At 41.4% G+C, this 125,823-nt stretch overlaps 1 protein-coding gene across 2 annotated transcripts; it reads right to left on the bottom strand.

The window, feature by feature from the left end:
• Positions 1 to 4,638: 4,638 nt before the first annotated feature.
• Positions 4,639 to 88,533, bottom strand: LOC140727900 (gamma-taxilin-like). Of its 2 annotated transcripts, XM_073045838.1 has the most exons (10): positions 88,451 to 88,533; positions 53,130 to 53,439; positions 36,055 to 36,146; positions 31,327 to 31,497; positions 29,530 to 29,724; positions 23,632 to 23,751; positions 21,833 to 21,907; positions 19,410 to 19,502; positions 15,188 to 15,283; positions 4,639 to 11,579 (listed from the first exon to the last, which is right to left on the bottom strand). In XM_073045838.1, exons 1-10 carry the CDS (start codon positions 88,508 to 88,510, stop codon positions 11,244 to 11,246), a joined length of 1,548 nt encoding a protein of 515 aa, XP_072901939.1. In that variant the 5' UTR covers positions 88,511 to 88,533; the 3' UTR covers positions 4,639 to 11,243. The 2 variants fall into 2 exon arrangements, with proteins under 2 accessions (XP_072901939.1, XP_072901940.1); XM_073045839.1 differs by lacking the exon at positions 53,130 to 53,439 and having other exon boundaries at positions 88,451 to 88,471.
• Between the last annotated feature and the right edge of the window lie 37,290 nt (positions 88,534 to 125,823).

The following is a 125,823-nucleotide window of genomic DNA, read 5'->3' as shown; positions in this document are numbered from 1 at the left end:
GGATTCGAGGCAGTAGATTTAGGATAGAGGAGGAACTGCTTTTCCCAGAGAGTGGTCAATCTGTGGAGTTCTCTACCCAGTGAAGCAGTGGAGGTTACCTCAGTAAATATATTTAAGACAAGGTTGAATAGATGTATGCATAGCAGAATTAAGTGTTATGGGGGGAAAAGGCACATAAGCGGAGATGAGTCCATGGCCAGATCAGCCGTTATCTTATTGAATGGCAGTGCAGGCTGGACGGGAGCAAGGTGGCATACTCTTGCTCCCATTTCTTATGTTCTTATGAAGTGTCATTCAGCAAGTACAAGCCTGATGAATAAATGAGGTCGAGCAAGTTAAAAAATTCAGCCAGCAGAGATTTTGTCACAAACATGAGCCAAGGATTTTTGTGCTTGAGGGATCATCTCCCTATTGTAGGATATTCTTGTAGTACTGGATGATGGATCTGAAATGTTGGATTGATTAGAAAAAGGAAGAGCAAGAGAGCCAAATATGCTTAAAGATTGTGTAGTTCTCCGGCCTCAATTGTTGCACCAAGTTGATTAAAGTTGAGAAGGTAATGTAGAATGTGAATTGTGATCATTTTAGTCTGACAGACAAAAAACAAGGTTAGTGTGCATGGAATGGTTGAGCATAAACTTTGGTCAGTTATTCATTATAGCAAGGATTTGGCTGAGGGAGGGCACTAGTATTTCCAAGTTTGACTGTGCTAATAATCTAAGTGGGATTTTGATACTTTTACATACTCTAAAGCAACTTTGGGGTATATAGATGAGTCGGTGAAAACATGGCACATGGAAAATGTGGGAGAACAATGAAATTACCCACTCTTGTTAAAACAGGGGCAACATTTAAGTGGTAAGAAATTAAATCATGCTGATATTCTGAGGTTTACTTGTGCACATTTTTGTTTTAAAACAAGGCTGCGTTGCTAGTGTGACGCTCAACCCGGCAGAGATAGAAAGTATGCAAGGAGCCAGCTGGGATTCAAAGTCTGGTGCTAATGCCACTACACCACTAGCTGGTTATGCAAATACAGTAGCAATTAAAAAGGTAAACAATGTTTACCTTTAAGCTTATTTCCATATTTTCTTACATTGACCATTTGACCCATCAAGTCTCTGAATATGCTCACAGATGAGTGGTAGTGAATTTTGCCTGGTCAAAAATAAACCAGGTCATCTGGGACAATTTCCTTATGGTGCTTCAGCTATCTGAGGAGCCGGCTGGCATGAGCTTGAAAGGCACCTTTAACACTGCAACTCTAGAATTATTGTTTAACATTTCTACTCAGTCTAAGTGGTTACGAACCCACAGGTGGCTATACATTTGTTTTTTACATATACCATTACAGGCTGTCGGACAAAATTCACCAACCACTCAACTATGAGCAGACTGCTCATCTTAAAGAGTATTGATTTAAGTCATTCAGTGCTGCTGCAAATACATAGATAGCATGCTCTCCCCTAATAGTGCAATTCTGAAAAGAAGGCATCGGATTCCAAATCACTACAAGCATCATGTTTGAAATGGGTGATGCTTCATTGTCCTTCCTGGAGCTGAAATTCTAACCTAAATAGTTTTCAGTGATAATGTTAGGCCAGTTAAGTGAATGTTTAGAGTAATCTTCAATACTCATAGTTAAACCTATATTAAACCTTTGAGGTCATTACATCCAGTGACTTCGTAATTAATGCAGATTAAATCTTAAAATGCATGATCTGACAGCATTCTAAGGCTTACAGTTTTCTGGTAAACTACTAGATTCATTGAAGAAATAGATAGATAGGGAACCACATAAATGTTGCCAGTTTCTTTAAAAAAGAATGTGGTTCTTGACATTCTCACGTAGATTTTGTATTGGTCATGCTAGAAAAAAGATTCAGTGAGGCTGTTTTTTTTTTAAAACCTTTATTGGGGTTTCAAACTTTTTGCAGCAGCAAGAGAGCAGGCTTGCTTTCAAATGGGCATGTTGCATATTCCAGCAATCCCCAAGTACTCTGCATTTACACGTTACAAAAACAAAACTTATCTTGGAAGAAAAGAAAAAAATCTATGAAATGGAAATACTAATCATATAGTAGTGGTGCTATGGTCAAAATGAAGTAACATGAACTTGCATAATAACAATTTTCTAGATCAGAAGGGGAAGATAAAAACCCTTAAGTTTTAAGATTGTTTTTCTCATTGTTGATCATCTTGGTGTAGTCTCCCTCCTTCCCTGGAACATTCTCCACAGCCATCATTCCACTCTAAATGAAGGAAATGTACCTTAACTCACTTTGGTTGGACCAGCTTGGCGATAATTGTGCCAAATCCCAACACTGTACTAAATGTACCTATTGTGCCATTGAAATGGGTATCCCTAACTTTTCCCAGCAGCCACCTGAAGAATGGAACTGCATCGGGGTACAATTAGTGATAGCATTTAAGTTCTATCCTAATTCCTGGGTTCCTGCACATTAAATGTTTTATATTAAAACAACGATAGAATCATTGTTTTTAGAAAACAATTTTTGAAGGAACATTTTGTTCTCTTGCCACTAAAATAATCTTTTCTAACTGTATTCATCCAATGCATTTTCCCCCCAGGTTGTTTTGAAATACTTCTCAACCCTCACCCGTTCAGGCCTCAGATTCTGACCCACTTACAGCACTAGCAATGTCTTGCTGAAATTTGCAAAATAACTATCCTTTCATATTTCAGTCAAGGTATTCTGTTCAATGGCAGATTAAGATTTAAAGCTGATAGATTTGCCATCTTGAATCTGAATAACCTGGATTCCATGTCCTTACCAAACTCAGTCTTTCACAACCAATATGCAACTCCTTATACATCCTGTTTAAAAAAACCTCCCACCTTCCGTCCAAGTACAAGTTACTTTGGCTGAAGTCGCGTCCATGTTTCCATTTGCTTGCTTTCAGGTAACTTTTCTTTGGCCATACAATCCAGCAAATCTGATTAGACTGCTACACAAAAAAATTCTTCACCCTTCCCCCTCACCAAATAGTAGCATTAGAGAAACATTTCATAAGCATCCAATATTTACTAAAACACACATTCTCTATCAAACCCCACCTATAAATTCGTTGTTGGTTCCCTCACCTCAATCTTGTCACTTTATTCACATTCTCTGAAGTGCTGGTAAACTAGTGAATTCTTGTTTACACAGTTGAAAGTATAGAAATCTTATGCACGTATTGGCTTAATATATAGTTTAAAAGCTGATGCTATTTTTCTAGTCACAACTTGATTTACATTAAGCAATTAAAATAGTTAAAGCAGGAAAATAGGCAGTCTTAATGAGATGCTCAGCAATACATAGTTAAAGTAGTTGAGGTAATAAAAGATTATCACGCAAAAATCAGATTTACCGGATTAAAGTTTACAGCAGCATTCCTTCATTATTCAAAACTAGTTTACATAAAGCATATTTTCCCATATGTGTTATCTTCACTAAATGTCTAGTCAATGATGTGAGATAAATGGACTGAACTTTTTAAAAATAAAAGTTGATGACATTCAGAAATAGTCCCCAAATCCTACAAGTTAGATGAATGTTGAATATTTGTCAAAAGTTTTTGTTTAGTAACAAATATTTGCTTGTCCTAAAGTACTATATATTTGTTATTGAGTTCATGTTGAATAACCAAAAACTTTGACATAGTGAATTTACTAATTATCATCTAATATAGAAATGCTAGCATAACATCTAACAGAATTTTTTTAAAAAATGACATTTCCCTCATGCTTTGCAGTTTTGAAAAATATATACTTTGTTCCTTGTAAAGTTGGAAACAAATTTAAAGTTTCAAATGCTGATCTTACACATTTTGTTAACTTACAGAGAAATGTAAAGTCTTAAGCAAATTATCTGTTTTCTTGATTAAATGGTGAGATCTTATTTCAACACTTGGCTGCTTGTCTTACACCACATTCCATTTAGTTGTCAAACATCTGTTTGCTGACTTTTATGGGGTCTCAGGTAAGTGATGTTTGAATTCCCCCTATGCTCAACCTTTTCTAATCTTCAAATACTAGCTGGCTGTGCTTCAGATTTGGTCTTGATCATTTCAAAATTGAATTGCTCCATTATCGATGGCTCTATCATAAGTTGCCTGTGCTTTTAAGAAATTTCCACCTTCAACTTTTCCAGCTGTCCATCTTTTTCCTTAAGACTCTCCTATATCCTTGACCAAGATTTTGATTATCTGCCCAAATCTTCATGGCTCTGCTACCCACTTTAAATTATGTACTAAACAATTTTTATTAAAAGGGTGGTGACATTTAGAAATAGTCCCTGAAGTTGGATAAATGTTGAACAACGTTTGCCAACAATTTTCTGAATCCATTTTTATAGATTTATATATAAGCAGAGAGTTGTACATAATCCTCAGCTGTGATAAGTAACAATATTTGTGGTTACCTGTTAAGGCTTCTATAGTAAAAAGTTCATTTTACTGGAGGCTAGGAACAGCACAGCTTTCAAAGTGACATGAATGTGGGTGAATACAATTTAAAGTATAACAGCGAAATGACATTTGGCAGAAATCTAAGAAATGTAGATGTAAAAGAAAGTGCTTGAAAGCCACAAAAATAAAACTTAGTTGAAGTTAAAATGACCAAGCAACAGCAAATATTTTCCATATTTGTATTTGTTGATTTGCTTTTACATCTCCTTAAGTAAATAACATTATAGATTCACATTTAAGGAATTCTACAAAATGTGTGAAAATCTGAAAGCAAGAGCATGCTGTCCACCCATTCAAATACTTGCCCCAAATCCTGAATAAAACCGATTTAAGCATCAACTATTTCAGACTCATTGTTTCACAGTTATTCTCTGCTACAATCTTCAGAGGTAGTTTTTTTTTGTTCTCATCATCACCTGAGGTTTCAGTCACAGCACTGCCAACTTAATGTAAATGCATGAAAATAAAAACTGCAGATGCTGCAAGTCTGTAGTAAAACCAGAAAATGCTCAGCAAGTCAGGCTGCATCGGTGGGAAGAAAAACAGATCTGTCTTTGACTTAACTGATTTTAATCCCACTGACATTGATTGACCTAAGTATTCCAGCATTTTCTGGTTAAATGCATCATCATTACTTTCTTGCCTCAGTACAACATTGATCAACACAGTGAACCCATTTCCCATCAGGCAGTATTAGGAAGACGTGCTATGTACTAAGTGTCCCTTTTAAATTTGTACCAACAAACAAAATATAACAGCATTCCCAGTAGAAATTCAGCTAGACTGAATTTCTTCATTACAATATATGCAACAGATGTAGCCTGGGTTAGGAGCTGTATTTTATATATCTTCAGCATGATTAGGTAGGAAGACTAATATCAAAATAGGTGTTTCAAAAGGTATATCATTTTGACTAATAGCCACTTTAAGTACAAGGCTCAGAATAAATCTACTTTAAAATTTTCTGTATAGAAATTGGTGTCTTAATTCTCTTTCCTCATTATAAGATGCAACATTTTTATAATGACACAAGTTCATAACCATCTTATTTAAGCCAATCAGGTGCAAGGGAACAGTAAGTAAAAATAAGCAATTTCATTAGTTGAATGTGTACGAAAACCACAACAAAGCAGGTGTGTATGTGGATTGACACACCTCTGCCATTTTCCCCATCTGTGCTTAATTCATTTTAGGATGGTTGTATGTAGATAACCCTTAATACTTTGCCCCAAATGACTTGTTACACATGCAAGTTAAGATCTTCCAGAGGATAATCTTTTCTTCTAACTTAATATCCACTTTTTAATATTTTGCCGAATTGTATTTAGGTGAAAAAAAAATCCTGGTTCTTTTGCTGATCTGTTCCCAGTCCCTTCTGATCTTTTAGCCAGAGGCAATTCAGACCAATTGTGGCACCCTGTCCTATCTACCCCAAGACTTTGGCTAAGGCAGTAGCTGTTTAGCTTGAAGTAGCACAGCCTATGAATCCACTAGAGGGTGCAGGAGGACAGATATATGCCATTTTCAATATACTGATATTTACTAATCTGCTGAGTCATTCCTATTGTGATTAGATAAACTGAGCCACTTATTCTACCACCAGATGAAGGAAATGTAGATTAATTCAGGATAACTAATTTTCCCTATTAAAGCAATTTTAAAACACCAAAATTTTGCCTCCTTTCCCTACACCCTCAAGTAAAGTCACAGTCACATATAAACTACTGAGAACCTATTACGACAGACATGGCAAATTTAATTTGAAAAATTAAATCCATGGTTTAAGATCAACTGTGCATTGTAACTTTATACAATATCAAAATAGATTGGGTGGTTTTAAAGTTCAAATCCTAACTTTAAATGCACCTTTCTGAACAACATCACACCAACACTGATTGTGTAAATAAGCATAGAAATGGCAGCAAGCTAGTCTTAAGAAGGCAGCTAAGTGCTAACAAAATATTCAGCTACATAAACAAAAAGGAAGGGACACAGCTGGGATCATTTAGGAATATTAGCTTTTTTAAGCACAAAAGCACGCTTAGAAGTACTTAACGTAATACAAGGAAAATAGTGTGTATTTTGACTTATCACATTTTTTCAATTTATCTCCATCAATTACTACTGACTAGAGATGACATGAATTGCATTGTACAAGGTACACACCTTGAATTTGATTGCTAAAAAAGGGAAATCTTAATCACAGGAACAGAATTTTACTTGTTCCTAATGAAATGTAAACTAAATAGGTGACATTGCTCTCTTAAACCTTGAATTTGAGATGAATGGCAATTTTCTAAGATAAAATGTCACCAACAAGTATCTAGTCAATGCTCAGCAGCAGAGCAGCACAACGTGGTCTCAATATTTCTTTTGATCAGTCTGAATGGTTGGAGTGCTGCTTCACTGACCTATTGGATTGGCATCGATGACTCATACAACTTTCTTTATTTGAATGGAGTAGGCAGTAATTTTGCTGGACAAGTGCAAATATATTGCAAAGAGAAGAACATGAGGTGGAACTACCCATCTGATAGAATGCATTGCATGCATTTGTACGTTCTTATATATTAAGACTGATTAGTCTCAATCAAAATTATCCCAGATGTAAAAGGCTCATTGTATGAATTGTAAAATGTGGTGGTTAAATTTGGGTGCTAGTTTTATTCATACAAGGGATCTTGAACTAGATAAAACTGTAGCTTAATTGGGGCTTGCAAATAGTTACCCAATTGAGATAACATAACTACAAATGAAAATCCAAGTACCACTGCTTCACACTTTGAAATTGACATATTTTACTGGCCATACATTGGCATTCTTCCTATTTAGAATCAGTGTTGCAGGAATATAGGAAACAACAGCATGGCATGAAGTGCAGTAAAGAATTCATGGGATTAGTTAGCAATGGTATCAGCATTTTTCACTCCTAATCCCAAACATAACCTTAGCCATCTCTTGTTTCCTCAAAAGTCCCTCAAATGCAAAAATGTTACAGAACTTCAGTTTAATGCTTGATACTTGATTGTGAATGCAGGCTGCAGGATCTGCTCAGTTTGCTATACAGTACATTTTCCTGTACACAAGATTGATTGCAGGCAGCACCCACAACCAACTATGAAACACATATGATTCAGCAACTGAGTGTACCTCAATCTAAAATGCTATTCATAAAGATTACTATTAATTGTGAGCTCTTTCTGGAACTACTGAAACTTATGAATGCAGCTAAATTCAAGTAGGAAGGAGATAAGAGTAAAGCTCCATTTGAAAAAGTTTTTGTAACTAAAAATCACGGGAAAACTTCATTCAGGATGTAATGTGGAAGTGAAGGAAAAAAATGAACAAGCGTCTAAAGAACTGAAGAGGATCACATGGAACAGCAGATGGAATATCTCGTAGAATACATAAGACAAGGATGACATACTTCAAGGAGATGGAGGAAACAAATATCCAAAATTACATATTTTGATTCTAGATTTTTAAGCACATGAGAAAGAACATTTTCTTCCCGAACACAACATGTCTTTCAAGTATTGGACATCATTTAATAGGATTTCACTGATCAAAGCTAAGGGAGATATACTAAACTTCCAGAAAGCACCAAATGACAGGAACATCAATTATCCACCCCCTTGAAATGCAGAATACAACATAACTTTGGTCAATCAGGACTTCTCAAATTTCTTGTGGGTGACTTCTACTAAAACTTGTGTTGGTTCTTTACCAAGTCTTCTTAACCTTTTTCCCTAAAGTAATCAGTGATTCATCAGAAATTTGTACTGGGAACAAACAAAAGAAATGAGACAAATGATTTTGTCCAGATTAAAAGGAGACAGGTTCTCTCACCTAACCTATTCAACCTTTATAACAAGGTGATTCTAAGAGAAATTAGCAGTATTCCTGGCATGATAATTGGTGGATACAACTTGAATGACCTATGAAACACAGACACAGTGCTGATAGCCATTCTAAGGAGAAGCTCCAAGAAATACTAGATAAAGTCATCAAAGGAAGTGCAAAGAGAGGATTGACCATCAACTGCAAGAAGATTGAATTGTCACAAGAAATACATAAATGTGAACTGAAAGTGGGCAACAAAACAATTAAATAAACATGGAAGTTCAATTACTTAGGATGCATAATGACATCAGATGGTAGAGCTTGATGTTGAAATTAGTAGGATTGGAACTGCTAAATGAATGTCCGAGCATTTGAGCAAGGTAGTAAAGATAACAATTTCTATGGGAATTAAATTCTGTTGCAGTGTTATGTTCATTCCACACTAACATAAGGAAGTGAATGTTGGTCAATATCAAAGCAAAATTAGGGAAGATTTGAAGTTGCAGAAATGTGGTTTTTGAGAAGAATGATGAAAATATGGAAGGACAAAGTAACAAATGAGGAGGTGTTGCAAAAAAATCAGAATAAGAAGAGAGTTGAGATCATCAATCAGGAAATGGCAGCTGGGATTTCTGGGACATGTGCTGAGGAAAGAGAAACTCAAACATCTTGCAATGTTGAGTTGATGGAAGAACAAGTTGCACATTCATGAGTTACAATTAAGGCATGGACAGCCAAAAGTTTTAAAAGTTCGGCACATAATGATGACGAATCCAAGATTCTTCACAACCATCATTTCCAAAGCAATCCCATGATTTCCACGATGGGCTGAACAAACAGATCCATATGAATTTCATGGGCAGGAAGGACCTACCGCTGTTGGAGTGTCTTGACATGTAAGAAGGTAAAGAGACAAGTGTTTTTAAGATTTCACAGTGCTGCACTAGAATACGAGCAAAGAGGAAGTGTGGACAAAACAGCCTTACAGAAGCCAAACTACTCAGATGTGTAAACAAAGAACAGCATAGGCCAATAAAAAATGTTTTTAAGCATATCCAAAATTGTTTCCAACTCTGAAAAATATACCCATTTTTGCCTCATCCAGATACCTTTAGATACTTAGAGCAGAAATACTGGATACATTTCAGAAACCTTGATTAATCTTTAACAAATCCACACAGAGTGGTGGGAGTGTGGAATGAGCTGCCAGATGAAGTGGTAAATGCAGGCTCACTTTTAACATTTAAGAAAAACTTGACAGGTACATGGATGAGAGGTGTATGGAGGGATATGGTCCAGGTGCAGGTCAGTGGGACTAGGCAGAAAAATGGTTCGGCACAGCCAAGAAGGGCCAAAAGGCCTGTTTCTGTGCTGTAATGTTCTATGGTTCTAAATCCATAAAATGAATCTGATCATTCACAGTACAAGAACTGGAATCCACGTCCCATGCTATGTGCTACTGAACCATCTGAGATTCATCACTCAATAGCAAACAAGTGAAAAGTGAAAAGAATGAAAATTCTTTTCATTCACTTCTTGAATGAAAATTGCATTGTCAGGTAGTTTACAAATACTTATGTTAGATTACAGAAGTCATTTGTAAATAATTATGTATACTAAAATCAAAAAGATCTAACAGATTATGTCTTTCACACTGAGGCTCAGTTTATCCACCTGATCAATTTGCCCACCATCCTGAGTTTGTATCTAAAAAGTTTCCATTCAATTCTAACTGTACAGCTCTGTTGTAGATGTCTACATTTCATACCAAATTCAGCATTAGGAATGGGATAACCATTTACTTTTGGTATCCTTGGGAGACTAAAATCATCATTCTGTTCCAACTGACTCCTGTATATTGGACCATCAATGCATTCAGACAATAATGCCAAAAATAACGCTCACAGCCTGAGACAAGATTTCATCCACTTTGCTTTGGTCTAAGTTCAAATCCTGAGGTGAAAGGATAGTGCAGCTGCCATGCTACATTAAAAAAAATCTAGAGGAAATGCTGATCCCTTATTCTTAAAAATAAAACAACTAAAATAGGTGGTTTGTCAAAAAGGCTACTAAAAAAGACCAAATAAAGCATTATTAAAATGCAAATCAGGGTCAGTATCTTCTCTCAAAACAACAAAAACTGTCCTCAGATGTCTAAACTAATAGAGTGTCAAAATTCTTGAGGAAGCTTCATTTTACTCTAAACTACAGAGAACAGAGTAGAACAAGCGTTACTCCAGTTTCTTACAGCTTCAAGGTGGAGGTAAGGGGCAGCAATCCTAATTCAACATATAGTACAAATCTATAGAAGGTTTACTGAACTAAAGATTGAAGAACCTGCAACACTGCAGAATATTTAAAACCCTTAAACTGTTCCCTGTCAAATTTTGCCCATCTGAAGTGATCTATTATATTTAGACACCTTTCTTTCAAGCATTAAATGCCCCTACGTCTTCTAGAAGTTTCAATCAAGCAACAGCGTTGCTACTGAGGGAGGTCTTAAGTTGAAAGATACAGCATCAGAAAAATCAGGAAACGATCCAAACTGTGGAAGCTCATCTCAGGTAAACCTGGTTGTATTTAACACTGCAGGAAAATACATTTAAAAAACTTGTTATTTAAATTATATGGAAATATTCACATCTCAGTAGAAGTATTAAGAATATTGGGGTGGATTTCAATGCAAAAAATATCAATATTAAAAATGAAGCAAATGCAATTATGAAAATTTATGAAGGAGACTAACTTGACCCACCATACAACTACCAGAACCACATAAATTCCTTTTATCCCCTAAGAAAATACAGATATGGTAGAAAAATGTGTAAGAAATTCTCACCACAAAGCCAATAAGTACCAAGAACATGTCAAACAATAATTACACAAAAATATATAACTCCACATAATTTCTTTTTAAACAGATAACTTTAGTCAACAGAATCAATGCCTGAAGCGATTGCAGTGTTTTCTAGAGCTCCAGTTGAACACTCTTGATCTAAAATAGCTGGAACATGAGACGGGTTTTCTTCTGCTTCCTGACTCGTTGTGTTCACTTCAGCCATTTCTGAGGAATCAGGTGTTTTGCAATCCTGGTATACGTCTTCTGTCAGGTTCAAGGTCCCATCATTTCCTGAAAGCTGACACTGAAGGACCTGCACTTTTTTATTCAGATCATTTCTCTCTGTTTGCAAAGCTCTGCATAGCTTTTCCAACCTCTCCAGCTTCACTTGTAGACCTTTATATTCCTTGTCTCGAAGGGTTTTCTGTAAAAAAAATTTTTTAAACCAATCAGGTATCCATCCCATTTTTTCCCCAATTTTAAATTCATGCTTAATTTAAAATAGACTGCATTTTAGGAGGAATCAACTACTAGAAGAGATGTTAAACTGAAGAATTGTCTAGCTTCTCTAATAAATCAAAGATTTGGAAGTGAGGTTCTCTCCATTACCTTGGCCTGTTGTCATTTATTGTCATTGTCTAGTCAATTTCACATTACCATTTGCAAGAATCCATTTGTGAACAGACTTCCACATTTTTGTTTCGAAAGATGCTTTCCCTTCCATAAAAAGCTGAAGTAGAGGTAAAAGCTCGAAGCAGGAGCATGCCAATTGTGGGCTGAGGTAATATAACAAGCGTGAACAATACAGGAATGATACCTCTTACAGAGAAAATTACGGAGGACTTCACGTAAGTTTTTGCTGCATCTCGTGCCACAGATGAACTTCCAATGGTCTGGAGAGTGGCTAATGTGGTAGCATTGTACAAAAAGGGTGGCAAAAACAAGCCAGTGAGTCTGACATAAATGATGGGTAAATTGCTGGAGGGCATTCTGAGGGACAGGATCTACCAACATTTGGAGGAACTCCCCAATTTGGAACAATCAGCATGGCGTTGTGGGTGGACAGACATGTCTGACAAGTCCATTGCAATTCTTTGAGGAGGTAACCAAGAAGTGGCAGTGGATATTATCTATAAGGACTTTAGAAAGATCTTTGACATAGTCCTCTTGGCAGCCTATTCTGGAAGGTTATATTGCATAGGATCAGGGTGATATCGCAGATTGGATTTTTAAATGGCTCAGGGTTAGGAAGGAGAGGATGATGGTTGAGGGGTTTTTCTCAGATTGGAGACCTTGTCTAGTGGTGGCCAAAGGGGCTGGTGCTGGGACCTAATTTAAGACCACAAGACATATGAGCAGAATTAGGCCATTCAGCCCATCGAGTCTGCTCCGTCATTTCATCATGGCTGATCCATTTCCCTCTCAACCCCATTCTCCTGCCTTCTCCCTGTAACCTTTCATGTCCTGACTACACAAGAACCATTAACTTCCACCTTAAGTACACCCAGTGACCTGGCCTCCTCAGCTACCTCTGGCAACGAATTCCAGAGATTCACCACTCTCTAGCGAAAGAAATTCCTCCTCATCTCCATTCTAAATAGATGTCCCTCTATTCTGAGGCTGTGGCCTCTGGTCCTAGACTCCCCCACCAATCTATCTAGGGCTTTCAATATTCAATAGGCTTCAATGAGGTCCCCCCTCATTCTTCCAAATCCCAGCGAGTACAGGCCCAGAGCCATCAATTGCTCATATGATGAGTCTTTCATTTTTTGAATAAATTCTCATGAACCCTCTGGAACGTCAGCGTATCCTTTCTTAGATAACGGACCCAAAACAGCTCTCAATACTCCAAGTGAGGCCTCACCAGTGCCTTATAGAGCCTCAGCATTACATCCTTGCTTTTATATTCTAGTCCTCTTGAAAGGATTACTAGCATTGCACTTTCCTTCCTCACCAAGGACTCAACCTGCAAATTAAGCTTCAGGGAACTGACTCTGAAGTCCCTTTGCACCTCAGATTTTTGAATTTTCTCAGTTTAGAAAATAGTCTAATCTTTTCTCCTTCTACCAAAGTGCATGACCATATACTTCTTGACACCATATAACATTTGCCACTTCTTTGCCCATTTCCCTAATATGTCCAAGTCCTTCCGCAGATTCCCTGCTTGCTCAACAATGCCTGCTCCTCCACCTATCTTCATATCATCCACAAACTTGGCTAAACAGCCATCAATTCCGTCATCCAAATCATTGACATACAATGTAAAAAGTGGTCCCAACACCGACCCCTGTGGAACACCACTGGTCACCAGCAGCCAAATATAAAAGGCTCCCTTTATTCCCACTCTTTGCCTCTTGCCAATCAGCCAAAGCTCCATCCATGCTAATATCCTTCCTGAAATATCATGGGTTCTAATCTTGTTAAGCAGCCTCACGTGCAGCACCCTCTCAAAGGTCTTCTCAAAATTCAAGTATACAACATCCACTGATTCTCCTTTGTCTATCCTGCTTGTTATTTCCTCAAAGAATTCCAACAGATTTGTCAGGCAAGATTTTCTCTTAAGGAAACCAAGATGACTTTAGGCTAATTTAGCATTCGTTTCTCCAAGTACTCCACAACCACAGCCTTAACAAACGACTCCAACATCTTCCCAACCACTGAGGACAGACTAACTAGCTTATTATTTCCTTCCTTCTACCTTGCTCCCTTCTTGAAGAGTGGAGTGAATTTGCAATTTTCCAGTCCTCCAGAATCAACTAGAATCAAGTGATTCTTGAAAGATCATGACTAATGTCTCCACAATCTCTTCAGCTACGCCTTTCAGAACCTTGGCGTGCAGTCCATCTGATCTAGCTGGCATATCTATCTTCAGACCTTTCAGCTTCCCAAGCAGCAATTCCCTCGTAATAGCAACTTCACACACTTCTTCACCCAACATTCTCGAACATCTGGCATACTGCTAATGTCTTCCATAAAGAAGATTGGTGCTAAATACTTATTCAGTTCACTTCTCCCTTTCAAATTTCAGATTTAGGTGTGAATGAATAAGGCACTGAATAAGATGGTGGTGTAGATAGTATAAAAGCTTATGAAAAATTACAGAGTAATCTTAATCAACAAGGCATGTGGGCTGAGGATTGCCAAATGGCTTTCAATCCAGATAAATGTGAAATATTATATTTTGGGAGATCAAACCATGGTAGGGCATGTACAGTGAATGGTAGGGCCCCAGGAAATGTGGAATAGAGGGATCTCAGAATGCAAATGCATAGTTTGGAGAAAGCCACAGCTCAGGTATTGAGCAGAGGATTTGTAAAGTTATGTTGAAGTTATACATTTGCTGCATTTTGGAGTATTGTGTACAGCTTTAGTCACCTTGTTATTAAACTAGAAAGAGTTCAGAAAAGATTTACCAGTGTCTGGACTTGAGGGCTTGAGTTATAGAGAGGTTCCTTATACTAGGACTTTAATTCACTAGAATATTAGAGATTTGATAGGTATCATGAGGACATAGACTAAGTGAAAGCACTTTAATTGAGGAGAGAGAGCATAGATTTAAGATCAGAGGCAAGAGATTTAAAAAGGACATCAAGGGCAATATTGGGGAGCCTACAGCCTCAGAATACAAGGGCATCCTTTTAGAAAAGGAATTTTTTATTCCTTAGATGAGAAGGAATTTCTTTCGGCAGAGGGTAGTGAATCTGTGGAGTGTATTGCCACAGAAAGCTGTGGAAGCTAGGGCAATGGGTATATTTAAGGTGGAGGTTGATAGTTGCTTGATTAATAAGGGCGTCGAAGGTTGCAGGAGAACGTAGAGGAATAATAAATATGCTTCATTTGCATTGAATTAGACAATGGGTATAACAATTGTAAAAATTATAAAAATCAGAAATTACACAAAAGGCTAATTTTCCAACCAAAGAAAGAAGTCAAGTGATACCTAGTAAAAAGCTGTGTTTGCACAATGCTGGTAAAAAAAACATACCGCCAATTAAAAACTCAACAACTGCTAAATGAAGAGATTATACACACCTCCTCGGCCATCTGTAAGAGTGCTTTGTTATTGTTCTCCCATTTGGTACGCCAGACTGTAGTTTCTTTTTCCAGCTTTTTTATTTTCTTGGTCATCTGTGAGGAATGAGAAAGTTTGACCTTGCACAGAAACATATTCCCAATAGAGTATCTTTATACAAATTGCAAATGTGAATTAAACCTTCCACCGAAGGAAGTTCCCCACTATGCTGTACGTTCCAAAAGCAAAAGCCGTGCGTGAACCAGGAGGTTCAACATTTGCTGAAGGCTAGACTTGCGGCATTTAAGTCTGATAACCCAGGTCTGTACAAGAGGGAAGAAACAATTCTGAGCAAAGTTGAAGGCAGTATTGGATGCACATCAACTCTAGCAGGGTTTGCAAGACATTATTTCCCCACAAAGTGAATCAGCAATGCTTCATCATCAGATGGACTCAACACCTTCTATTCCCGTTTTGAAAGGGAGAATATAACTACAACTGTAAAGATCCCTGCTGTATCTGGTGACCCTATCACTCTGTCACAGAGGCCGATGTTAGGCTGTCTTTCAGGAGGGTGATCCATCGCAAAGCAGAAGGCCCCGATGGAGTACCTGGTAAGGCTCTGAAAACATGCGCCAACCAACTGACGGAAGTATTCAAGAACGTTTTCAATCTCTCATTGTCACAGTCGGGAGTCCCCACATGCTTCAAAAAGGCAACATTATATCAGTGCCTAAGAAGAGTAGAGTGAACTGCCTTAATGACCATCACCCAGTAGCACTCACATCTACGGTGATGAAATGCTTTGAGAGGTTGGTCATGGCTAGAATGAACTCCTGCCTCAGCAAGCACCTGGACCCACTGCAATTTGCCTATTGCCACAATAGGCAATCTCAATTGCTCTTCACACAGCCTTAGATCACCTGGACAACATAAATACCCACGTCAGGATGCTGTTCATTGACTATAACTCAGTGTTTTACACCATCATTCCTACAGTCGTGATAAGTAAACTCCAGAATCTGGGCCTCTGTACCTCCCTCTGCAATTGGATCCTTGACTTCCTAACCAGAAAACCACAACCTGTGAGGATTGGTGATAATATCTCCTCTTTGCTGACGATCAACACTGGCGCACTGCAGGAGTGTGTGCTTAGCCCACTGCTCTACTCTCTATATACAAATGACTGTGTGGCTAGGCATAAATCAAATACCATCTACAAATTTGTTGATGATACAACCATTGTTGGTAGAATCTCAGATGGAGTTGATAGGGCATACAGGATATACCAGCTAGTTGAGTGGTGTCACAGCAATAACCTTGCACATAATGTCAGCAAGACGAAAGAGCTGACTGTGGACTTCAGGAAGGTTAAGACAAGGGAACACGAACCAATCATTAGAGGGATCACAAGTGGAGAGAGTGAGCAATTTCAAACTCCTGGATGTCAAGTTCTCTGAGGATCTAACCTTGTTCCAACATATTGATGCAGCCATAAAGACATCAAGACAGCAGTTATATTTCATTAGGAGTTTGAAGAGAATTGCTCTGTCACTTAAAACACTCAAAAACTTCTATAGGTGTACCATGGAGAGCATTCTGACAGGCTGCATCACTGTCTGGTATGGGGGGTGGGGGGGGGGGTACTGCACAGGACTGAAAGAAGCTACAGAAAGTTGTAATCTTAGTCAACTTTAGGAACTAGCCTCTGTAATATCCAAGACAGCTCAAGAAGCAGTGCCTCAAAAAGGCAACATCTATTATTAAGGACAGCCCATCACCCAGGGATGTCCTTAAATTGTTACCGTCAGGAATGAGGTACAGAAGCCTGAAGGCACATATTCAATGGTTCAGGAACAGTTCCTTCCCTCTGTCATCAGATTCCTAAATGGACATTGAACCCATGAACATAACCACACTTTTAAAAAAATATATATACTACTTCTGTTTTGTGTTCTATTTTTTAATCTATTTAAAAATATATATAGTTATTGATTTATTTTTTTCTTTCTATATCATCATGTATTGCATTGTATTGCTGCTAAGTTAACAAACTTCACAAAAGATGCTGGTGATAATAAATCTGAGTCTGACTCTGTAAAAAAAATATTGTTTCCGCATTCCAATCTAGATGGCAGAAGTTAAGGAGAATGATGTGCTCAAACTGGAGCCTCGTGCAGTTCTCTACAAATGACGTCTTGTACAAAGGCAAGAAATATTAGGCATCATCATCAAATAAAGAGGAACCAATTTAAACTCTAAGATTCATCAATTTGAGCCAATTGGTTGAGCCCCTTGTCAATACACATGACTACCTTTGAAAAGGTTCCAAACAGAGCTTCAGAGCTTTCTCAAATCTTGACCCTAAGATTGGTGGTGGGGGAGGAGGGGGTTACTGGGCAGTGAAGATGGGTATATGGGTATAATGGCTTACAGAGGGATCTCCATCAGCTGGAAAAATGGGCTGAAAAATGACAGATGGAATTTAATGCAGCCAAGTGCAAAATGTTGTACTTCAGTAGGACCAATCAGGGTAGGTCTTACACAATGAGCAGTAGGGCAGAGGAATGTGGTAGAACAAAGAGATCTGGAAATACAGATCCATAATTCGTTAGAAATGCTGCCACAGATATAGGGTTGTAAAGAAAGCTTTTGACATATTGGCCTTCATAAATCAATATACTGAGTACAGAAGATGGGATGCTATGTTAATGTTGTCCAAGATATTGGTGAAGTCAAATTTGGAATATTTTGTACAATTTTGGTCACCTACCTACAGGAAAGACGTAAATGAGATTGAAAGAGTACCAAGAAAATTTATAAGGATGCTGCTGTGTCTGGAGGGCTGGAGTTATAAGGAAAGATTGAATAGGTTAGGACTTCATTCCTTAGAACGTAGAAGTTTGAGAGGGGATTTGATAAAGGTATACAGAATTATAAGGGGTATAGATAGGGTAAATGCAAGCAGGCCTTTTCCACTGAGGTTGGGTGGAACTACAACCAGAGGTCATAGGATAGAGGTGAAAGGTGAAAAGTTTAAGTGTTTTGGCATGGACTGGATGGGCCAAAAGGCCTGCTTCTATGTTGTACTTCTCTATGACAAAGCTAGTTGGAAACCCATATTGATGTAGATTTGTGTTTGACATGCAAACACCATGAGTGCTTCATCCAGTTGACCATGATTCTGGTTTGCACAGGGATGCTGTACAAGTTTAACTAGCTAGGCTGAATCAGACTGTTACAAGACAGTAATCTTATCATTGGTTTACTATACAGGGCCATCCTCCCCAGATTATGAACACCCAATTTATGTACAGCCTGTACATACGTGCAAGTGTATGGTACACCAGTTGCTGCAGGGTTGCAGCCATCTTCTGCTGACTGGGAACTCTGATGGTAATTGCATTTCCAATTTGTGAACTGTCTAGGTTATGTACTGTTGACAAGAACAGAACCCTGCTGTAACCTGGGGAAAACCTGTACCTAGAATCCCAGACATCACCAGCTGTCATTCAACTTAATAATCTGCAATGAACTGGACCACTGTAAATCTGTCTGGTGTCATGATTCCAAAATGTCTAATAGCAAAGGAATTACATCTACCTCCTTCAATTATCAAATGGTAAATGAGAAATACGTTAGGTGAGGTAAAGTAGTTCAATAGTAGTATAAGTGAACAAACTAAAGAATTAAAGTTCAAACCACAACAAATTCAAGCTTTGCTCAGTTACCAAGAAAAAGAAAACACATTCTCTTAGTGATAGCACAGACACTCACCATTCAGTCACTACCGTTTGGAGGGGCTCAGGCCAGGAGTGTTGAGAAGAGCAAACAATACTTGCTTGTATCTGTATATTCTGATTTTGCTAAACACTGAATACTGAACAGCAGAGGATGCTTCTTTGTATCAGGTTTCCAGTGCTTCAGTCTAATGGCTGGATAAAATGAAAGGGCCAGCCACAATTTTATGATAAATTGGGCCTGCTACAGACTTGGACCAAGTTCAAGTACAAGTTGCTGTTCACTAGATACATTTTACATCTAGTCAACCCATCTTGTATAGGACTTTTGCAATGAGAGAATACATTCCAAACATAAAAAGCCATACATTTCAAAAAGACAAAGCAGCAATGGAAAGAAGAAACACCACTAATTCTAAATTACCTTAACTATAACCTATTGAAGATATTACTATGGAATTGAATATGGCACAGAGGTTTACACTGGAAATCATGAACTTACCTTTTCCATTTCCTGCCTGAATGTTGTAAAGACTTCATTGCTCTTTGCTAATGTGGTCTGAAATTCTTCAAACTTATCCATATAGAGTGAAAGCTTTAAAACAATTTTAAAAATGCATAATTAATAAATAGCTGTTGACATCTAAGATTGAGTCACAAAAACCACCTCAGTTATCACCCTCAAACATGTGTCATGGCATTTTGGGTGTGTCTACAATAAAAAACATTAATATGTTGAAATCCCCAGCAAGACCTTGTGCTTGTGGAGCAAGGAAGAGACTGACCTGAATCACAGTGTGCTTCCCTCTCCACAGATGCTGCCAGACACACTGAGTATTCCCAACATTCTCTATTTCATACTGAATTATTCAAATACAACAGTCTCACAAGTAAGTGACTCTGGGATCACCAACTTCAGAAACTATTTTAGAACCTGACAACTGGAAATCAAACAAGAAACCGCAGATACTGGAATCCAAAGTAAGAACACAGAGAAACTCAGCAGGTCAAGCAGCATCTGTGGAGGCAAAGGATAGTTTAATACTTTCCTTTGAGACACTGCATCAAGATTGAGAAGGTAATGGGAAGATAATCGGTATACAGAAGTAGGAGAGTAGACTGTGCCTCAATGACTATCGCCCAATTACACTTGCATATACTGTGATGAAGTGTTTTGAGAGGTCGGTCATGGCCAGAATTAACACCTGCCTAAGCAAGGACCTGGACCTGCTGCTGCAATTTGCCTACCGCTACAATAGGTCAACAGCAGATGCAATCTCACTGACTCTCCACTCAGCCTTGGACCACCTGGAAAATAGCAATACTTGAATCAGCTGCTGTTCAACACAATCATCATATTCTAATCAACAAGCTTCAAAAGCTGGGCCTCTGTACTTCCCTCTGTAAGTGGATCCTTGACTTCCTAATCGGGAGAACACGGTCAGAGCAGAGCAAATCAGAAATAACATCCCTTCCTTACTGACAATCAACACCAACACACCTCAAGGATGTGTGCTTAGCTCACTGCTCTACACTCTCTACATCCATGACTGTGTGGCTAGGCACAGCATAAACACCATCGAAATGTTTCTTGATGACAACTATTGTTGGCAGAATTTCAAATCATGATGAGGAGGCATACAGGAGTGAGATAGATCAGCTGGCTGCATGGTGTTGCAAGAACAACCCTGCACTTAACGTCAGTGAGACCAAGAAATTGATTGTGGACTTCAGGAAGGGGGAAGTCGACGAAACACACGCCAGTTCTCATTGAGGGGTCAGCAGTGGAAACGAAGAGCAGTTTCAAGTTCCTGGGTGTCAGATCTATCCTAGGCCCATCATATTGATGCAATTATGAAGAAGGCACATAAGCAGCTACACTTCCACTAGGAGTTTGAGGAGATTTGATCTGTCACCACCAGTGTGGTATGGAAGGGCCACTGCACAGGATCAGAAAAGACGAGAGTGTTTCAAACTCAGCCGGCTCCATCATCAGCACTTGTCTCTCCAGCTTCCAGGACATCTTCAAAAGGCAATGCCTCAAAAAGGTGGCATCCATCATTAAGCACCTCATCACCTAGGATGTGCCCTCATCAAGGTGCTTCTACAGGAACCTGAAGACACATATTCTGCTCCTCTGCCAGATTGCTGAACTAACCCATGAACACAACCTCACTATTTTTGTTCTCTATCTGCAATATTTAATTTTATAAATATATGTTTCTTATTGTAATTTAGTATTTTTAATGTATTATATTGTACTGTTACTGCAAAACAACAAATTTCATGACATACAGTAATATCACTGAATGTCAATGATACTAAACCCGAGGCTGGTATGTGGAACCAGACAGAAAGCTGGGATGATGAGCAGATAGTTACCACACACAGATTCTTTCTTGTTTTGTTCACCTTTATCATCTCCCACATTTCCTGACCCTATACCTTCCTCCCACCTCTCCCAAGACATCACTCTCCCTCAGCTGGTTCCAACTTCCACATACCCATTTACCTGGGATTATTCTCCTTTGGACCATTCTTTCTAAGCAATCCAGCTCCCCCCACCCCCCAGCACATCATCCTTTCCTTATCCGTTTTCCACCTATCACCTGCCAGCCTCTACATCTACCCTTCCTGTTCCCCACCCCCACCCCACTTGGCTCCAACTGCCCACCATTCCCCCGTCATCTGGTTCCAACAATTACCTGTCAGCTCTTGCCCCACCCTCCTCTCATCTTTTTCCTTATACTGGCCATCTTCCCTCTACACTCCAGTCCTGATGCAAGGACTCAAGTTAAAATGTCGACCATTCTTATACCTCCACAGATGCTGCCTAATCCACTGAGTTCTTCCAGTAGCTTACTTTAAGTAAAACTGTTGATCGAGTTGGAGAACGTCTGAAGACAGCTAACTACATGAACTTACCTGTTGCTTCAGATGTGCCTCTTGCTGCTTCATGAATTCACATTTGTGCCTCAATTCAGTGGCTTCTTTTAGCAACTATCAAAACAAAAGATGTCATTACTGAAACTGTGACACATCACCCTCCCACTTCAATGGCACTTCTCTTACCCATTCAAACAATGTCAATGACATTAGCAAAAAGTGGATGAAATGCTCAGAACTTTGTAATTCGTATATTCATTTGAAATAACTGGGAACATGTTGCTCTTGTGATATGATGCAGCATTCACAGTCTTATTGTTAGAAACATTATGTCCTGCATGCCTCCAGAAATATTTAAAAAATGTTAAAGAGCAGAAGCCAGCCTTTGTTTATCAGGCCTACCTGATCACATTTTTAGCATGTGGAGTCAAGGAAATTAAAACTAGGTCTTCAAATTTATTCAGAGCTTAAACAATAAAGAGAGATTGAAATGTTTTTTAAGTAATTGAAGCCTTCAAGTCTGTCACATTCCCAAGGTGAAAATGTCCTGAAGTAAGTATTTGGGTGGCACAAATCATGGTAGACTTGAACAATTCTTAGTTAAAATTTTCCCTTTGAGCCTCATTTTCCTCCTTCTAAGGGCACGTTCCAGAAATGAAATGGGCAGTGACTCCAAGATCACTGCCCAGATGGACTGCAAGCAGTGCAAAGATAGACTTGGATATACCGATTGCAAATGATTAATACCACACAATTGAAACTGGTTAGAGGCAAATGGTAAAGTAGCACACTGCAGCTGAAATGAACTGTCATTTTCAAAACACTCCATATACACTGGAGGTGTTTGTGAATGAGCATTAAAAAGTTAAAGGACACAAGCACCCTTTAGTAACACTGGACAACCAATTTTTTCGAAATTGTTGCTTCCTCTGAATTTTTTTTGTTTATGATAAACTACTTGAAGATGAACACAAATACAATTTCTATTTGCATCATGTAGGAATTTGGAGAAACAAGAAATTAACTTTTATTGAATATTATGTATTTAATTGCATAACAGTGCTGACGCTTTGCAATAGTTCAACTAAGCTAAAAATAGTGTTGATGATTTTCATTCGTATTCAGTGTCTGAGGCTTCTCACTTAAATATTCAACAATAATCAGCCAGTATTGATGTATTCCAGTCGCCCTGAATACTGTTGCTCCATGACTGCAATGTCCTAGTGAACCTTTCACCATCCTCGTCACTGACGAGATTTGCAGGGAAGTTGTCTAAATGGGAATGCAGAAAATGATATGCTGCACTTCATGGCTTTGTATGTTTAAAGCATGTTGTCAAATAGCTGTACATAGTCTGGTGTTCTGTAGTTGCCAAGAAAGTTTTTGACATCCTTGAATACCTTACACGTGATTCTCTCTGGTCCCACTAGAAGTTCTTGAATTGCCTGTCATTGATGACCTGTTTGATTTGTGGACTGACAATAATGCCTTTCTGAATCTTGGCATCTGTTATTCTGACTTGAATTATGAATTGAAATAACAAATATACAGATTTCATTAAAAAAAAATGGTGTGTGATAGGGTAAATTTCAGTGATTTTCATGATCAGTAGCCCAAAATCCTTAAGATATACCCGAACATATTTGGAAAGCAAAATCTTTGTTGTCTAATGTAATCAGTAGGGCTGGGAGCAAAGATGCAGAGGGTATGGATAAAAGGTGAAAAGACTTCACATCTTCACAAGTACAACCCACACATTGGAAAATGATGCATTTACAGAAATATACAGCATTAAGTAAGCATATAGAAAATAGCAGAGACAAACTGCCTTTACTCACAAACTCCCTCTCCCTGTGATGCTCCTCATCCACCTCTTTCATAATCTCTGTAGTTCGCTGAAGTTTAGCATCAACCAGCTGCTGTTGCAATTCCTTGTGTTTGAAAACCTTGTCAATGTGCTGTATTGGGACGGGGGTGGGGGGGGGGGAAGAGGAGAAGAGAAGAGGAAGAAAGGGAACATAAGCTAAAGTTTCACAAATCACCAAGCAGAAAGTACCAACTTCCACAACAAAAAAAAATTGCAGGCAATGATTCATTGCCTTTGCTCACTGGCAAAATTTGATTTCACCCCCACCAACAACAGCAAGGCCAATTAGACTCAAGTGCTGAGACAAAGTAAATACCCAATTAAAATAGACCTACTGCCTGTTACATAGAGTGTACCTGACATTAGAATCTCTTACAAATGTCTTTGCTGCTGCACTCAACATATTCAACATATGCATGCAGAACAAACAACCACATTCTAAATAAAGTAACATGCACAGATGCTGGAAATATGAATAAAAACAGCAAATACTGCGAAATAACAGTGGGCCAGGCAACATCAACATCAGTTCTGAAGAGTCTTTGACCTGAAATATTAAATTCACTTTTAATGCTGCCTGATCTGTTGAAGTTTTCCACCATTTTCTATCAGACTCATTCAAAAACCAGGCTATAGCATTAAGTCAGTCTGGAGCGACATCTAAAATTTTAATGCAAAGAGATGTCAGTATTGCTTTTACATTATACACCAGCATACAGATTTAATTCCCCATCATTATTATTTTATAGAGACAGCCATGCACAGACAGCTTACCAGTTAAGCCTTCATTAATAATTAAGCAACACCCAAAATTTAAACAGTTAAGTGCTCCCAAGTCTTATGCTCTAATGTTAGTCATATTGTTTTAAGCAACCAATTTGTCAACGGCCAGGTTCACAAACATAAGAAACAGTTGTGAAAACTCTCACACTGAAACCCAAGAGCCCGGGCTGGTTCACTTTGGATGTTGTAAAAAAGGTGATGAATAATAATACTGGATTAATATGGCGACAATGGCACCAGGAAACAATATGACCAAGGGTGACACCCTCCACCGGTTCACAAAACTTCTACTTTCTTACAAATGTGGTTCTGCAACCGTCAGAGCCTGTGATCTACATTTTAGTGGTGTAGATTTGGTGATGGGTGTCTTTTTTGCATGTGGGGGGCTGTTGATGTTTTTTTTTATTTGAACGGGTTCCATGGTTCCATGATTTTCTTTGTTTCATGGCTGTCTGTGAGGAAGGGTTGTATACTGCATACATACTTTGATAATAAATGTACTATGAATTTTACCAACTTCATTTACTACAGAACAATGATTTGTCAGAGAGCCATACAGAACAGAAACATGCTTCTCAGCCTAACCAATCCATGTTGTTTAAGTTAATCCCATTTCCCCGCATTTGGCCAAATCCTTCTAAACTTTTTCTATCCATGTAACTGCCTGAACGTCTTTTAAATGTATCCAACTCTGAAGCTCCCGCTAAAGCTCGTACCACATAGCCATTATTCTCTGTGTGGGAAAATAGTCCCTCAGGTCACTTTTAAACCTTTCCCCTCTAATCTCAAACCCAAGCTCTCTAATTTTAGACACTGAAAAAAGATCAACTATTCATCTAATCTATACTCCTTACGATGTTAAATACCTCAATTTTGAGCAGCTGAATTGTGGACAGTTGTCTGACACAAGCGTCTCTCATATTCCATGGCGAGCGAATACAGTTTTCAGGTGCTGTATAAAATTTGCTGCTAAGGAAGTAGAGGATACCTAGACACCTCAACATTCCATGAGTAGTAATCTACAGTGAGAAGGTATTCGTCTTTTTACAACTGGAAAATGTCTGTGCCTGCAACTTGCCTTGGAGAGTCTGGGAATTCTGTGGGACAGAGAGGTTCAGAATGATTTTTATAGTTTTCTGCATGTTTCACATCATCTCCTAGCTGTGTGCTCAGACCAGGCCACCACATGGACTGCCTTGCTCTTAAGTGGCATTTTTCAAGGGCTTGATGTCATTGGTGGATTTGACTGATGATTTTGGCATGTATAGTAGCAGGAACGACGGGTCTGGAACCTTTAGCAGCAAACTATCAAGAATGCTGTTATGTGTTTCTTTCAAGCCAGTAAGGTTTGAGTTCATAAATGGAACAGATGGCCATCCATATTCACAGTATTGCATGACCTTGCTACAGATTTGGTCCTTTTTCAACTCACTGTGAATTTCATACAGTTTACTTTGCAAATTCACATTTCTTCTTGTTCAGGTGATTCCAGCCTCTGAAGAGGAGTATATTGTCCATGTGGCAAAATACTCCTTCCAGTCCCTCCAAAATTTGGTTCATCCTCATCTGAAAGAATTCAGCGGCTGACGAGATGCCAAAAGGGAGTCTCCTGAAGGCACAGCGTCCATATGGTGTGATAAAGGTTGTGAGTTTCTGTGACTCAGGAGCTAAACGGATCTGCCAGAACCGTGACTTTGCATCTAGTTTGGTGAAGAACTTTGGTCCACTCAGCATACCCAATGTGTGCTCAACAGAGGGACGAATAAACTTCTCCCACCTCACTACATTATTCAATTTTGTTAGATCAACTCAGATCTGCACTGCGCCATCTGCCTTGGGAACAGGAGCAATGCCCGCACACCAGTCAGTTAGTCAATTCATTCTAGTCATGACGTCAAAGCGCCTCTATTCTCTCAAGTTCAGCTTTGACTTTGTTCATCAACACTTGTATATGCCTCGCTGTGGTTAGAGAGTAGGGTGTCATTCCTGGCCTCAGCTGGATAAGATGCACTTCCTTCAATACCCCAGGCCCGTGAACAACTCTGGGTACTTGTTTAGCGAATCCAACTTTGTAATGAGATTCATCTTCTTGATGTTATGTCATCCCAGTGGTGGTGAGAAGAGATTCTGAACAACACAGACATCCTCTTTTAATTGCTTCTCATTTTTACAGATAGAAGTAGTAAGCGTTCCTTTCACACTGAGCTTACGTTTTCCTTGCCCCATGAGTACTTTCTTTGTTGGGTTTACTAATGTCTGTTTTCTTCAAAGACATTCAGGGATGGCTATGACACCTGCCCCAGTGACCATTTTGAACATCACTGCCTCATTTTTCAGCTGAACCGTAGAACACCCAGCCTTGTCTATTTGAAACAAGAGAAAATCTGCAGATGCTGGAAATCTGAGCCACACACAGAAAATGCCGGAGGAACTCAGCAGGCCAGGCAGCATCTATTGAAAAAAGTACAGTTGAAGGATTTTGGCCTGAAACATCGACTGTACTTTTTTCCATAGATGCTGCCTGGCCTGCTGAGTTCCTCCAGCATTTTGTGTGTGTTGCTTGTCTATTTGAACCTAGAGCCCCAAGGAAAGCTCTCTCTTTGTCTGAACCATGGTCTTCATTGACCTCCTGAAGAACTGTTTATGAGTGACACGGTCTTTTATTACGGACAACTCTATTGCATTGGTGGGATTTCACTTCCTTTGCTGGACAGAACTCTTTGGTGTAGAATGGAGACTCGCTGCATCTCCTGCAGTTGAACATTTTATCTGCTCTTTGTTTTGTTTGCGCTGAGCTCTATTGTCACCTCTTTCTGATTTCACCTTGTTTGCAACCTTCCTTTTGTACAGCTTCTAGCTTTACCTCAGCATTGTTTTCGTCCTTGATCTCTGCCTGTTGCTGATGAACATTCTCATTCTGCCTGACCATAGTAATAGCTTTCTCTCGTGTGAGATTTGCCTGCAACTGAAGTCTCTCTGACAATTTGGTGTCTAGTAGCCAGCACCAATCTTGTCTCTAATGAGCTCATCTCTCAGATCTCCATACGCACAGTTGTCTGACAGGGCATACAATGCCATGATGAAGTCATTTACACTTTCATCTGGCTCCTGTTTTCTGGAGTTGAACTTTGCCCTCTCATTTATCACAGTTCGCTATCCTGTGAAATATTCTTTGAATTTGTCCTGCACTGTTTTGTACTTTTTCTGGGCATCTGTCAGTCCTAATCCACCCATGATGTCATCAGCTTTGTCACCGATGCAGTATATCAGTGTGTTTATTTGATGCTCTTCTGAAGTCTGAGTGAGATTGCTTGCAACCCTACATCTCTCAAAGTCCCCTGCTTTAGAGAAATCAAATGTCTCGGGGAGCTTTATTAGGCAAGTAGGTGTAGGTACTGCAGATATTTGCTCCATTTTCCTGTTTTGTTTTGCATTTTATTTATTTGGACTACAATTTTTTTCTCTCTCTCCCCGATAGTTAGACTGACTTCTCTGCTGTATCTGTGTCTCTGTGCACTTCCCAGGCAAGTGGCCTACAGATTATTACAATGCATCCATTTTTGGGTGCAGCTAGATGTTGCCTAGCAACCCTGGGCAGGTCTCAGTTCATGCTCCATGGTGCATACAATGTAGCATACTAGCATAGGCAGATATTTTTTCTTAAGGGTATATGACTAATAACAGTCTTGCTGTAAATTTTTTCTTGTTGGGGATCTCCTTTGGTCTGTAGCACAAATTCATCAACATCATTTCTGACACCATGTTGGGTTTGATATGAAGCAGAGTGCAGGGAGCACAGCAGCAGGCAGGCTATTCAACTGAACTTTACTGATAACACTGCTTGTACAGTATGTGAACTCCTCCCATGTGGGACTGGCTAACTGAGTAGCATAGGAATAACCCATTAACAACCACAGCAACTGGTGCCTCTACTTCCTCAGAAGGCTTTAGAAATTTGGCAGCTGGACTTTGACACTCAATTTTTTTCCCAATGCACCATAAAAAGCATCCTATCCAGATGCATCATGGGTTGGTATGGCAATTGCTCAGCACGTGACCACAAAACAAAAACTGCAGAGATTTGTGGACACAACTCAGCACATCATGAAAACCAGCCTCCCCTCCATCGACTCTGTCTATACTTCTTGTTGCTTTTGGTAAAGCAGCCAGCATAATCAAAGATCCCACTCAACCCAGACACTCTATCCTCTCTCATCAGACAGATGATAAAAAAGCCTGAAAGCATGTAACACCAAACTCAAGACAGCTTTTGTGCTGCTGTTATGAAATCATTGAATGGTTCCTTAGTATGTGAGAATGGACTCTTAACCTCATGATCTACCTTGTTGTGACACTGCACACCTTATTTACCTGTGCTGCACTTTGTACTGTAACAATTTATCGTGCACTGTTATTGTTTTAGTTTGTACACCTCAGTTAATCTACTGTATGGATGTTTATGCAAGTTTTTCACTCTACCTCAATACATGTGACAATGATAAACCAATTCAAATTAGATTCCATCCACCATTTCTTGGCCCACTTCCCCAGTTCACTTTGATCCTCGTTCACTGTTTATTACTCCACCAATTTTGGTGTCACCCATAAACTTGTGAGTGGTGTAGTGGCATATGCACCAGACTTTGAGGCAAGTGGTCCTGGGTTTGAATCTGGCCGGCTCCTTGCACGCTTTCCATCTGTGCTGAGTTGAGCGTCAAGCTAGTAACTTGGCCTCGTAAAAATAATAAATGCTAAAGAAATGGCGAAGTTGCTGCCTGATGCACCACAAGGTGCGGAAAGGAACACCAACCAACCTACTAACCATTTGAGCAACATCATCATTCAAATCATTAATATACATGACTAACAACAGTGGACTCTGCACCAAACCCTAAGGAACTCCACTGAACACAGGCGTCCAGTCTAAAACATTATCTGAGCTAATTGCTAACATCAGAAAATCTGGCCGTAATGTAATAACCTTGATCCGACAACAGTATATGCCATTCAAAAAGTTAAAATGAATATTATTGCCAAGGAATTACTTTAGCACATTCACTACAAACATATCACAATCTCAAATCACCTCTTCTCGCAGCTCGTACTGTTCGATGAGCTTCTTCAGTTGCTCAGCAAGTTCAATGTTCTCTTGTCGTAGCTTTGTATTGTGCAGATTATGCTGGTCCATCTGGGCCTGAATTTCATTCAGAGTCATCTGGAAATGTGCCGTCACTTCTTTGCGTCGTTCTTCCTCCTCCCGAGCTCGCTGCAGGTTCTCCTCCTGCACAGGTTACAAGCACATTTAAGGTAAGAATGAGGGAATTCATGCAGGAAAAGTGAAAAAATGGATGAGCTTATCAGATGGGGAGAATAGCCTTAAATTTTTAAGTGAATTGCCAAGTACCCATTATGCAGTTAGCCAAAGATACAAAGGTCTAGATTTTGTAGTAAGAATGAACCTAATGATTTCTGCAAGTTAGCAAAGACGCACAGAAGGAAATACGAATGAAAAGTGTAGACAACTAATCCATCCAACGGAAAAAACTGTAAATTATCCAGGTCTGGGTGAGTGGATTAGTCAGGAATTAACTTTCCAAAGGTTGTCAAAAGATACACCTGGAAGTGTCATTTCAGACATAGCAGAACCATCATTACATTAGCTATATTCATGGTTGGATTAGGTATGTAGGAAAAGTTATATGGATTATAATTAAATTGGTTAGATTCTGATTAGTGCTTAGTGATAGTGCTTTAATTTTATTTTTCAGCAGACATTTTGGACAAAGCTGATTCTCAACTTTAGGATGAATGCAAGCACAGATAGAGAACTAAAGCAATTAGAACTGAAAGTAGAAGTAAAAAAAAATCATTTTTAAAATCTGCATTTTTTAAAAACTTGGAGGAAAGATGCCATACAAACCAGTTTTCATCATTGCTAGTGATGAGTATTTTCCAAAGGGTAGATAAAAATTAAACAACAAGACTTCACTTATGTGAGATTCTGTAGATGCTGGAAATCTTGAGCAACACACAAAAAACAAATGCTGGAGGAAATTAGCAAGTCAGGCAGCATCTATGGAGGGAAATAAACAGTCAACGTTTATGGCCAAGACCCTTTTAACTGACTTCCTTCAGCATTTTGCATGCGCTGCTCAAGATTTTCAGATCTGCAGTATCTCTTGTGCTTATACCAAGTTAGGGTCTTGATGACTGTGAAGTGGGTTACAATGAATTGCACAGAGATTTTGATCAGTTAGGGAGATGATCTAAGGAATGGCAAATTGATTTCAACAGATATATGTGAGGTGTTACATTCCGGACAGTCAAACCAGGGTAGGACTTAAACAGTGGCAGGGCATTGTCACGTGCTGTGGAACAGAGGGACACGAGAGTACCAATGCACAACTAATGAAAGCAGACAGGTAAGTAGACAGGGTGGTGAAGAAGGAGTTTAGCATGCTGGCCTTCATCAGGGCATCTAATTTAGGAACAGGGACATTACGTTGCAGTTTCACAAGTTGTTGGTGAGGCCACACTTGTGCATAGTTCTTGTCATTCTGTTATTGGAAAGACATTGGAAAGCTGCATAGGGTGCCTCCTTTATTATATCAGTGAAGTTCAAAAAATGTGACATTACCCACATTGGGAGTTATGATGTAATTTCAGTTTTAAGTCTTACTGGATCGTTTACTGGATCTGAAAGTATGAGCAGTGTGAATTCTATCAAAAATCCATAATAGAAGCTAACCCTCTGAAACTTGAAAAATGTAAGGCATCAGAAAACCAGTCACAGAATAAATTTCTGGAGTTATGTTGAAGGACAAAGAATGGTCTTGTTCTACTGGATTTTATCCACACATTATCAAGTGCCAGACTCCCTTACCTTTAACGTTTTGTTATGGCGCTGAAGTTCACGACAAAGACTCTCCAGTTTACTTCGAGCCAAAATGGCCTTACTGTGTTCACTCTGCAGGTGAACCTTTTCCTTCACTACCTGTGCCTGCTTCTTTTGAAGAAGTTTTATTTGCTTCTGGACACTTCTGTTCTCTTCCAACTAGAATGAAGCAATTTGAAGGAATTACAAAACTAAGGAAAATGGAACAACAAATATTTGATGCCTTCTACTAATACACTTTGATGTTACTAAAAGCAATACATCAGACGCCTTTCATACTTGTACAAAATAACAGAAAGTTTGTCAATTCCAAATCCATGTACAGCGCTATCAACACTGAAGTGAAGTACTGGTTTTAACTGCTGGTCAGGTCGTCTGAAGAGCAACTTGAGTAAATTATCTTAAATGTATGGAATAAATTCTGAAGTGTATGAACTTAAGTAGTACTCCCCTTATGCATCTGCGATTATCATCTTACATGTGCCAGGTGACAAAACTGACTCTTACACCAAGAAATGTACCATGTTTTGATGCTGTACCAATTACAAGGCACAGCAACGTCCATAAGGATTTCTCAGTCTCATGACAAATATGAATCCTCTAATAATTTCCCCACTTGTAAGACTGAGTGATTGGACTGGAAGAACCTAGTAAAAGGAACACCTCAGCAACAGTTCCCCGTCGTATTCCCACATTCTTTGATTCCATTAATTTCCAGAAACCTACCAGTCCTTTTGAATGAACGCAAATGATTGATACTCCACAGCCCTCCAGGACAGAGAATTCCAAAGACTCACTACCACTTATGAAGAATTTTTCCCTCACCAAAACAACCTGCTAGTCCCTGAAATGGTGACTTTTGTTTCACACTTCTCAGCCAAGAGGAACAACCACCCTGTAGGCAGCCTGAGATTAAACTTCTCAGCCAAGGGGAACCTGGCAGTTCAGTTGTAGGTCAAATATGATGGCAGAATATAGTATTAATGGTAAGACTCTTGGCAGTGTGGAGGATCAGAGGGATCTTGGGGTCCGAGTCCACAGGACACTCAAAACAGCTGCGCAGAGGTTGACTCTGTGGTTAAGAAAGCATATGGCGTATTGGCCTTCATCAATCATAGAATTAAATTTAGAAGCCGAGAGGTAATATTGCAGCTATATAGGACCTTGGTCAGACCCCACTTGGAGTACTGTGCTCAGTTCTGGTCACTTCACTACAGGAAGTATGTGGAAACCATAGAAGGGGTGCAGAGGGGATTTACAAGGATGTTGCCTGGATTGGGGAGCATGCCTTACGAAAACAGGTTGAGTGAACCCAGTTTTCTCCATGAGGTGACGGAGGATGAAAGGTGACCTGATAGAGGTGTATAAGATGATGAGAGGCATTGATTGTGTGGATAGTCAGAGGCTTTTTCCCAGGGCTGAAGTGGCTAGCACGAGGGGGACACAGTTTTAAGGTGCTCGGAAGTAGGTACAGAGGAGATGTCAGGGGTAAGTTTTTTTATGCAGAGAATGGTGAGTGTGTGGAATGGGTCGCTAGCGACTGTGGTGGAGACGGATACGAAAGAGTCTTTCAAGAGATTTTTGGATAGGTACATGGAGCTTAGAAAAATAGAGGGCCATGGGTAAGTCTAGCAATTTCTAAGGTAGGGACATGTTCGGCACAACTTTGTGGGCTGAAGGGCCTGTATTGTGCTGTAGGTTTTCTATGTTTCTATGTGGTGTTATATGCTCCTAGTTGTTTTGTTTTGAGCCAGGCCAGATCACACACAGGACAACACACCACTTGGAGATAGTATCTAAATTAGCAACAAGAAAGGCTCAGAAGAGTGGAGGAGGGGAAAGTTAGGAACGACACGGAATAAGCAAAAGGAGTGAAGTAGGAAGTACGACCGATCTGAAACGCTTGTGATCCAAGAACCTATCCTAAACCTACTGTGCCTATTCTGAACTGAAAGCACACCTACATTTTATACTGCATTTGCCACTTACAACTCAAAAACAAAATGATCCATGTAATGCTAAAAATTGGATTAGTAAGAACTTAATGACTGGTAGGTGTAGGCCATTCAGCCCCTCATGCTCAATTTTCATTCAATAATTTCCTGGTTAACCTTCGACCTCAGCACCATATTTCTGCACTAACCCCATCACTTGGTACCTATGAATCATTGAATGGAGCCTCTACAGCACTCTTTGGTAAAGAACTCCAAAGATTCATTAACCTGGTGCATAATATGGTGCATAGTTCCCTGAAGGTGGAATCTTATGTGGATAGGGTGGTGAAGAAAGCTTTCGGTATGTTGGCCTTTATAAATCAGAGCACTGAGTATAGGAGTTGGGATGTAATGTTAAAATTGTACAAGGCATTGGTGAGGCCAAATTTGGAGTATTGTGTACAGTTCTGGTCACCAAATTATAGGAAAGATGTCAACAAAATAGGGAGAGTACAGAGGAGATTTACTAGAATGTTTCCTGGGTTTCAGCACCTAAGTTACAGGAAAAGGTTGAACAAATTAGGTCTTTATTCTTTGGAGCATAGAAGGTTGAGAGGGGACTTGATAAGAGGTATTTCAAATTATGAGGGGGATAGATAGAGTTGACGTGGATAGGCTTTTTCCATTGAGAGTAGTGGAGAGTAATGGAGTTAGGGGGCAAAAGTTTAAGGGTAACACGAGGGGGAATTTCTTTACTCAAGAGAGTGGTAGCTGTGTGGAATGAGCTTCCAGTAGAAGTGGTAGAGGCAGGTTCGATATTGTCATTGTAAAACAAAATTGGATAGGTATATGGACAGGAAAGGAATGGAGGGTTATGGGCTGAGTGCAGGTTGGTGGGACTAGGTGAGAGTAAGAGTTCGGCAAGGACTAGAAGGGCCGAAATGGCCTGTTTCCATGCTGTAATTGTTATATGGTTATATTCTGAAAGACCTAACCCTTATTTTGAGTCTGTGGTTCTAGACACCCCAGCCAGGGGAAATAAACGCTTCAAATATATCTCAATTAGCACTTGGAACGTCTGTACATTTCAATGAAATCACCTCCCCTGAACAAGAGATGTAGGCTCGGATTATGTCATCTCTTCTCGTCTTCCAGGAATCAATCTGGTGAACCTTCGTTACACCTCTAACACAACTACATCATTTCCATGGGAAGGGAAATCAGACTGGAAAACAATATTGCAGCTGTAGTCTCAGCAGGGCCCTGTATGATTCGACTGAGTCTAAGTGGTGCAGGATTATTCTTTGCATCAAGTTGGGCAGCAGCTACCAAGGTGTTTGCTGACTGAATATATATAATTGAGCCTTGGCTCTCAAAAAGATTCATATAGTCTCTCCTGACACAGTTTAGTAAACTGGAAAATAACTAACAGCTTTCTGGAAAAATGATCACTTTTAATAATATTTACCCAAGTGCTGGACAGACACCAGATCGTCGTTCAATCCATACTGATGATCAAATGAATAGTTAAACTATTAAACCACCCTAGATTAAACCGCCATGTTGTTCAGCACTCAGGTATGATGATAGCGTAGAAAGTCAGTTTTAAATCTTGAACCCACAGCACAGCATCCAATCAAGGGAGCAGGAGCAAGATTGGGTTTGGCTGCTATGTTGCGGGTCAAATGGCCTTATGAGACCTGTTGCCTTAATTCACAGATGGAAAATGGTCACTTGGATAAGGCACCAGATCACATTATATTGCATCATAAGCATCTGGAACATTCAGGTTGCCCAAGCTGTATCAAATCCAGGTGAAGGCAAGGATCGACAACTGGGCTCAAAAACAGTAGGAGCCTGAGACTCCAGCAAGTTGCTTTAAATTGGTAATATGCAAATTGCTGACTAGAACAGGACTTGGGTGCTGTGGTGCTCAGATTATTGTAATGACCCACGTTCATTGTGCTTCTTGGATAAGATACCACAGCACAAGTCTTTCTTGCTCCCTAGGAAGAAGAAACAGATGACAGAGGGGTTTCCAAACTGTGTTTGTCATTTTATCCACTTCTCTAACTAATTTCTTTTTGAGGAGAGCCACATGCTCAAAAAACTGAATTAAAAAAATATTTTTGCAAAACCCTTGGAACTTTTATGAGAAGTACTGTACAGATCCCTTGGAAAAAGGTTCAGAGGGCAGCTACTACAAAGATTACCATGGATCAGTTAGAGTCAGAGAGAACAAAAGATTAGACAAGCATGAAGACAGGAAAAGTGTTTTTTCCCAGAACTTCAAAGACTTCCTGAAGTAGTTGCCATCTCTTAGGTGTGCTTTCACTACAAAACAAAAGGCAGATGGTCCCAAGGCAGCCACTCTGCACAAAAGTTTAGACAAGAGCTGTGGAGAGATATCCCTTGTCTGTGGTATGGTCACTATTATGTTCTGTTATAAGTGATTGTTTCTAGGACTGGGGAGAAATTGCTTGACAGTAACATTGGGCTCTACATTGCTCCCTTCCCCATTAACATCAAGATATCACACTGATCACAGGTGGGTAGATTTGGAACACTGGAGCTGTATTTACTTCTAGTAGCAAAGACTTGACCTGTTCTTTTAATCTATGATTTGGTAAGATCCAGGCAAATGGTTTGAGAATGGTTTGAGATTAAATATCAAAGGCAAAAACAGGCAGTCAACCTAGTCTTTCTTCATCTTCCCCCCCTCCCCTCTCCACAGTGTAAAGTGCATCATTCGTATACAAGTTGGTTTATTTTGCCAACATACCAAGTCTGCATACTTCTTGCACAAAGCTGCTAGCTTCTCCTCCGGAGTGATGAGTGTGTTGAGTGCTTGCATCAGCAGCATTACCTCCTTCCCTGCAGTACAACAAGAGAATCAAAGGCAATATTTATTAGGTATAACATTTACACCTACATTTCCATTTAACGCAACAGTTAAATGAACCAGCTTCTGGAAGTTTCACAATCACCACTGCTTTAATGAGTGATGATAGTTATTCATTTAACTGCAACAAAATACACAGACCACCTCTACTGCCAGATCAGAGGTGCTAAAATTAAAACCCAAACTGAAGAGTAAATATTAAATACCAACTCACAAAATTAAGCTACGTTGTTTTAAAATAACTATAAAATGGGCAGCGTGTTTAATTAACAAACACTGCCTGCCTGCAGTCAGCAGAGTCAGTCAAGGAGCACGAAAGCAAATCCACTGAAATGACTAATTCTGGTGACAAAATCCAACTCATTGAAAGTTGAGCTTCTACTCAACTTAAACCACTGGTGCAGTTACAGGATAAAGTTCACAGATTAATATATATTTTTAAAAAGTTCTTCAAGCTTCTGAAGGATGTTTAACCCACATATTAAGTGTTTCTCATTCCACAGCTGCCTGACCTGATGAGTGGTAGCAGCATTTTTTGTTTTTATTTCAGATTTCCAGCATTTACAGTTTCTTTTTTCTGACTTCGCAGTTTATGAATCCAATGACATGCTCCTCTCCCCCTCAACGCTCTACAGTACCAGTAACCCAGGTTCAATTCTGCTGTTGTCCATAAGGAGTGTGCATGTTTTCCCTGTGACCGCATGGGTTTCCTCCGGGTGCTCCAGTTTCCTCCCACAGTCCAAAGACATTAGTAAGTTAATTGGTGATTGTAAACTGTCTCATGATTAAACTAAGGTTAAATCAGGGATTGGTGGGCAGTGCGGTTCAAAGGGCTGGAAAGGCCTATTCTGCGATGCATCTCAAAAAATAAAAAATAATTGTGCCACACCGACCAGCATTCCAAAGCTATGATGTTATTCATTACCAAGACCTTTCAAACCATTACCCACAAGCCCAACCAAATTAAAACGCGAGTCTAATTAATTAAGATCTCAACTAAGTGTCCTATTACTTTTTGAAAAGCTCTTCACAACATTATTCTTGTCTGAATATCTAAAGCTCTGAACATGGAGAAATATCTACATTTCACCATTTGTGATTGAGCCCCAAATCTAGATGGTGGTGCACATCAGCTCTGGAACAAATCACTACCATCAAGCAGCCAGGATTCCTGTAAAACATAGATACATATGCAATCCTGCCTTAAGACATTCCTACATCAGTAACTGTCAGTGTACTACTGCAATGAATATTCCATCCCAATTCTGGCACATTCATCCACATTTCAGAATAAGAATGAGGGACGGAGCTGTGGTGGTGCTTACAGCAACTCCTTTGAGCTCACCTGAAAAAAGAGCTTACTTTCTACATTTGTTGTCTTTGTTTTTCCTCTTCAAGGTAGATGGGGTTCTGTTGGAAACTGAGAGTTCCACTCAGATTTTGGTTCTTTGAGGTGGTGGGACCCTCTGCTTTCTGAACACTGGATCAGCTCTGTACTGTGTACTCCCTCTATTGGGGGGGTGGGGGAGAGGGGGAGAGATACACACAGATGTGGTATGTCGAATTGTTGGGTGAACGATTAGTTTTTGTGGTACCGCAGATCATGGCTACTCTTGGGTGGGTGGAGGTTGCTGATGTTTTTTTTGGTGGAAGTGGGGTTGGGGGAGGGTCGCTGCTTGGGCATGGGAGGGGGATTTGAGGTTCTAACATTTTACATTTATCTGATATTACATGGAACTATTGAAACTATGTTAAAATTGTAAACATTCTCTTTTGAATGCCTGCTACCAAAAGAAATCTAAGGACACAGATTGGCTATCGGCAGACAGAGCATGCTTTTGCTTTAAAAAGGGTGTTTTTTTGCAGCATCTGTGATGTGAGTAAAAATCCCTGTCCAATCAGCCTTTACATAGGGAGGTGTTGGCGCGTGGCCAAGTAGTTAAGGCGTTTGTCTAGATCTGAAGGTCACTAGTTCGAGCCTTGGCTGAGGCTGCATGTGTGTCTTTGAGCAAGGCACTTAACCGCACATTGCTCTGCGACGACACCGGTGCCAAGCTGTATGAGTCTGCCCTTCCCTTGGACAACAATGGTGGCGTGGAGAAGAGAGACTTGCAGCTTGGGCAACTGCCAGCCGTCCGTATGAAAAAAAACCTTGCTCAGGCTTGCGCCCTGGGAACTTTCTAAGGTGCAAATCTATGGTCTATCGAGACTAACGGAGGCCTACACACATGGGGAGACCCGTCAAGCAAACAGTAGGGCCAAGACCTCACAGCTCCAGTCACTGCCTGTGATGAGGAGCTTGCACCTTCTTCCCTTGGACTGTTTTTTACCCCTCTGGGTGCTCCTGCTTTCTCCCATATCCCAAAGATGTATGTTGATTAGCCACTGTAAATTGCCCCTAGTGCAATGGTGAACAGTAGAATCTGTAAGGAGTTGTGGGAGAATGAGGTACAGGGAAAAATCTATCGAAGAATGGGATCTCTCAGAGTTGGCCAATATTCCATGGGCCAAAGTTGCTTCCAGCATTGTGAGGAAATATCAAATTTGAAAACACATAAGATGGAACATATTTATTTAGTGGATTCCAGTTAATTGGGAAATCAGTTAATCGGGGCAGCCACTTAATTGGGACAACTCTTAAAGAACAAAATAAATTGAAAAAATAGCCTGAATTCCCTTCATTTATCTGCAACACCATGTCTCTAAATTGCGACAGAAGACCGTTTGCCAAACGTTTGCTAACTAGCATCAGTTGCATCGTGTGGCTGTTAGACACTACGCTGCACTTACAGTGAACAGTTTTTAAAATGGCATCACTTCTGCGTTTGTCTTTAAAAAGCAGTGATTTTTGTCACTGAGTAAAAAAAACAGTAAGCTATTTCAGAACTGTTTTGCTCACTATGGTTTCAAGCATTCAGGCTTGGAGATGGCCAGGAGTGAAAATGAAATGATTTCACTACTTCAACAAGTTAGGAAGTGTGAAGAATTAAAAGGTATCAATGACAATCTTGAATGTTACAATTAAAATGAAGATTTGGAGGATGCATTTGTTGAAAGCATTGTTTGAAGGCAGTCACTATTTGCACTAGGTTTTATTAACTACACTGATTTTATTAATTTATAGTAAATCCAAAGAACATAGCAGTGCACTATTAATAATATTAGGAACTAATAGGTTAATAGTACTGTAGTAGCATTGATAGTGTCTTAATTGTTCTGTAGTTCATATAGATACATCAATTTCACTCAGTTAAACGGCAGTTTTCTCCCACATCCCTTCTGGCAAACTCCAGCTGAGATTTCGTGTGAGTTTTTTTCAACAGTGGCTTTCTCTCTGCCACTCTCCCATAAAGCGGTGACTGGTGAAGCATCCAAGCAACAGCTGTATGGACATTCTCTCCCATCTCGGTCACTGAAGCTTGTAACTCCTCCAGGGTTTTTAAAATCGGTCTCTTGGTGGCCTCCCTCACTAGTCCTCTTCCTGCACTCAGTTTCTGAGGACAGCCAGCTCTAGAAGATTTAGAGCTGTGCCAATGTTTTTTCCATTTCTTGTATCCATCTCCTGACTTGTGCTTTTCAATAACCTTTTGTGAAGTTAGCTGGAGTGTTCTTTTGTCTTCATGGTGTAGTTCTTGCCAGGATACTGACTCATCAGCAGTTGGACCTTCCAGATACAGGTGTATTTTTACAGTATCCAGGTCTTCAAAAACACATCTCCATTTAACTAATTATGTGACTTCCAAAACCAATTGGCTGCACCAGTGATGATTTGGTGTGTCATCTTAAATCAATTATTTCGCGTTTTATATTTGTAATTAACTTAGATCACTTTGTAGAGATTTATTTTCACTTTGACACAAGAGTCTTTCTGTTGGTCAGTGTCAAAAATTCAATACTGTTAATGTTGTAAAACAATAAAACATGAAAATTTCCAAGAGGGCCGAATACTTTTTATAGTCAGCGTATGTTAAGAGCAAAACGATTGCAAGCGTCAAAACTGGGCCTCTGGAAGATCATAAAGATAATCCGTGCGTGGAGCCAAAAGAGATGGGGGAGATCTTACATTAATTTTTTGCATCTGTATTTACTGAGGAGATGGACACAGCATCTACAGAAGTGAGGCAAAGCGGCATTAACTTCATTTGACCGTACACAGATTACAGAGGAGGAGGTGTTTGCTGTCGAGGAAAATTAGGATGGGTAAATCTCCAGGTGTTCCCTTGGACCCTGTGGGAAGTGCAGAAATTGCTGGGGCCCTAGCAGAGATATTTAAATCATCCTTAGTGACAGGTGAGGTACCAGAGGATTGAAGGATAGCCAGTGTTGTTCCACTGTTTAAGAAAGGCTCTAAAAAAAATAAACCAGGAGATTATAGGCCAGTGAGCCTGAATCAGTATTCTGAGGGACTGGATGTGAGTATTTGGATAGGCATGGATTGATTATGGATAGTCAGCATGGCTCTGTGCATTGTAGGTCGTGTCTAATCAATCATATAGAGTTTTTCAAGGAAGTTATCAGGGAAGTTGATGACGGCAAGGCAGTGGATGTTGCCTAAAAGTCCCGCACAGGAGGTTGGTCAAGAAGCTTCAGCTCCTTGATATTCAAGATGAGGTAATAAATTGGATTAGATATTGAGAGTGGTAGTAGATGGTTGTCTTTCTGACTGGAGGCCTGTGACTAGTGGGGTGCAGCAGGGGTCTGTTGTTGTTTGTCATATATATCAATGATCTGGAAAATTATGTGGTTAATTGGATTAGCAAATTTGCAGTTGTCACCAAGATTAGTGGACAGCAAGGAAGGCTATCATAGCTTGCAGAAGGATCTGCATCAGCTGGTAAAATGGGCTGAAAAGTGGCAGACAGAATTTAATGCAGACAAGTGTGAGGTTTTGCACTTCAGTAGGACTAACCAGGGTAGGTCTTACACAGTGACCAGTAGGGCACTGAGGAACGTGGTAAAACAAAGAGATCAGGGAATACAGGTCCATAATTCATTGAAAGTGGCGGCACAGGTAGATAAGGTTGTAAAGAAAGCTTTTGGAACACTGGCCTTCGTAGAGTACAGGAGATGGGATGTTACGTTGAAGTTCTACAAGATATTGTTTGAGGCCCAATTTGGAGCACTGTATGCAGTTTTGGTCGCCTACCTACAGGAAAGATGTAAATAAGGTTGAAAGAGTACCAGGAAAATTTACAAGAACGTTGCTGGGACTGGGGGGCCTGAGTTAAAAGGAAAGATCAAATAGGTTAGGAATTTTTTCCTTGGAATGTAGAAGACTGAGGGGAGATTTGATAAAGGTATATAAAATTCTGAGGGGTAGAGATAGGGTGAATGCAAGCAGGCTTTTTTCACTGAGCAACATGCACAAAATGCTGGAGGAACTCAGCAGGCCAAGCAGCATCTATGGAAGAGTACAGTTGACATTTCAGGCCAAGACCCTTCATCAGTCTGAACTCAGACTGAACTCTTTTCCAAATATGCTGCCTGGCCTACTGAGTTGCTCCAGCACTTTGTGCGTGTTGCTTGGATTTCCAGCATCCGCAGATTTTATATTGTTTTCCCCCTGAGGTTGGGTGGGACTACAACTAGAGGTTATGGGTTAAGGATGAAAGGTGAAAACTTTAAGGGGAACATGAAGGGAGACTTCTTCACTCAGAGGGTTATATGAGTATGGTATGAACTGCCAGTACAAGTGGTGAATGTGAGCTCAATTTCAACGTTTTAGGTAAGTTTGGTTTGGTACCTAGATGGTAGAGGTATGGAGGGCTGTGGTCCCAGTGCAGGTTGATGGGAGTAGGCAGTTTAAATGGTTCAGTATGGACTAGGTGGGCCTGTTTCTGTGCTGTACTTTTCTTTGACTCTATGACATTGTCAGCATTGAACTCTGAAATCTGATGCTCCAAGCTATAATAGTATCACACTAACTGCCATGCTGCCCTATACCCTTCTTTAAAATAAATTCATTTCCAGTATCTAAGCTGCAGGGGCACAAATTCATGCAGTAACTGAGTTGCTTCCATGAATGAAGCCTTTGTTGCTGCACAGCCGGGTTTTTAAAAACATAACGTTAATGTAATTTTGAAATTTGCGTTAATAAAATTGTGAAATACCATTTTATTTTGATCCAGTATTGCAAAAAGCAAGTTAATGAATACAACGATCCAATCAGCAAATGTAGCCTGAAGATGTTGATCAATCCACAATATCGAGCAGCATTAACTGCTGTTAATGATGCTTTAGAAAATCTGACATCTCTTTGTAAATTTCTTCAGAAAAACTATTTGAATACAACTGAAGCACTGCAATATGCAAAAGTAAAAATTAATAAGTTATAGTCATAGTACCTTGGCGATACCATTTATTGGAGTGACAAAGTGAAAAATCTGCTTGCATCCACATATTCTGATGTTGGTACTGTGCCTATTACTCTAGTCATTCGACTTGGGTGTAATCACTTGGATAATAGATTTCCTGACAATAAGTTAAGAGAATGACCCTGCCGCTACTTCAAACACAACCAATTTTGAATTTGGAAAAAGAGAATACTGTTGAACTAACAAAAAAAATACTCAGCTACTAAGAATTACGTGAAAGCGTTGGCTCAAAAATATCATAGCAATACTGTGATCTCAAATGTCCCATTTCTGAGAGTCACGACTGGCTCAGACATTCACTGATATCTTGAACTACGTGCTTAGAAACAAAGAATTTGAAAAACTGTCAATTCTTGTTGACATCGCTAGAACATTTCAAGCTTCTGCTGCTGACTGCAAATGTTGAATCAGTCATGAATTCAATCAAATGTAAATCCAGAAACAGACTAGAAGTGGAACATTTGGAAGATCTAATGAGGATTAAGATACATCTTACATCGGAATGTGAAATTAATCTACCCGACAGTGCTTGTGGACAATGGATTCGTAATGAAGACAGATAAGAAAAGATTTTCTTTGATGTACTGTTTCATTACGCCCTTCAAGAGATAACATCAAAACTATGATTTTTGAATTTTCATTCTAAATATTTATAGTTTACATATTACAAAAAACACTTAATGGGCCGCACCTTTTACAGGCAGTGTAAAAATTTACTGCTCAAAGCAATGGTTGGTCCATGCAGCTTTAAAAATAAATCGGAGGGAACACTGCCTGGGACATGGACACATGCAAGTCCAGTACCTATTGCCCAATATCAATTGGCCCTGAACCAAGCAGTCTGTGTGTTACCCTTTCAGACAATTAACAAGGTTTCATTTGTTCTTTCAAGTGGATGGAGAAGTCTGAAGAAGAGCAGGAGAGTTTTCTCTTCTCACACAAAATGCTGGTAGAACACAGCAGGCCAGGCAGCATCTATAGGGAGAAGCGCTGTCGACGTTTCGGGCTGAGAGACGATCTCGGCCCGAAACGTCGACAGCGCTTCTCCCTATAGATGCTGCCTGGCCTGCTGTGTTCTACCAGCATTTTGTGTATGTTGTTGTTTGAATTTCCAGCACCTGCAGATTTCCTCGTGTTTTGAGTTTTCTCTTCTGCCTGGTCTGATATCAATTCATAGCACAATGACATTTTTTGCTGTTCATTACTTCCCAGCATGTCTGTCACATTTATTGTACTCAGGAACACCACAGTACTGTGAATGGTGGGATATAAAAGCAACAACAATGAAAATCTCAGTCTTCCAATTCTCTCTGTTCCTCATTTCTAGTCTTGGACCATAAGAGATAGGAGCAGAATTAGGCCATTCAGCTCACTGAGTCTGCTCTGCTATTTCCTCATGGCTAATCCTGGATCCCATTCAACCTCATACACCTGCCTTTTCACCAAATCCCTCGATGCCCCGACCAATCAGGAAATGATCAACTTATGTTTTAAATATACCCACAGACTTGATCTCCACTGCAGTCTGTAGTAGAGCATTCCACAGATTCACCCCTCACTGGCTAAAAATTTTTTTTGTCCTTTCTTCTGTTCTAAAGGATTGCCTCTCAAATTCTGAGGCTCTGCCCTCTAGTTCTGGATACCCCAACCAGAGGAAATATCTTCTCCACATCCACCTTATCTAGTCCTTTCAACATTTGGTAGGTTTCAATGAGATCCCCACGCATTCTTCTACATTCCAATCTGTACAAGCCCAAAGCTGCCAAACCTTCCTAATATGTTAACCCCTTCGTTCCTGGAATCATTCTCATGAACTTCCTCTGGACTCTCTCCAATGACAATACATCCTGAAGTAAGGGGCCCAAAATTGTTGATAATATTCCAAGTGCAGCCTAACTGGTGTCTCAAAGCTTCAGCATTATTTCCTTGTTTTTCTATTCTATTCCCCTTGAAATAAATGCCACCATTGTATTTGCCGCCTTTACCATAGACTCAACCTGTAAATTAACCGTCTGGGAGTCTTGCATGAGGACTCCTAAGTCCCTTTGCACCTCTGATGTTTGAACCTTCTCCCTGTATAGATAACAGTCTGCCCTACTGTTCCTATTACCAAAATGCATTATCATACATTTCCCAAAACTGTATTCCATCTGCCACTTTTTTGCTCATTCTTCCAATTTGTCTAAATCCTGCTGCAATCACATTGCTTCCTAAGCACTACCTCCACCTATCTTTGTGTGATCTACAAAGAAGTCTGAAAGCCACTATCTAAATCATTGACAAACAATGTGAAAAGCAGTGGTCTCAATACAGACTCCTGAGGAAAATCACTAGTCACTGGCAGCCAACCAGAAAAAGCCCCCTTTATTCCTACTCACTGCCTCCTGCATGTCAGCCATTTCTCTATCCATACCGGTATCTTTCTTGTAACATCATAGGACTTTATCTTGTTGTAACACTTACCAAAAAGGCTGGTATATGTCTAGGGGAAAAGGAGATCCAGCCACACACCAACCCACCTCCCGTACACGCAGGTGCTGTGAGAATCGAGTTTATGCCTCGCGCCGCCCACAGTATCAACTTCACACCAAATACCGTTATGAAATACACTTTAAAGAGTTTACTAACATTAACTAAAGAAGTATTAGGCAATACTATATATACAAGGAAAGAAAAAAAACAAAAGGCGCCAACTTATCAAAGTTCAGTCAGTGTAGTGCACATCGTAGGAGCTCAATCAACGAATCATCCGACAGCCACGTCGTCACCCCTGAGACCACCCCGGTGGTCCTACGAGCCGTCCAGCGCCCGTCCACCTTCCTCGTCCGTCTTCCTCCCGACTCTCTTCACCCCAAAAGCCCGCAAAAACCCCTCCCCAAGTTCCCAGCCTCACAAAACACAATAACATTCCCCATTGATTAACAAATGAATACAATTACCATATCAGCCATTCTAAAGCGAAACAACGGCGAGAGAAACACTTATCAGACAAAGAAGCATTCCTACTCGTAACAAACCAAAGAAGCCATTTTGAGTAACATACACAGGACATTGTACATTGTTAAGCAGCCTCATGTTCCATTTATTTCAATTTCTCATACTTCTATTAATAGTAAAACATTGAATACACATAAGGAACACAACTCATCCTTTTTCCTTGAAAATCCTTAATATTCTTACTGATTCATTCACCAATGATAATTGCTACTCAAAATGACAGCACGCGAGAGAATTTTTAGAAGATTTTTGCCAATTTAGGCACGTGCTCTCAAAAAGATTTACCGTCCCTGGCCTAGAAGCTGGTCATTCATCCCCTTGCAATGATATTGGCACTTTCAAATGAACTATCCAACTGATTCCATTCTGCCTGCTCTTTCCCAAGAATCATAGTCAAGACAAATTTTTATTCTACCTTTGCATTTGGATACATGGTAAAAAAAATAAATCTTTGTGGGAATCTAAACAGTCCACAATTTCCACCAATTGCACCTCTAGATTTGATAGCACTTCCCTCCCACGTACTCAGAGTCAAGAGTTAGTGCACTGTAACAGGTCCTTTGGTCTATCAAGTCTGGGTCGATCATCAAGCAACTGCTACTTCACTCTAATCCTACCCCAATTCATTTGATTCTTTCGCAGATTATACAGTCTACAGCAGCTAATCAACCTAGTAACCCGCATACTTTCAGGATGTGGGAGGAGTACACAGAGGAAACCCATAGTTATAAGGGGAACGTGCAAACTCCACACAGGATCAAATCATGGTCATTGGGACCGCTGAAGCAGTAGCTCTGCTAGCTGTGTCACTGTCTCTTCTGGCAAATATCTTTTTGTAAATAAAAACAAAATGACGGACAAAAATCATTTGGATAAAAATAAACTACATTCTCCCGAGAGACAAACAGTTCAATAGCCAGGTCATTTAGTTGACTGTAGATCTTAAGCTTAAGAAGTTAAGAGCCAAGAGTGCAAGGGCAGGCAGAATGGTAGTTAAGGCAGTGGAATGCTCCTCCTATGTGACACTGAAGGGCACCTTAACAGTTTCCTTGATGACTCGTTTCCAGGAAATGCACCCAACTTCTGCACCCAGTTTCTGACAGACGAAGTCTGACCATCTGAAAGCTTCTCACAGATGAAGCTTTTACTGAGGTGATCACACCCAGAGGGCAGGCTTCAGGTAATAGATGGGTCACCACCAGAAGTAAGGCGAGTAGGCAGTTAGTGCTGGGTTCCCCTGTGGCCATTCCCCTCAGCAAAAGCATACCTCCTTAGATACTGCTGAGGGAGCTACCTATCAGTGCACAGCAGCAACAGCCAGGTCAGAGGCACTGTGGCTCATCAGAGAAGGGTAAAGTCAGACAGTGCGATAGTTAGGGGCACCAACTTTGACGAACTTCTCTGGATATATGGAGAGGAGTTTATTGAATGGTTGTATCACAGCCTGGTATGGAAATGGAATATCCTACAACAAGTAGTGGACACGGCCCAATCCATTACAGGTAAAGCCCTCAGCATCATTGAGCACATCTACACAGAGTGATGTCGCATGCAATCAGCGTTCATCATCAGGGACCTCCACCACCCAGGCCATGCTCTTTTCTCACTGCTGCCATCAGGATGATGATACAGGAGCCTCAGGATTCACACCACCAGGTTCAGGAACTGTTTTTACCCATCAACCATCAGGTTCTTGAGCCATTGGGGATAACTTCACTCACCTCAACACTGACCTGTTCCTGCAACCCAGTACAAACTGCTTACTCACCTTACTTTTGGTGGCGATCCAGATGCTGTCTGAAGCCTGCACTCTGGGTGTGACCACCTGAGTAAAGTTTCATTTGTGAGGTTTTCAGCTTCTTGGATGGTCCTAAGCTTTCAGTGGGTGAAGAGTTAAGGACAGTGCCTGAAACTCCATAAGTTTTAAGACAGCTATAGATAAGTATGGACCACGCAGCAGAGAACTAAATTGGAGTAGGGCAAATTACAAGAGAATTGGCAGGAATGAGGGAGAATTGGAAACTGCTGTTTTTGACACATGGAGGGACAGGACAGGCACGTTTCAGTAAGAGGGAAGGACAAAGGTGGCAAGGTAAAGAAAACCTTGTACGTCGAAGGAAGTGATGAATTTAGCCAAGAAGAAAAACTATGTGCTGTAAATCTTAGGAAGCTAGAATCAAGCAGAGCCCTTGAGGATTATAAAGAAGCCAGAAAAGAATTCAAGAAGGGAATTAGGAAAGCCAGAAGGGGCCATGAAAAGTCCCTGGCAAGTAGGATTGAAGACAATCAAAGGCATTCTGTACATACATCAAGAGCAAGAGGATAATCGGGAGAGTGAAGGACCACTCAAAGATAAAGAAGGGAACATTTACTTCATCAAATGCCTTGCTGAAATCCATATACACCTCATCAACTGCTCTACCTTCATCAATGTGTTTAGTCACATCCTCAAAAAATTCAATCAGGCTCATAGGACCCGACCTGCCTTTGACAAAGCCATGCTGACTATTCCGAATCATATTATGCCTCTCCAAATGTTCATAAATCCTGCCTCTCAAGATCTTCTCCATCAACTTACCAACCACTGAAGTAAGACTTACTGGTCTATAATTTCCTGAGCTATCTCTACTCCCTTTCTTGAATAAGGGAACAATATCCACAACCCTCCAATCCTCTGGAACCACTCCCATCCCCATTGAAGATGCAAAGATCATCGCCAGAGGCTCAGCAATCTCCTCCCCCGCCTCCCACAGTAGCCTGGCGTACATCTCGTCTGGTCCTGGTGACTTATCCAACTTGATGCTTTCCAAAAGCTCCAGCACATTCTCTTTCTTAATGTCTATATGCTCAAGCTTTTCAGTCTGCTGCAGGTCATCCCTACAATCGTCAAGATCCTTTTCCGTAGTGAATACTGAAGCAAAGTATTCATTAAGTACCTCTGCTACCTCCTCCGTTTCCATACACACTTTTCCACCGTCACATTTGATTGGTCCTATTCTCTCATGTCGTATCCTCTTGCTCTTCACATACTTTTAGAATGCCTTGGGGTTTTCCTTAATCCTGTCCACCAAGGTCTTCTTGTGGCCCCTCCTAATTTCATTCTCAAGCTCCTTCTTGCTAGCCTTATAATCTTCTAGATCTCTATCATTACCTAGTTTTTTGAAACTTTTGTAAGTTTTTCTGTTCTTCTTGACTAGATTTACAACAGCCTTTGTACACCATAGTTCCTGTACCCTACCATCCTTTCCCTGTCTCATTGGAATGTACCTATTCAGAATGCCATGCAAATATCCCCTGAACATTTGCCACATTTCTGCCATACATTTCCCTGAGAGCATCTGTTCTCAATTTATGCTTCCAAGTTCCTGCCTAATAACCTATTTCCCCTTTCTTCAATTAACACTTTCCTAACTTGTTTGTTTCTATCCCTCTTCAATGCTATGGTAAAGTAGATAGAATTATGAGCACCATCTCCAAAAATGCTCTCCCAGTGAGAGACCTGACATCTGACCAGGTTCATTTCCCAATACCAGATCAAGTACAGCCTCTCCTCTTGCAGGTTTATCTACATACTGGGTCAGGAAACCTTCCTGAACACACCTAACAAACTCCACTCCATCTAAACCCCTCGGTCTAGGGAGATGCCAATTAATATTGAAGAAATTAAAATTTCCCATCATGACAACCCTATTATTACTGCACTGTTCCAGAATCTGTCTCCCCATCTGCTCCTCAATGTTCGTTACTATTGGGTGGTCTATAAAAAACACCCAGTAGAGTTATTGACCCCTTCCTGTTTCTAACTTCCACCCACAGAGTCTCAGTAGACAATCCCTCCATGACTTCCTCCTTTTCTGCAGCCGTGACACTATCTCTGATCAGCAGTGCCACGCCCCCACCTCTTCTGCCTCCCTCCCTGTCCTTTCTGAAACATCTAAAGCCTGGCACTCTAAGTAGCCATTCCTGCCCCTGAGCCATCCAAGTCTCTGCATGGCCAAAACATCATAGCTTCAAGTACTGATTCCCACTCTAAGCTCATCCGCTTTGTTCATGATGCTTCTTGCATTAAAATAGACACATCTCAAGCCATTGGTCTGAGCATATCCCTTCTCTATCACCTGCCTATCCTCCCTCTCACACTGCCTACAAGCTTTCTCTATTTGTGAACTAACTACCCTTTCCTCCATCTCTTCAGTGCAGTTCCCAGCCCCCAGCAATTCTAGTTTAAACTCTCCCCAATAGCCTTAGCAACCTGTCCTTTTTGTACAGGTCACGCCTGCCCCAAGAGGTCCCATTGATCCTGAAATCTGAATCCCTGCCCCCTGTTCCAATCCTTCAGCCACGCATTTATCCTCCACCTCACTCTATTCCTATATACACTGTCGCTTGGCACAGGCAGTAATCCCAAGATTACTACCTTTGAGGTCCTGCTTCTCATCTTCTTTCCTAACTTCCTTTCGTCTATTTTCAGGACCTCCTCCCTTTTCTACCTATGTCATTATGAGCATTTGGAAACCTATGGCCTAATTAGGGAGAGCCAGCATGACTTTCTGATGGGCAAGTCACGTCTTACTAACTGGATTGAGTTTTTTGATTTGATGTTGAGGGTGAATGATGAAGGTAGGGCTGTGAGTGTTATCTAGATGGATTTTTCTAAGGCATTTGACAAGGTCCCTCATGGGAGGCTCATCCAGAAGATTAAGATGCATGGGGTCTACGGCAAGTTGGCTGTTTGGATTCAGAACTGGTTGCCCATAGAAGACAGAGGATAGTAGGCCAAGGGACCTAGTCTGGCTGGAAGTCTGTCATTAGCGGTTTTTCTACAGGGATCTGCACAGGGACCTATGCTGTTTGTGACATATATGAATGATCTGGATAAAAATATAGATGGGTGGGTTAGGAAGTTTGCAGATGATATGAAGATGGTGGTGTTGTGGATAGTGTAGAAGACTGGCAAAGAATACAATGGGATATAGATTAGTTGCAGATATGGGTAGAGAAATGGCAGATGGGAGTTTAACTCAGTCAAATGTGCAGTGTTGCACCTTGGTAAGTTAAATGCAAAGAGACTGCACACTATTAAAAGGCAAGATCCTTACTAGCATTGATGAGCAGAAGAATCTTGGGGTCCAAGTTCATAGCTCCCTAGAAGTGGCTACACAGGTTGACAGGGTGGTTAAGAAGGCATATGGCATGCTTGCCTTTATTAGTCAAAGTACTGAGTTCAAAAGTCAGGAAGTTTTGATGTAGGTTTATGAAACTCTAGTTAGGTTACATTTGGAGTATTGCATACAGTTCTGGTCACCCCATTACAGGAAGGATGTAAATACGAAGAAATCTGCAGATGCTGGAAATTCAAGCAACACACTCAAAATGCTGGTGGAACGCAGCAGGCCAGGCAGCATCTATAGGAAGAAGCACAGTCAACGTTTCAGGCCGAGACCCTTCGTCAGGACTAACTGAAAGAAAAGACAGTAAGAGATTTGAAAGTAGAAGGGGGAGGGAGAAATCCAAAATGATAGGAGAAGACAAGAGGGGGAAGGATGAAGCCAAGAGCTCGAAAGTTGATTGGCAAATGGAGTAACGGGTCTGGGTCAAAATGTGGTTAAACAGTTGAAGGGCCGAAGAAATTATAGATGGGGAGCAGTGAGAGGGTTTCACTGAACTCCCGAAGAGAAGATTTAAAATTCTTCAGTGTAGGCATTGCTGGGAGAGGCTTCCCAGTAGTGAATTTAAAAAAAGCAAACACGAGGAAATCTGCAGATGCTGGAAATTCAAGCAACACACACAAAATGCTGGTGGAACGCAGCAGGCCAGGCAGCATCTATAGGAAGAAGCACAGTTGACATCAGCTTTTGAGCTCTTGGCTTCATCCTTCCCCCTCCTGTCTTCTCCTATCATTTCAGATTTCCCCTTCCCCCTCTCATATCTCTATCTTATCTTTCAGTTAGACCTGACGAACAGTCTCGGCCTGAAACGTCAACTGTGCTTCTTCTTATAGATGCTGTCTGGCCTGCTGTGTTCCACCAGCATTTTGTCTGTGTTGATAGGAAGGATGTCGAGGCTTTGGGGAGGGGGCAAAAGAAGTTTACCAGAATGTTGCCTGGATCAAAGGACATGGACTACAATGGAGGGCTGGACAAACTTGGGTTGCTTTCTCTGAAGCACCAGAGGCGAGGGGAGATCTGATAGAGGTTTATAAGATTATGAGAGGCAAAGATAGAGTAGATAGACAGTATCTTTTCCCAAAGGTTGAAATGTCTGATATTACAGGGCACACATTTAAGGTGAGAGGGAGTAACTTCAATGGAGATGTGAGGGACAAGTGTTTTTTTAAAAAACACAAGAAGAGTGGTGGTGTCTGGAATGTGCTGTTTGGGCTGGTGTGGAGGCAGAAACATAAGGACTTTTAAGAGATGTTTAGATAGGCACATGAATGTGAGGAAAATGGATCAGTATGGACATTTTGTGAGCAGAAGAGCTTAGTTTAGTTGGCCATTTGATTACTAAGTTAATTGGTTCAACACAACATTGTGTGCTAAAGGACCAGTTCCTGTGCTGTACTATTCTAAGGTCTTGATGCCATAGACAGCTCGCTTATCTGGGCTGCAAAGTTTTGTGTCTTTCACACATGCAGCAAGAATCTTAGAGGTGGCTACACCAGTGACAATTCCAAAGCTATGCCTGGGATTCCCATAACTGCCTGACTTGCAAGCACTCTCTACAGTCTCTGGCCACTAATCGGTTACATATTATTATTCCCTTATCAAAGTAATTTCTTTGTCAACAAGGTAATTTTATGCTCCAGACATCTGCTCTTTGACACACATTTGCTCTTGCCCTATGACCTGTAAATAACTCATCTACATCGATGCTTTTATATTTCACAACCACCCACTGGATCAGTATCTGTATTTCATCTACTGACCCATGGGTCCATGCTTGGTGCCCTAGCTTCTGGCTTTTGGAGCTCCTTCTCTTCTTACATTCATTTACTTATTCCCCAGCCTCCATCAATTTTCAATTTAAACTGCCATGTAATTAATATCACCCACTGAGCCTCTGAGTCACCCTGCTTTCCATTCAAAACTGCTTTTACAATTAACTCTTCATATGTAAACTCCCCAAAATGTCCTTTCCTTGCTACTCCGTACACCTCAATTCATCACACTTATGGTAGAGCTTCCTCTTGTCCCTGTACAACTCTGAAACTATTAAGCCATTAATCCATTTGCTATCTTTCCTATTTAAAACTTCGACCAATCTGCCTGACAAAGCTTTCAGCTTCTCCTCTCCACCCACCTCCCCTGACAATACTTTCAATTCCAACGTGGCATCAAGTTTACTTCCTTCTATTGATGGAATCATCTTGGGGATTCCATTCCTCTTCATGGAAGATAAGCTATTATTGACACTGCTGTTTGTTTCCCCTTTTCTTGTTGGGCTTCTTATACATGCCCTTCTGTGCTATAGTATTCATTAACCCTCATAACCAAATAGCTATCATAATTTAAATCCCTAGCCTTTTCTTTTGCATTTAGCAGCATGAACATTGTTGTAACAAGGTTGTAAAAAAAAACTTACCTAGAGCCTTTTCCTTATGTTTATCCAGAACCAGATGTTGCTCTCCCCCAGCAGGGTCCATCCGCATATCCTCACTGCCAGGAATCTCCCCTCTTGCTTCCAGCGTGACACAGGTGGACTCAGCTGACAGCAGCCTACTTTTTCCAGTGTAGTGGGCCTGATGCAGTGTGCACCCATTCCCAATTATGTCAGTGGTACTGTTCAGTGGCTGCAGGACAGGTTCAGATTTGCAGGACCCACTCACCAACAAACTTCTGGAAGCCACCTCCAGTCTGCAAATCTCGTGCGCTTCCATGGTTTCACTTCCAAACTGCAAGCAAAAAAAAATTCTGAAGCTGGTTGGGAAGTGGTGGCATTTCTGAAGAACTCTAGTTTGCTTAAGCCCTGCATCGTGAGCCGACCAATAAGAAAGTTGAAGTAGGTAACTTGCCCTCTTTCAATATGATCATGGCTGATTTGCCCTAGACCCCATCTCCTTTTCTAAGCTAATTCCCCAGTCCTCAATTCCCTGAACTTTTAAACGTTTTTCCACCTGCTCTTCAAGTACCCCTCAATATGATCAGCCAAGATGAAATAACAGAGCAGACTCGATAGGCCAAATGACCTAATTCTGCTCCTAATATTATGGTCTAATATTCCCTACCCCAGGTCGTTGTGGAGTCTGGAATTTCAGAGATTTTAAATGTCCTGGTCATTTAAGAGAGTAATATTGAACATTAAGAGAAAAATCTTGAATGAATTAGGTGTAAAAGGAAAATAAACTACAGAATAAAACTATCACTAACACCAAGCAAAGCAATGGTACATTGGATGGTTCCAATATCTATCCTCAACAACGCCAATGTTACACAAGTTGATGAAAAAGAAGAATGGTATTTGGTATGACACTGGTAATTGACACTATGCTATCGTAAAAGCTAAGAAGCCTGATTGACTTTATAACACCCATAAGTCTGTCGTGACCCTCTACATCCTCACAATCCACAATCAAAAATTAAGCCCAGTTTATTTCTGCAAAAACTAAGCAAAGATACTGATGTTATTAATGTTAGGCAGTAAATGAATAAAAAAAATTGACTAATCTGAACTGGTCTTTTTTTAAATCTTTACAGCAAATACTTAGTGGGAAGGGAGGATTTTGCTTTGGTTTCAGGAAGGTCTCTCACTGCTGAAGACAAGACAAGTTTTCCTGCCATTTTCCTTACTGTCCTTGGGATGAAATTACCCTCATGCTACTTAGTTCTCGCCTGCTACCTCTGTTAGAAACTGCAAAGTCTTGAACTAGAAAACTTCTCTCTGTTCCTTTTGCTGAAATACCACCTGCACACCCTTCGAATACGTAAAACTGATCCTATCCCCTTTTCTCCCTCCCACACACCGTATTACATCAGAAAGCAGCAGAATTTAATATTAAAAATGCAAAAACAGGGCTGTGGGTGCAGGGACTGGTTGGTGTACTTCATGAATAAAGAATCTGCACACATTCTGTGTCTCTGACATATCTATAAACTGCATTGATAAAATAAAAGCAAAGTACATCCGCTATTCAAAATGGCAATCAGTAAACAGAGTGCTATTTTAAATGGGAGAAATGAAACATTTGATTGTGCTTATTATGGAAACTGATATGCACCACACCTGTGTGAATGAGTGTGTGTCTTTGATAACAAACTAGACAAACCCAAATCAGATGCCATAAGACACAGGAGCAGAATTAGCCCACTAAACCCATTAAGTTTGCTCCACCATTTCACACTGGCTGATTTATTATCCCTCTTGACCCCATTTTCCTGTAACACCCTTACTAATGAAGAACCTATCACTCTCTGCTTTAAATATATCCAATGATTTGGCCTCCACAGCCATCTGTGGCAGTGAAATCCACAGTTTTAATACCCTTCTCATCTCTGTCCTAATGGGACATCCTCTATTCTGAAGCTATGCCCTCTGGTCCTAGACTTTCCCACTATAAGAAACACTTGCCACATCCACTCTATCTAGGCTTTCCAATATTCAAGAGTTTTCAAAGAAATACCCCCTCATTCTTTAGGGCTCCAGCAAGGATAGGCCCAGAACCATCAGACGCTCCCATGTTAACCCTTTCATTCCCAAAGTAATTGCAGTTAACATCCTCTGGACCCTCTCAAATGCCAGCATTTATTTTCTTAGATAAGGGGCTGAAAACTACTCACAATACTCCAAATGCAGTCAGACCAATGTCTTATAAAGCTACAGCATTATACCCATGCTTTTATATTCTAGTCCTCTCAAAATGAATGCTAACATTTCATTTCATTTCTGTACCATCAACTCAACTTGCAAGTTAACTTTTAGGGAATCCTGCACGAGACCCTGAGGGTCTCAGCAAACATGGCCACAAAGCCATCAATTCCATCATCCAAATCACTGACATACAGCATAACATGTAAAGAATCGGTCCCAGCACCAACCCCTGTGGAACACCACTAGTCAGTGGCAGCCAACCAGAAAAGGCCCCTTTTATTCCCACTTTTTGCCTCCCACCTGATGGTCAAACTTCCCTGATGGTCCATCTTCTAAGTATTTTTCCCTGTAATACTATGGACTCTCATCTTGTTTAGCAGCCTCATGTGCAGCACCTTGTCAAAGGCCTTATGAAAATCCAAGTAAACAACATCTACTGACTCCTTTGTCTATCCTGCCTGTTATTTCTTCAGAGAATTCCAACAGATTTTTCAGGCAAGATTTCCCCATGCTGACTTTGGCCTATTTCATCATCTATCTCCAAGTATCCCAAAACCTCACTGTTAATACAGTTGTAAGAAAAAGTTTGTGAACTCTTTGCAATTACCTGATTTTCTGCATTAATTACTCAGAACATGTGGACTGATCTTTGTCTAAGTCACAATAATAGACAACCCAATCTGCCTAAACCAATAACAAGCAATTGCACTTTTCATGCCCTTATTGAAAACATTGTTTAATCATTCACAGTCCAGGCTGGAAAAAGTATGTGAACCCTTGTATTTAATAACTGGTAGAAACCAAACGTTTCTTGTAGTTGCTAATCAGACTTGCACAAAGGCAAAAAGGAATTTTAGACCATTCCTCCATACAAAAAACTGTTTCAGTTCATCAATATTTCTGGGATACCTTGCATGAACAACCCTCGCAGGTCATACCACAACATCTTAATTGGGTAAAGATCTGGACTCTGAGAAGGCCATACCAAAAAACATTTTTTTCTTCTTTTTAAACCATTCTGTTGTTGTTTTAATCTTGTGTTTCAGACTATTGCCTTGCTGCATCATCCAACTTCTATTAAGCTTCAGATGACAGACTGCTACCCTGATATTCTCCTGTAAAATGTCCTGATACAATTTTGAATTCATTGTTCCTCAACAAATGCAAACTGTCCAAGACCGGGGCAGTAAAGCAGCTCCAAACCATGATATGCCTTCCACCATGCTTCACAGTTGGAATAAGGTTTTGGTGTTGGTGAGCAGTAGTCCTTTTCCTCCAAACATAGCAGTGTTATTTCTGCCTAAAAAGTCCAACTTTTGTCTCACCCGTCCACAGAACATTGTTTCAGAAGTGCTGTGGAACATCCAGGTGGTCTTTTGCAAACTTGAGACATGCAGCAATGTTTTTTTTTGGAAAGCAGTGGTTTCCTCTATATGCCCTTCCATAAACACCATTCTGGTTTTCTCTTATGCAGGACACAGGAACAGAGACTATAGCAAGCTCTAGAGATTTCTGTAGGTCTAACGCTGTTGGGTTCTTTTTCACCTTCAGCATTGCACATTGAGCTCTTGATATGATCTTTGCAGGACACCCACTCCTAGAGAGTTTGAATTTCCTCCATTTGTAGACAATTTCTTTTACTGTGGACTGATGAACACTCAGGTCTTTGGAAATGCTTTTGTAGCCTTTTTCAGCTTCATGCATCTCTACAATTCTTCTTCTAAGGCCCTCTGAAAGTTGTTTTGATCGAGGCATGGTGCACATAAACGGATCTTTCTTGAGAAGAGCAGGCTCTGTCAGTAACCTGACTTTGTGTGTCTTTTTTATAGGGCAGGACACCTCTACAACCCAAACCTCTAATCTCATCTCATTGATTGGAACACGTGACCCCAAATAGCTTTTGTAGAAGGCATTACCCCAGAGGTTCACATACTTTTTTTGAATCTAGCCTGATTGTTTAACTGGTGTACTCAGTATTGACCAGAAGTACAATTATTTACATGTTAGGTTAGGCAGATTCTGTTTGTCTATTATTGCAACTTGAATGTTTATTGAGTAATTAATGCAGAAAACTAGGTAATTGCAAAAGGATTCACAAACTTTTCCTTGCAACAGTAATAGATTCCAATATCTTCTCATCCAATGAAGTTAGGCTAATGGCCTATAATTTCCTTTCTTTTGCCTCTCTCACTTCTTTAAGAGTGGAGTGACTTTTGCAATTTTCCAGTCCTCCAGAACCATTCCAGAATCTACTAATTCTTGAAAGATCGCTACTAATACCTCCACAATCTCCTGTTACCTTTCAGCTTCCCATGCATCTTTAACTTGGTAATAGCAACTAGTCACTTCTGCCCCCTGACATTCTCGAATTGCTGGTATACTGCTGGTATCTTCCACCATAAAGATTGACACAAAATACTTAAGTTCATCTACCATTTCTTTGCCCCCTATTACTACCTCTCCAGCATCATTTTTCAGCAGACCAATATCTACTCTCACCTCCCTTTTACCTTTTACAGACCGAAAAACCTTCTTATCCTCTTTTATATTACTGGATTGCATACCTTCATATTCCATCTTTTCTCTCCTTATTGCTTTTTTAGTTGCCTTTTGTTGGTTTTAAAGAGCTTTTCAATTGTCTAACTGCTCTCAAATTTTTGGTATATTATGTGCCCTCTCTTTTGCTTCTACGGTATATTTGACTTCCCTAGTCAGACATGGTTGCCTCATCCTCCCATTAAAATACTACTTCTTTAGGATGTATCGTTCCTGCACCCCAAACTGCTCCCAGAAACTCCAGCCATGCCGCTCCACTGTCATCCCTGCGAATGTCCCCTTCCACTCAACTTTGTCCAGCTCCTCTCTCATGTCTCTGTAATTCCCTTTACTCCAATGTAATACTAATATATCTGACTTTAGCTTCTCCCTCTCTAACTGCAGGGTGAATTCCATCATAGTATGCTCACTGGCTTTAAGGTTCCTTTACCTTAAGCTCCCTAATCAAATCCAGATCTGGCTCATTGCACAACACACAATTCAGAATTGCCTTTCCCCTAGTGGGCCAACAACAAGCTTCTCTGAAAAAAAATCTCAAAGGCATTCTACTAATTCCCTCTCTCGGGATCCAGCACCAACCTGATTTTCTCAAATCTACTTGCCATATTGAAATTCCTTCATGACCATAACATTGCCTTATTACATGTCTTTTCTATCTCCTATTGTAATTTATACCCCACATCCTGGCTACTGTTCGGAGGCCTGTATATAACTCCCATCAGGATCTTTTTACTCTTGTAATTTCTTAACACCATGCACAAAGATTCTACATCTTCCGACCTTGTGTCACCTCTTCCTAAGGATTTTATTTATTTTAAAAGCCAACATAGCCATCCATTTCCTGTCTAACTGACTGTCAATTGGATGTTTAGTTCCCAGCCATGTTCTTTCAGCCACGACTCAGTGACTCCCACAGATTCATACCTGCCAATCTCTAACTACTCTAATGCACTGCATTGACTGGTTTATCGTCCACCCTATTTGTACAGTTCCCAACCTCCTCACCTCCACCGAATCAGTTTAAAACCTCCCCAACAGATTCAACAAACCTACCCACCATGGATATTTGTCTCTATTGAGTTCAGGTGTGACTCGTCCTTTTTGTACAGCTCATCCTTCCTCCAAAGAGATCCCAATAATCCAGAAACTGAAACTCTGCCCCCTGCATCAATTCTTCGGTAACAATTCATCTGTCATCTCCTATTCTTATCCTCAATGGCATGTGGCATAGGCAGCACTCTAGTGATTACTATTCTTGAGGTCCTGCTTTTCAGCTTTTTACCCAATTCCCAATATTCTCTTTTAGGGGACCTCATCCCTTTTCGTCTCCATGTCATTGGTGCCAATATGTACCACAACTTCTGGCTATTCACCCTCTCCCTTTAGAATACAGTAGATCTGATCTGAGATATCCTTGACCCTGGCACCTGGGAGGCAACATACCATCTGGGTATCTTTTTCACCTTTTTCACACCCACAGAATCTCTTGTCTGCTCCTCTAACTACAGAATCTCCTAACACTGCATTTGTAATGCTACTGTAACACTGCAAATTCTTTTGGGATCAATGAAGTATCTATCTCCTCTTTCTCCCCTTCCCACCCGAGTCACAGAGCCAGACTCAGTACCGCAGATCCGATCACTGCAGCTTCCCTCGGTAGGCCCACCACCAATAGTATTCAAAGTGGTATACTTATTATTTAGGGTAACAGCCATAGGGATACTCTGAACTGGCTGCCTATTCCTTTACCCACTCCTGAGAGCCATCCAACTACCCGTCTCCTGCATCTCAGAGGTGACTACCTCCCTGTAGCTTCTATCACTTCCTCATTCTCCCATATGACTCAACACTTCAATTCCTTAACACTGTCTCTGAGGAGCTGCAGCTTGATGTACCTCATGCAGATATAGTTATCAGGAAGACTGGAGGTCTCCCAGAGTTCCCACATCTCATACGAAGAACATACCACTACCTGAATATACCTGGACCCATTCTTACTGCATTAGCTCTGTACTAACAAAGATTTTAAAAAACTGTCAGAAACTTACCTTGGCTTTTGCCCCTTCCTACTGAAGCTTGTTGAGCCAAAGCGTGACCACTCTAACACCACCCACTCACACAATGTTCACTCTGCTTACAACTCACTTCTTTTTAAATCAGTCTTTGCCAAGTGCCAAAAAGATTGCTACAATTAAAAGGTCCCGAGCTCTTTTTAAACATTGCGCTGCCTCAGCCAAGCAAGTGAGTGCTTGAGATGATTGAAGCCCACTGAAAAGCCCTGGAGGAACCAAGAGATGTGCAGCATTCCCAGGGCTAGATCTGTGGCAGTTAAGACCAGCAATCCAGAAGCCTACAAGAAGTCGGGGTACAAGCGATTCAAGGCCTTTCTAAGAGTGCAAAAGGCAATTCTGTGCAAAGTGAAAACCACAACTGATGTGTGAAAGCTGTAGCAGGGCGTGCATGCCACCATGTCCTATAAAGCAAAAGCTAATCACATAAATGGCAGTGATACCTCACTCCGCATTGAGCTCAATGCTTTTTATGCACGCTTTAAAAGAGAGAATAAAACTACACCTGCGAGAATCCTCACAGCATCTGACAACCCTGTGATTTCCATCTTGGAAGCCATCAGAACATCCTTCAAGAGTCTGAACTTTCTCTGATGGCTGGAGTGTTCAAGGACATATTCAATCTCTCATTGCCTCCGCTGGAGGCTCCCACCTGCGACAAAAGGACATCACTCATACAGGCGGCCAAGAGCAAGGCAAGCTGCCTCCTTGACTATCGCCTGGTAGCACTCACATCTGCTGTGATGAGGTGCTTTGAAAGGTTGGTTATGGCTATATGTAACACCCGCCTGAACAAGTATCTGACCCCATTGCAATTTGCCTACCGCCAGACCAGGTCTACAACAGACACAATCCCAAGTCAGCTTTGGAGCACCTTCACAACATAGAGTATATACATCTGGCAGCTGTTTACTCAAGTATAGATTAGCATTCAACAGCATTATCCACTCAGTACCAATCAAAGAAGTTCAAAACTGGGTCTCTGTACCTATGTATGCAACGGAATCTTTGGTTTCCTCATTGGTCATTGCAGATCAGTAAAAACATCTCCTCCTGACAATCAAGCCAGCAGCATCTCAAGGATGTGTGCATGGCCCAACAATCTACTCTCTATATGCATGAAAGTGTGGGTGAGCACAGCTCAAATGCTATTTGTAAGTTTGCCAATGACACCACTGTTGCTAGCAGAGCCTCAGATGGCGACATGGAGATGTGGTGAAGTGAGATCGATCAGGTAGTTGAGTTGTATCTCAAAACAACCTTACACTCAATGTCAGCAAGTAACTGATTTCAGGAAGGGAAGAAAAAGAAGAGAAAAAAAATTAAAATTTTTTTAAAAATCGGGAAAACACACACCAGTCATCATTGCGAGATCCGCCATTGAAAGGATGAGCAGCTTCAATCTCTTTGTGTCAGAGGATCTGTCCTGGACCCAACATATTGATGCAGTCATGAACTCAGCACACCAATGGTTATACTTCATTAGGAGTTTGAGGGGATTTGGTATGACACAAAAGACTCTTGTAAATTTCTATAGAGGTGCATTGTGGAGCATTCTGACTGGTTGAATCACTGCCTGGTATGGAGGCTCCAGTGCACAGGGTCACAAGAGGCTGCAGAGGGTTGCAGACTCAGCCATCTCCATCACAGGCACAACCCTCCCCACCATTGAGGCCATCTTCAAGAGACAGTGCCTCAAGAATGTATCATCCATTATTCATCCTCACCATCTAGGACATGCCCCCTTCACATTACCACCATCAGGGAGGTGGTACACACTCAATGTTTTAGAAACAGCTTCTTCCCCTCGGCCATCAGATTTCTGAACAGTCTCTATTCCTCTTTTGCATGATTTATGTTCTGTAAGTGTGGGTTTTTTTATGTCTTGCACTGTACTGCTACCACAAAACAAAAAAAAAAATGACATTTATGTCAGTGATAATAGACCTGATTCTACAATTTATAAGGTAATACACCATAAAATGAAAGTGAAGGGATTTGTGGGGGGTGGAGGAATCAATGCTCACATTGGAAAGGTCACTGGCACCAATTTATGAACAGTCCAGTTAGGGCTGGGGTAGTTAGGACTCTAAACCATTCAACATATTTGGCAAGAAAACATGACAACATGACAATACATACAAAAATTTTTTGGTTTAGCTCAAGTTACATCAAAATACTTCCTCAGAACTATTGTGTTAAAACTGTACTTGAGCCCCTCAAATTCAATGAAATCCAGCTCAGCTGACTTTCAACAGCCAAACAGCTACATGCATAGAAAAACCTGGATTCATATTTGACTGTGTTGTTAACACATTTCAGGCTACTGATGCAAGTCCTTGGCAGATAGGTCAACGTTAGAATGAAAATGAGGCGGCAGATGCATTAATGGGAACCAAACGTGGCAAAAATATATAGGCTGTTTCTGCTAAATCAATAGCTACAGAACAGCTTTCAGATGAAGACTATCAGACAAAACTTGACAAAGGACAGAAGAGCTATTAGTCTAGATGAGCAGAGCTTCAACGAAGAGTTGGGTTTTAAACAGCATCTTAAAGGAGGACAGAAAACTATGGGGAAAGAAGTTCAGGGAGGGAATTCAATAGCTTAAGCCTTGACAACCCAAGTCATGTCTGGCAATAGTGGAGAGATTAAAACTTCTCAAATGGGAATAGCTCAGGGTCGTGAACCTGCAGGGCACTACAGAAATAGGTATGATAGGAGAGTTTGAAATTCTGGATGAGGATTAGATAAAGACACTGCCAATATAGATCAGCAACCACACAAGTGACAACCAAATTAGACAGCAGACTTTTGAGCAACTTGAGGCTGGTGGAGGGCAAAACATGGGAGGGCAGCCAGGAAGGCTTTGAAGTAAATAGGACTGGAACATCAGAGCTAGAACCTCAAGACAAAATGTGTATCCGTTTGACTGCACTTTCCAAGGTAATCACTTACACACCAGAATTCCTGGCAAATCTGAGCAAAAGATGTTTTAATATTACCCATGGGATACCAGCCAAAGGCTTCCAAAAATCATTCTATTCCAATAAATTGACCCAAAGTTTTGCTTACCTCAGCAGAGTTCACTGAATCCTCTGCTACTAGTCCTAGTGGAGATCTCACCCTCTGTCTTGTGGCAATTCCTTTCTTAGCAAGAACTCACAAAAGAATGATGCTTACTGCTTTTGGCATATTTGGTTCACCTCAATATACAGAAAGAAACCTGCACTTTTGCAACTTCTAAAATGCACAGCTTTAATTCAATGAAGAACAGCTTTCTGGCAGTGGTGGGAGCAGCCACTGTTGATTTGACACTAACAGCAGTTGGGAAGTTAACATGTACACACTGACGTGCTAATTCTGTCTTGTAGGAGAGTGTGAAGGCATCGGCACACACCCATAATACACCCACACAATGAATCAAACTCACAGCTCAAGTTAATTATTTTAATTTCAAAAACAAGTCACTTTTGTGAAAGCCAGTCCAGGCAACTGGTTCAATCTGTCAGCATGTGCATATCCAAGGTAAATGCCTGAGCAATGATGACTTATTAGCCTCTCAAATGGGATTACATTTTGGGGAGAGAAGGGAAAAATGCAACAGCTAACGTGCCAAATTAAGGAGCAAGGCATACACAAGCTGAAATTATAAAATGATTAGGAACCAGATGTTTGCAAAGTGGGGTCCAGAAGGAAGATTACTTCTCGTCTCTATTCTCCCAAAACCCTGGTGACGAACTGAGAATGAGAAACATGAATTAGGCAACTCAGCTCTACCATGGGTGATATGACAGCAACCTCAAATCCTTTCTGTTCCTCATAAATCTTATTAAAAATCTAACTCCTTTGCCTTCAGTATTTAATCAGACTTCATAACATTCAGACTATGATAAAGAAACAATATTCTGTGTGCGCGCAAGAGCATTGCAAGAACCATAATGTCAAAAAAAGGCTAGGTGAACACAAGAAAATAGGATCAGAAGGTCACAGGGGTCCTTGAGATGCAAGTATACCCACAATGTTTGGCTTCAGTATTTTGACCCAATAGTGGTGAAGGAACAGCAATATATCTCCAAGTCTGGATGATGTGTGACTTGGGACAGCAATCCACAGGCGCTTCCATACTTTTGCTGCCCTTGTCCTTTTATCTGGTAGAGATCTTGAGTTTGGAAGTGGATGTCTAAGCCAGGAGTCTTGTTGAGTTGTACATGGTACAAAATGTTGCTATTGTATCAGTGGTACAATGAACAAATAGTGGATGAGGAAATGCTCATTAAATGTGTTATGTCCTGTGTAGTTTCAAGCTTCTTGTATGTCGTTGAAGCTGCACTCATCCAAGCACGAGCAGAATTTTCCCATCACATTCCTGACTCAGGCCTTGTATATGGTAGACAGGCTCCAAGGAGTTAGGAGGCCAGTGTTCATAGAGAATTCCTAGATATGACAATGGCTGGTTTCCCCTAGGTCTCAACTCCTCTGCATCAGATGCCCATTGCCCTTAATTCTCCCCATCAGTGGCAGTGGACTTCATAAATCTTGTGGCACTGGGTTTCCTCCTGGTGCTCTGATTCCTTTCACATCCCAAAACAAGCACATACTGTACCAGAACATTATCAAATGCCCACTAAGTAGTCCCTGGAGTGTAGCTGAGTGGTAGAATCTGGGTTAAGTGAATGCTTGATAGGATATTCAGTGCAAACTTAAATAGGCCAAAGGGTCAATTTCTACAACTGCATGCTTTAAGGTGCAGTTTCTTCATCCATCTTAGTAAAACAAAATTCAGCTAAAGAAACCTCAGCATGCCACAATGAATTGATTCTTTCCAGTAATCCCTATGAGCAATCCCCACTTGCAGTCAATACAGAGAAACCACATTAAATAGATGACAAAACATATTAGGAACACCACATGGGAAATACTACTTCTAAACTAAATACATAAACTGAGATACAAAATATCAAGCTATTACACATTGCTAGATTATTTAGCAACTCCAGAGAAATGGGAATACTGCGGCAAAGTGGCCTATAGTAAACGACCTCATTGTATGTTTGAACTGAATGTCCTACATTTCTGCTTTAGTTCTTACATACTTGAATAAAATTATTGTACACCGATGATGTTGGTTATCGATTTCACTGTACTGTTTTTAATGAAGCTATTGAATGCTTTTTTTTCTTGCTTTTTCATAACAGCTCTGGCTTATGAAGTAGTTAGTTTTAGTGATTTTCCATTAGTTCAACTGAACAATTATGTCCAAGGTCTGTTGAACATCCAAATGTTCCCTAGCTGCTGCTACCACAATTAGAACATCAGCATCTAACCAGTAGAATAACTACGTACTACTCACAAATAAAAGGGATCCCTCACACCAAGCCTTACGTAGAGCACGCATTTCCAGCACACACTGCAGCTTCATAATGAGACAGCATAGAAACAGGCCCTTCAGCCCACCAAGTCTATACTGATCCCCAAGAACTCACACCCATGCTATAACTGAGTTACAATCACCAATGAAGCTACCAACACAGATGTCTTTAGGGAGATAAGAGTACACAAAATTGAGGCCAATGGTGTACAAACTCATAAGGGGAACAAAGATTGCATAATGAGAAAAAGTTTCTCATAACAGGTGTCAAAAAAATGGGCATAGGTTTCAAAGTGAAAACTAAGTGGGTCGAAGGGATCTGAGGAATTGTTTTTCACTCCCAAGGGAGATCAATCTAGAGCTTACAGCTTGAGGGAGGTACTCTCACAAAGTTTATGAATGACTACTAGAATGTACAGGACATGGAAGGCTATGGAGAATTGCTGGTAAACAGGGACACAATGGGTCCTTCCCTCAATTATGTGGAAATTTTTCCATAGGCACCAGATTATTTTTACAATTTTCACATGAAACTGACAATTTACACCTGGGATTCTTCCACAACTCCTCAATCCCAGGACCACTGTTATACAGGAATCATTGGATGTGCCACTTCCATAACTGAGGAACAAGTAAACCAAACTAACTGCATTTTCAATGTGGCTCCCAGTGACACTTCCTGCAGGTTGGTCAATTATCTAGCCTTGATCTGGTCAAGCATAACATTCTGAGCAGCAAGACAGTCAGCTGTGGATTGGGACAGGTTATTTTCTGGCATAGGCGGGCTTGGTAAGTGCGAAGCCTTCAAAAGTGAAATTTTGAGAGTACAGAGTTAGTATGTTCCTGTCAGAATAAAAAGCAAGGAGTTTTTTTTTGTATCTGTATTTATTCCAGAGATGGACACAAGAGTCCATAGAAGGGCTAAAGTGTGTGTACTTCCATGCAAGAAGCATCAGGAACAAAGGTGATGAACTGAGAGCTTGGATACATACATGGAATAATGATGTAGTGGCCATTATGGAGACTTGGCTGGCACCAGGACAGGAATGGATTCTCAATATTCCTGGATTTCAGTGCTTTAAAAGGGATAGAAAGGGGGGGAAAGGGGTGGCATTACTAGTCAGGGATACTATTACAGCTGCAGAAAGGGTGGATAATGTAGCAGGATCCTCTTTTGAGTCAGTATGGGTAGAAGTCAGGAACAGGAAGGGAGCAGTTACTCTACTGGGGGTATTCTACAGGCCCCCTGGTAGCAGCAGATACCGAGGAGCAGATTGGGAGGCAGATTTTGGAAAGGTGCAAAAATAACAGGGTTGTTATCATGGGTGACTTTAACTTCCCTAATATTGATTGGCACTTAATCAGTTCCAAGGGTTTAGATGGGGCAGAGTTTGTTAAGTGTGTCCAGGATGGATTCCTGTCACAGTATGTTGACAGGCCGACGAGGGGGAATGCCATACTAGATCTAGTATTAGGTAACGAACCGGGTCAAGTCACAGATCTCTCAGTGGGTGAGCATCTGGGGGACAATGATCACCTCTCCCTGGCCTTTAGCATTATCATGGAAAAGGATAGAATCAGAGAGGACAGGAAAATGTTTAATTGGGGAAGGGCAAATTATGAGGCTAAAAGGCTGGAACTTGTGGGTGTGAATTGGGATGATGTTTTTGCAGGGAAATGTACTATGGACATGTGGTCGATGTTTAAGGATGTTAAATCAGGATGTTAGGATGCAGGATGTTAGGGATAAATTTGTCCCGGTGAGGAAGATAAAGAATGGTAGGATAAAGGAACCATGGGTGACAAGTGAAGTGAAAAATCTAGTCAGGTGGAAGAAGGCAGTATACCTGAGGTTTAGGTAGCAAGGATCAGATGGGTCTATTGAGGAATATAAGGTAGCAAGAAAGGAGCTGAGAAGAGCAAGAAGGGGGCATGAGAAGGCCTTGGCGAGTAGGGTAAAGGAAAACCCCAAGGCATTCTTCAATTATGTGAAGAACAAAAGGATGACAGGAGTAAAGGTAGGACCGATTAGAGATAAAAGTGGGAAGATGTGCCTGGAGGCTGTGGAAGTGAGCGAGGTCCTCAATGAATACTTCTCTTCGGTATTCACCAATGACAGGGAACTTGATTTTTTTTTAAATTTTTTTAATTTTTAATTTTTTTTAATTAGTTTTTCAAAACATTTTACAAAATTAAAAACCCCAAATCCCAATGAGGAGCATTAATACAGTGCAAGATTAAGCATACAATAACAATATGCTACAAAGGAAGAGAATTTAACAAAAAAGCACCTAAATTAAAGACAAGTTGACAGGGAACTTGATGACGGTGAGGACAATATGAGTGAGGTTGATGTTCTAGAGCATGTTGATATTAAGGGAGAGGAGGTGTTGGAGTTGTTAAAAATACATTAGGATGGATAAGTCCCTGGGGCCTGACAGAATATTCCCCAGGCTGCTCCACGAGGCGAGGGAAGAGATTGCTGAGCCTCTGGCTAGGATCTTTATGTCCTCGTTGTCCACAGGAATGGTACCGGAGGATTGGAGGGAGGCGAATGTTGTCCCCTTGTTCAAAAAAAGGTAGTAGGGATAGTCTGGGTAATTATAGACCAGTGAGCCTTACATCTGTGGTGGGAAAGATGTTGGAAAAGATTCTTAGAGATAGGATCTATGGGCATTTAGAGAATCATGGTCTGATCAGGGACAGTCAGCATGGCTTTGTGAAGGGCAGATCGTGCCTAACAAGCCTGATAGAGTTCTTTGAGGTGGTGACCAGGCATGTAGATGAGGGTAGTGCAGTGGATGTGATCTACATGGATTTTAGTAATGTATTTGACAAGATTCCACATGGTAGGCTTATTGAGAAAGTCAAAGTGCATGGGATCCAGGGAGGTTTGGCCAGGTGGATTCAGAATTGGCTTGCCTGCAGAAGGCAGAGGGTTGTGGTGGAGGGAGTACATTCAGATTGGAGGGTTGTGACTAGTGGAGTCCCACAAGGATCTGTTCTGGGACCTCTACTTTTCGTGATTTTTATTAACGACCTGGATGTGGGGTTGGAAGGGTGGGTTGGCAAGTTTGCAGACAGCACAAAGGTTGGTGGTGTTGTAGATAGTGTAGAGGATTGTCGAAGATTGCAGAGAGACATTGATAGGATGCAGTAGTGGGTTGACAAGTGGCAGATGGAGTTCAACCCGGAGAAGTGTGAGGTGGTACACTTTGGAAGGACAAACTCCAAGGCAGAGTACAAAGTAAATGGCAGGATACTTGGTAGTGTGGAGGAGCAGACAGATCTGGGGGTACATGTCCACAGATTCCTGAAAGTTGCCTCACAGGTAGATAGGGTAGTTAAGAAAGCTTATGGGGTGTTAGCTTTCATAAGTTGAGGGATAGAGTTTAAGAGACGCGATGTAATGATGCAGCTCTATAAAACTCTAGTTAGGCCACACTTGGAGTACTGTGTCCAGTTCTGGTCGCCTCACTATAGGAAGGATGTGGAAGCATTTGAAAGGGTACAGAGGAGATTTACCAGGATGCTGCCTGGTTTAGAGAGTATGGATTATGATCAGAGATTAAAGGAGCTAGGGCTTTACTCTTTGGAGAGAAGGAGGATGAGAGGAGACATGGTAGAGGTGTACAAGATATTAAGAGGAATAGACAGAGTGGACAGCCAGCGTCTCTTCCCCAGGGCACCACTGCTCAGTACAAGAGGACATGGCTTTAAGGTAAGGTGAGGGAAGTTCAATGGGGATATTAGAGGAAGGTTTTTCACTCAGAGAGTGGTTGGTGCGTGGAATGCACTGCCTGAGTCAGTGGTGGAGGCAGACACATTAGTGAAGTTTAAGAGACTACTAGACAGGTATATGGAGGAATTTAAGGTGGGGGGTTATATGTGAGGCAGGGTTTGAGGATCAGCACAACATTGCGGGCCGAAGGGCCTGTAATGTGCTGTACTATTCTATGTTAAGTGCAGTACCACAGCAGTTAGTCACGGACTGTATACAGAATACAAAGGAGGAAGTGCTTGCTGCCTTGAAACAAATTAGGGTGGATAAACTCCCGGGGCCTGACAAGGTGTTCCCTCAGACTTTTTGGCAGGCCAGTGCAGAAATTGCAAGGGTCGTAGCAAAGATATTTAAAACATCCTAGCCATAGATGAGGTGCTAGAGGATTGGAGGATAGCTACTACTATTGTTCCATTATTTAAGAAAGGCTCCAAAAACAAGCTGGGAAATACAGCTAGTGAGCCTGATGCCAGTAGTGGGCAAGTTATTGGAAGTTACTCTAAGAGACTGGATATACAAGTATTTGGATAGACATGGATTGATTAAGAATAGTCAACATTGCTTTGTGTGTGGTAGGTTGTGTCTAACCCATCTTGGAGAGTTTTTCAAGGAAGTTACCAGGAAAATTGATGAAAGCAAGGCAGTGGATGTTGTCTATGAGGAATTTAGAAAGGCCTCTGACAAGGTCCCACATTGGAGACTGGACAACAAGGTTAAGTCACTTGGCATTCAGAATGGGTAGTAATTTGGATTAGACGTTGACCTTGCAGGGGAAGCCAGAGCAGTAGTAAATGGTTGCCTCCCTGACTGGAGGCTCACAACTACTGGTGTGCCGCAGGGATTAGTGCTGGGTCCTTTGTTGTTTGTCATCTGTAGCAATAATCTGGATCAACAAATTTGTGACTCACACCAACATTAGGGGCATAGAGGAGTGTGAGGAAGACTATCAAAGCTCAGCAGGATCTGAACCAGCTGGAAAAATGGGCTGAAAAATGGCAGATGGAATTCAATGCAGACAAGTGTGAGGAGTTGCACTAAACAAACCAGGGTAGGACTAAAAGGTGAGTAGTAGGGCATTGAGTAATACAGTAGAACAGAAAGATCTAGGAATACAGATCCATAATTCTTTGAAAGTGCATCACAGGTAGAGGTGATAAAGACAGGGTTTGGCACACTGCCTTCATAAATCAATGTATTGAGTACAGGAGTTGAGATGTTATGCTGAAGTTGCACAAGACATTGGTGAGGCCCAAGTTGAAGTACTGTGTGTAGTTCTGGTCATCTACCTACAGGAAAGATTTCAATAAGATGAGTGCAGATAATTTACAAGCACATTGCCAGGTCTTGAGGACCTGAGTTAATTGGCTGAATAGGTTAGGACTTTATTCCCTGGAGCGCAGGAGAATGAGGGGGAGACTTGATAGATGTATACAAAATTATTAGAAGTATAGACAGGGTAAATGCACGCAGGCTTTTTCCTGAGGTTGGTGAGACTAGAACTAGAGGTCATGGGTGAAGTGTGAAATGTTTAAGGGGAACATGGGGAACTTCTTCGCTCAGAGGGAGGTGAGAGTGTAGAACGAGCAGCCACCAGAAGTGGTGGATGCAGGCCCAATTTCAACATCTAAGAAAGATTTGGATAAGTACATGGATGTGAGGGGTATAGAGGGCTACGGTCTCGCTACAGTTCGAAGGGACAAGGCAGCATAATAATTCGGCATGGACTAGAGGGGCCAAAGGGCTTGTTTCTGTGCTGTAGTGTTCTGTAACTCTATGACCATTACCGTCTCCATCTCTGACCTCCTGGTGCAACCACCTCATTATTCTCTAGATTCATACACCCAAAGCAACAGAGACAAAATATTGGAGTAACTCAGTAGGTCGGGCGGCATGTGGAAATGGACAAACAGACAGCGTTTCAGGCCAAGACCCTTCTTCAGGACTGGAAAGGAAGGGGGAAAGACACCAGGAAAGGGGGGGGGGGGGGTGGAAAAGGATGACAGCTAGAAGGTGATAGGTGAAACCAGGCGAGAGGGAAAGGTGAAGGGCTAGAGAGTAAGGAATCTGATAGGAGAGAAGAGTAGTCCATAGGAGAAATGGCAGGAGGAGGGGCACCAAGGGAGGTAATAGGCAGGTGAGAAGAAGGGGCCAGAGTGGGGAATAGAATAGGGGAGGGGGAGAGAAATGTTCTCATTTATTTTTATAAATTGTAAGGAGAAATCAATATAAATTGTATGGAGAAATGTTTTTCTGTTATTCTCTGGGGTACGTTTGTTTCATGGATGTCTGCAAAGAGCAAGAATTCCAGTTTGTATGCTGTATACATTCTCTGGTATTAAATGGACTCGTTGAACCACTGCTTAATGCCTCATAAAAATACATGAATAAAATTAAATTGTGCTAACTTCAGAAGTGTGACTGGCTGGGTTGCTGGAACTTCTTTCACAAGCACCAGCTGATCATACACCTGTTAAAATGCCTTGCAGTCTTCCAGATAATTGCAGAAAGGATTCACAGAACCATTATATGCAAACTTCCCTTCATCTAGCCCAGAATCAAGATTGTTCAATGTCATTTCCATTACACAGATACTCCAGATCCTCTGAAGCACAACAAAAAACCCAATAAATATAAATACATAAGATAGTTATATACATAATTGTTATGTCCATAAAGTGACGCTAGCCACAGGAGTGTTTGTACACAAGGTGACTGACAGGAAATGATACAGTAGAGGTGGTGGGGTGGATGAGTGGGTGGAGGCGTTGATCATCATTACTGCTTGGGAAATGTAGCTGCTTTTGAGCCTGGTGATCTTCACATGGAAGCCATGAAGCCTCCTCCCTGAAGGGAGCAGGACAAACAGTCCATGAGCAGGGTGGGTGAGAGCCTTCATGTTGCTGGCTTTTTCCTGACACCTTTCTGTATAACGTCCTTAATGGCAGATAGGCTGGTGCCAGTGTTGCACTAGACATTTTTAACTACCCATTGTAGAGCCTTCCTGTCCACCAGAGTGTGGTTTCCATACCATATAGTAACACAACACGTTAGGGTGCTCTCCACTTCACATGAATAGGATCTGAGTATCCTGCAGATGTGCACAGTCCAGTTCTCTTCAACCTCCTCAGAAAAGAGGATGTGTTCTGGACCATGAGAGGTTGTGCGAGATATGCACTCTTGCCACCCTTTTGAACCAGGTGGGAACGTCCAACTGCAGCAAAGAGAGACTGAAGACGTCCTTGAACAGTCCTATTAGATGACTGGCACAGGTTTTCAGACCCCTACCAGGTCCACCATCAAGACCTGACGGCTTGCAAGATGTTCTGGCGTCGTCCTCCAAGACAGAGATCACGGGGCACTGGATATTGCAGGGATTTACAAAGATATAGTTTTGTTCTCCCTTTCAAAGTGTGCATTGAAGGTGGTGAGCTAGTGTGAGAGTGAAGTATCACTGCCATTCATGATGTTAATTTCATTTTGCAGGAAGTAATGGCTTGCAAACCTTGCCAGAGCTGACATGCATCCGATTCCCTCTCTAGCCACAATCAGCATTCTCTTTTGCTCTTAGGTACCTTCCGTAGGTCGCTCCTGGACTTCTTATATAGTTATGCATCACTAGTCTTGAATGCCACTGATCTAACCCTCAACAGACTATGAATCTCCTGGTTGATCTACAGCTTTTGATGTGGACATGTCCAGTATGTTTCTCTTACCCAGAGAGGTTCTGATGAAGTCAATGACAACTGTGGCATATTCATACAGATTCAAAGATGAATCCCTGAATATTGTCTAATCCACCAATTTAGAGCAGTCCTGTAGGAGCTCCTTCACGTCCTTTGACTATACTTGGCCCAGCCACCTTATGGGGGCTGGCTTTCTCTTTCTTACATCTGCTGCTGTTATGCAGTGGCTGTTCACCTCCTGGGGGGGTGGCTTTCCTGGCTGGTGTTGTGTTGCATGCCTCAAAGTGTGCATAGGGGTAGTTTAGAGTGTCAGGAAGGGAGGTGTCACTGGTACAGTCAATACTGTTTTTCCTTGCCTAGTCAGTAATGCCCTTGATCCCCAGCCACATATGCCAGGGATCATTATCAATCAGGTGTTCCTGAATTCTTTGTGCAAAGGCAGTCTTTGATGCCCAAGATGGGGCTTCTCCTGACTGTTCCAGGAGTTGTTCTGTCTTCAGATTTGAAGGCAGCATCCCTGGCTTATGGTCAGGAGCACACCTTTGCATTCAGCTGGGGCTTCTTCTTGGGCCATGTGATGAATCAGCAGCGATAATGTCAACTGCTCACAGTCTGCGGCATGAATTGCAACAAACTAATCAGAAACTTCAAGGTGAATGGAGAACTGCACTGCATTAATGCTGCCAGCTTGTGCAATATGACAACACTGGAGTATATTTTCCAGTCTTGCCAAGGCTTGGCACACTTCTGGATTTTTACCTCCCATGAACAATCATTTAGGTGAATGGATGAGTTGGTGTTGAAGTTACTGCCAGCTGTTCCCAGCACAGCATAAAGCCAGCTCTTTAGCCTGGGATAGAAGGGATAGAAAGTGTTAAAGCCAACATCTGGCGTAAAGAACAACACATATGAAGTTTATTCAAAGACCTCAGTATGAGAATATTCTAGGGACTTTACTCCAGTCTTATTTTATAATGAATGCTTAGTATGCTAACAATGAATATCAACACAAAAAAAGCAGAGAATCCTGCCCCCGAGTGCCTCTCCTCCAAGATTATCATTAGGCCACATCTGGAGCATTGCATACAGTTCTGGTCGCCCCGCTATAGGAAGGATATTGAGGGTGCAGAAGAGGTTTACCAGAATGCTGTCTGATTTAGAATACATGTGCTATCACGAGAGGCTGGATAAACTTGGGTTGTTCTCTCTGGAACGCTGGAGTTTGAGCAGAGATCAAATAGAGGTTTACAAGATTATGAGAAGCATAGAGTGGACAGTGATTAACTCTTTCCCAGGGATCTCTTTCTGGTCTAATACCAGAGGGCACACATCAAAGATGAGAGGGCATAGGTTCAAAGGGGATAGATAGATAGATAGATAGATACTTTATTCATCCCCAAGGGGAAATTCAATGTTCCTCCAGTATGATATCACATAAACACAAGACAGACCAAGACTAACTGACCAAAAAAACCACATAATTATAACATACAGTTACAACAGTGCAAAGCAATACCATAATTTGATAAGAGCAGACCATGGGCACGGTAAAAAAAAAGTCTCAAAGTCCCAGATAGCCCATCATCTCACGCAGATGGCAGAAGGAAGAAACCTCCAACGTGGCAAAACTTCCCGATGCAGCCTCTGGAAGCACCCGAGCACAGCCAACTGTGAGTCCGTCCGAAAACTTCCGACAACTTCGTGCCTCCGACCAGCCCTCCGACACCGAGCACCGAGCACCATCTCTGCCGAGTGCTTCAACCCCGGCTCCGGCCACCAAGCAACAGGCAAAGCCGAGGATTCGGGGCCTTCCTCTCTGGAGATCTCTCCGATCGCTCAGTAGCAGCGTCAGCAGCACAGGCATGTCAGAAGTTTCGCCAGATGTTCCTCCGTGCTTCACACATCCGTCTCAATCAAATCAGGATTGTGCACGGCCCCTACTTACAGATAACGGATATTCCTTACTGGAGTGGCCGCTGCGCCCTGCGTCGTCGCGCCGCCATCTTATGAGTGCTATGTTTTTTTCACTCAGTGGTGGATGCCTGGAATTTGCTGCCTGGTATGGTGGTAGAGGCAAATACATTAGAGGCTTTTAAGAGATGTTTGGATAGGCACGTGGAAGGATATGGACATTGTGTAGTAGGAGGGATTAGTGTTTGGGTGTTTTTGATTTCTTTTTTAGCTGGTTCGGCACAACATTGTGGGCCAAGCTGCCTGCTCCTGAGCTGCACTGTGTATGCTCTATGCCCCTGAATGTCCAATTTTTCCCCTTTTGGTTACACACCAGCAAACTCACCCTTTTTCATGACACCTATCCTAATTGCCTTCCCTGAGAAGGCAGTGCTCTGCTATGTTCAAGAACCATTGTAGCCCTTCTAGTGAAGGTACTCTAACTATGCTGTTGGGCATGGAATGCCAAAAATTAGCCCCAGCAACAATGAAGCACCAGTGTTATATTTTCCAAAGTGAGCAACTTGGAAGGGAACCCGAAGATGGTGGTGCTCCATGCATCTGTTGTCCTTGCCCTTCTTAATGGTTTGGGGGGAACTGTTGTCAGCATAGCTGGGAGTGGGTAACTCTGCTATGTTATTCAGGTGGTATGCAATACAGACATGATTTCTGTGCCAGATGGAATGAATGCTTAGGGTGATTGATGGGCTGTAGTTGCTCAGAATAGTGTCCAGTGTTCACCATTAAAGAGGTCAAACTGGCTGTCACCTACAAAGCACTGCTCACTCAAAGAAAACGTGAATCACAAGTTTTTATCAGCATATCTGACTATTAGATTAAATAAACAAGATAATGCCATTATACTGCTTGAAAAGACAGATAGTAATTTTTGCAACCAGTAAGATAGTTGAACAAGCAAAAGTAGTTTTGTTTAGTTGGGAGAATTATAAGAAATGAATATTGTAGAAATGGATGTAATTTTAGATCCAAGTATGACTAAAAAACAAATTCCAACAGAACTAATGACAGGATGAAGATCTACAAAACCTTTAAAGCATTTTATTTTAATTTTTTTTGTGATATGGGTGTCATTGGCAAGGTGAACATTTATTGCCTATCACCTCCTCATCATTATGGACATCTACGAGAGGTGATGTCTTACAAAGGAGACATCCATCATTAGAGTCCCACCATCTGAATCATGCCCTCTTCTCATTGCTGTCATCAGGCCTGAGGTATAGGAGCCTGTAAATCCACATCTCAAAGTTTAAGAACAGCTTTCTTTCACTGTCATTAGATTCCTGAACTAACACAAAAAAACCTAATTCCACCTCTGACTACATTCCCCTCAACTTGCACTAATGTCGATGCCCGTTTTTGTTTATTTTGTTGTATAAGTTATGCACAATTTGTTAAGTTTATCTTGTCATGTTCTGTCCCATTGCTGCATACCTCAGATATATGCAGCCAGGACAATATATATGAATTTAGAATATTCAATATATTTAAGTAAAGGGTAATCCCCAATTGTTCTTTAAAGGCTAGGAGTGAGTCACCTCTTTGATTGCTGCAGTCCTTCCCCCAACCGCTGTTAGGGAGTTCCAGGACTTAAGAGCCAGTGATGATGAAGGAATGGTGATTGACACTTAAACTTCACCTGCAAATAGAATAGTGCATTGCCAAAAAGAAAAAAACTGCAGATAACCCTTGTAACTGAGCCTCAATAACCAGAAGGATGCACACTCTCACATTCATCAGCACTGAGCATGAACTAATCAGAATTTCAAAGGCAAAAATGAGAAGTCTTTTTCAGCAAGTTACCTTCTGGACTAATCTTGAGATTACAGAATCAATCCAGTGCATTCTGCCCTGTCTACCTGGATTTTTCCACATACTTCAGGCATATGACCTCCACCTGAGAGCTAGCCTGCAATTTAAACCTAGAATGAAGACACTCGCAGTCCTAACCCAAGAAAGAATGCTTAGTATTAATTACGTGTGTTGACATCTGAAATGCAATTTCAACTGCAGAAATCCACTGTATCTGACAATTTACTTGACTGGGATTACCTGGCAAGAATTTGGAAGTGGTAAAAGATGGATTAAAGCCTTCTTTCTCTGAGAAACGCCCAAGAATGAGATGAATATTTGACACAAGAACCCGCCACTGCTTGTAAAAAGTTTGTACATTCTCCCCATGACCAAGTGGGTTTCCTCTGGGTGCTCCAGTTTCCTCCCACAATCTAAAGACACACTGGTTGATAGGTTAATTGGTCATTATAAATTGTTCCATTAGGCTAGGATGAAATTGGGGCATTGATGGGTGGTGCAGCTTAAAGAGTGATAAGGGCCTACTCCATGTTGTATGTCAATGAATCAATAAATAAATAATAAAAAATGTTATTGGAATCTGTGAGAACTTCACATTGTATGCCAGATGAAAGCAAGCAGCTGTGATGTTGGGCTAAGTATTTATTTTAAATCATGTAATGCCAACACACTAGTTTAAAAACATTATATTCTTGGGCCATACAGCAGCGTACAGATCTGGTTGCCACTTTACCAGCAAGTATGCAGAAGTGCTCGGAGGGAATCCAGTTGAGATAATTGGATGATTTTGCAGTTCTCCGAATTGTAAATGAAAAATTGGCCAAGCCATGGTTGTTTTCCTTGGAATAGAGAAGCGTGAGAAGTGATTTAATTAAATTGTATAAAATCATGGCGGGTATATCCAAGTGGAGGAGGACTTACTTCACTTAAAAGAGCTTAAAGAATTTACAGTAATTGGTAGAAGAATTTGGGAGGCATTCTGGAGAAAATTTTTCACCTGAATAAAATTGTGTTTGCAACTAAAAGGACAACAGAGGGAAAACCTACATCACGTTTTAGAAATGACTCAGATATTCACTTAAAGTGCTGTGAATCTATGGGGAGAGCTAGGCTTGATAACCATTACATCTGGTGTGGCCATGATGGCCTTCTTCAGCACTTTATGTTTCCAATTTGAGGATTTCTTAGACCTCAGGTAACTTGAATTAAAACCTGTGCAAGGGCTCTTCAGTTAGTATTCCTATTGAATGGGCTGGTACCAAGAAACCAGTTTTCTAAGAAGTCACATAATATAATGGTTACCAACTTCAACAAGAACACCCTTTGGGATAAACTCACCTCAATAAAACCATACAACTGTTTTGCTATAAAGAAAAACATGAAAGGAGTAGTATAGTGTCTAAAATCATGGCCCAAGAAGCAACTTCGAGAAGCAAAGGAAGTCCTTTGACTTCAGTTACAACCATCTCTAACAGGGCTTGGAGAAATGTATACAGGGGGTCCTTCAACCTGTTCTGCCACTAAATTAAATCATGGTTGATCTTCAGCTTCACTCTGCATCTTTTGCCATCTTTACCTACTAGAAAAAATCTACCCAATCAGTCCCGAACATCCCAAATAGCTCAGTCTCCTCCACCTCACCAGCCTTTTCTCCCCTCACCCATGACATTATATCCAAGATGAGAGGGGAACAAGTGACACCTTCTCACTCAGATTGGGAACATGCTAGCTCACATTTTAATGTTGACCTGAAGTGATTAAGTAGAGTGCTCAAGTACAAGAACTTAATGTAGATTTCTGAAATCAGAAGAATTTTACAGATCAAGAACCAAAGGATATGGAATTAATGTAGGAAACCGGTTCTGAAACAAGGGACCTGTGATGGCAAAGCAGGCACAAGGGACCAAATGACCCAATCCAGCACTAATTTTCAGAGTTTTGTGTCTTATACTGTACCTTTGGGATCTGGAACTTTAGTGTGTTCCTTAAGACAGTGCTGTATTAGTGGCCACACATTTTAATTCCACGTCCCATTCCCATTCTGATATGTCTATCCATGGCCTCCTCTACTGTCAAAATGAATCCAAACTCAGGCTGGAGGAACAACACCTTATATACTGGCTGGGTAGCCTCCAACCTGATGGCATGAACACTGACTTCTCTAACTTCCGTTAATGCCCCTCCCCCCTTACCCCATCCCTGACATATTTAGTTGTTTGTTTTTTTTTCTCTCTCTGCCCATCACTCTGCCTGTTCTCTATCTCCCTCTGGTGCTCCCCCACCTTTCTTTCTCCCGAGGCCTCCAGTTCCATGATCCTTTCCCTTCTCCAGCTCTGTATCACTTTCGCCAATCACCTTTCCAGCTCTTAAGTTTCATCCCGCCCCCTCCGGTCTTCTCCTATCATTTCGCATTTCCCCCTCCCCCCACTACTTTCAAATCTCTTACTATCTTTCCTTTCAGTTAGTCCTGACGAAGGGTCTCGGCCCGAAATGTCGACAGTGCTTCTCCTTATAGATGCTGCCTGGCCGGCTGTGTTCCACCAGCATTTTCTGTGTGTTGTCTGTATTAATGTTCTTTCAGTTTACATTTCTAAATTCAGCATTTAGAGGCAGTTCATTAAAAATGAATTTGAACAAAAAAAATATACATTCTGACCATAACAGCTGTTTGTTGACGGGTTTAGTTGAGGCAGATCATAACAGGGAGAGTTCTGTGACAGAGGAAGGCAAATTATTGCCTAACCCAATGAGCTGCTGATCAGGAAGCAGGAAGTAATACTGAACCAGATACAATGCCCAAATCTACATGTTAAAGGCAGAACACAGGCAAACAAAGTAAGGCAGTAATACCTACTGATGGATTTATTCATGCCTGCTCTTAATTACCCACTCCCAACTTGTTTCCAACTATCTTCGCCTGCTCAGTTTTTACCTGCACCCCTGGCATATTTTATATAAAAGATGCCCATAGTAGAATTTACAGAAGATGTCAATAAAAGCAGCAACATTAAATAACTTGCTGGGAAAATAAAATCAAATCTGCGAGGTTGCTGAAAAAGCTGTTGGCCAGATGCGCATCTTGAGAACTGTGTATGGCACTCACGGCACAATTTTGTTTATGATTAGGCAATAAGAGCACAAAGTTTACTCTAGACATCAGGAATTTACATTAATTTTCACTTATGTAGCACATTTGATAATTGATAGCATCCAAAGGCACTCAAATGCAAATCAGGGGAAAAAAAGGACAATTTCTTTTCTATGTTCTAGGACTAATGTCTGTAAGAGCCTGGACTGGACTCAAAAGATGTTAGCATAGAAAGGGACTGCAAATTCCAAATCTTTAGACACCGACATCTCAAGCACAGCAACCAAAGTGAGCTGAAGTTAAAGAAACACCATGTTCTCAAGAATTATAGGCTGGAGTTTGTTATTGGTTTGGGTGTGAGAAAGACCAGTGCCTTAGTGACATGAACACAAGTGGAACAGCTTAAAAAGGAAGCTGAGCATCAGTGAGCAAGGAAGCAAAGACAGGTCAGTAGAACTCAGGCATAGTCATGAATAAATGACAGCGTGGATAAAAGTTGCACTGTGGAAATAGTGGAGACTTTTTACAGCACTGGACTTTGCCAATTCTTGCAATGAGATGTTACGGGTTCAATCAAAATTAAGAACACAAGAAAAAGCAGGAGCAAGAAACAGTCACCGCAGAAGAAATTCATGCTCAGTTCCTGCATTTATAAATGGGTGACAGATTCTTCTGAAACAATGCCCCCTGTTCAGATCCCCCTCCCATTAGGGTAGGTAACGTCAAACCCTTCAAAATTATGTCTGTTTCAATGAGATCAGCTCTCATCATTCTAAGCTCCAATGAATATTACAACAACAATGTATTTATAGAGCATTTTCCATACAAACAAATACGGTCTAAACTCCTCAACTTTTCACTCTTCAAAATTTTTGTTTCTGGAGTCAACCTGGTGAACCTTCTTCACCCAACTGTGTCGATCAAATACATGCAAATTTCTGTCTAAGACCAAAACTGCCCTGCATGGGTGTGGAAAGTTTCCCTATGCTTATACTTCACCCACTGCAATAAAGCCAACGTGCTTTAACCAAAGTTCAATAAGACAAATTGACAGAGTAGCTCAGTCAGATATGGCACTCAAGGAAAGATAACACAACCAATAACAAAAAATAGCTTGTTGGTGAGCAGTTTGGACCATGGTCAAACTCAGTATTTAGTTGGAAGAAACTGTGGCTCCCACAAGATGGAAATACGGACCAAGTTAACAACAGAGAGAAATGGTAATGAGGTAAATCTGTGTGTTATCAGCATACATGTGGAATCTGGCATAAATTGTTTTGACATGACATCATGTGTTGTCAGGAATTGGCAAGGGGCCAGAGAGTTCCTTGGAAGATTGCAAAGGCAACACTGTGATAAAACCAAGCCTTCCCGCTTTAAAGGCACTTGCTGTGTACTTACTGACATCTTTAAATAACCAAATAAAAGTTACAAACACAATTCAAATAAACTATCCATAGTAGACCTTCAGTACAAAGCTGGTACATCAAATAGCTGAAGAACTCAAGATCTTGAGCTGGACCTAAACTAACAAAAATTCTGAAGAATATACTGTCAACTCAATCAAGTTGACAACATGGGTTCATCATAAGAGATTCTACAGATGCTGGAAATCTTGAGCAACATGCATAAAATGTTGGAGGAACCCAACAAGTGAGGCAGCATCTATGGAGAGAAATAAACAGTTGATATTTTGCCCCAAGAACCTGAGACCATCCATAGATCCTGCTTGACTTGCTGAGTTCCTTCAGCATTCTGTGTGCATTGAAAACATAGGTTATTTTAAATGATCAAATATTTACACAGTAACTCACAGAAATCCTGTAAATTTATCCATATTTTAGTCATGTAAGATTATTGCTTACAAATATTACTGAACTTGTAATTCAAGCAAAACATGCTCAAACAATAAATTGTCATTTGCATTGACTGAAAAATTGAAAGATTCTGCAACTTAAGTAGCAGCTCCAGGTACTATCATAGTTCTAGGAAGCAATGCACAAAATAACTGGCATTCTAGTTATTTGTTTTAATAATATGCATACATAACTACAAATATGACAAAAAACTTCAGAAACTCGCAGGTAAATGCAAAATTGCAGAAAAACGTTTCAGGCCATGTTTATTATTTTTCAAAAATGATGTTCAGTTACTAAGACTGAAGCTTCAAGTGACAGAGAACCAACACTATGACTTGCCCATTTATTTTTTCCGTTGTATGATTCACATTAGAATGATTCATTTGTATCAATGCTAGCACTGTATCACACAAAAATCAGTTTTGCACACAGCAACCTGCCTTAATATACAGCCTGTTTAATATAGCAAGACACTCCAATATATTTGACAGCTCCTATCAAGCAAAGTTTGCCACCAATATTAGGGCAGATGTCCAAAAACTTTCTCAGTTGGCTTAGTCCAGCTTAAAAGGAAAAAAGGTGGAAAGGTGGAATCCCTGATCTAAAGGCCTGAAGCCTCCAAGGGTTAAAGTAGTGAGGCAGCGTTGAATTTGAATGTAAAGATGAGGATTTTAAAAGAGCAGCTTAATTGCAAGCCAACATATCAACATGCAAAAGAGTGAAGGGTGAATGGCAATTGGTTCCAACAAAGTCACTCGGGTTTATGGAAGGCAGGAAGCTAGTCAGAGTAGCAAAGGCAAGGTTGCAAAAGGAATGGCTGAGAATTTCAGCAAGTCATACTGTGTTAAATGTGCAGGCAGATTGATGTTAGAGTGAAGAAATAATGACCTGACTGACAGCACAAACATATGGGCGAAAGCTCAACATCAAACATGATGCCACGGTTGCAAAGAATATGGTTCAGCTTTAGGTAAATGCCATGGAAATGAAATTGGCAGTAGGGGAATATTTTTGTTTGTTTAAAATGCTAATGACTCAGCTTCTGACTTTTGGTTGGAGGAAATTTCTGTTCATCCAGTTGTGACAAACAATTCAGAGACTACAGAGGAGTCAGAAGTTGTGGGAGTAGAGCCCACCCAGTGTTGTTTCTGCACATGGGAACCTCTGCTGTGCTCTCAGACCAAGAAACAGTATGGATCAGTGAAACAGAAGTTGACTAGGGATTGATCCTTTGTGCGTGCTACAATTAACTGCATGAGCCTGGCACTTGAAGCCATTAAAGGTGCTTGTAAGCCTTTTGGTGGAAGGTGGTAAAGCACTGGAAAAAGATGTTTTGATCAAATGTGTCAAAGGCAATAGACAGAGTCAGGGAGACAAAGAGAAGTAGATTTCCCGCAATGCAGATGACTAAGGACATGCTGTTTGGTACCCCAGCAGTGTAGAAGCCTGATCCAAGGAATTCACATAGAATTCCTTGTGTGAAAGATGAAATGAATTTGGGGGGATTACAACACATTAAAAAATGGGAGGGGGGGTGGAAGATGGAGGCTGAAGATGGATAGAGGGGATCCCACAGCAGACTGAAAAGGATCAAGAACCATGAACTAATTAGCTAAGTCCAAAAACAGTTACTGGAAATCTGGAAACAAAATAGAAAATTGGATATATTCAGCTGATCAGGGAGAAACTGAAGAGAAACAACATTTTAGATTTATGAACTTTCATGAGGACTGGAAAAACACAAAGATAAACATGAAATTCCAAAGGATATGACAGCAAGCGTGTGGTATCAGTTAGCTTACGGAAGCAAAGGTGGACACTGCAAATATGACTGAGGGAACAGGTTGTGTACACAAAAACTAGAGAGGCTGATTATAGAGGGGAGATTATACTGAGTGAAGGGAAAGAGGCGGTAACCAGATAGTCTTAACTTTGGTGAACAAGTTCCCAACGTGCAATTGAGAAGATTAGGAAATTTGCAGTGAAGAATCAAGTGTTCCTGGCATTGTAGGGCAATCCAGGTGTGCTGCACAGATGAGAGCTTGCCCACCAGTTCTGAAATTAAAACAGCAGATATGAGAACTATATTAGGAGGGTAAAAGTGAGATCACTGTACAGTTAGATGCACAGCCTATCATCTTTCTGATGTAAGCTTAAAGGAAAGCCTTGGCTGTTCTGTCAGGTAGACATAAAGGATGCCAGGGCACTACAATGAAGTAGAGCAAGGTAGTCACCTCCGAATGATTATCTCTTACTCAACATACTGAAAAGATCTCATTGCTCTGAAGCAATCAGCAGTGTGCAAATCAGTTGCGCCTGTTTACTTATAGTAGTAATTCCTCTTCAAATGCATCTCAATTACTGTGCTGCAAGTCCATTTCTTTTAAAACTCTCAAAGTTCAAATAAATATATCATTAAGTACATATGTCACCATATATTATTGACTTTCAATTTTTTTCAGGCATTCACAGTAAACATAATTGAATCAATGAGAAAACCAGCACACAGAACAAACAACAAATGTGCAAAAGTCAAACTGTGCAAATACAATAATAATAAGTAATAAATAGTGAGAACATGGGATGAAGAGTCCTTGAAACTGAGTCCACAGCTTGTGGGAACAGTTTAGTGATAGGGCGAGTGAAGCTATTCCCAAAGGCTCCTCAAAGACTGGACGGCTGAGGAGTAATAACTGATCCTGAACCTGTGGGGCCCTGAGGTTCCTGTACCTCCTTCCTGATGGCAGCAGTGAGAAGAGGGCCTGGTTAGTGGGGTGACAATGGATGCAGCTTTCCTGTGACAACGCTCCTTGTAAATGTGCTCAATCTTGGGGATGATCTTACTTGTGATGGACTGGGCTGTATCCACTATGTTTTGCAGGCTTTTCCATTCAACATGGTTGTCTTTTAAAAAGCTTTGCAATCCATTCATATAAACTGATCCTCCTTGTGCACTGCAGCAGTAACTAACCACCGATTCCAGTCGGTCAGGAATGCAATGCAACAACTTGAAAACAATTATGGAAGACCAAAAACACTGCCCTGGCAATCACACCAGAGCACAGAGAACAATTATTGGCAAAAAAAAATTGTACCTCTCATTGACAAATTAATATCTATGTTCAAGAAATATTCAAGCAAAAAACTGTCTATCTTGATGGGCAAATTCCCAGTCAGTAAACCACTGGAAACAGTAATTAAGAGGTGAAAAATCTTCCAACACCTGTTCAAGGCCTACAACACTGCTTTCTGAAATACTTCCAACCCAGAAATGGCTCGACTGAAAGGACATGATCTACCTTTAAGCTGCACCTCTCCTGGCCCCGTAACTTCATAACACACCTTAACACTTGAGGCTGAGATTTTAGAACATGACGGCCTTGATTTTCTGTTCCACTTCCTCCTTCCATGTAGTACTGTCTCAGCAGTTATATAATTTGCCAAAAGATCAAGTAGATGGTGAACTTAAGCAATATAGAATGACCCATCCTATTTAAAACAGCAATCAATCATTAACTTATCAAAAATGAATTTGTAAGTATTGCCATGTTTAAACCAAATGCATCAGTAGGTCTTATCCTATGTACATGGGCCTTGATTGTGGTTGATCTAAATGGTTATACAGCTTAGAAATAAGAGCACATCCCAACACATTGATGCCTGAGGCTTTATTAGGCATTGGTAAGATGCTCTTGGGAATATTGTGAGCAGTCTTGAGCCCCTTATCTGTGTTGGCATTGAGAGAGGGTCCAGAGGTTGCTCAGAAGAATGGCTCCCAGAATGAAAGGGTTAATGTATAAGGAGCGTTTGATTGCTCTGGGCTTGCACTGGACTCACTGGAGTTTAGAATAAAGAGGGGGAACCTCATTGATAATTATCAAATATTGAAAGGCCCAAATAGAGTGGATGTGGAGAGGAAGTTTCTGATAGTGTGGGGGTCTAGAACCCGGAGCACTACCTCAGAATAAAAGGGTATCCCTTTAGAATGGAAGTGAAGACAGCTTTTTTTTTTAGTCAGAGGATGGTGAATCTGTGGAATTCTTTGCCACAAGCAGCTGCGAAGGCCAAGTCATTGGGTATATTTAAAGTGGAGATTGATAGGTTCTTGATTAGTAAGGGTGTCAAAGGTTACAGGAAGGCAGCAGGAGAACGGGGTTGAGAGGGATAATAAATGAGCCATGATTGAGCAATGACAGAGTAGACTCGATGGGCCGAATGGGCTAATTCTGCTCCTATGTCATGGTCTTATGGTCTCTAACTATAACCCTGTATTCCCCCCATCGTCATGCATCCTATTACCCCATTATATGAATCCTACTCACTGAGCAGTAAACTCTTAGCAAGAAAAACAGGTTAGGAACAGGGCTATACCATTTGCTCCCCCAAATCAATTCATTAAAAACAGGACTAATATTGGTGGCCTAATTTACTTTGGAAGAATAAAAGCTTCTATGAATCTACAGGCACAGACCCATGCTGGAAGTAACCACAGCCAAACTGCAAAACACAACTAAAAAAAAATTAAGCTACAACACACAACTTAAATTTACTCACACTCTCCACAGATATTGAGCACCCTGTGATGTCTGCAGCATGCTCTGCAACTAATTTGGATGATAAACCTGTAAGCATCAGCCAACTGTGCTTCCCCCTCCAGCTTTGTATAACATGCCAATACCTGTCATCTAAAAATAAGGTAGGTCCATCACCGGCACGATAGTGTAGTGGTTAGAACAATGCTTTACAGTACTGGGTTCAATTCCTGCAACTGACTGTAAGGAGTTTGTATGTTCTCCCTGTAACGTGGGTTTCCTCCGGGTGCTCTAGTTTCCTCCCACTGGCCAAAGACCTACCAGTTGGTATGTCAATTGGTCATTGTAAATTGTCTTGTGACTAGGCTAGGGTTAAATCGACAATTACTGAGCTGTGCAACTCAAAAAGCTGCAAGAACCTACTCCACACTGTATCTCAATAAATTTAAAAAAAGGTAAGCACCCTCACTGTTAGGGAAGAGGTACAAGAGCCTGAAGATTCACAGTAAATGATTCAGGAATCACTTCTTCCCCTATCATTAGATTTTGAGTGGTCCATGAACACTTAACTATTTATTTTGTCATTTATAACCTTTTGTCTTTGCATCAAAACAAACTTCACATCAAATAAAATGATAATAAACCACACTCTGATTCATTTAATCTAATAAGTGGCTGAGTGCTCAAGGTGGATTATTTCATGGCAACATTCGAGATAAATGAAATGTTCCCTCTTTCATACAGCACATTTCTGCTACCAACTACATTCTTACATACTGTACACTTCAACAAAGCAAAACAAATAACCTTTACTCCATTAATGACCATTATCTGGTAAAAGATAATAACAGGGCTACAGAAGCTAGGACCTTTAGTTTATTGTTAATTTGGAAGTATAGGCATTCTAATTTTTCCCGGACTTCAGCGCCCGTTGTGGCCCTTCAGCAAGTCCAGTTCTACACAAGCAACTCAGATGTGCAACTTTATGGAACCGCAGCAACTCAAATGCATCATATTTCAGAGTTTTAAATACAAACAAAAAGGAAAAGTGTATTTAAAACAGGTCCGAAATCATCAGATTCTATAGTGCCCGTGCATCGCATCATTGCGCCATTATCAGCCGTTATACCTAAAAAAAAGACCCACAACATCACTTTTTGAATTGCAGTCACCTCTCCTGTGTATACTAAACCTGCTGCAAATGCCACTAATTTGTAATTACAATTGCCAAGTTTAACTGGGTTATCAACTACCTTAACACCCAAACTCCATTCTCAGCAAAAGAATTAAAGCGGCATCAAAAGGAAACGAATAATTACGCGACCCACAACCACCTACTTAAACACGCACCTCTCCGGGTCTGAAGCCACGCTTCATACCGTTATCAGATTTTAATTAGGACGCCTATTTCCTGCACAAGTGTGTATTACTCTCTAGCTCCATCAACCCCCCCAAAAGAATCTATGTCGCTGTCTGTCTGCTGCAGGTTAACCCCCCCCCCCCCCCCCACCTCTCTCCCGTCCCACGTGTTCGTGCGCTAGTACCAGCACTGCAGCGACAGACAGGCACCCCACCAGACAGCATCTGTCCCGGATCCGGATCGGGGCCCGGTCCGCGCTCCACGCGGAGATCGGCGAAAGCGCCGGCTAAAAGAGACATCTGAACGCCCTCCAAGATTAAATAAAACACCTTTCATTTGCTATCCCGACCCCTCTTCCCCTGCGGCACGGGGGGGGGGGGGAATGCTAAGCCGACAACCTGCGTGTTGCCCTCAAGTTCGGCGGCGAAGCAGACCCCGGCCGCGCTACATCCACTGGAGCAGTGAAGGAGGTCCTTTAGGCCCCAGTTCCTGAGATCGTTGCCAATCCTCCTGCGCAGCACAGCAGGGGGAGGGCGGTAATCGAGCGTAAGCAGGGTGAGTGAGTGAGAGAACCGCACCGTAAACAGACAGGCGATCCACGATGTTTCATCCCCCCCCCCGGAACACCTGCTTTCACCCTCCGGCCCCCAACTCATGCTAATCCCCTCTCCTCCATTTAAAGATCCTCGCCTTCCTCACGGGTCAGGCCTCGCCTGAGTTCTCGCCTCTCTGTGTATGTAACTAACGTAGCGAAGCAAAGCCGTCACTATTACCCCCTCCCCACCCCCGAACTCACACACACACACGACAGAGAAAGTTCCCTTTGCCCCGGGAGAGAGAGAGGGGTTTACGCCAAGCTTCTCCGACCGTTGTTATTGCCCCCCGTGTGACTTTAAAGACCCCCGCCGACCCGTTTCCCGGTCTTCCGAGCCAGAGTCCATGTCCACCCCAGTCCTTTCCCAATCCCAACCCTTACCCCTCCCTCAACACCCTAGCATGCGATCCCCCTCTCGCCTCACCTCTCCGTCCTTGGCTCTCAGATCCAGCCTGCCCGTCTCCTGAACGATCCGCGTCGCCATGATGTGACGGAAGTGAATTTTGGGCAGGGGAGGGAGAGGAAGCCGAGAATAGCCCGGCGGGGGTGGGCCGGCTGCCCGGAACAGCGGCGTCCCGGCGCGATGGGAGCTGTGCGAGCGAGAGAGTGCGGCCCGTCCGCCGCCCTGCGAGCCGCCACCGGCTTCGTGGCACCTCTCCTGCCGAGCAGAGAGCTGTTAAACCCCCAGCCCACATTCCGCTCACTCGAGCGCTGTTAGTTCCCTTTATGTTATCGAGAGTTCCCGGCAGGTAAGGGACTTGTTGCTGCTTGTTTAATAGTCGGCGCAAGTCACTTATTTGTGAGGTATCACAGTCGTGCGGCAGGGAAATAGACCATTCGACCCACCTCGACAGGTGGGTGCCCATCTGTATTGATCCCATCTTCCAAAGTTTGATTCAGCCTCTAGACACTTAGGAAAAGTTGTCACCGACTCTCCTTCCATCACTCTCGGACAGTGAAATAGAAACATAGAAAATAGGTGCAGGAGTAGGCCATTCGGCCCTTCAAGCCTGCACCGCCATTCAGTACGATCATGGCTGATCATCCAACTCAGAACCCTGTACCTGTTTTCTCTCCATACCCCCTGATCCCTTTAACCCCAAGGGCCATATCTAACTTCCTCTTAAATATAGCCAATGAACCGGCCTCAACTGTTTCCTGTGGCAGAGAATTCCACAGATTCACCACTCTCTGTGTGAAGAAGTTTTTCCTCATCTTGGTCCTAAAAGGCTTCCCCTTTATCCTTAAACTGTGACCCCTTGTTCTGGACTTCCCCAACATCGGAAACAATCTTCTGGCATCTAGCCTGTCCAATCCCTTTAGAATTTTATACGTTTCAATAAGATCCCCCCTCAATCTTCTAAATTCCAGTGAGTATAAGCCTAGTCGATCCAGTCTTTCTTCATATGAAAGTCCTGCCATCCCAGGAATCAATCTGGTGAACCTTCTCTGTACTCCCTCTATGGCAAGAATGTCTTTCCTCAGATTAGGGGACCAAAACTGCACACAATATTCTAGGTGTGGCCTCACCAAGGCCTTGTACAACTGCAGTAGAATGTCCCTGCTCCTGTACTCAAATCCTTTTGCTATGAATGCCAACATACCATTTGCCTTTTTCACCGCCTGCTGTACCTGCATGCCCACCTACAATGACACCCAGGTCTCGTTGCATCTCCCGTTTTCCTAATCGGCCACCGTTCAGATAATAATCTGTTTTCCTGTTCTTGCAACCAAAGTGGATAACCTCACATTTATCCACATTAAATTGCATCTGCCATGAATTTGCCCACTCACCTAACCTGCATCCTCTTAGCATCCTCCTCACAGCTAACACCGCCGCCCAGCTTCGTGTCATCTGCAAACTTGGAGATGCTGCATTTAATTCCCTCGTCAAAATCATTAATATATATTGTAAACAAATGGGGTCCCAGCACTGAGCCTTGCAGTACCCCACTAGTCATTGCCTGCCATTCTGAAAAGGTCCTGTTTACTCCCACTCTAGATACTCGCCACCCTCTGGGTGAAAAACACACTTCTCAAATCCCCAAATTCATTCAGTCCCTTTTCCCAATACATGTTGGGTTATGACTAATTTCTCTCAACTTTTTAATGGTTTTGTCCGTTTCCTGTAATCTATTTACCTGAAAGCTTTCACCATCCATCCTATCAACAAATATGGTGTGTTTTAGTGGCAAATAAGTTGAAATGAAGGAAGGGACAGGGAGCAGAGCTAAAACTGTCAGTATAAACTAAGCTTGTCAGAGGAACAAGAAGGGTAAACATGTTGGCAAATGTGGCTGGAGAAGTCCTTAAGAGCTGCAGGGTAGTTAGATTAGTAGTCACATCAAGGTGCTGGAACAATATTACCAATGCCATCTCTGTGATGTCCTCCAAATCCATTGAAAAGGTTGCCAAAACAATGCCAATATTTTTTACCAGCCTGACACCCCCCAGCACTGAGACTGTATACTCAACTGGGTGTGGTGACTAGATCATACTTTCCATGTACCTGGCATCAAAGTCCTGAAAAAAATGTACTCCAAGCCACATCATGGCAAGGATTTTTCAGAACAAAGAAAATACCTCTGGGACGTCTCTCAAATGGTTCTTAAAAAATGTTAACATCTTTACTGACATATGGAAAACCCTGGTCCACAAAGGAGTATTTAGGAAGGCACCAAGCACCTTGAGTTTCTAAATTGGGAACAAGTGGAGGCCATGTGTAAATAGCAGAAGCTGAAAGCAATATCCATTAAGCAAAATCTGCCTCGGCTGTGGCAGACTTTGTGCATTCTGTTTAAGACTCATAGCAATCTCAAAACCCATGGAATTGAGTAAATGCAAACCATCTTTGACTTCAAATGACTGTCAAAAAAAGGAAGCTTTATAAATTCTGCAGAGTGCTTGAGGAGGTAAAAGGTAAACTGTCAACTTGGAGCCGACCTCAGTCCTGCTGTGATGTTGATGTGGTTGGTCTATGATGACTTACCGAACTAAACAAGATGTTAACGATGCATCTTATTTGAGTTGATAAATAATAATGTTTATGATTTTCAGACTCATTTTTAGAGTCATTATGAATCGGACTCAGGATTATTATCACCATCTTAGATTATGTGAAATTTTTGGTTTTTTTTGGCAGCAACAGTAAAGTGCCAAGACATAAAATTACAATAAATTACAAAATAAATAGTGCAAAGAAATTTAGTGAAAACTAGAATTTCAATGAACACAAACATATTTTTGTCCTTAGTTTAAAAAAATAACTATTTCAATAGATGAAAGTATTAAATGTAAATCAGAATGCATCGTACAAGAGGTGTACAAGATAATGAGAGGATAGTCAGAGACTTTTTCCCAGGGGTGAAATGGCTAGCACGAGAGGGATTACTTTTAAGGTGCTTGGAAGCAGGTACAGAGGAGATGTCAGAGGTAAGTTTTTTTTACACTGAGAGTGGTGAATGCGTGTAATGGGCTGCCGGTGGTGGAGGTGGAAACGATAGGGTCTTTTAAGAGACTCCTGGATGGATACATGGAGCTTAGAAAAATAGGGGGCTATAGGTAACCCTAGGTAGTTCTAAGGTAAGGACATGTTCGGCACAGCTTTGTGGGCCGAAGGGCCTGTATTGTGCAGTAGGTTTTCTATGTTTCTATATTAATGTTAGGATTGAAATATTTTTGGAACCTATGCCATCTCAGACCATTGGAAATTTATGGTGACTGGGGGGTGGATTGCTATTATCAAAGTATATTCAAGTGAACGACCCCTCCCCCACATTATAGGGCGTTGCCATCTGAGAAAATTGCTCATATTCTGATTTCCTGTAACACAAAGACACATCATTTGTGCTTACTTAAAGAAACACAAGTTGAAAAAAAATAAGCTTTGGGTTTATTTAGTTTACTTTTCTTCACATAACTTGTGTGAATTCTACAGGGTTTGAACTTGTATTCCCCAAACAGCCTGTACATAGTTTGAGGCAGCATATGTCAATTTAAAATGTCCACCAACATCCCAGAGGCTAAAGATACTGTATATTTGAATTCCACTCTTTGAGGAGCTCACAAGGCAAGTACAAAGTATAAAATTTTTTATGCTTTTGCCTGTTTTATTTCAATGATAAAGAATGTGCACTGACAGGCTACTCAAAGAAAGCCAAGTTAAAGGAAAAGGATATATTCAAAAATAATGTGTAATAATGGGAATGGCACAGATAATGGTGAGGAAGGTTGTTGATAGTGTTATTCATTTGGTTCCAATACATTGTTCTGATAGCACTGGACAACAGATTTTTTCGAAAGTGTTGATTACTCATTATGTTTTTTAAATATATGTGATAGACACATATATAGCTGAACACAAATATAATTTCAGCCTACTTATATCACGTAGGAATTTGGAGAAACAAGAAATTAAATTTTATTGAATATAATGCATTTAATTGCATAATGGGCTGACACTGCAATAATTCAACTGAGATAAAAATGTTTTGTTGATGATTTCCATTTGTACTCAGTGTCTGAGGCTTCTTGCTTAACCAGCCTTGACAAAACAGAGTAAGAAATTGCTGATAGTGACCAACTGTCTGTTCATTTAAAAAGGTAGGAAGAAAAGTCATATTCAATTCCCTTTCAGTTTTTTTGTGACAAACTTGAAAAAATTCCATGTGTTCTTTACAAATTAAGGTATACCCACATGATCTGGTAACAGTCAATGAGATCTAATTGATTTTTCAGTTCTACATGGGAGGACATTCAACTGAAAATTTGTTCCAACAATTTCAGATAAATAGTTAATTGATTTAAACTATCAACCTTTGTAATAGCTTATGTTTTCTACTAAACAAGTTGATCTAGATCAGAAGAAAAACATGGCTTGATCATTTTAGTGCAAAAAAGCCTCTTCAAAAAGTGTGCTTGTGCTCTGATTATTCAATGTATTGTGGTATTCATCTGAACATTAACTGCAATGTTGTTTGCTGGACTTAAATACAAATCATTAAATCCCTTTCTCGCAGCTAAATATAAGAAAAGTTTAAGAACATTCTGATGTTTGGCTCTGGGGCCCAAGGCTGAAGCTGTTAACACTACTTTTCCTATTTATGGTGTCAGGAGCCATCCTACTCTGCAACAAAATCTTCTTATAAGTTCCTGCTCCAACCTCTACATCGACATCATTATTGGACATTTACAGTCTCGTTAAGGTGTGTAGAAAGTAGAGCCGTGATAACAGTGTCACCATGTGTATTCATTGACTGTCCAAGACCTCTGTAGGTTAGTTCAGCTACTCGACTGCCCGCAATAATTCTTCCACTACTGTCAGGTTTCAACTGATAATTCCTGTGTTTTGGCATATCAGTTTTGAAGAACTCTTGTCAGATAATGCAGCTGTTATAGTCCACCTCTTCTCACAATCACTCAAACATTGCTGACATGGATCTGCTTTGTGTGTGGCAATATTGGATAAGTTGATGTTCTGTACCTGATTATGTTTCAAAGTATCTGTGGTGCAAATGTGACACTCTGCAGTGTGTAACAACCACACAATTCATACTAGCAACTTTAAAACCATCGGTAATAGCCAAGAGGAAAGCAACCAACTCCTAAAGCAAACTTAAGTTAGCGAGGAATGTGCTGCAACCATATCCTAATTCAACCTTTCAATTTCAAAATTTGTCAGCTGCACAGGACATCTGGCTCTATTCTGGGTAGAATGTTTCTCTTCAAAACTCCAATCGAATTGCATACAACTCTGTTGTAATGACAGCATATTTTGTGCAGATGGATTTTCAAACATTTTTCTTTAAGCCTTACTGGTCAAACAATGCCAAGGTACATTGTATTCAGTTTCAACAAATTTTGTGATTTGTCAGAATCTCCCCACCTTCCAAAATTATGGGGGGGGGGGGAATATTATTTACAGTGAAAGGCAACACATTGAGACTACTGTGAACTTCAGGGCTTCAGAGAACTGCCTGTGTGCATCAGATTCAAATGGTGAAGCACTAAACTACTGATATTGCATAAGAACAATGTTGTATAATTTACACAGCATTGTTGTTTTGTCTCCTTTCTCAAAATTTTTCCAGGGATTACTTCATCGTGCTTCTTGGCCAGAAGCCATCATGAATTCAGCTCTGCTTTACTGCAGCACATCATTTGACTTACCTACCCCACAACATTCACTGGTGGACCATGCAGGCAGACAGTGTCCTTTGCCATGACCTATGATATTTCTATTTAAAACCTACCTACATTTCAGACTCATAGGGAAGTACAGCACAGAAACAGGCCCTTTGGGCATCTAGTCCATGCCAAAACCATATAAGCTGCCTACTTCCATTGACCTGCATCGGGACCATAGCCCTCCATATCTGTGCTATCCATGTACCTATCCAAGCTTTGGTTAAACATTGAAATCAAGTTCGCATGGACCACTTGTGCTGGCAGCTCATTCCACACTCTGTGGAATCCACTGAGATTCATCTGAGTGAAAAAGTTTCTCCTCATGTAGACCCAGATCCCTTTGTTCTACTACACCTGTCAGTGCCCTACCATTCACTGTGTAAGACCTACCCTGGTTGGTCCTACTGAAGAGCAAACCCCCACATATGTCTGCATTAAATTCCATCAGCTATTTTTCCAGCTGATGCAGATCCCTTGGCAAGCCATGATAGCCTTCCTCACTGTCCACTACACCTCCAGTCCTGGTGTCATCCACAAATTTGCTGATGCAGTTAACCACACTATCATCCAGATCATTGAACTAGATGATAAACAGCAAAGGACCTAGCACCAATTCCTGCAGTACACCACTAGACACATGCCTCCAATCAAAACAGCAACCTTTTACTACCACTCTGGCTTCTCCCACAAAGCCACTATCTATTAAAGTTTGCTACCTCATCCTGAATGCCAAATGATTGAACCTTTTTGTCCAACTTCCCATGCGTGACCTTGTCAAATGCCTTACTAATGTAGACAACATCGACTGCCTTGCCTTCATCCACTTTCCTGGTAACTTTCTCAAAAAATGCTATGAGATTGGTTAGACATGACCTACCACGTGCAAAACTATGCTGACTATCCTTAAACAGTATACGTTTAATCAAATTCTTATATATCTGGTCCCTTAGAATACTTCCCAATAACTTTCCCACAACAGATGTTAGACTCACTGGCCTATAATTTTCTGGTTTCTGTTTAGAGCCTTCTTTAAACAGCAGAAGAACGTTGTCTATCCTTCAATCCTCTGGTATCTCTCCTGTCGCTAAGGATGTTTTAAATATCTCTGCTAGGGCCCAAGCAAATATCAGTACTTGCCTCCCATAGCATCTGAGGGAATACCTTGTCAGTCCTTGGGGATTTATCTCCCCAGATTTGCCTCAGGGTAGCAAACACTTCCTTAGTAATCTGTATAGGGTCTATGAATTTGATGCCGCTTTGCCTCACCTCTATAGACTCTGTATCCATCTCCCGAGTAAATACAGATGCAAAGAATGCATTTAAGATCTCCCCCATTTATTTTGGCTACACAATTGGATTACCATTCTGGTCTTCCAGAGGACCAATTTTGTCCATTACAATCCTTTTGCTCTACCTTAGAAGCCCTTAGAATTCTCCTTTGCTTTGTCTGTTGGAGCAACTTCATGCCTTCCTTTAGCATTCCTGATTTCTTCCCTAAGTGTTCTCCTGCATTTCTTGGACTCTGTAAGTACCTCATTTGCTCCTACTTGCCTATACCTGCTATGCACCTTTTTTTTCCTCTAAAGCAACATTCCCTACACTTATTATCTTTACCTTTTATTCTGACAGGCACAGACAAGCTTTGTACTCTCAAAATTTCATTTTTGAAGGCCTCCCACTTTCCAAGTACCATACAACCTTGCCAAAAAGCAGCCTGTCCCAATCCACACTTGCCAGGTCATTTCTGATACCATAAGAATTTCTCCAATTTAGAATCTCAACCTGCAGACCAGACCTATAACTTTTGCATATTTCCTTTGAAACTAATGTCATTGTGGTCACTGGAGACAAAGTGTTTTCCCTACACAAACTTCTGTCACCTGCCCTGTTTCATTCCCTGATGGCAGATCCAGTAATGCACACTCTCTTTGGGACTTCTATGTACTGATGAAGAAAACTTTCCTGGACACATTTGACAAACTCTGTCCCATCTAGTCCTTTGACAGTATGGGATTCCTGGTTAATATGTGGAAAGTTAAAATCACCTACTATAACAACCTTATGTTTCTTGCGACAGTCTGCCATATCTCTAGAAACTTGTTCTTCTTGTTATAGGGATCTACCCTTGTAATAATGATCAGTGAGGCACCAAGATAATCTATATTTACTGAAAGCAACCTTTATTGTCTCAACTAAAAAACACATAGGTTCACAAACTAACTACCTGTGTGCAAACCCACTAGAATTCCATGATCCTCCAAGAACAGCCAATGAAGACAAAAACTATTACCCCAGGAAACTAGTCTAGGCCGGCTAGGTGTTCCTCATGGTCCTGATCTCTGTGGTATTCATGGGGTCCTTCACATCTGCAATGGCCTCTGGAGAGTTATCACCATTATGTATTCCTTACTCTTATTGTGTTCCTCATCAGTTGAACTGATGGGATCTCCTTCTCATTGGCTCAAGGTCAGCTGACCTATCTGGGTCACCTTCCTTCTGGCTTTAGTCCAGGGCTACAACCAACGTTGTTCTATGGTTTCTGCCCCCCAGCCTTGTGTATTTGTTCCTTTCAACTCTGACTGGTCCAAACCAGGTGACCCAGACACTGAGTCTAATGAGATTACAGATTGCTTCTCAGATAGGTTTGCCATTTTACATAATAAATAGTGACTTGTCTGAGAATGGTTCCAGGTTTAGCAGGTCATTACTTGAAGCTCCTTATGTCCACATTTCAATTGCTCTGATTAGATTATTCCACAGCAAGAATCAGTTCAGAGTTCACAAAATGGGGGGTGGGGGAACAAAGACAATAGCTTTGTCTGCTTTCCTTGATCTTGATTCACTCAAATCCACTAATTTGTAGACTGTAGTTCTTTTTGTCTACTTCCATTGTCCTTAATTCACTCGAATCCTCTAATTTGCAGACTTCAGTTGTCATAAGGTGGGCGTTGAGAGCGGACCCAAATACAAGACACAGACACTGAAGTACTAGGAACAGGACTAGGTGTGTCAAGAAAGCAAGGGAAGTGGGGGAGAAACAACGCTGGACAAGACACAGGCCCTGGGCTAGGACCAGACTAGGAAAGCAGGACCTGGACAAGGAACTTGGAACCTAGAACCTGGACAAGGACTCCAAGCCAGAGACTGGACAGGGACCCAGTACCTGGGTCTTGACTTGGGCTCGGACTCCAGATCTAGGCGATGACAAGACGTGGCAAGGCAACAGGACTGGACGTGGGGGCAGGATGCTGGACTCCTGGGCTGGATGAGGACATGAAGTTCAGACATGGTCTTGCGAGGCAGGAATGCGGAACACAGAGCCGGGACCCCTCCATGGGAACAGGATGTAGGGCCAGGACTCAAACACAAACACAACGAGACAGTTCCCAACACTAGGTAGCAGCAAATGGCCAGACCTACCTAGCGAAGGAATGGACACAGAGACACTTCCCAAAGCTAGGTAGCAGCAATCAGCTGGACCTACCTAGCGAAGGCATGGACACAGAGACAGTTCCCAATGCTAGGTAGCAGCAAATGGCCAGACCTACCTAGCGAAGGCACGGACACAGAGTCAGTTCCCAATGCTAGGTAGCAGCAATCAGCTGGACCTACCTAGCGAAGGCATGGACACAGAGACAGTTCCCAATGCTAGGTAGCAGCAAATGGCCAGACCTACCTAGCGAAGGCACGGACACAGAGACAGTTCCCAATGCTAGGTAGCAGCAAATGGCCAGACCTACCTAGCGAAGGCACGGACACAGAGACAGTTCCCAATGCTAGGTAGCAGCAAATGGCCAGACCTACCTAGCGAAGGCACGGACACAGAGACAGTTCCCAATGCTAGGTAGCAGCAAATGGCCAGACCTACCTAGCGAAGGCACGGACACAGAGACAGTTCCCAATGCTAGGTAGCAGCAAATGGCCAGACCTACCTAGCGAAGGCACGGACACAGAGACAGTTCCCAATGCTAGGTAGCAGCAAATGGCCAGACCTACCTAGCAAAGGCACGGACACAGAGACAGTTCCCAATGCTAGGTAGCAGCAAATGGCCAGACCTACCTAGCGAAGGCACGGACACAGGGACAGTTCCCAATGCTAGGTAGCAGCAAATGGCCAGACCTACCTAGCGAAGGCACGGACACAGGGACAGTTCCCAATGCTAGGTAGCAGCAAATGGCCAGACCTACCTAGCGAAGGCATGGACACAGAGACAGTTCCCAATGCTAGGTAGCAGCAAATGGCCAGACCTACCTAGCAAAGGCGTTAACACAAAGAGACAGTTCCAAACAACAAAAGATGGTTCCTTATCTGGACACAGCTCCAGTCTTGCTCCGGCGGTAGAACTTGATAGTGAGAATAGGCAAAGACACAGGCAGGACTCCAGGCAAAAGGTAGCAGGCAGGGCTACAGAAGGAAAGGGAAGGGAACAGTCCAGCCTCAGGGTAACAGGAAAGATGACCTGGCTTACCCAACAGAGGCAAGGACATGATACTGACAAGACAAACCAGCCCCTATACTCGAACCCAGGGCCACTTATATTCCCAGCCCCAAGACGAGCATCAGGTGCCTATGATTAAGCCCAACTGAAACAAGGGACAGCTGGAAGACCCAGAGTCCGGAGTACATGGACCAGAACGTGGATCTCACAGACCGGACCATGACATCAGTTCCTTCTGGACAACACTAAATACCTAGGACTGTTGGGTGATCTGTAATATAGCCCCACTAACAAGTGAAAATCTGCAGATGCTGGAAATCCAAGCAACTCCCACAACACGCTGAAGGAAATCAGCAGGCCAGGCAGCATCTATGGAAAAAAAGAACAGTAAATGTTTCAGGCCGAGACATGGTCATACTTTTCTTATTGCTCAGTTCCACCCATTATGCCTCACTAGTCGAGATCTCCAGTCTGTCCTAATGGAGCAGGGATATGACATTTTCCATGACTAGTAATGCCACCCTCCTTTATTCCCTCCCATTCAACCACATCCAAAACAACCAAACCCTGGAATACTGAGCTGCCAGTTCTGAACCCTCCTGCAACCAAGTCTCACTAATGGCTACAGCATCATAATTCCAGATTTTGATCCATGCCCTGAGCTTATCCACCTTTCCTTGCATTGAAATATACTCAGCTCAAGACACTTGTAGCACCATACTCAATCTTTTGATTCCTGACTTTGAGATCTTATCAACATTAGCCTCCACAACCTCTCCACCAACTGTTCTGGCACTCTGGTTCCCATCCCCATGCAACTCTAACTTAAAACCCACCATGCAGCATTAACACACCTTTCCACTAGGATATTAGTCCCCCTCCAGTTCAGGTGTAAGCCATTCCTTCTGTACAGGTCCCACCTTCCCTTGAAGAGAGCCCAAAGATCCAAAATTCTTCTGCCCTCCCTCCTACACCAACTCTTTAGCCACATTTTATAATCTTAATTCTGGCCTCACTAGCACATGGCACGGGTAGCGATCCTAAGATCACATTCAGGAGGTGCTGCCCTTTAACTTAACATCTAACTCCTCCCTGAACTCCCAATGCAGAACCTCTTCACTCGCGCTACCCACGTCATTGGTACCTATGTACATAAACCATGACTTCTGCCTGTTCACCCTCTCACTTAAGAATACAGAGGACTCGATCTGAGATGTCTCAGGCACTGGCACCTGGGAGGCAACATACCATCCAGGAATGTTGTTCTCGCCCAAAGAATTTCCTGTCCGTTGCCCTAACTAACAAATCCCTATCACCACAGCATGCCTCTTCTCCCTCCTTCCCTTCTGAGTCACAGAGCCAGATTCAGTGCCAGAGACCTAACTTCTGTGACTTTCCTTGAAAATTTTTAGGTTTTATTGTTTTACAACATTGAATCATAGAAACATAGAAAATAGGTGCAGGAGTAGGCCATTCGGCCCTTCAAGCCTGCACCGCCATTCAGTATGATCATGGTTGATCATCCAACTCAGAACCCTGTACCTGCTTTCTCTCCATACCCCCGATCCCTTTAGCCACAAGGGCCATATCTAACTTCCTCTTAAATATAGCCAATGAACCGGCCTCAACTGTTTCCTGTGGCAGAGAATCATGGTGGATTTAGTTTGGCTTTTTTGGTACTGAACAATAGAAAAGACTTTTTCATGTTAAAGTGAAAACAGATCTCGACAAAGGGATCTAAATTAATTACAAATATGATGCAACATTGATTGCATTAAGTATTCACCACCTTCAAGACAGTATTTAGTATATGAAACTTTGGCAGCAATTACAGGCTTGAGTCTGTGTGGTTAGGTCTCTATCAGCTTTGTACATCTGGTTACTGCAATTTCCCCCCATTCTTCTTAACAAAATCACTCCAGCTCTGTCAGATTGTATGTGGATCGTGAGTGAACAGTCCTTTTCAACTCCAGCCACAAATTCTCAATTGGATTGAGGTCTGGACTGTGACTTGGCCACTCCAGGACATTAACTTTTTTGTTTTTAAGCCATCCTTTGTAGCTTTGGATTCATGCTTGGAGTCATTGTCATGCTGGAAAAAAATTTTTTGTCCCAGGTTGCTGTTCTCTTACAGACTGCATCAAGTTTTCCTCCAGGATGTTCTTGTATTTTGCTGCATTCATTTTACCCTCTACCTTCACAAGCCTTCCAGAGCCTGCTGCAGTGATGCAGCCACCACCATGCTTCACAGTAGTGATGGCGTGTTTTTGATGATGTGTGGTGTTTGGCTTATGCCAAACAACTTTTAGTCTGATGGCCAAAAAGCTCAATTCTGGTTTCATCAGACCATAGAACCTTCTTCCAGCTGCCTGCAGAGTCTCCCACATGTTTAATGGCAAACTCTAGCCAAGATTTCTTGTGAGTTTTTTTTCGACAGTGCCACTCTCCCATAAAGCTGCAACTGGTGAAGCACCCAGGCAACGGTTGTTGCATGCACAGTCTCTCCCATCTCAGTCACCAAAGCTTGTGACTCCTCCAGAGTTGTCATAGGTCTTTTGGTGGCCAGCTTCACTAGTCCCCTTCTTGAACGGTCACTCAGTTTTTGAAGATGGCCTGGTCCAGGCACATTTATAGCTGTACCATATACTTCCCATTTCTTGATGATTGACTGTACTCCAAGGGATATTCAGTGACTTGGAACTTTTCTTGTATCCATCTCCTGACTTGTGCTTTTCAATAACTTTTTTTGCGGAGTTGCTTAGAGTGTCCTTTTCTCATGGTGTAGTTTTTTCCAGGATACTGATTGACCAGCAGTTGGACCTTCCAGATACAGGTGTATTTTTACTACAATCAATTGAAACACCTTGACTGGACTTCTAACACCAATTGTCTGCAACATTGATGATTTGGTGTGTCGTATTAAAGGGTGGTGAAAACTTATGCAATCAGTTATTTTGTGTTTAATATTTGTAATTAAATTAGATCACTTTGTGGAGATCTGTTTCCACTTTGACACAAAAGAGTCTTTTTCTGTTGACCAGTGTCAAAAAAGCCAAATTAAGTCCACTGTGATTCAATGCTGTGAAACTAAGCAACATGGAAACTTCCAAGGGAGGCAAATACTTCTTGTTGTTGAGAGGAATGGCCCCAAGGATACTCTGCACTGGCTGCTTCACCCCTTTTCTCTTCCTGACTGGCACCCAATTTCCTGAGTCCTGCACCTTGCATATAACTACTTCTCTATATGTCCTATCTATCATCCCTTCAGCCTCCCAAATGATCCAGAGTTCATCTGGTTCCAGCTCCAACTCTTTAACATGGATTCTTAGAAGCTGCAGCTGGATGCACTTGTAGTTATAGTCATCAGAGACACTGGAGGTTTCCCTGCTTTGCCTCATCCTGCAAGAGGAGTATTCAACTATCTTGCTTGGAATCTCCTCTGTTCTAACTGAGCAGATTTAAAGATGGGAAGGGGAAAAAAAAATTAACCTAGAGCCTTTTTTTTCCTTTGCTTTCTCTGACTGAAGCCTTGAAGAGCTAAAGCCTCAAGCTCATTGTTTGCACTGCCTTCTTTTAATTTACTGTTGCTAATCAATCCCAGTCACAGATTGGTTGCTGGTCAGAGCTCAATTATGCTGATGTGACCCGCTGCTGCCTTTTTCTACTTGGGCAGTGGACCTGCATGAAATCCGCTCCTCTCAAACTTCTCTCACACACACATAAGGAAATCTGCAGATGCTGGAAATTCAAGCAACACACACAAAATGCTGGTGGAATGCAGCAGGCCGGGCAACATCTATAGGAAGAAGTACAGTCGATGTTTTGGGCCGAGACCCTTCGTCAGGACTAACTGAAAGAAAAGATAGTAAGAGATTTGAAAGGGGGAGGGGGAGATCCAAAATGATAGGAGAAGACTGGAGGGGGAGGGATGAAGCTAAGAGTTGGAAAGTTGATTGGCAAAAGGGATACAGAGCTGGAGAAGGGAAAGGATCATGGAACGGGAGGCCTTGGGAGAAAGAAAGGGGGAGGGGGAGCACCAGAGGGAGATGGAGAGCAGGCAAGGAGTGATTGTGAGAGGGTCAGAGAGAGAAAGGGGGGAGGGGATAATTAATAGATAAATAAATAAATAAGGGGTGGGGTGAAGAGGGGCATTAACAGAAGTTAGAGACATCGATGTTCATGCCATCAGGTTGGAGGCTACCCAGACGGAATATAAGGTGGTGTTCCTCCAACCTGAGTGTGGCTTCATCTTGACAACTTTTCTCAATCTCTGATGACCAGATTGGTTGCTGGTCAAAGCTCTCTAATGCTGCTGCGGCACACTGCTGCCTTTTTCTACTCTGGCAGGGGACCTGTGTGAAATCCCCTCCTCGCAAACCTCCAATGTCCAGATTGGTTGCTGGTCAAAACTCTGTATTTCTTGGTGAAAGGAAATATTCATACTTTATTCTTTCATGCACTTTCATTCGTAAACTGATAATTCTCTCTGCTTCACTACAGTATGAGCCATTTTCAGGTACAAGAAGGAAGTAAACCAGTTATATAGTTGATATCATAGGTAGCTGATAGTGAGCAAGCCTTTAAGGGGGAGAATTACAATGCAAGTTGTTGGAAATGACTGAAAGAAAGTGTGAATGGTTTGACAGATTTCAGATATTACTGTTTTACTAATTGCACTTTAATTCCCTGTGAGAAGCCTCATTCTCTTTTATTGCATATTCAGTTGTAAACAAGAACACTTTCTCTGTTATGAACTGCAGACTGGATGTTCCCGATGCTCTCACAATGAACTCTGGTAGAAGTTAGAGCACAGTAAGGAAATGAAGACATTGGAAATGGATTCAGGACATCCTGCCCAATCAAGTTTGCAGCATTAAATCTGTCATCTGAGAAATTCATAGGTCACAACAGTGTTTACTTCATATTAATCAGCTTATGTTAAACACATTTACTAAACATTGGACATGATTCAGAGCAAATGGTAGACATTATAAATGATATCAAAATAACAAAAATGTTTACAGTGCTAAAGAAATCCTCTCTGCAACCATATGCACCTTGGGTAGGAGTGTCTAGTGTGAGGCTGAAGTGGAGCACAGCAATATATATACAGTATTTTAATACTTCACGGTTCTTTGTGAGAATCAATGCCAGCTCTCAGAGCAATCTGGGTAGCCCACTTATTTCCCCACAATCTATTCTCTCACACATGCTCATTAACAGCTCCCTCCCCCAATTCTTTTGTACCCATTTATATTCACAGCCACCAAATAACCTACCTACCAATATATTTTTAGGATGTCAGAAGAAGCCAGAGCACCAGGAAGAAACCCATGCAGACAGAGTGAAAGTGCAAACTTTACTCAGACTCAGACAGCACTGGAGGTGAGGATTGAATCTGGGTTTTTCAAACTGTGAGGCAACGCTGTTACTTTTTCACTATTGTGCTAAACCAATAGATACTTAAAGAACAGAATTTTCTATCCAAGATATCCAGATAGATTTTGGAGCAGGAACTTAAAAGAAGATTAAGATGGTGTTGAGGTGTTGGGAGGACAAGTACTTCATTGTATATGAATTAACACTATTGTGAAAATACTCAATGAGTCTTAAGAATACAATGTACAAAAACTGCTCACACTTCACTCAGCCTTTTCATGAATGCTTCTGAATTATGGAATATTTAGTGTTACTATACAGAAGCAGCTAAAGGACAGGCTGCATGGATTTCCTCGCTTTATTTGTCCAGGTGCAGCAATGAGCAAAGAAGTTTCTACTGCATCCTCTAAGGAGCTTGTGAATATCTGTGGCCACATTTAACCAATTTGTCAAATCTTATAAACGAACCTGAGTAGCAGCATTAACCCGAGTAAATTGGCCTCAGTAAAGGAAATTCAGCCTTATGTTAATTTTGAAGGATTGAGTAACACTGCTACCATCAGGTCTAAAAAGCCATTAGAGGGCTGATCAGCCATATATCTGTTTCGCTGTATAGTTGTTCAGATGCTGCAACCAAAAGATCTGGATATGGGACGTTTTGGTTGTATGCCCAGACCTCTAGCATTGAGCTCATTGACAATGTTGAATGGAATGGAAGGTGAGTAACGTTTTCACCAGTATCACAGCAAGCACCACAAAGGGGTTGAGTTTTCTTTTAAAAGCTTTGAGAATGTAACCACTGTAATTTTTCTGACTGAAAGGACAGGTGCCAGATCCACCTCGGTGCCAGTCAGCTGCCTCTCACTGATTAAACCAGTGAGCACAACATTCCCATTATGGTGGGTCTCTGAGTCCAACATCTGCTCCCAGCCTCTATTTTAGTGTCTGTACTCACAATCTTTTCATTATTCACTCAATTCAACATAGCCTTCAGGACTTGAACTGAAAATATACAGAAGTTTTGCTTTCATCATTCTGGTTGACATTTGGGATTCTTCCTGCATTCAGTGACAAACCAGACTGAGGGAGATGGGGGAACTCATTTGAAGCAGAAGGGTATGAATTAGTCAGAATGCACGGGCAGACTCTAGCTCCCAGACAATCTTACAAAAAACAATTTATTCAATGTTGTTTCTTACTGATCTTCAGGTAACACCGCACCAATGGTGCGGGGAATCTGAGGAGACAACGTACACCAGATCTACACAGTGAAGATGAAGGTTTTTATGACTGGTGGTAAAATTTCTTTTCCTGATTCCCTCCATTTGATTGTGTAAAGTTCAAGGATCTCAGACAGGTGATCTTCAACTTAGAGAAATTTTCCTAAACCACAGCTGTCAGGATAACACCAGTGGTACTCGTGGTCATCCAGCCCTTTGCAGGGAAGAATGAATGGAATCGAGGCATGATTGAAGGAACTATTAGCTTTCTGTACTCAACAGCTCTTGGTTGATACCTTTCAGAATCTCATCCTGCTCAGCTTGCTGATTTAGATTCAAACAATCTTTAGGAAAATGGATAAACAGTCCCTGATCTTCTGATCAAGAGGTGGAGCAGCTAATTTATACAGATCAATGGGTGCCAGAAGCAGCTGTTCACTTGCTCATACTCATAATTCCTGGGTAATGCTATTCCCCTCCTCCTGTTTGTGTGTGGTCTGCAACCCCCTTTATGACAGGTTTCTCCAAAATAAGTTCTTCCTGGAGACTTTGCAAAATAGCCCCACTCTCACTTCCTTTCTCTGAGATAACGGTTCAGCATAAGCCTTCAGGAATTCAATTGAAAATGCTGTAGAGGCAGCTTTCAATTAACAGGCTGTTACCAGCCTTTTATATGTTTCCAGGTACGCCAACTGAGATGAACATCAAATAGAACATCGAACAGTACAGCACAGGAGCAGGCCTTTCAGCCAACAATGTTGTGTCAAACCAAATTAAATGGCCAACTAAACAAATCCCTTTTGTCTATACAGTATCCATATCCTTCCATTTCCATTTCCCTCATATTCATATGCCTATCTAAACGTCTTTTAAAAGTTCCTAATGTATCTGCCTCTACCACCACCCCAGGCAGCACTTTCTAGGCACCCAGCACTTTCTGTAAAAAATCTTGTCCCTCACATCTCCATTAAACTTACCCACTCTCACCTTCAATTCATACCCACTAGTAACAGGCATTTGACCCTTGATAAAGATATTGGCTGTCTATTCTATAAACCTCGATTAGATCTTTCCTCAGCCTCTGCTGCGTCAGAGAAAACAATCCAAGTTTGTCCAACCTCTCATTTTGGCACATGTCCTCTAATCCAGACAGCATCCCAGTAAACTTCTTCTGCACTCTCTCCAAAGCCTCAACATCCTTCCTATAGTGGGGTGATTAGAACTGTATGCAATACTCCAGATGTGGCCTAATTAGAGTTTTATAAAGCTGCCGCATAACTTACTGACTTTAGAACTCAATGCTTCAACTAATAAAGACAAGCATGCCATATGCCTTCTTAACCACCCTATCAAATGTGTAGCCACTTTCAGAGAGCTATGAACTGAGACCCCAAGATCCCTCTGCTTATCAATGCAGTAAAGGATCTTGCTGTTAGCAGTATACCATCTCTTTACATTTGACCTACCGAAGTGCAATACTACATATTTGGCTGGATTAAACTCCATCTGCCATTTCCCCACCCATATCTGTAATAGATCTATAATCCATTGTATTCTTTGTCCAGTCTTTTACGCTATCCACAATAGCACCAATTTTCATATCATCTGCAAACTTACTAACCTATCCATCTACATTGTCATTCAGGTAATTTATATACATCGCTTACAGCAGAAGCCCCAGTACAGATCCCTGCGGAACACCACTAATTACAGATCTCTGGCTAGAATAAGTCCCTTTGATTACAATTTCATTAACGGTATCTGGGTGAGTCTCACATGAGATACCTGGGTAAACATCTTACTAAAATCCATGTTGACCACATCCACTACTCTACCTTCATCAATCACCTGTCACCTTGTCAAAGTTACTATGACACGACTTGCCCCACACAAAACTATATTGGCTCTCCCTAATTAGGCCATGGCTTTCTAAATGCTCATAAGTTCTCTCCAGTAACTTCCCTACCACAAAGATGAGATTCACTGGTCTGTAGTTTCCAAGATTATCCCTGGTTTCTTCTTGAATAATAGAACCACATTTGCTACTTGTCAGTCTTCCTCCTGGACCTTGCCTGTGGCTAGAGAGGACACAAAAGATTCCCAAGGCCCCAGCAAACTCTTCTTTTGCCTCTCTCAAAAAATGGGGTATATCCCATCATGCCCTGGGGTCTTATCCATCTTAATGCTCTTTAACTGACCCAACACTACCTCCTCCTTTACCTTGAAATACCCTAGCACATCAATAAACTCAACACTGATCTCCCTATCCTCTACATCCTTCTCCTTGGTAAATACTGATATGAAGTACTCATTTAGGACCCTCATCAATACCCTTCACATCCAAGCAAATGTGCCCCATACCCATCTTTATCTATGAGTGGTCCTACCCTCGACCTAGTTATCCTCTTGCTTTTGATATATGTACAGAATTCCTTGGGATTCTCTTAAAAAAATAAAATATATTGATACTCATAATTGACAGATCCTGAAGTACAAGTGCACTTCCCCTTTAAGAGCTAGATCTGTAGCATTGAAGACTGGAGATCCAGAACTATACAAGAAGTCCAGGTATGGCCTACAGAAGGATATTTTAAGAGTGAAAAAACAATTCTGATTCAAATTAAAGACAAAATCAGATGCACTTCAGCTCTGGCAAGGCAAGGTTTGCAGGCCTTAATTTCCTATAAGGAAGAAATGTGGCAAATATTCAGAGGATATTTGTGTAGAGCTCTGTATAGGTATGTTCCAATGAGACAGGGAAGTTATGGTAGGGTACAGGAACAGTGGTGTTCAAAGGCTGTAATAAATCTAGTCTAGAAGAAAAGAAAAGCTTACAAAAGGTTCAGAGAGCTAGGTAATGTTAGAGATCTAGAAGATTATAAGGCTACTAGGAAGGAGCTTAAGAAGGAAATTAGGAGAGCCAGAAGGGGCCATAAGAAGGCCTTGGCAGACAGAATTAAGGAAAACCCGAAGGCATTCTACAAGTATGTGAAGAGCAAGAGGATAAGATGTGAAAGAATAGGACCAATCAAGTGTGACAGTGGGAAAAGGTGTATGGAACCGGAGGAAATAGCAGAGGTACTTAATGAATACTTTACTTCAGTAATCACTATGGAAAAGGATCTTAGTGATTGTAGTGATGACTTGCAGCAGACTGAAAAGCTTGAGCATGTAGATATTAAGAAAGAGGATCTGCTGGAGCTTTTGGAAAGCATCAGGTTGCATAAGTCACCGGGACTGGATGAGATGTACCCCAGGCTACTGTGGGAGGCAAGGGAGGAGATTGCTGACCCTCTGGCGGTGATCTTTGCATCATCAATGGGGACGGGAGAGGTTCCCAAGGATTGCAGGGTTGTAGATGTTGTTCCTTTATTCAAGAAAGGGAGTAGAGATAGCCCCTGAAGTTATGGACCAGTGAGTCTTACCTCAGTGGTTGGTAAGTTGATGGAGAAGATCCTGAGAGGCAGGAGTTATGAACATTTGGAGAGGTATAATATGATTAGGAGTAGTCAGCATGGCTTTGTAAAGGGCAGGTCGTGACTTACGAGCCTGATTGAATTTTTTGAGGATGTGACTAGACACATTGATGAAGGAAGAGCAGTAGATGTAGTGTATTGGGATTTCAGCAAGGCATTTGATAAGGTACCCCATGCAAGGTTTATTGAGAAAGTAAAGAGGCATGGGATCCAAGGGGACATTGCTTTGTGGATCTAGAACTGGCTTGCCCACAGAAGGCAAAGAGTGGTTGTAGATGGGGCATATTCTGCATGGAGGTCGGTCACCCGTGGAGTGCCTCAGGGATCTGTTCTGGGACCCTTACTCTTTGTGATTTTTATAAATGACCTGGATGAGGAAGTGGAGGGATGGATTAATAAGTTTGCTGATGACACAAAGGTTGGAGGTGTTGTGGATAGTGTGGAGGGTTGTCAGAGGTTACAGCGGGACATTGATAGGATGCAAAACTGGGCTGAGAAGCGGCAGATGGAGTTCAACCCAGATAAGTGTGAAGTGATTCATTTTGGTAGGTCAAATATGATGGCAAAATATAGTATTAATGGTAAGACTCTTGGCAGTGTGGAGGATCAGAGGGATCTTGGGGTCCGAGTCCATAGGACGCTCAAAGCAGCTGCACAGGTTGACTCTGTGGTTAAGGCGTATGGTGTATTGGCCTTCATCAATAGTGGAATTGAATTTAGGAGCCGAGAGGTAATGTTGCAGCTATATAGGACCCTGGACTCTGGTCAAATCCCACTTGGAGTACTGCGCCTCACTACAGGAAGGATGTGGAAATCATAGCAAGGGTGCAGAGGAGATTTACTAGGATGTTGCCTGGATTGGGGAGTATGTCTTATGAGAATAGGTGGAGTGAACTCGGCCTTTTCTCCTTGGAGTGAAGGAGGATGAGAGGTGTACAAGATGATGAGAGGCATTGATCGTGTGGATAGTCAGAGGCTTTTTCCCAGGGCTGAAATGGTTGCCACAAGAGGACACAGGTTTAAGGTGCTGGGGAGTAGGTACAGAGGAGATGTCAGAGTTAAGTTTTTTACTCAGAGAGTGGTGAGTGCATGGAATGGGCGGCTGGCAACAGTGGCGGAGGCGGATATGATAGGGTCTTTTAAGATGCTTTTAGATGGGTACATGGAGCTTAGTAAAATAGAGGGCTATATGTAAGCCTAGTAATTTCTAAGGTAGGGACGTGTTAGGCACAACTTTGTGGGCCAAAAGGCCTGTATTGTGCTGTAGGTTTTCTGTGTTTTTAAGGCAAACCCTAACATCACAAGTGCCAGTGATGCTTCACTCCCAGATGATCTCAACACATTTTATGTAAGCTGCAAAAGTGAGAATAAAACTATACCAGTACGAATTTCTGAAGCATCTGGTGTCCTTGTGACCTCAGTCTTGCAGGTCAGTGTCGGAACATCTTTCATGAGGGTGAACTGTTTCAAGGCATCAGGCACTGATGGTGTACCTGATAGGGCATTGAAGACCTTTGCCAACCAACTGGCAAAAGTGTTCAAGGACATCTTCAATCTCTCACTGCTGGAGTTGGAGGTTCCCACCCGCTTCAAAAGGGCGACAATCATACTGGTCCCCAAGAGCTGGGTGTGCTTCCTCAATGATTATGGACCAATTGACCTCATTTCTTCTGTGATTAAGTGCTTCGAGAGGCTGATCATGGCTAGAATCAACACCTGTCTAAGGAAGGACTTGGACCCACTGCAATTTGCCTATCGCCACAATAGGTCTATAGTGGATGCAACCTCATTGGCCTTGGATTACCTGGACAATAGCAATACCTATGCCAGGCTGCTGTTTATTGCTTACAGACAGCTCAGTGCTCAAAACAATCATACCTCAGTTCTAATCAACAAGCTCCAATACCTGGCCCTCTGCATCTTGCTCTGCACTGGATCTTTGACTTCCCCATTGAGCGACCACAATCAGTGCAGATCGGAAATAACATCTCCTCCTCACTGATAATCAACACTGGTGCATCTCAAGGATGCATGCTTAGCCCACTGCTCTACTCTCTCTATACCCATGACTGTGTAGCTAGGCACAGCTCAAATGCCATTGATAAATTTACCAATGACACATCTACTGTTGGCAGAATTTCAGATGGCGATGAGGAGATGTCCAGGGGTGAGATAGATCTGCTGGTTGAGTGGTGCTGCAACAACCCTGTACTCAATGACCGTAAGACCAAGGAATTGATTGTGTACTTCAGGAAGACAAAGTTGAGGGAACACACACCAGTCATCACTGAGGGACCAGCAGTGGAAAGAATGAGTAGTTTCAAGTTCCTGTGTGTCAACATCTCTGACGATCTATCCTGGGCCCAACATATTAAGGCATTTACAAAGAAGGCACAACAGCGGCTATATTTCATTAGGATTTTGAGGAGACTTGGTATGTCACCAAAGACACGCACAAATTTCTACAGATCTACCTTGGAGAGCATTCTAACTGGTTACATCACCATCTGGTATGGAGGGGCCACTGCACAGGATTGGAAATAGCTGCAGATAGCTGTAAACTCAGCCAGCTCCATCATGGGCACTAGCCTCCCCAGCATTGAGGAAACCTTTGAAAGGCATGATGCCTCGAAAAGAGAGCTTTCATCGTTAAGGACCCCAATCACCCAGGACATACTGTTTTCTCTTTGCTGTCATCAAGGAGGGGGTACAGAAGACTGAAGATGCACAGTCAAAGTTTCAGGAACAGCTTCTTCCCCACAGCTGTCAGATTTCTGAATGGTCAAATTATAAGACATAGGAGCAGAAGTTGGTCATTCAGTCCATTGAGTCTGCTCTGCTGTTCCATCATGGCTGATTTATTTTCCCTCTCAATCCTATTCTCCTGTCTCTGCCTTCTCCCCTTAACCTTTGGCGCCCTGACTAATCAAGAATCTATCAATCTCCACTTTAAATATACTCAATGACTTGACCTCCACAGCTAATCGTGGGAATGGATTTCACAGATTCACTATCCACATTCATCATCCTCAGCTCTTTTCCAAGTGTCCATCCTTCTATTCCGAGGCTCCGCTCTCTGGCCCTTGACACACCCCTTATAGGAAACATCCTCTCCATGTCCACTCTATTGAGACCTTTCAATATGTGATAGGTATTCAATGATAGATCCCCTCACTTTTCTAAACTCCAGCGAATGCAGACCCAGAGCCACCAAATGCTTTTCATGCATAAGTGCTTTCATTCCTGGAATCATTCTCGTGAACCTCCTTTGGACATTCTCCAATGGCGGCAATTTTTTTTTTAGATAAGGGGCCCAAAACTGCTTACAGTACTCCAGGTATGGTCTGACTAATGCCTTGTAATCCCTCAGCAATACACCCTTGCTTTTATATTCCAGTCCTCTAAAAATGAATGTTAACATTGCATTTGTCTTCTTTACCACTGGCTCAACCTGCAAGTTAACCTTAAGGGAATCCTGCACAAGGACTCTGAAGTCCCTTTGCATCTCTGAGTTTTGTATTTTTCCCCATTTAGAAAATAGTATACGCCTTTATTCCTTCTACAAAAGCGCATGACCATGAAATTCCCTGTCCTATATTCTATCTGCCACTTTTTTTCCACAATCTAAGTCCTTCTGCAGACTCCCTGCTTCCTCACCATAAACTGCCCCTCTATATATTATTGTATCATCTGCAACTGAACCACAAAGTCATCAATTCTCTCATCCAAGTTACCAATAAGTAATGTGGAAAGAAGCAGTCCCAATACCGACACCTGCAGATCACCATGAGTCCCCGGCAGTCAACCAGAATAGGCCATATTTATTCCCACTCTTTGTCTCCTGTCAGTCAGTTAATCCTCTCTCCATACTAGTATCTCCCCTGTAATGCCATGGGCTCTTGTTAAGCAACCTCATGTGTGGCATCTTGTCAAAAGCCTTTTGAAAATCCAGGTAAACAACATCAACTGACTCTCCTTTGTTTATACTGCTTGTTCTTTCGTCAAAGAATTCCGACAGATTTGTCAGGCAAGATTTCTCCTTAAGGAAATCATGCTGGCTTTGGTCTGCTTTATCTAATGTGACTCCAAGTAACTGGAAACCTCATTCTTAATAATGGACTGTAACATCTCCCCAACCACTCAAGTCAGGCTAACTGGCCTATAATTTCCTTTCTTCAGCCTCCCTCCCTTCTTAAAGAGTGGAGCGACACTTGCGATTTTCCAGTCCTTCAGAACCATTCCTGAATTCTTGAAAGATCATTACTAATGCCTCCACAATCTCTTCAACTCTCTCTTTCAGAACCCTGAGGTGTAGTCCATCTGGTCCAAGTGACTTATCTACTGTTGGACCTTTCAGCTTCCCAAGCACCTTCTCCTTATGAGTAGCAACAACACTCACTTCTGCCCCCTAACACTGTCAAATTTCTAGCATACTTCTAAGTGTCTTCCACAATGAAGGCTGATGCAAAATATTTGAAAAGTTCGTATGTCATTTTTTTTGTCCCCCATTACTACCTCTTCAGCGTCATTTTCCAGTGGTCCGATATCCACTCCTGCCTCTCTTTTTCTTCTTATATATTTGAAAAACATTTGGTATCCTCTTCTATATTTTTGGCTAGCTTACTTTCATATTTCATCTTTTCTCTCCTTAAGCTTTTCTGGTTGCCTTCTGCTGGTTTTTAAAAGCTTCCCAATCCTTCAACTTCTCACTAATTTCTGCTGTATTTTATACCCTCTCTTTTGCTTTAATGCTTTCTTTGACTTCCTTTGTCAGCCAGTTGTCTATCCTCCCTTTAGAATACTTCTTCATCTTTGTGATGTATCTATCCTGCTCATTGCATATTATTACGTATTACATTTTACTGCTGTCGCAAAACAAGAGATTTCATGATATACTATGCTAGTGATATTAATCCTGATTCTGATTTTTTAATCCTATTTGCCAAGGACTTTTTATCACCTCTTATGGTTTTCTTAATTCCCTTCCTGAGTTCTTTTGTGGTTTCTTTACATAATATTCCTTTTTTCTTCTTGACCAAATACATCATCTCCCACTACATCCAAGGTTCTCTTAAATTGATATCCTTGTCCTTCCTTCTGACTGGAATATACCTGTCCTGTACTCTGTACATTTAGTCTTTCAACATTCTCCACATGTCTGATGTGGACTTGGATGTTGTGTATTCAATATTTCAGTGATATTGTAAATATATTGTTTGATTAAGCATTCTTTGTATACGTAATGCATTGTGTACAAAGAATGCTTAATCAAACAATATATTCACAATAAAAGCACATAAATGGCATACGTCATTACACCACCACGTCATATATGCTTAAAGTACAAATGAATGTTGAAAGGTCTAGATAGAGTTCCCATGATGGGGGACCAGAGGACAGAGCTTCAGAATAGAGGGATGACCATGTAGAAAAGGGCAAGACAGAGGGTGGTGAATCTATGGACTTAGTTGCCATAGGCAGCTGTGGTGGCCAGGTCATTAGATGTATTTAAGGCGAAAGTTGATACGTTCTTGATTAGTCTGGGCCTCAAATGTTATGGAGGAAAGCAGGAGAAAGAGGCTGAAAGGGAAATGGATTAGCCATGTTGAACTGGCAGACCAGACTTGATGGGACAAATGGCCTAATCCTGCTCCAGTGTCTTCTGGTCTTATAGCCTAAGACACGTTCTCCTGGGCTCCTGTCTTATTGCATTCAATTAGTTTTATGTTTGAAAGTTACAAAATATAACAGTGGCACAAAGAAGTTTTAAACAAACCCAAGACAACTATCTACCTGTTGAAGCGCAGTGAGATGTTTGCCTTTTAAACAAACCCAAGATGTCTACCTACCTGTTGAAGTGTCCTGAGATGTCTGAGTTTGAAATGAAGCACAGTGAGAAACAGTCGAGTTAAAAAAAAAGGCAGCACATTTTTATTTCTTTGGAGCAGCATGTTTTCTCTGCGAAAGGTAAGGTCGATCAAGTTTTAAAAAAGGCAGAAAATGTAAGAGTTCACGGGTTCATAAACAGAGAGTACTGGACGATAATAATCATTAGAAAAGTGCCCAAATGGCTGGCTACATTGGAAAGATTAATGTATTTGATTACACAACAGTAACTGGATATTGTATATGGAGCGGATTGAGCAGTTTTTTTTAAAGCAAATGGAATAACCAACAAGAAGTGAGTGCCAATTTTGCTGAATGCATTGGATTTAAAGGCATAGAATTTGGTTAGAGGTTTAACTGCTCTGCCCAAATCAGCCAAAATTAGCTTTGCTGATATTGTGAAAGTAATGCAGGAACATTTAGAACTGAAGCTAGTGTTGATTGCAGAACACTTTAGGTTTGAATCAAAAGGAAGAGGAGTCCTTTTCAGTGTATGTGACTGAATTGGAGGAGTTGTCTGAGCATTGTCAGTTCAGTAATGGGCTTAATGATCCTCTGAGAGATTGTTTACTTTGTGGAATCTTATCAGAAAATATTCAGAAACTCTTCCTAACTGAAGCACAACTTAAATTTAAAAGAGCAGTTGAAAGAGCTGTAACAATGGAAACATGAGAGAGATTAAATGGATTTGCAGTCGGGAATGAAAGTGAGCATGAACAAAATTGCAACAAAAGTGTGATTGGGCGAGCAAATTGTGTTATCGTTGTGCCAGGGGCTCACATACATCAGACCAATGCAGATTTAAAGGTGAAACTTGCAGAAAATTTAACAAAGTAGGACATGTACAAAGAGCATGTCAGGCAGACAAAAATAAATGGACTGCATAGGGAAGATAAAAAGCTAAGAAGTCAAGTTAAAGTTTCAAAAAGAGCACTAATTTGCATGCTGTTGAGGAAAAATCCAATAATGATGTGACTGACACACGACTGAATAACCTTGAGATTTACAAGGTGAAAACTAATAACAAACAAGCAAAATGGCTTACACCAGCAGTGAGCGGCAAATTAATTAAAATGGAATTGACAACTGTCTCAGCTGTTTCACAAATTCCACCAAATGAGTTTGAGTGGCATTTCAAAGATACCGAACTGAAGTCTGCAAATATCCAATTAAGAACTTTTACTGGAGAAAAGATAACTCCTGTGGGAGTGACATTTGTAACGGTGAAATACAACAATCAACAAGTCACATTGGGCTGGTATGTGGTAAAAACAGGAAGGTTAGTGTTTTGGGAATGTGAGTGGCTGAGGGAACTATAGCTTGATTGGAGATCAATCCATGATTTGTATGCCACATCCACTGCGATAGAGTCAACTGAAAGCAAATTAGGAAAGTACTGAATGATGCCATGGTGGTGTTCAAGAATGCTATTGGAAAACTCAAACATATCAAGGGTAAAATAGTGTTAGAAATGCCATACCCAGGTGTTATAAAGCCCATCCAGTTCCTTACACCATCCATGATAAAGTAGCCAGTGAGCTAGATCTCATGGAGGCTGAAGGAATATTTTCTAAGGTTAAATGGAGCCTATAGGCAATATCAGTGGCCCCAGAAGCCAAGAAGAATGGGTCTGTCAGGATCTGTGGTGATTTTAAGGTCATCATCAATTCAGTACTGCCCAGGATAGAGGAAATCTTTGCAAACGTTTCAAGAAGAAAACACTTTTTTGGAGAAAAAGTTGACAGCTGAGGCTTATCTGCAGATGAAGTGGAACAAGAGTGCGAAGTGTTTCTCACTATCAACACTCACAAAGGGTTGACAGAGGATTAAAAGCTTTGAGTCTGGTTAAGGTCTAAAACATTTCAACCAGTACTTGTATGGGAGAGAGTTTACCCTCGTATTGATCATCAACCACCGGTGTCCATTTTCAATCCACAGAACAGTGTTCCATTACCAGCAGCAGCACAAATGCTGGAATGGGCTCTATTTCTTCAAGGGCACGATTACAAGATCGAATTCAAGAGGACGACTAATCATGGAAGTGCTGGTAGAGTTGACCGCTTTACCCTTGAAAAAATACCTGAAAAATTTACAAAAGATGATATTCCTCTTGACATATTCTCCCTAATGAAAATCATAAGTCTTGCTATTACAGCAGAGATACAAAAGGAAACTAGAAAAGGTCCCACACTGTCTTAGGTCTGCATGGCCACCCAAAATGGCTGGAATATGCAACAGAAACTCTAGATCCCCCATTTTTACCAGCACCAGGATGAACTTGTCTGCGATGGATATTGCCTTATGTGGAGACTGATTGTAGTTGCACCATCCAAGCAGATAGCTAAAGTGTTGAAGGAACTACATGCTGGTCATCTAGGTCTGGTCAAAATGAAAGTGTTGCCTTGATGCTTTGTCTGGTGAACAGGGATAGATCAGCAAACTGAGCAGCAAAACAGGCACAGTTCAGGTTGCCAACACATTCAGAAGATGCCAAGAGCACAGAGTCATAGAGAAATACAGCACAGAGACAGACTCTTTGGCACATCTAGTCAATGCCAGAAACTATTTAAATTTCCTACTCCCAATGATCTGCACTGGGACCATAGCCCTCCGTATCCCTACTATCCATGTACCTATTCAAACTTCTCTTAGACATTGAAAACTAGCTTGTGTGGACCACCTGTGCTGGCAGCTCATTCCACACTCTCACCACACTCTGAGTGAAAAAGTTTCCCCTCATGTTCCCCTTAAACTTTTCACCTTTCACCCTTAACCCCTGACCTCTGGTTGTAGTCCCATCTTACCTCAGTGGAAAAAGCCTGTTTGCATTTACCCTATATGAACCTCTCATAATTTTGTATACCTCCATCAAATCTTCTATGTTCCAAGGAATAAAGTCCTAATCTATTCAACTTTCCTTATAACTCAGGTCTCCAGACCAAGCAACATCCTTGTAAATTTTCTCTGCACTCTTTCAACCTTGTTTACATCTCTCCTGTAGGTAGATGACCAAACTGCATATAATACTTCAGATTAGCATTAGCAACATCTTATACAACTTCAACATAAAATCCCATTGTCTGTACTCAATACATTGATATAAGAAGGCCAATGTGCCACAAGCTTTCTTTGCGACCCTATTACCTGTGGTGCCACTTTCAATGAATTACGTACTTGTATTTCCAGATCCCTTTGTTCTACCACACTCCTCAGTGCCCTACCATGCACTGTGTAAGACCTACCCTGCTTGGTCCAACCAAAGTGCAAAACCTTGCACTTGTCTGCGTTAAATTCCATCTGCCATTTCTCAGCCTATTTTTCCAGCTATTTTCCATTCCATGATTGCAATGATTGCCTTCCTTGCTATCCACTACATCCCCAATCTTGGTATCATCTGCAAATTTGCTGACCTAGTTAATCACATTAGCATCCAGATCATTGATATAGATGACAAACAACAAAGGACCCAGTACTGATCCCTGTTGTAGTCACAAGCCTCCAGTCAGAGAAGCAACCCTCTATGACCACTCTCTGACTTCTCCCACAAAGCCAATGTCTAATCCAATTTACTAACTCATCCTGAATGATGAGTGACTGAACCTTCTTGACCAGCCTCCCATGCAGGACCTTGTCAAATGCCTTGCTAAAGTCCATGTGGAGAACATCCACAGCCCTGCCTTCATCCACTTTCCTGGTAACTTCCTCAAAAAACTCCATAAGATTGGTTAGACATGACTCACCATGCACAAAGCCATGCTGACTATCCTTAATCAGTCCATTTCTATCCGAATACTTATATATCCGGTCCCTTAGAATACCTTCCAATAACTTACCCACAACTGATGTCAGATTCAGCAGCCTATAATTTCCTGGTTTCTGTTCAGTGCCTTTTTCAAAAACCGGAAAAACATTGGCTATCCTCCAGTCTTCTAGTACCTCTCCTGTCATTAAGGATGTTTTAAATATCTCTGCTAGGGCCCCAGTAATTTTTCCACTTGCCTCCTGTAGAATCTGAGGGAACACCTTATCAGGCCCTGGGGATTAATCCAACCTGATTTGTTGCAGGGTAGCAAACACTTCCTCCTCAGCAATCTGTACAGGCTCCATGAAGTTGATGCTGCTTTCCCTCACTTCTATAGACTCAGTATACCGCTCTTGAGTAAATACAGATGCAAAAAATGCATTTAAGATCTCCTCCATTTCCTTTGGCTCCAGAGGACCAAGTTTGTCCCAAGTGATCTTTTTGCTCTTAACGTACCTATAGAATCCCTTGGGATTTTCCTTCACCTTATCTGCTAGAGCAACTTCATGCCTTCTTTTAGCCTTCCTGATCTCTTTCTTGTGTTCTTTTGCATTTCTTGTACTTGATAAGCACCTCATTTGTTCCTACTTGCCTGTACCTTCTGTGCACCTCCTTTTTTCTCTTAAGTAGGGACTCAATATCACTTGAAAACCAAGGTGCCCTCTACTCATTATCTTTACTTTTTATTCTGCCAGGCACATACAAGCTTTGTACTCTCAAAATTTCATTTTTGAAGACCTATTTTTCAAGTAAACCGTTGCGAGAAAACAGCCTGTCCCAATCAACACTTGCCAGATTATTTCTGATACCATCAAAATTCACTGTTCTCCAATTTAGAATCTCAACCCATGGATCAGACCTATCTCTTTGCATATTTACTTCAAAACTAATTGCTTTGTGGTTACTGGCTGCAAAGTGTTTCCTTACACAAACTTCTGTCGCCTGCCTTGTCTCATTTCTTAATGGCAGATATAGTATCGCACGCTCTCTCGTTTGGACTTCTACATGCTGATGAAAGACTTTCCTGAACACAATGGACAAACTCTATCCTATCTAGTCCTTTTACAGTATGGGATAAGAACATAAGAAATAGGAACAGGAGTAGGCCATCTTGTCCATCAAGCCTGCTCTGCCATCAATATGATTTTGGCTGCTCTGGCCATGGATTCATCTCCACCTACCTGCCTTTTCTCCTACTAAGCAAACATCTTTCCAATCTTGTCTCAAATTCCCAGTCAATATGTGGAAAGTTGAAATCACCAACTATAACAACCCTATAGTTCTTGCAACAGTCCATGATCCTTTTACAAATTTGCTCTTCTAAATCCCACAGGCTGTTGGGTGGTCTGAAATATAGCCCGATTACTAGGTCATACCTTTCTTAATTCTCAGTTCCACCCATAACGCCTCACTAGTCGCATTCTCCAGTCTGTTCTGATGGAGCACTGCTGCAACATTTTCCCTGACTAGTAATGCCATCCCTCTCCCTTCAATCCCTCCCACTCTGTCACATCTAAATCAATGGAATTCCAGAAAATTGAGCTGCCAGTCCTGCCCCACCTGCAACCAAGTTTCACTAATGGCTACAGATGTTGATCCATGCCCTGAGTTCATCTGCCTTTCCTACAATACTTCTTACATTGAAATATATGCAGTTCAGAACACTAGTGGCAGCATGCTCAACCTTTTGATTCCTGACTTTGAGGCCTCCACGACCTCTCCACTAACTGTTCTGGCACTCTGGTTCCCATCCCCCTGCAACTCTAGTTTAAACCCCACCGTACAGCATTAACAAACCTTCCTCCTAAGATATTACACCCCCTCTAGTTCAGGTGCAAACCGTCCCTTGTGTACAGGTCCCACCTTCCCTGGAAGAGAGCCCGATGATCCAAAAATCTTATGCCCTCCCTCTTCTATCAACTCCAGTGCCTTTCTTTCTCTGGGAATGGCCTATATTGCACTGTCTGAGGATTCTTGAAGATTTTGCCAAACCATTCATGGGCATACATTTCTTAGTAGTAGTGGATGTAGCAACAAAATGGCTAGAAGTGTTCCCAATAACATGCAATACAGCTTCACACACTGTTGATGTATTGAGAAGCCTCTTCTAAAGGACTAGTGTTCCAGAGCATTTACTTAGTGACAATGGACCACAGTTTGTTGCAGAACAGTTTCAGTCATTCCTGAAAATGAATGGATTAAGACATATTACATCCGCAGCATACCATCCAGCTACAAATAGCTTGGCGTAAAGGTTTGGTCAGAGTCTCAAGAAAGCACTACAAGCGATGTCGGTAGAGCATGCTACACTGACAAAGAATCAGAAGCTTGCCAGTTTCCTGTTTGCATATCACAACATAACACACTCCACAATCCACAACTTACCAGCTATACAGTTCCTAGATCATCTCTTGCATTTGTGCTTTAATCTCCTCAAACCCAATCTCAGAAGGAGTATGCAGGACAAACAGCTGTGACAAATTGAAGGCTTCTCAAACAAGGAGATCCAATGTTACACTTCTGGACAAGCAGTCCTAGCAAGGGACTACAGAGGAAAGAAAAAGTGGGTACTTGGAAAGATGATGAACAGAACTGGAGCACTCTCAACTGAGGAGAGCAGAGTCAATTGTTAGAGAAGAAAGGTGTCCAGAGCTGTCAGAACCACTTTCTGGATCTGATCTGTAGACCTGAATGAGACAATTTAATACTTACTATACTGTGGATGTCTATGTAGTAGTTATATAGTATACTGTGTATGTTTATATGTATGTGTGTGTGTAGAGATGCATTCCCTATTGAGTTGGAGTTTATAGCTAAGTAGGGAGGAGTGTTGTGTATTTAATATTTCAGTAATAATTGAACAATATTGTAAATATATTGTTTGATTTAGCATTCTTTGCTTGTTCATATACTTACTGTCTATATGTAGGAAGTATGTGAATGGCAGAAACAATTACGTCACCATGTCATATGCGTGAGCCTCACTTAAAGTAAAAACAAACTAAGACACATTCTCCAGGGCTCCCGTCTTTTTGCTTTCAATTAGTTTTGTTTTGGAGTTACAAAACATAACATTGCCCAAAAACAGCTGTTCCCAATTATATCTCCCTAATGCCCTCATAATTGGTCTGTCTCCAATTTATTATTCTCCCATAAGGTGCATACTTATCTATAGCTATCTCAAAATTTAAGGATTTGTGGTCATTGTTTCCTAACTGTTCACCCACTGACAGGTCGATGACCTGACCAGGTTCATTACCCAGCACCAGGTCCAATACAGCCCCACTCTTGTAGGACTATCTACGTATTGATTTAAGAAACCCTCCTGGATGAACCTAAAACATCCTACCCCATCTAAACCTCTTGCACTAGGAAGGTCCCAGTTTATATTAGGCAAGTTGAAGACCCCCATGAAAAATAACCCTACGTTTTTACACCTTTCCTTAATCTGTCTACAGATCTGTTCCTCAGTGTCCTAGTGGTTATTTGGGAGGTGGAGAGGAGGGTCTGTAGTGCAATTTCATCAGAGTGTTTGCAGCTTTCCTACTTTTGAGTTCCATTCATAGACACTCTGTGGATGAGCTCTGCATTATATCCCCTCTGAGTGCAGCTGTGATATTGTCCCTGATTAGCAGTGTAACTCCCCCCCTCCATTTTACCTCCTGCACTCTCCTTTCTAAAACATAGAAGTCCTGTCCCTCTCTCAATTAAGTCTCTGCCATGGCCACAACATTATATACTGATGCATGCTTTAAGTTCATCACCTTTGCCCATAATACTCCCAGCATTAAAATACCCACACTTCTAACTATCCATCCCATTGTGTCTATTACTTTGCTCCTGCCTTTTTTGACTGGTTCTGATATCTACTTCCTTCTCCATCCCTCCACTCTCTGACCTGGTGCTCTGATTCCCATCCCCCTGCCATACTAGTTTAGCTGTTGGAAGTTCATGACCTCAGTGAAAGACACATTGTGGTCTGCTTGAAACCTATTGCCCTTCCAGTGTAATGAGCTGTCACCATTTTCTGGAACCAGCACTCCAGCCATTTACCATGTTTATGTCTGATACAACCTGTTAAGTACAAAGAAAATTTTTGGGTTGATTCAAGGGCAACTTGCCACAGTCTTCTTGGGTGTTAAAGGTGGCTTCCGAGGCAGATACACCAGGCACTAATTTTAACAACTCCCTTTCTTTGTTTGCATCTCATTGTTCTGAATATTATTTACTATTTGCTAGAGCTCTTTTACTATATTTATGGTTTCCATGTGATTAGACAACCAGCCCTTCTGTTGGATTTTGCAGTGTAGGTTGGCCAAGTATTTAGTTACTCACCGGGTATACCATTGCTTGTCATCACTTGCTTTTGCAGTTTTGGGAAACACCAGTATCAGCTTCTCTTTCCACTCTTGCTAGTCCATGGCAGGTTAACTAACATCAGGATCTCCTCAACCTGCAACTTCTCTACTGCTAGGTGGATACTCAATCACAGGACAGGCGAGGCATTTGACCTGGTATCAGAGTTACATCCTTACTACCCTTCACTGGGACAACATGCTATAATCAGAAACTTTTCATGAGGCTTATCTCCCATGAAGGAAATTCCTTAGGTACCAGCTTCTTCTTTGCAATTTAGAAAAATTACAATATTTTGGGGCATTGCTATACTGAGTCATTGTAAGAAAGTTCGAAGTAAATTTATTGTCAAAATATATTTATGTCATGTCACCATATACATCCTACAGTTCCTTTTCTTACAGTTGAACGAATGCAATAAAATCAATGAAAAACTACACACAAGCAAAGACTGATAAAAAAGCAAAAGAAGACAAATTGTGCAAATACAACAAAGAATAATAATAAATAAATAGTAAATAAATAATACTGTGAACATGAATTGTAGAGTCCTTGAAAGTGAGTCCATAGTTCGTGGAATCAGTTCATAGTTGAGGTGAGTGATGTTATCCTCTCTAGTTCAGGAGGATGGTTGAAAGGTAATAACTGTTCCTGAACCTGGTGACTTCAGACCGAAGGCTCCTGTACCTCTTTCCCAATGGCAGCAGATGAGAAGAGAGCATGGGTGGATGATGGGGGTCCTTGATGATGGATGATGCTTTCTTGTGGCAGTGCTCCTTGTAGATGTGTTCAATGCTGTGGAAGGCTTTTTATGTGATGGACTAAGCTGTATCAATTACTTTTTTGTAGGCTTTTCTATTCTGAGGCATTGGTTTTTCCATATCAGGCCGTGATGCAACCTGTCAGGATACTCTCCACTGTGAACTTGTTTTTCAAAGTTTTAGATGACATGCTGAATCTGTGCAAACTTCCAAGAAAGTAGAGGCACTGCCTTATCTTTTTTGTAATAGCACTTGCGTGGTGATCCCAGGACAGATCCTCTGAAATGATAATGCCAAGGAATTTAAAGTTACTGACCTTCTCAGTAGGAAAGTGGCAGATGGAGTTCAATCCGGATATATGTGAGATGGTTCATTTTGATAGGTCAAATATGATGGCAGAATATAGTATTAATGGCAAGACTTTTGATCAGACAGATCTTGGGGTCCCTGTCCATAGGAGACTCAAAGCTGCTGCGCAAGTTGACTGCGTGGTTAAGAAAGCATACAGTGCATTAGACTTCATCAACCGTTGGATTGAGTTCAAGAGCCGAGAGGTAATGTTACAACTATATAGGACCCTGGTCAGACCCCACTTGGAGTACTGTGGTCAATTCTGGTCACCTCACTACAGGAAGGAGGCGGAAACTATAAAAAGGGTGCGGAGGAAATTTACAAGGATGTTGCCTGGATTGGTGAGCATGCCTTATGAGAATAGGTTGAGTGAACTAGGCCTTTTCTGCTTGGAGTGGCGGAGGTTGAAAGGTGTCCTGATAGAGGTGTATAAGATATTGAGAGGCATTGATGGTGTGGAGAGTCAGAGGCTTTTTCCTAGGGCTGAAATGGCTAATATGAGAGGACACAGCTTTAAGGTGCTTGGAAGTAGGTATAGAGGAGATGTCAGGGATAAGTTTTTTACACAGAGAGTGGTGAGTGTGTGGAATGGGCTGCCAGCAATGGTGGTGGAGGCAGATACAATAGGGTCTTTTAAGAGACTCCTGGACAGGTACATGGAACTTAGAAAAATAGAGGGCTATGGGTAACCCTAGGTAATTTCTAAAGTACATGTTTGGCACAGCATTGTGGGCTGAAGGGCCTGTGTTGTGCTGTAGGTTTTCTATGTTTCTATGAATGGCCAGCATTATGCTCCATACTCAAGAGAAGTTGAAGAAACCAATGTAGCCTCATTTGATGAACTTGGGTCATGTTGACCTACATGATTATCCCATGTGATTGAGTTCCCCAAGACTGAAGATTATGTAATTCTGCATGATAGAACGATTTTGGTCCCTCCCTCAGAATCTAAGTATTCTTCATGGGCTATGGCACCTATTGTTTCCACATTGAGCTTCTTTACACTATTGTTACTTGGAAACACTAGATTCAAAGCAGACAAATGCTAGACTAACCACCCCACCACCACCTCAGGATATTACGGGATATGGTGCTGAGGACACCTTGTACTTTTATGCTGAATATAAAATCTGCCAAGAGTCTGATGTGATTCTCATATGGCTGTTGGTGTAAATTCAAAGCAGATTACCCTCTACATCTGCCTTCTCAGATTTTGGCAGTCTACCTGTCAAACTATGCACAGACTATGGATGATTGATTGGCTGTTGTACTGGAGAGCTAGGGAATTAAGAATTAATCCCAGTGGTTACGTTACAATATTATGGAAGTGACCAAGCCCAGAGTTTTAACTATTGTGACACATATTGCATTGGTCTGGTTCTCCAAAAAATCATTGAAGAAAGAATCATAGTCAGCATTTACTCTCTTGTGAAAGATTCTTCTTTGTATTTCTTGTAGCTGTAGGGTGTTTCTCTCTGTTGTATTTGAGCAGAATGTACTTGCTAGAATGACCCAGTGCTATGGCAGGGTTTATTTGATTACAATGTGATTTCTTTGTCATCTTTATAGGAATCATTGTCCATGCCATGATCTTATGAGAGGTGCCTTATGATGGGAATAGGCTATGGACAACTTAGTCACTGCATTTACCATAAAGGCATTGAATGGATATTTGAATGTAAATTCAATCACATTTTATTAAAAAAACCTGCAAACCATAAAATTACATGCAGTGTCTTTGGTTACTTGAAAAATCAAGGAAACTGCAGATATCAGAAGTTTAAACTAAAAACAGAAAGTTCTGGAAACACTCAGGAGGTCAGGTAGTAAGTGTGGAAATAGGAAGAGTTACCAATCCAGTTTGAATATCCTTAGATGGAACTAGCTCTTCTGATGAAGAATTTATAACCTGAATTCTAAAAGCAAAGTTTTACGATATTT

This window comes from Hemitrygon akajei, chromosome 5 (genome assembly GCF_048418815.1).
Source record: "Hemitrygon akajei chromosome 5, sHemAka1.3, whole genome shotgun sequence".
Taxonomy (NCBI): domain Eukaryota; kingdom Metazoa; phylum Chordata; class Chondrichthyes; order Myliobatiformes; family Dasyatidae; genus Hemitrygon; species Hemitrygon akajei.
This window is presented reverse-complemented; position numbering and strand designations above follow the sequence as displayed.

Excerpts from the sequence above, each read along its gene's own strand:
- LOC140727900 (XM_073045838.1), bottom strand. The coding sequence starts at position 88,510 with ATGGCGACGCGGATCGTTCAGGAGACGGGCAGGCTGGATCTGAGAGCC. Across the intron at positions 21,908-23,631 it reads ATCACAGGGAGAGGGAGTTT|TTGCTAAAAGAAGCCACTGA; the intron begins GTGAGTAAAGGC and ends TTGTTTTGATAG. Across the intron at positions 15,284-19,409 it reads TCAGGCAGGAAATGGAAAAG|ATGACCAAGAAAATAAAAAA; the intron begins GTAAGTTCATGA and ends CATTCCTCACAG.